Source organism: Colias eurytheme, chromosome 30 (assembly GCF_061535395.1).
Source record: "Colias eurytheme isolate Ceu_HAF_F1 chromosome 30, ilColEury1 Martin Lab GWU primary, whole genome shotgun sequence".
Lineage (NCBI taxonomy): Eukaryota > Metazoa > Arthropoda > Insecta > Lepidoptera > Pieridae > Colias > Colias eurytheme.
This window is the reverse complement of record NC_143009.1, coordinates 5482825-5616159: the sequence shown is the minus strand read 5'-3', so window position 1 is coordinate 5616159 and position 133335 is coordinate 5482825. Positions and strand designations below refer to the sequence as shown.

At 33.8% G+C, this 133335-nt stretch overlaps 6 protein-coding genes across 8 annotated transcripts; 4 read left to right on the top strand and 2 right to left on the bottom strand.

Annotated features, from left to right (window-relative positions):
- Positions 1 to 12577: 12577 nt before the first annotated feature.
- On the top strand, positions 12578 to 17179 carry LOC149895853 (uncharacterized). 2 transcript variants are annotated; one of them, XM_090118562.1, is made up of 6 exons: positions 12578 to 12635; positions 13871 to 13959; positions 14336 to 14433; positions 15467 to 15642; positions 16063 to 16229; positions 16580 to 17179. In XM_090118562.1, the coding sequence occupies exons 2-6, from the start codon at positions 13871 to 13873 to the stop codon at positions 16773 to 16775; spliced, it is 726 nt and encodes a 241-aa protein (XP_089974688.1). In that variant the 5' UTR covers positions 12578 to 12635; the 3' UTR covers positions 16776 to 17179. The 2 variants fall into 2 exon arrangements, with proteins under 2 accessions (XP_089974688.1, XP_089974689.1); XM_090118563.1 differs by having other exon boundaries at positions 13871 to 13963.
- A 2032-nt stretch (positions 17180 to 19211) lies between these two features.
- GMF (Glia maturation factor) lies at positions 19212 to 23974 on the bottom strand. The gene is made up of 4 exons (XM_090118587.1): positions 23787 to 23974; positions 22134 to 22243; positions 20785 to 20872; positions 19212 to 19633 (listed from the first exon to the last, which is right to left on the bottom strand). Exons 1-4 carry the CDS (start codon positions 23889 to 23891, stop codon positions 19514 to 19516), a joined length of 423 nt encoding a protein of 140 aa, XP_089974713.1. The 5' UTR covers positions 23892 to 23974; the 3' UTR covers positions 19212 to 19513.
- A 541-nt stretch (positions 23975 to 24515) lies between these two features.
- On the top strand, positions 24516 to 90465 carry ATP7 (copper-transporting ATPase 1). Its single transcript, XM_090118690.1, has 31 exons — positions 24516 to 24786; positions 31276 to 31329; positions 31653 to 31689; positions 60959 to 61076; positions 61475 to 61599; positions 65529 to 65656; positions 66323 to 66478; positions 66779 to 66849; positions 67394 to 67505; positions 68748 to 68908; positions 69359 to 69459; positions 69938 to 70066; positions 70951 to 71140; positions 71914 to 72011; positions 72533 to 72668; positions 73020 to 73160; positions 74502 to 74610; positions 75597 to 75756; positions 76151 to 76250; positions 76841 to 77035; positions 80214 to 80370; positions 81138 to 81288; positions 82206 to 82332; positions 83182 to 83317; positions 84165 to 84307; positions 84524 to 84616; positions 84903 to 85013; positions 85953 to 86102; positions 86327 to 86397; positions 86726 to 86878; positions 88574 to 90465. Exons 2-31 carry the CDS (start codon positions 31305 to 31307, stop codon positions 88695 to 88697), a joined length of 3708 nt encoding a protein of 1235 aa, XP_089974816.1. The 5' UTR covers positions 24516 to 24786; positions 31276 to 31304; the 3' UTR covers positions 88698 to 90465.
- Positions 90466 to 91377: 912 nt separating this feature from the next.
- LOC149895850 (NADH dehydrogenase [ubiquinone] 1 alpha subcomplex assembly factor 3) lies at positions 91378 to 94752 on the top strand. Its single transcript, XM_090118575.1, has 6 exons — positions 91378 to 91463; positions 91765 to 91867; positions 92296 to 92354; positions 92686 to 92779; positions 93832 to 93968; positions 94432 to 94752. The coding sequence occupies exons 1-6, from the start codon at positions 91378 to 91380 to the stop codon at positions 94541 to 94543; spliced, it is 591 nt and encodes a 196-aa protein (XP_089974701.1). The 3' UTR covers positions 94544 to 94752.
- Positions 94753 to 99258: 4506 nt separating this feature from the next.
- Positions 99259 to 101264, bottom strand: e(r) (enhancer of rudimentary). The gene is made up of 3 exons (XM_090118660.1): positions 101139 to 101264; positions 100837 to 101022; positions 99259 to 99702 (listed from the first exon to the last, which is right to left on the bottom strand). The coding sequence occupies exons 1-3, from the start codon at positions 101139 to 101141 to the stop codon at positions 99580 to 99582; spliced, it is 312 nt and encodes a 103-aa protein (XP_089974786.1). The 5' UTR covers positions 101142 to 101264; the 3' UTR covers positions 99259 to 99579.
- Positions 101265 to 102248: 984 nt separating this feature from the next.
- On the top strand, positions 102249 to 129221 carry swm (Zinc finger protein swm). Of its 2 annotated transcripts, XM_090118684.1 has the most exons (24): positions 102249 to 102451; positions 104604 to 104722; positions 105381 to 105530; positions 106174 to 106403; positions 107643 to 107714; positions 108114 to 108202; positions 108894 to 108977; positions 109774 to 109917; positions 110886 to 110971; positions 112436 to 112549; positions 114151 to 114247; positions 115723 to 115805; positions 115907 to 116040; positions 117578 to 117709; positions 118258 to 118407; positions 120535 to 120736; positions 121253 to 121371; positions 121818 to 121862; positions 124093 to 124176; positions 124886 to 124989; positions 125865 to 126048; positions 126951 to 127079; positions 127739 to 127831; positions 128333 to 129221. In XM_090118684.1, the coding sequence occupies exons 1-24, from the start codon at positions 102393 to 102395 to the stop codon at positions 128420 to 128422; spliced, it is 2793 nt and encodes a 930-aa protein (XP_089974810.1). In that variant the 5' UTR covers positions 102249 to 102392; the 3' UTR covers positions 128423 to 129221. The 2 variants fall into 2 exon arrangements, with proteins under 2 accessions (XP_089974810.1, XP_089974811.1); XM_090118685.1 differs by lacking the exon at positions 121818 to 121862 and having other exon boundaries at positions 128333 to 129219.
- Positions 129222 to 133335: the final 4114 nt, after the last annotated feature.

The window sequence follows — 133335 nt, the reverse complement described above, 5'->3', positions numbered from 1 at the left end:
AATTTAGGTAGTTCGTTTGTTTGTTTGAAAGCGCCATCTACTTACTGGACTGATTCAATTTTCTATTACTGTTGAATATGAATGTGATCGCTGAGTGCTATATGCTATGTATGTACCCCAAGCGAAGCCGGGGTAGAGCGCTAATAAATATATAATAAATGGACTCTATAAATTAATTAACATTGTGTCTATTAATAATTATAGTGACGATTCAGTCTTTCAATCAAGAGATGCAAAGTATAAAATATTGTTATTTTCGTATCACAATGCGGATTTGTCGAATGTTTGTTTCACTTCGATACGTGTTGGGGAAGACAGGAGAGAGTCGGTAAAATTTCGACCATGTGTGATAGGGTTATCAAAGTTTAAATAAATTTATTGGTGAGGACTCAGGCACATAGAAAACAATATATCTATCTTTAATAAATATTATTAATTTTCCATTTTTCATTTCAGATGTAAATAAACGCCATGATGTCCAAAATGACATCGCAAATGCTTTTTATTTATGAACACAGCTTCAAAGATAAAAATGATAAATGTGAGTTATCTTTAGAAAATGGGCTTACAATGTCGTAGAACTTTTTACAAAGGACTACATTGTTGTATAAAAGAGAATTCAAAACAAACGTTTCAATTTAATTTATCACTACATAGTACAAAGTAGCTTTCTCTCATTCTCTGTCCCTATGTATGCTTAAATCTTTAAAACTACGCAACGGATTTTGATGTGGTTTTTTTTAATAGATAGAGTGATTCAAGAGGAAGGTTTAAGTATATAATTTACTATGTTTTAGACAAAGCGGGCGAAGCCGCGGGCGGAAAGCTAGTCTATAAATAAATGATAAACTATTCCGTAAAAATATTCATAGTTCAAACCGTTTAACATTTTGAAACCACGTTTATTTTCGTTTGACACGTCAGCGTTCCCGCCAAAACCACATACTATCGTTTACTCGGCGATTTTACTCATAGACAATAAAACTAGGTATTTATATAGTCTGTTACGCGCAATCACGCGCGAATCTCGAAAACATTGTGGAATTTCTTTTTAAAATACCTTTTATTTCTAACAATGAAAGTGTTTAATGGATTTCCGTATTTTGATTGATCACAAATTCTACAATTCTTCTTATTAGAAGTTAATGAACGAAGATGAATCTCAAATAAAGTATTTTCATAGTCATCATCATTCTCATACGTAGTCATTCTAAGCATATTTTTAGACATAATAAGTCTACATCTACATGATAACAAAGATTTCATGTCAAAAGTTAAAGTAAATAATATCATTTAACCGCGGAATTAAAGAATGAACATTAATTTCCATTGTACTGTGTACATAACATTTAATGAATAAGTAATATGAACGAAATTAAATCCTTATTGCATTATGAAACATTTTTATTTCATCGTTCCTCAAAGTGCTGTATTGCATCTTGTCAAAACCCGACCACAAAAAGCTTGCAAGTCTCAATTCACACACGTATTTTTATCACTAGCAACATTTGTTTACCACAAAGCACATCTGTTGTGGAAAGCGGGTTTTCACATACGGATATATAAGTTTGTGTGGAAACAAACACAAAAGTGCATTGAAACGTCTTTGTCCTCGTTATTTGGGTCGAGTAAAAATATATTCCGCTGTAACTGGAGATGCAAATCTAAATTCTGATTGTAACCCGCTAGAGCTGTGTCGCTGGCGTGGCTCATTTTTGAGTGGCTGTCGAAATATCGAGTATTTTGTTATTATGCCAATGAACGGGCTGAAAGTTTAGGTGAATATGTTATTATCGGAATATAAATTGTAACTATAAGTAAATATTACATTTATTTACAAATAAATAATATAACTTATAAGTATTCTGTAGTCTAACTGCTCTACTTTATATTATACTAGGTATAGCCCGCGGCTTCACCTGCATTCCAACTCGCACGTCGTATATATTTGATATGCATTAACAAACACATAAAATTATGGAATGTTCATAACTTCTACTCCTGTCAATAAATTATATTTTAATAGTACTTAAATCTCATAAAATCTGAATAAATATCTTCAACAGATTATTTAGATGTTTGTTTAATTATTTTGGTGTTGTAAAGCATAATAAATAATCATTTCCTTCCTTTTCCAAGTCGGTTAAAGACAACTGCACCAGATCTCAATAACATTGTCTCCGGGGACGAACAAGACACGTTTCAGACGGAATTACTATTAATTTGTTAAACAACGTCACGACTTTTGGCAAAAACACTCAGATACTATCTCGTACGGTTATTATATATAATATGTATCTATGAGTGTGTAGTATATCATACTAATATTATAAATGCGAAAGAGTGAGTATGCATGGATGGACGTATCGATGTTTGTTTCTCGTTCACGTGAAAACTGCTGCACAGATTTTCAGGGATATAAAATAAATAAATAAATAAAAATAATTTTTCACGCGGGTGATCGGGTGAACTATCTAGTATGTAATGTTGTTGCATGGAAATAATAGTTTTGACAAACGAAAATTAAAAAGTAAATGCATAATATCATGTGTAGGTTATCTTTTTGACAAATTTGTTATTTTCTTACTCGGTAATAAATCGGTAACATTTCTATGCTTATGCATCAAGAATATAAACTATACAAAACTCAAACGCAAATTAGTGTTATAACATTTTTTTAAACTTGAGCGCGCGTAAACATAGAGCTTTAAACATTTATAGCTCTATTTTTTTTAAAGTGAAACTTTTATTACATCGTCTCAAACTTTTTGGTCTGTGTAGCGCATGTCGCGTGACGGTCGGCTGCCGAGTAGGTATAAAGCAGTGTGCCTAAGTTTCACTTTTACCGTGGTTTCATAAAACCACACAACATTTTTTTAAATTATAATTAACTTATAATTAATATTTTTATTTAAGTAGTTATATTTCGAAGAATGTAATAAAAAATTGCACCTAGGTAGACACATCCTCACTTGAGAACATATCGGCAATCAGTATTCTCAAGAATTTATTTACCAACTGCAAAGTACATAAGTACTACGAAGTACTAACGCTGTATGGATTTAAATTGTATTCTATAATTTATTTAGCGTACTTTATTAAATGAATTATGTATAATTAATCTTTAGGACATGCACCGCTTATTCATATTATAAAATATATGAAATGTCTCGTTTCGTACTTCCCGTTCGCAATTTCTAAACGCTTTTGATTTCTTAAAATACCTACGTATTTGACATTGAAAATTTTTATACGCGCTGAAAATATAAATACAATTTTAACATTGCAAATGATATAATTTAGTTTGTACTTTTATTATCATCTTTTGAAGATTATCACTATCGCATATATAGTATTTAATAACAAGTCCCTTCCCGCTGCGCGCTGTCTGAATGTCTCTACATGCTACTACGTAACGCATTTTGATTCATTTCTTTTTTTAAGATAAACTCAAACTCAAACTCAAACTCAAACATTCATTTATTCAATTAGACTACTATTTAGTAGCACTTTCGAATCGTCATTACATAGTATTTTTAACATTTACCACCGATTCGGAAAGCAGTATCTATGGAGAAGAATCGGCAAGAAACTCCATAGTTGCTCTTTTAAATAATGTCAATAAATTTACATAGTATGTAACTTATATCTACCTAACTACATAATATGCCAAAGAACTGTCCTGTGGTTTTTACGCGACAACCCTCCATGGGTCTTTATCGTCCATATATTCCTGAATACTGTAGTACGCTCTCTGAACTAGTACATTTTTTATGTAAGTTTTAAATTTAGAACTACTAAACTCTTTAATATTGTGAGGAATTCTATTGTATAAGCGTATACCTTGACCCATAAATGAATTTTTAACTTTAGCTAATCGGAAAAATGGCATTTCAATTCTATTCTTGTTCCTTGTGCCATAATCGTGTCTATCTCCTACTCTTGTGTGTAAGTCAGAGCTTTTGTGTACATGCAAAATATTATTAAATATATATATATATATACTGTGATGGTACAGTAAGGATACCAGTATTCTTAAAATGATCTCTTAGTGAGTCCCGAGCACGTAAATTATATATAGAGCGAATGGCTCTTTTCTGTAAGATAAATATAGTTTCTATATCTGCAGCCCTGCCCCACAGTAGAATTCCATAGGACATAATGCTATGAAAGTAGCTGAAATAAACCAATCTAGCCGTATCTTCATCGGTGAGATGCCTTATTTTTCGGACTGCATATGCAGCAGAACTGAGCTTACCTGCAGCGGTGTTGACATGGGCTCCCCACTGTAGTTTCTCGTCCAATGTTAACCCTAGAAATACAGTAGACTCAGTAGGATGCAATACCTCCCCGTTCAAGGTAATATCTCTGTTCAACTTTATTACATTAGAAAGTAAAAATTCAACACAATTGGTTTTTTTGGCATTTAATAATAAATTATTGGCAGTAAACCATTCAGATATGTGTAAAAGAGCACTGTTCACTTCGTCAACATTTGGGTTAAATGGTAAGGGTTAAGTGGGTAAAATGATTGAAGAAGGAAATATATTTGCACCCGGCCGAAGACAGGGTGGATCGTTCGTTTTAATAATTTAAATTGGATATAAACAATAGAGCGATGTCAAAGAAGCTTTTGGGGTGACCGAAAAAAATAACAATTAAATTTCTTTCATGGAGAACGCTACGCTAATCTGCGTTGTGCGTACAATATTATGATAATAATTATAAAAATATTTATAGCATAATAATTTGAATGAGTTTCAATTTTTTTTCATGATTTATTACTCCGGAAAATGGAAGTGAGACTTAAAGGTAGAGACTTAAATTTTTACTTTCCCAGACATTTCCCAGAGCTTCGCTAACCAACTGCAATAAAAGTACATTATTCGTTTCACCGTATTTAATTTACCAATATTTATTTTAAACTTTTGACCGTAAAAAAAGGTGAAGAAACGAATCTGTAAACATACATTTTGCCAGAAGCATCACCTTCAAGCCATTTGCCGCTGCCGTGAACTGTCGAAGAACTCAGTAACCATGCGAATAACATTGTAACTTCATTCTCTGTTTGATAAACAATCGATTTTTATTAAATTTGGTACTATAAATAAAAATAATAATTAACTTAGGTAAAGTTTATAACATAGGTTACCTAGTTCATAAAAAGTTCAAGTATGTGCTGTTTGTTGTTCGAAAATTAATTCGAATTTTTCTAGTAACACATGATTTTTCTTTTCAATCGTTTTGCTCAGTATAAAAGAGCATTTTATTAACTATTATAATAATGTATACGTAACAATCAGTACATTCCAGTTACATAAAACATTTAACATGAACGTTAAGCCCTTTTTAAATTAAAACAAAGTAACAGCATACTTTGGCTTATAGGTACATCGATCATGACAAGGAATGTTAGTAAAGAATCTACCGTTTGGCAGATTACAACACATCGCATGATTAGCAATGACTGACGAGCGATATGGGCTTGATGAAAACATAATAATAATAATAGAAACTCGTGGGGTTAAAATTATCCTGCATATTTCGAATTTGCAGGATGTTTATTGAAAGTTGAAACAGCGTAAAATTTTCAATGTTGCATTGTAAACATTATCTTTTCGAAATCTGTACATGAAAAGATCAAAGATTTAAAGAATTATTTTCCTCATTCGATATTCCTACAGAAATATGCCACTGGCTTTGCTGCGCGGTTACACCCGTAAAAGCAGTTTTTTTATGTTGATTCTCTAGTAAGTAAGTACAATAATAGCTACATCATTAAAATCCGTTCAGTGGCTGGCGCTAGAAAGAGTAGCAAACAAACTTACATCCCATCACTTTAGATTATTTTTCGCTTAAAAAATGTAGTAGCATCGCATCGTTCTTTGTAAATTATTTAGAAACCAGACTTTTTAAACGTTTCTGTGTATTCTTAAGTCTGCAATATGAAGTACCTACCTTAAAAAAATATAAACCTAGAGTTAAATGATTAAAAAAAGTATTTTTAATTACAAACAAAAACACATAAATAATGAAGCTTTAAACACAAATATTTGAAGTCTGCTACGTTATTAAAAGTGCACTAGATGGTACCACGACTTTGTACGTGCATCCCCGTTTTTCCCCGTTCCCACAAGAATTTCGGGAAATCCTTTCTTAGCGGATGCCTACGTCCTAACATCTACCTGCATGCCAAATTTCAGCCCGATACGTCCAGTGGTTTGGGCTGTGTGTTGATAGATCACTATATCAGTCACCTTTGAGTTTTACTAAAAAAATTGCGCTAACAAAGAAATGTTTATCATAAAAAGTAGAGTAAAGATTAGTATACCTACTATACAACGAGTTGTTTTAGTAATTTCCTAGTCGTCCAGCGTCCTATTAAATTAATTATGCATAAAAATTAAACAAATCTTATATATAAAAATGAATCGCAAAATGTGTTGGTAAGCGCATAACTCGAGAACGGCTGAACCGATTTCGATAATTCTTTTTTTATTATTTTCCTTGAAGTACGAGGATGGTTTTTATGTAGAGAAAACGTAAATATGTACCACGGGCGAAGCCGGGACGGACCGCTAGTACTAAATAAAACGCTACAAATTAAGAACCTATGTTTTTGAAATCGTTAAAAAAATAAAGTTACTTTACTGTGTTTAATTTTCTACTCTTAAAAATGAGATATCAAATCATCAGAAACATAATATTATAAGGGAACTGTCTACGGTCCCCTAAAACCATTCAAATTTAATTGAGTAAATAAAAGTGGAATTCAAGAGGTAACAATACAAAGTATAAATTGTCGAAACATCGTTGGATTAATTTCTGTTTGCATACAAACGTAGTCTCTCGCCGACTATAGAATTTTAAACTATTTTAAATCTTGGCATCACAAACGGTGAGTTTTTATAATTTCGGCAATAACTTTTATTTCGGTCGGATTGCAACAAAGACATGATTTAACTCGCTTTTTAGTATATTTTAATAGCATTCCTTTACTATTCTTATGCTATTTGGTGCTTTAAAACGCGTTTGTGAAAATAAATAATGAAAATTGTAATGTAGAGTCGTAGTTTGTTTAGCTAAAAGTGCATCGGCCTTCCGTATTCATAAATTACAGGTATGTCAATGTTATTTAGAATTTAATAATGAAGGATGGTTTTTGAAATATAAGAAACAAGTAAGTTCTATTTTTTGCAAATTATTGGTAAAAAGTTTATATCAAAGAAAAAAATATATAGTTTCAGACGATTCGACCTGTTTCGTAGAGACAAGTAATATTCCATGAAATCTTTAATCTATTGTATTATTAGGTCATATAATATCGAATAAATAGAGTTTAAAAACGAACATTTGGTGTTTTATTTCAGTTTGGAAACTGATAGGTATTCATAATAATAAAAACAAACCCAAAATACTTAATTAACTAAATTAATGCCTATTTACTTATTTAAAATATCATGTCCACACGCCATAATACTTACCCGTACAATATCATATCCAACAGAACAGATAAAAATTATTTTTAAAACACTTATTTGTGAACGAAAATACGCGCGAAAGCAAAATGGAGGACGCGCGGGCGTCCCGCTCGAAGCGACGAACAATCTGAAATCTGGACTGTAAGCCGGGCTAAACGGGATGGGAAATATAAAATTACTCTGCTAATTTAGTGATGTTTAATTTTACTGTCGATAAAATTACCTTTCTGTGCACGAAATAGAGTAGTAGGCTTCCTACGTTACGTGGGGTGTTTTACTGGAGAAATTGGCACATAACTATGTTCTATTACAGGTCTTATTCTGATGCTATTACCTGCACAGTTACTACTGTTCTATGTATTTTTAATGTATTTTGTCATGTAGAGGCTAAGATAGATCAAGAAGACACGTTTACCAGTAAGAGAAATTCAATTTTCCTTTCTTATTGAGCTTGCACGTACAGGAAGAGAGTCTCAGGATCTTCTTTCTTAATGTAGAGTCAGTTGGAAGCATACCTCTCCTACTAGTCCTAGTGTCCTACTCTATGTGTAATTTATCTATATTATGGTCTTGGAACTTGCCTTTAAATGGAAAAAACTGCGCTCAGTTTTAAGCTAGCAATATGGTGTTAAGTATTACGACCTTTGTAGTTCACATATGTAATACAATAATATTCAATTTACTGGCAAAGTGTAAATGAATTATTATACTCTATCCATTTTATCCGAAGAACGCTATGCTTTTCTTTTTTGATTTATTTCCTGTCGTATGTAGAGCTGGCAATTTTTCGAAAGCGTACACGAATTCTATTTATTTAACTAGACTTATTTTAGAAGCACTTTTGAATCATCATATTTTCTTCTAAGTAACCATCGATTCCATAAGAAATTTCTACAGAGAAGAACCACCAAGAAAATTTGTATGATCTTCTGGATGTATTCATTTTACTACTTATGTTAAAATTTTGATACAACGTAGATTAAACTCAAAATAATACGGTCTTTAATTATTCAACTTGACTTCGTTTAGAAGCATTTTTGAATCGAAAATATGGAAAAATAGTAATTTACTACAGGTTCAGAAAGCAGTGAACAACATAATATAGCAGGCTGTTAGCATATTATGATGCCAATTAAGCAGTGTCCTGTCGTTCCTAAATGGCAATTATTTCCTATTGCGAATATTTAAAGGAACATGTAAAGGACATAGGTGGAGCTTTATGATATATTTATTTATTTATTATTAATTCTTTATTGCTTGCTATTGAAAGTTACAATAAAACTTAACCTAGGAATACATACAAACAATTGGCGGTCTTATCGCTATTCAGCGATTTCTTCCAGACAACCAGACGTACGGAGAGAAATTAAATTAAAGGAAAGGAGTAGGGCAGAGCAAAAATATATAATATAAGTATTAACATAATATAGGTATAACACAAACACAATAATATAAAATTTACATAATAAATAAATACAATATAATACATACATTAAATACATATATATTTACAATCGAATAAAAAAAAATACATAATAGTAAACATAACGGAGTATATAATATTAAGTACAGCAAGAAAGGTGATAATTGCGTAACATTACTTTAAAACTATTTAAGGACTGTGCATTCTTTATAGGTCCAGGTAAAGCATTCCACAATTTGATTGCCTGAACGGTAAACGAATTATCGTAGAAGCTTGTGAGATGTGGTGGCATTCGTATTCGAAGCATTTCGGTAGACCGAACAAGTACATCATTGTTGCCTCTAAACACAAATTTTTCTTTAAGATATTCCGGCATTTTTGATATACTAGTTTCCGCCCACGACTTTGTACGTGCATCCCCGTTTTTCCCCGTTCTCGCAAGAATTTCAGAAAATCCTTTCTTAGCGGATGCCTATACGTCCTAACATCTACCTGCATGCCAAATTTCAGCCCGATACGTCCAGTGGTTTGGGCTGCGCGTTGATAGATCACTATATCAGTCACCTTTGAGTTTTATATATGTATATAAATGATTTTGTTACTTGCAAAAAACATCGATATCTCATCAGAACCTCACTAGTCGAGCACCTGGAGAAAATTCGGGGAAACAAATTGTTTATTTTAGTTAGTACTGAAATTCAGTGTTACTACATCGTATAATGTTATTGGTGAATCACAGGAATAACTTGTCAATATGTTTGTTTGCCAATATAGGCAAAACAGATGAACTGTGGATAAATATTTAAATAGCTTGTCGTCAATTGATTTGGCATATTTTATTTGAAAATTTTGGTTTTATTTTAGATTGTTTTTATCGATAGAACGTAGTTTGTTCATTGATTTAGATTAAAATATGAATAGGTACCTAGGTATCCTTACAACATTTACTTCGCTGGCTCGTTATTTTAACAAAATCCAGTCAAAAATAAGGCACTAAGTATATGCTTGCAATATAATCACTACATAGTATAAAAAAAATCGCTTTCTCTGTCCCTATGTCCCTATATGTCCCTATCACCCTATGTCCCTATGTATGCTTAAATCTTTAAAACTACGCAACGGATTTTGATGCGGTTTTTTTAATAGATAGAGTAATTCAAGAGGAAGGTTTTAGTATATAATTTATTATGTTTTAGACAAAGCGGGCGAAGCTGCGGCGGAAAGCTCGTTATAAAAATAAAATAATAGTAATAAATTTGGCAAAATAATATTATACTATGAATATTCTACCTTTCGGTATGAGCTTTCGGCTCTTATTGTTATTAGTTACCTATGCTTGTAGTTACATATTTACAACTAGCATTCCGCCTGCGGCTTCGCCCGCGTTTTCAAAAAAAAACCCGCATAGTTCCCGTTCCCGTGGGATTTCCGGGATAAAACCTAGCCTATGTCACTCAGAAATGATGTAGCTTTCCAACAATGAAAGAATTTTTCAAATCCGCCTAGTAGTTTCGGAGCCTATTCAATTCATACAAACAAACAAACAAAAAATCAAACCTTTCCTCTTTATAATATTTGTATAGAAAATACCTACACAAGGTCAAGGTGTTGTAGAAAATGCTACTCACTGAACTAAATGTGTTTTCATAACTTGTGCGTGAAAAAGGAAAAAAAAAGAGCGTGTGTGCCGAGCACGTGTCAGAAGTAAAACTTCTTTAGCAAGATTCAAAGATACCAAAATTATCGCCTTACTATACCTACATGACGTGACGGTATTGCCATGAAATTACTAACCTAACCTCTAAAGAAGTTTCACTTTAAAAGCTGGATCTTATAGATAATATGTCTACTTCTATTCGTTAAAAAGATAGAGCAAATACAATCTCAATAACATGATTTAAGATTAAAAAAATATACTTATCCATTTCAGAAATATGTTGCGAAAGACAATCATACAGAAATTCACTCAATAAACATATAAAATACCCTGTCTTCTGCTGGGGCTACCCATTTATAATTTATAAACATTATATAATTTCCCTATCACTTGTGTTTACTGTTTACTACTGCGAGACAGCTTGACTGATTTCTACGAAATTTTTATTACATTCTGTAGATCTAAGAATAGGTCGTAAAATATTTACTACCTAGCAGTCCGACCCGGCTTCGCCTGATAAAATAATATACAAATATAGCCTATTGCCAGAAATGAATAAATACTAGATAGCTCTCAGAGATCACGTATCGGACCAGTATTTCCTGAGATTAGCACCTTCAACCAACAAACAAAAAACAAACTTTACACTTCAGCTCTATAATATTAAGTGTAGAAAATATAACTATAAATAATTAACACTATTAATAAATCTAGTCTCCAATCTATCATAATAATATCTAGATATGATAATCTTTTCAATTTCAATCTTTTATCATTAAAATGGTACAGCGATACGGCAAAAGACACATTATTAAATGCCGGCTACTGATCGATACATTTACTTGATTTTAATTTAAAATCAAAGTAGTTATATTAACGAATGTGAATTGTTCTCATAATTCGTTCAATAGATACCGGCCTCTGGTCAAGGTGACACACACACACGTAGTGAGGAAAACGACCGGCGCGAGCGCATGTGCGTGCCCGTTGTTGGACGACACGAGAAATCTGTACTAATAATATAGAGCGAAATTGTTTGTTTGAACGCGCATATCGCAGGAACTATTGGACCGTTTTCAAAAATTCTTTCACTCTTTCCCTGAGCGCTATGTATAACGAGTAGCCAGAATGAAGAATGAAGTGCTAGTAATAAATTAAGATTACTAGCTGTGCGCTCCTGCTTCGCCCGGTTTGACACGGGATAAAAAATAACCTACGTAGCCATAGGCAAAGATCAATATTACAGTTTGTTACAGTACTAATGTTCAAAATCTACAAACTATTTATTGGTTTAAATAAGTACAATGTAAAAAAGAAACATACAACATTGAACAAAGAAACATACAAGGCTTAACTACTTCTTGAAAAAAATGACTGCTGATGTTTAAACTTTTAAAGCTTGTAATTATTAGTTAGTGTTATAAAAAGAAAAAAAATGTGAACCCACTGTATATCCTACTTCCTACTATCCTACTAATATTATAAATGCGAAAGTTTGTGAGGATGTGTGAGTGTTTGTTACTCTTTCATGCAAATTGTACTGAACTGATTACAATGAAATTTAGAGGGTAACTTGGATTAACACATAGGATAGGTTTTATCCCGGAAATCCCAATTTCCTTTGAAAACGCGGGCTAATGGGTTAGCAATAGATAGCATAAAACATAGGCACTTCTTGCATCTCTCAGTTCGTCTCTTTATATGCATAGGTATTAGCAATTACGCAACAGAATTTGATGAGGTTTTTTTTAATCGATTTAGTGGTTCCAGAGAAAGGTTTTAATAGGTACATAGTTGATAACGGGGCCGCGGGCGGATGGCAGCTAGTGTCTTATATGAATTAAATTTAGACAAATATTATTTTTACTCCATGTACAATGGAAATACACTCTCATAAAACCTATAAATAGCTAATAAGATATGAATACACTCGTGCAATCCTTATCACAAGGAGATAAGGTCGAAATTGTGATAACACAAGGAAAATCGCTTATTTGTAATTTAGTAAACATTATCTGTGAACCTTCGTCGATCAGTATTGCTTTTGAATTTGTGATATTGTGCTATTTGTAAGGTAATTACGCTTAAAATTACTAATTTTTACGATTTTTCATGTATTTCACTATTTGGTAATTTCATGGACGAATATATTTGTCTATGGTAATTTTAAACACTTTTGAATATTGTAAGTGCTCTTTAGGTAGAGTACTAAATAAATTAACGTCATATTTATAAAGTATTTTCCGGTCTATTTATGTAAACAGTAGCTGTATATTGTGACAGCAGTTACTACTAACTACACTAATGTTACTACCCGGGCGAGTCAACTTGAGACCTGGTACCTATACCCGTCTCTGTCACTCTCACGTGATAATAGAATGGAGTGAAAGGGACAGGACCATTTTTCAGGGAAGTTTTTATATTACAGGCTTATATTTTTTTTATGTGTAGTAATAAGTAATAATTTGGAAAATCCAAAAGTGCACGCCTCATAATTTTTTTTTAATAAATATTTATTTATTATTATTTTTGTTTATTTAATAACAATTAAACCACATCGAATCAGACCCTGAAAAATGAAAGGGTTCTATTCCTGAGCATACTCAAGCGTAAGAGAAAAAAAAAGACTCGATTAGTAAAATATTTCGGTCGCTATCGTGTTAACAAGAAAAAGGATCCGCACATACAGACACACGGACGTCCAAGACAGAACTTTTTTAAACTGTTTTTTAACTAGTTTAAATAACAAAAATGACATCAAAAATATCATGAACGTTAAAAATAGTGTTTTTTCTTAATATGTGTGTGTATGTATTATCTTACAAGTGCAATGTATGATACATAAAGACATTTTAAGTTTGAAAAATCAGATGTTTTGCGCGAAGTGACAGTAGTACCCACCTCAACGCTTCGCTTATGAGGCGTGCAATAACAAACTTAAATCTTCAGTTCACTAGTTATTTTTATTTTATAAATATTACGAACGATTTATAAAATATTAAAGGAATAATCTCAGTCCTGGGTTCGATTCTAATTAAAAACTTGAAGAAAATTTTCAGAAAAAAATACAAAAAATAGCCGGGAATTATTACATATTTAATGCTTTAATCTAACGTTCAATTAAAAATAACATAATACTTACGTTACCAGATAAAAATTCATAGTCTATCTGTATGCGAAATTTCATTCAAATCTGTGCATCCGTTTCAGCGTTCATTACAAACAAGTATACCTATATAATTTCATATTATATATACTATATTTATATATTTATATTTTTTTTATATTTCATATTATACCTATATTCAGATGCCCTGGAAAAGACCAGAGTCGGTTCCAGTTGGAAAAGTTTGGAGCAGATTTCAAGGCAGAGAGAGGAATGGAAAGCCAGCCTGTATGTGGGTATTGTTATATTTATAATACATAGATATCACACAAGTCCTATCCTATCCTACTAATATGCGAAAGTTTGTGAGGATGTGTGTGTGTTTGTTACCCTTTCACGCGAATACTACTGAACCGATTACAATGAAATTTAGCACACATATAGAGGGTAACTTGGATTAACACATAGGGTAGGTTTTATCCCAGAAATTCCACGGGAACGGGAACTATGCCGGTTTTTCTTTGAAAACGCGAGCAACGCCTCGGGCGGAAAGCTAGTATTTAGATATGTATTAATGAATTTAATAATATATGTACTTGTCGACATCTAATATCATTTTTAAAATTTATGTAACGTATGTACCTAAAAAATTGTAAATACTCTGTAAGGTATCAAATCCGCGACATGGAGGCGCACAACAGGAAGCAGTGCCTGGACATGATGCAGCAGACGTTTCTTGACGATGAACCGCTTTGTCAAGTTTTAGGTATATTCATGTTTATTTTTTAAATTAATTTCAACCGTAAGATTATTTTTAACCGAAGAAATAAAAACTAAAATTTTTTACAATCATCAAATTATTGAAAAAGAAAAGTTGGGCGTCCCGGCAAAAGGATAGGTAATAAACCTATTCCCGAAAAATTAGTTTCTGATTATTCAGGTATCAAGTGTCAATCCTCACTAATAAATATTAGAATATGTAGATGCGTAAGATTATATTATTAAGAAGAAAGAAAACCACTGAACGGATTTTGATGATACTTTAAACTGATGTAGCTTTTGTATTGTACACAAACATTTCTACATTTCTGTCCCTTATGTTTGGCATTTTTCCCGTGGCTTCAATCTTCATTAGCACGAAACTACACGGCAAAGCTAGTTATTTACAAAATGGCTCATATATCGTAAGGTAGGTACATATATAATGCATTCGATTTTTCGATTATAAAATACAAATTTTTGATCTCTATAATATTCATACGTATACATTAAAATCTTATATATAAAATTCTCGTGTCACAATGTTAGTCTGCATACTCCTCCGAAACGGGTGGACCGATTCTCATGAAATTTTCTGTGCATATCGGGTAAGTCTGAGAATCGGCCAACATCTATTTTTCATATGTACCACGGGCGAAGCCGGGGCGGGCCGCTAGTCTTATATATAAAATTCTCGTGTCACAATGTTAGTCTGCATACTCCTCCGAAACGGGTGGACCGATTCTCATGAAATTTTCTGTGCATATCGGGTAAGTCTGAGAATCGGCCAACATCTATTTTTCACATGTACCACGGGCGAAGCCGGGGCGGACCGCTAGTCTTATATATAAAATTCTCGTGTCACAATGTTAGTCTGCATACTCCTCCGAAACGGGTGGACCGATTCTCATGAAATTTTCTGTGCATATCGGGTAAGTCTGAGAATCGGCCAACATCTATTTTTCATATGTACCACGGGCGAAGCCGGGGCGGACCGCTAGTATTACTATAAAATTCTCATAAAATTCCAAATTTTTCAGAAATCCAGAACGACCCTGCATCCATACAAACCATAAGGAACAACTGGGAGGCCATAGCGGACCAGGGGCTGTGCATAGCGTGTTACACAGAGGAGAATGGACAACCAACTGAGTTGGTCGCTTTTAACATCCTCGTGGTGAAGAGTGTGGGTGATGGTGATGAAGATTTTGATAGTGTTAGTTATTTGACTAAATATGAATAAAATATTTGTTATTTAAAATACCGTCTAAGTATCTTACTTACGTTTAGTTTCGTTCAATAAAATAAAAAATAAACATCACCAGTAATTTAAAGAAGTCGATTTTATTTATAATTTTATTAAAGAGTAAGTAAATATTTATTAAAATTATTCGTATAAAAAGCTAATTACACATATGGCGGGATTCGAACCCGCTTCTTTCGCTGTATCGACGTACCTATGACATCAATTTTTCAACCAAATTAAATTTTTTTTTCTGAAAAAACTCCAAATTGAGCTCTGATTTTGTTTGGTGTCGGTTCAAAATACACAAAATAATTTGTTTTTTTATACTCATTATGTTGTTGTATTTGTACCCATATTTTTGTACAGTTTAACAAAATATTTTTCTATCAGATAAAAGGAGAACAATGGAAGAAGCTGCTCCTCACTCTAATAACTGCGGAAGAGTTGGTGAATCTCTTCGAACACTTTGGAGTGAGTGAGTTCTTGACTTCGAGTGGACTCACTGTAGTGAGTGGCCATAGAGGACAGAATATTGGCGCTAGGATGATAGAAGCTAGGTATAAGTAGATAATATATATATAAGTATTTAATATTTATTTATCTAGTTAGCAATAAGGGAGCGTTCAAGTAATACGTAACGCAATTTGTGGGGAGGGCGGGTCTCGTAAAACATGGTACATGGTAGTAAGTACTTGGTACATTTTATTTTATACATAACTAGCGGTGCGCCCCGGCTTCGCCCGTGGTACATATTTACGTTTTCTCTACATAAGAACCATCCTCGTACTTCAAGGAATATAATAAAAAAAGAATTATCGAAATCGGTTCAGCCGTTCTCAAGTTATGCGCTTACCAACACATTTTGGGATTCATTTTTATATTATAGAAGATATATTTATTGTTACAGAGAACAAATCTGCAAGACCTTCGGTTTAAAAGCAGTTGCTACAGTTTTCACAGCGATAACTTCGCAGGTTCTAGCAGCTAAATGCGGGTATCAAGTGTTGGCGGAATTACCGTATGTCGAGATGAAAAAACATGGCGTCGATCTGACAGAATGTTCTACACCTAGCGCTAAATTAATGGGGATAAAATTTAGTTAGTTAAATGACTTGCTGATATAAAAATAGTTCAAAATATAGCACAAATTTATTGAAATTATTATTTAATGTATCCTAAGTAGGATTCCTAACTACTTAATATAATAAATGCGAATGTTTGTGAGGATGGATGTATGTCAGTATGTGTGTGTTTGTTTACTCTTTCACGCAAATACTACTGAACCGATTACAATGAAATTTAGCACACAAAGAGGGTAACTTGGATTGACACATAGACAAAAAAACCGCATCAAAATCGGTTGTGTAGTTTAAAGATTTAAGCATACATAAATAGGGACAGAAAAAGCGACTTTGTTTTATGCTATGTACTGATGATACGCTCTACTAATAAAATATGTGCTATTATTTCTATTAAAATTAAGTATTATTGTTGTTTTACATAATTCTAACTACGAAGTTATAAGTTATAAGTTTATATAAGTTATAAGTTTTTAAGTATAAGGTGGTAATGTAATAAAACAATGTATTCAGTTACAAATAAAATTTATTACAAAATCACACGAGTGCTTTATTTTCCTTTTCTACATATAAATGCAATACATCACAAAATGTTTACAAAATTCTAAATACATCGAAAGTGATATACTAATAATTTATATAAAAATAAAGTTTTACAACAACTAAAAAGTAGTTATAATATTACGTTGGCAATATTCATAAATGATATTATAAATAAAAACGTATAGATAGACTACCAACACAACATTTGATCTTCAAACACGGCACACTAACGCACACACGATTAGACGTCAGAGTGAGATGGCATGATTCCGTGAGCGAGAAAGAGACAATGGTAGTAAAATGTGCTATCTACACCTTTTTACTTATAATATCACTGGTATTTACGAAAAACGTACGTATTAGATAAGTTACAATATATTTCTTATCAATAATGGCCTGCGCAGACGAGGGATTTTACTCCTTGGCGGACCGCGGACTCAACGCACACGTATTGCGGAGAAAAGCACGCTATGGAATCCAATATGAATAGTTTAGTCCGCCGTGTGCGTTGCTTCGCCTAGTCACCCGTGTTTTATTTCTTTCGGGGACTCCCGCGTACTTTTATCCGGTACGCTCCCCGCATGTCCGCGGTTATTCGGGGGACTTTTAGTACTTTTAATCCCGTTACTCGATACAGTTGTAAGTATTCTATATAATAAAATCCCTCGTCTGCGCAGGCCATAAGAATACTTTTTAAATAATACACAACATTGGATACAAGACAGGCATAAAAATTGATACAAATAGACAGAAAAAATGCGTTTTATTTCATTCTTCGGATCTTTTATACGGCCAAAAAATATGCAAGAGTTGCATATACACAATCTATATAAAATTTAGTATAAACTTCCAAATATTTATACTGGTTTAAATATGATATGGTTTTCAGAACAGATATTATATGTACCAATTTTTGTAGTATTAAAAATCCTAAGGGAATGCATAATAACATTTTAAATGTAACAGTGCTTTTACATTAAACGAGCGAATGCTCATTCTAACCACACTATGTAAAATTCTTTTAGTGAAAACAGGCGTAGAGCATTCTTTCGTTGTACTTAGTGCGTTCGAAAATATTCTTTGCAATGTTCTAATACTGAACAACACTGAATACGAATTTTCGTTTCCACTAAAAGATCACGAAATAATGCTCTAGCTCTATATTCGTTTGATGTAAATGCACAACGGTGCAATAGGAGCAGTGACGCCAAATCTAATTTTGGTGAAATTATTTTAAATATAATATGCATTTAAAAAATTACAAAATTGGATAAAAGAGGAAAATTATGGGCAAGTATCGGAATGTTATTTCATAAAAATAATATAAAAATAAATCTTGCTCAATCAATTTATAATTAATAATTATTATTGGTATTTGTAACCAATAATAATTATTACTACAACTTTGTGTATATTACGCATTACATTACCCACACAATACAATACGTATCTACCGCATACAAAAACACATCCGGAATAATTCAGTAATTTTCGAGGTATCATTTTCACGCTATTCAAAAAGTTTATAAATAGGCTAGATATCGAAAATCGTAGGAATATATAAGATCGAAAATTTATTTGCATATGAAAATGTAACTATTATTCTTTCGTAAACAAACTACTGAACCGATTTGAGTAAAACACAAATTATTTAGCTAGCTGAAGCTACAATATAAGCTAAACTTAAAATTCGTTTCTTATAACATCTGTAAAAAGCAAGATATCAATTATAATTTTCAGCAAAAATAATATACAAAAATATATAATTTTAACCACATACAATCGACACGCAGCAAAATAACTCATACCTATCTCCTTTCAACTCTTCTTTTTTTAATAAATTTATAAAAATGTTATTGCATTAGTACATAAATCTATTGTAGGTATATAGTGTTATTTATTTAATCTCTTCTCAACTCTATTCTTCTCTTCTTTAATCTTTAATATTCTCCTATATAATATATTACTTTATTTTTGACACATACTTGTGTATTCATAAGTATATGGTACATGTAAACGTTAAATATATCATACTAAACAAGTTTATTATTCCATCTCTACCAACTCTATAAAATTTTTTAACTTCCAATCACATCTCTTCCCGACTCTTCTCTACTCTTTTTATTAACTTTCTTACTCCTAAACACATTCATTCCTACGCTCTATACATATAACTCCACCTCACGTCATCTCACTCCACCTCTCATCTCATCCCATCTCTACCTCCGCAACTTATCGTTAAGCCACTCGTTAGTGAGCTCGTCAAGTTCGCGCACTTCCAATAAACGCGGCGCTCCAACCGCCGCGGCTAACGCGCGCTGTGTGCCCGCGTACATTACCTGAAAAAGAGAACAAATATGTATTAAGGGGCTGTTAAGAGCAAATTTAACAGTGATTGCGCTCTCCTTTACTCCCATACAATTGGACAGTGTGCGCAAACGAGAGCGCAATATCACTGTTACTTGGCGGGGCTAGGTCGTAGAAGAAAATAATAAGAAAATATGTGATTTAAGGAAAAGTGTGGGTCATATGCGAAATATGACTCGTTAGAGTTTCAGGTATGAATATGTGGACTTCGTGTTTTAAATTGCAGACCCGTACGTCAAAAAAATAAAGACATAGAATCGTTTAATGATGATTTTAAGACCAATCTTTGCAATTATTTTCTATCGAACCGATTTCGTCCAATTATGTATCGAGTCCGTCCACGGTCTTCGAAATATGATGAATAATAACATATATTTTTTTTGATGGGCTAGAATTCTCTTAATCTTTTGTTAAAAACTGCTCAAATAACTTCAATTTGGTGTTGTCAGCCACTCAAAAAATAATAATAATATTATATTAATATTTACTACCCATCAACTAAAAATCTTTATATATATAAAACGTATGTGGCACTTTGTTTGTCCGCGATGGACTGCAAAACTACTGAATCGATTTTAAATTGGATTTGCATGCTATGTGCAATTTGATTTAACTTGACCGCGGGACGCAGCTAATTTTTAATAAATGTTTGGAGAAAGAAATTTCGTAGCACTCAAAATTATGCTTAGTCATATATGTAGATATACATATTATTATTATTGTACAATTTGCATACCGCCGCGCCGTCTAGTTACTAATATTCTTTCACTATTCACAATATCACATTATTTTTAATCCTACTAATATTATAAATACGAGTCTGTATTTTGTTTGTTACTCCTTCACGCAAAAACTGCTGAACCTATTTTCATGAAATTTGACACACATAGGATAATTTTTATCCCGTAAATCCCACGGGAACGGGAACTATGTGGGTTTCCTTTAATTACGCAGGCGAAGCTGCAGGCAAAGCTAGTAAATACAATAATTCAAACTCAAACATTTATTTATTCAATTAGACTTCTAGAAGCACTTTCGAATCGTCATAACATATTTTTAACATTTACCACTGATTTGGAAAGCAGTATCTATGGAGAAGAACCTGATACAATATAATAGTTACCTGAAGCTCCATGTGTGCATCGCGTGGTGTGTAGAATATGAAACACATGGGGAACGATACTCTGCCGTCATTGTGCTCCAATTTATAACTGAAAATATAATTTTAATGGAAATAATTTCACATGCATATACAACTTGTTATGTATACTAATATTAAGCTGAATTGTTTGTTTGTTTGAACGCGCTAATCTCAGGAAGTACTGGTCTGATTTGAAAAAATATTTCATTGTTTGATAACTCATTGGTCGAGGAAGGCTATATATCATCACACTAAGACCAACAGGAGCGGAGCTCTGCATGTAAACCGCAGGGCACAGCTATTGTCGAGCCAATTTAATAGGCAACATTTGACGTCTATCAATTTTATCTTCGAAGAGAGGTAACCTGCTTAAAAACATCGATTAAAGTGAATTAATCGATACGGATTTGAAACATTTGTAAATCGAATTTATTAATTTATGATGATTTTTATTCACAAGTAATCAATGCATTCGATTCTAGACGTCAGATCTCGATTTTTAGAGTAACATCTCTGGTATTTAAAAATAAAAAAGGTTTATTGACACAAAATTGTAGCGACGTTAGTTCTTCAATTCAGAAATTGTTTATTATGTTTAGAATGGTTCATCAGTAAAATGAAATCTTAAAATTACTTGTTTCGGTCATTATTATTATAAATATGTAATCGTTATTGAAAAAAGTTAAGCAAATGTGCAGATCTAACAGAAAGAAATATCATGTTATTCTATGTTGTCGTTACTAGGTTACGTTGTTGAATTTTGTTGAACTGTCAAATGTTGCCTATTAAAATGGCTCTACTATAGTCATTAATATTAACATAATATATTTAAATATTCTTCTACTACTAATCAAAATATTGAGTCATGTTTGTTATTCTACACAAAACTTAATAACAATATTTTTTTAATAATGTGTGTAAATGCAGAATCTAAGATATATAAAAAACGTCCACGCTACAATTTTGATTAAATTATTATTTATTAGTGGCTTTGAAACACAACTCATACATTATATTACTCATTTACTTAACAGCAAAGTGGTCATAGGAAAACATAATATGTATATACAATTTTAAAACTTGCATAAAATCATACACAATTTGATGACAAATTAAAAAAGATAACACAATGTTTAAGCTAGTTAAAACCTAGTACAGTTCGATTCAAACTTAATGGCGGCGGAACTTAATTCGGAAGTTAGCTGCGAATGCACGAGTGCGCAGGTATCCGACCCTTAACGATCCGGTAATATCTAAAATTGTTTTCTGCATCAGATCATTCGATGTTCCGAGCCGCCACTAAGTTTGAATCGTACTGTATTGTGACTTACCTATACACAATGAATCTGGGCTGGTGTGACGGCAGGGTGTCCTGCAGCTCTTCCAGCTCTATATTGTGTACCTCTTCATCAACTTCCAGTGTTTGTTTCTCTCTGTTCACCTGAAATTTATAAATGTGTAGTTATTATTAATATACTATCACTAACCTATAGCCTTCCTATCTAACACCAAACTAATTTTTCAAATCGTACCAGTAGTTCCCAAGATTAGCGCAATCAAACAAACACTCTTCAGCTTTATAATATTAGTATAGATATACTACCACTATAACAACAAGCTGAACCTATAGTTATTGTCTTATCTTCTAATGGAATGGTGAATTATGTATTTTGATTAGTTCAATGAATAAATATTAGAATTTGAATTTTGTTTCCATCGTGATGCTTGTTTAAATCAGTATTTATTTAAAGGAAACTCTAAACTTGACACCAGATTTTCTGTTATCCATAGATACTCCATCAAATTGGTGCATATCACTACATAGTATAAAACAAAGTCGCTTTTTCTGTCCCTATGTCCCTATGTATGCTTAAATCTTTAAAACTACGCAACGGATTTTGATGCGGTTTTTTGTAATAGATAGAGTGATTCAAGAGGAAGGTTATAGTATATAATTTATTAGGTTTTAGACAAAGGCGAAGCGGCGGGCGGAAAGCTAGTTTAACCATAAAGCATACCTAACAAGTTGTACTTTCAATTTATTATTATATTATATGGTTTCAGGTTTGACTTTAATTAAATGTAATATAAATATATAAATAATTTTGGAAACTCCAAAAGTGCACGCCTCATAATTTTTTTTTAATAAATATTTATTAATTATTATTTTTGTTTATTTAATAACAATTAAACCACATCGAATCAGACCCTGAAAAATGAAAGGGTTCTATTCCTGAGCATACTCAAGCGTAAGAGAAAAAAAAAGACTCGATTAGTAAAGTATTTCGGTCGCTATCGTGTTAACAAGAAAAAGGATCCGCACATACAGACACACGGACGTCCAAGACAGAACTTTTTTAAACTGTTTTTTAACTAGTTTAAATAACAAAAATGACATCAAAAATATCATGAACGTTAAAAATAGTGTTTTTTCTTAATATGTGTGTGTATGTATTATCTTACAAGTGCAATGTATGATACATAAAGACATTTTAAGTTTGAAAAATCAGATGTTTTGCACGAAGTGACAGTAGTACCCACCTCAACGCTTCGCTTATGAGGCGTGCAATAATATAATAGTGGCTTTTCACTATAATATTAGTAGGCTACTAATCATTTCCTTGTCGGAAAATTACAAACGATGACGAATTAGTGATTAATGATGATGCAGTTTGATAAAACATTTCCGTGCAATAATTAACTTTGTGTAACAAGAATATTAAAATTACATACATGCATTTTCAATGCACTGGTAATTATAGATGGATGATTTTGTACACTTTATAGGAATTTCATACAAATGGATGTACATATATCTGTGTCGAAATATTATATTTCTGTATGTATACCTATTCTTAATGTTTAAATAAGTCGTCATAATAATTGAATTATAACTATACTATAAATGTTAAAACCTAAACATATGCTTAATGTTCTGCTAAACACAACATAACTGTAAATATCAGGAAATTATTAGCATTTACCTTCAAAATTAGTGCAGAGTTCGATTCATGTTTTTGGAATCGAAACTTCTTTAGAACCTCCTTCACGTCGTCTCCAATATCACACACATTTACGTTCGCCGACATTTTTACACCACGAAACTTTTATTTTTAATTATTTTATTTAGTTTTCAACTATTGTACATATACCGCCCACTTTATCAATCGGCAATTCCTATTGAAATTTATAACTAATCAAGCGTAAACGTCAATTTTGATTGACTTTGACTCATAGTTTTTATGTAATATTCGTTCTGAAATAGTTCATTACACATGTTTTTAAAGTGAAACTTTTATTACATCGTCTCAAACTTTTTGGTCTGAGTAGCGCATGTCGCGTGTATCGCGATTCGCGGCTGCCGAGTAGGTATACCTACTCGGCACGCGACATGCGCTACACAAAGCAGTGTTCGGAACCGTTCGAACAGTTTCACTTTTACCGTGGTTTCATAAAACCACACAACATTTTTTTTTCTAACGGCTAATTTTATCAGCAAATTTCATAATAATAAAACAAGAGCACATTTAAACATTATTGTTCGTTTTAAAAGAGCAGTATATTGTATTAGATTGTATTATATTCACACATACAATTAATTTCATGTGATGATGTGATGATGTGATGAATATTAACTCGCTTGTTTTCAATAAGATTTTTGAACGACCCGTATGGTGTCATCTGTCAGCTGTTCGTCACAAAGACATCCGATTTCGAAATCAGCCTTTCCATCTAAACCTAAAATTCCGAATAAATTGTATTTTTAGTGTAATATCAATAAATTCAGAGTTTTTTATTATTCCAATACATTTCCATCATTCGAATTAATAACCTCTAACGAGTGGTCTTCAGTAAAAAGTGTTGTAAATGGTACAAAGACAATTGATTATGTTATTAATTGCATTTATTGATAATTCCGCATTTTGCTAGTGTTTAGAAGTGTTTGTGTCCTAAATAAGGGTCAACAACGTCTCTTTATGAACTGTAAGTATCCTATTATAAGTTAAGTGACAAATAACAACAAGTGTTATATACGTTTTATAATAACAAAAACATGAAATTGTTTAAAAGTAAAAGTGAATTGATCAGTTCTGCTTTACGTCAAAATTTGCATAAAAAATTGGCGCAAACACAAATAGAGAGGCCAACTACATTTTTATATGGATATTTATTTAAACTTATATTTATCATGTTTAGGCTAACTTTATTATTGCATAGCAACTAAAACCACAGATTTATCTATGTATATACATTATTATATACGATTTTACAATATTATTAACCCATGGTTAACAAGATATTTGTAATCTACCCATTTATTAACAATTTTAATCTCTTGATTACAACTATTTTAAAATTGCATGTTTAATCAAACTATCATTACATTAATTGTGGTTTTAAATGACCACAGCTGTTCTTCCAGTAATATTATATCATACCTTTTGTTTCTGTTTTTCATACAGATAATAAATAACAATAATTATTAAAATATGCTTATCAGTTATCTTGTTGTTTTATCTATGTTTGGACTAGTTGTTGTGTGAAATTTATTACATACATGTTGTGCCCTGTGGCTTTTTTCATAGACTAACCACTAGCAAAAACGTTCATACCCCTATTTTAACTGTTTAGAGGTTGTTTCTTACTAGAAATGTAGATAAGTTTGAAGTTAGTTGTTCAGCTATTTTGTACGCCAAATTTCATCCTAATTGGTGATGTGGTTTAGTAGTGTAGGAGTAACAGACAAACAAAGTTTTGCATTCAAATTATTATTGTTACCTGATATATTTTTACAAAGTTAATTCACTTAGTTACAGACTTTTAAATATGTTATATCTCGAATGGATTAAAAATATCTGCATTGGCAAGATAATTAGATAATCTTAAGCTATTTTAATGATATATTATTTAATGATATTGTTTCAATGACGTAATTTTGAAATAAAATATAAGAATGACTAGCAAACCAGGCGGACTCCGTTTCGCCACTAGAGACACCCTTTCTTAGCTATAAACCTCACGGAGCCCGAGGCCTTTCCAATGAAAGCAAAACCGTGGAAATTGGTTCGTGCGTTCTGGAGTTATAGCGTCAGGAAGGAAAACCCGACTTATTTTTATATAGTAGATTTGCATAAAATCAACCATTAGTGAACCAGTGATCAGCTGTGCGCGTTTACGCACGGACGCATTTTTTGTGACCGCTGATTTAGTGCCGAGGACAATGACCTCTGATATACTTAAGTGCGCGAACTGTAACATCGTGATTAATGAATTATTATCGTTTCTAAAAAATGTACTGGATTACATGGATGAAGACAGTATTCATCAGCTGTGTACTAGTTCTTTTTCGGCTGATGACATTGCTAAAGCTAAGTCGTTATTATCTACATCGCTACCTAACGCAAGAAAGCTACCACCTCGTAGAAAAGAACGAAGCAAGAAAATGTCCCGAGACCTGGATGACATTATCTGCATTATGAAAAATAACAATTCGGAATGTTTTCCTATATTTGTTGCGAAAGAGCTGCATAAACTCCCACCAGTCACTTTTGATCATGTGGATGCAACACGAATCCTCAAGGATATTTTATACTTACAAACGAAACTGAACTTATTAGAGGAGAAAGTTGTAACCGTTGACAAATTTAACACACTGAAGCAGGAGGTAGACAGCATGCGACACGGCTCACTAACAGATTCCTGCAGGAATATAAATACCAGGAGAGGGGGAGCGTGCCATAGGGATAGTGCTTGTTTTATTTACAGTGAGTCCAACACACAAGAATTACGCTCACACGAATCTCAAACATTAATCGGTTCCAACTGTAATAATCTTACAAAAAACGCAAATCAGTCAACACCGTTGTCAACCGATGCTATTGAAGATTTTGTCTCTTTTACGCACCAGCAGTACGATGAGACATCGAGCACTAGGCACGTGGAGGCCACAACAGCTACCGCGGTTTCTGACACAGCGCGCGAAGGTAATAGTGGCATCGGTGTCCTTGGAAGAGAGAGCGGGAAAGCGCATGTTGAGGCCCGCACTGCGGTTTCGTGCAATAAAACTGCCGCGACTTCTTTCTTATCGCCCCGCTGCTGCGCTCGGGCCGGTAATGAGTCATCGACTGCTAATAACAAACTGTCTTCGCTTAACCAGAACAATGTGATGACGAATGCGCCTGCGACAGTTTATGATTGTCTTGAAAGGGACAAATCTAATAAGGATGATGATTGGCAGGTAGTTCGTAAGAAATCGTCAAAAAAATATAAATTATTAGGGCAAAAAGGATGTGCATCACCTCTTAAGGACGATAAGTTTAGGGCTGCGAACCTTAAAGTGCCGCTGTTTATATCTAATGTCAGCATGGAAACGAATGAGAGTGATATTATAAACTACATTAAAGATAAAACGGGTGAAATTGTGTCTCTAAAAAAGATTAATATGCGAAGTAAAAAACAATATAATGCATACAAGTTATTTGTACCGAAAAATAAATTAGATTTATTTATGAATGACTCATTCTGGCCAAACGGCATTACATTCAGGCGTTTTGTGCAATTTTTATACAAAACGAAGTCTAGTATTGTTAAAGTCAATTAAATATCTTTAGTATGGATGGTAAAAACCAATTACATTGTAAATTTACTAGTTTTAATTGCAAATCTTTTAAGCGTTCTATTGATAATATTAGAAGTATATGTAACGAGTCAGATTTGGTTGCCTTACAGGAGACATGGTTACTGCCCCATGATATACCATTGCTTGGGTCGATTTCTTGCGATTTTGAATATACCGGTAAATCAGCAGTAGATACATCCAAGGGTTTACTCACAGGTAGGCCATATGGGGGAGTGGCTATTCTCTGGAAGGTTGGTGTTTTTGATTCAGTTTCTGTAATAAAGTGTAATAGCTCACGGTTGGTTGCAATTAAGGCTAATATTAAGGACCGTTCTATTATAGTTTTCTCAGTATATATGCCAACCGACTCTAGTCATAATTTAATTGAATTCACTGAGATTCTTAGTGAAATAAATGCTATTGTTGTGAGCAATGATATTGAGTGCATATTTATTCTCGGTGATTTTAACGCTCATCCGCACGAGCTATTTTATAGAGAACTAATTAGCTTTTGTTCTGAACAATCTTTGATTTGTGCTGATGTTTTAAAATTAGGCGAATCTGTAAATAACTATACCTTTGTTAGCGAGGCTCATGGGTGTAGACGTTGGCTGGACCATTGCATTGTTTCATTAACAGCGTGGCACACTATTGCTAACGTGAGTATTAAAGAAGATGTATATGTGTCGGATCATTTGCCGTTATTCATTACGTGTGATTTAGGTGTTGTAAGAACTAAGAGTGTGATGCGTGACATGCCTCGCAGTAAAGTTAACTGGGGTGAAAGAAGTAACTCAGAAATTGATGCTTACCGGGAGCTATGTGATAGCAAATTAAAAGAAATTGCTTTTCCCCGTGAATTAATCGGTTGCAGTCACGGTTCATGCTCTTTGTCTGAACATATGCAATTTCTGGATAGATTATACAGTAAAATTGTTCATTGCTTATCTGAATCTGCAATTTTATCTCATCCAGAACCTCAGCCAGCGCGTACCCATAAGCCTAAAAAATTATGTGGGTGGAATAAACATGTGAGGAATGCTCACCGGGAGGCCAGGCTTAGTTATAGGTTGTGGTTATCATACCGGCGTCCACAATCAGGGATTATCTATGATCAAATGTGCACTACTCGAAAAATATTTAAAAGTCGTTTGAAGTGGTGTCAAGATAATCAAGACCAAATTAGGATGGATATTTTAGCCGAACATCAAGCTTCTAAAAATTTTATACAATTTTGGAAATCCACTCGTAAACTAGATGCTAAGCCGGGTCTACCTGTGAGTGTGGGTGGGAAGAATGATCCAAAAGAAATCGCTATGATGTTCAAGGATCATTTTACAGTAAAGTCACCTCTTGGACCATCTAATAGGATAGTGAATGTGGAGTCTGGAGGGCGTGGAGATGAACCTCTGTTTCATATTATTTCTTCAAATGAAATTAAGTCAATTATTAAGAATATGAGCAAGGGTAAATCTCCGGGTCATGACGGGCTCAGTATCGAGCATTTAAAATATGCGGGCTGTCATCTGCCTAAGCTACTCTCGATGTTTTACACACTATGTATAAGGCACTCCTATCTGCCAGCAGATCTCATGAAAACAATCGTTGTACCTATTTTAAAAAACAAAACAGGTGACATTTCCGACATTGGAAATTATCGTCCCATATCTCTTGCTACAGTTTTGGCTAAGGTGTTGGACAGTGTGCTTGATGCGAGATTAAACAGTTTTTTGGACTTACATGATGCACAGTTTGGTTTTCGACCAGGACTTTCCACTGAAAGTGCAATCTTAAGCTTGAAGCACACTGTACAATACTATACCAAGCGTAAAACACCAGTGTACGCTTGTTTTCTAGACCTTTCCAGGGCTTTTGACCTCGTGTCGTACGATGTTTTATGGAATAAGCTGGAGGGTAGGGGTTTACCAGTTAGCATTCTTAATGTTTTTAAGTATTGGTATGCCAACCAACGGAATACTGTAAAATGGTCTAACGATTTTTCCGAATCGTATGTGTTAGAATGCGGTGTAAGACAAGGGGGACTGTCGTCGCCTAAGTTGTTCAATCTGTACGTAAATGACCTTGTTGTCGAACTCAGCAATATGAGGGTTGGTTGCCGGATCGGAGGTATCAGTTGTAACAACATAAGCTATGCCGATGATATGGTATTGCTGGCTCCGACTGCAAGTGCCATTTCTGAGATGCTCAAAGTCTGTGAGACATATGTAGCTGCTCACGGTCTGCTTTATAATGTGTCTAAATGTAAATGCATTGTTTTTGGGGACGTTGGTAAGCATAGGAAATGTACGTCTGACATATCTCTTTACGCTTTAACAGTTGAAAGAGTTAAAGAGTTTAAGTATCTCGGACACATGCTTACTGATGACCTCAAGGATAATGTAGATATAGAGCGTGAGCGTAGGGCATTGGCGATCAGATGTAATATGTTGGCCCGTAGATTTGCCCGTTGTAGTAATCCAGTGAAAATCACGCTTTTTAAAGCCTACTGTCAAAATTTCTACACGGGTAGTCTATGGTTTAACTATACTGATAGATCGCTTAATGCCTTACGTGTCATGTATAATAATGCGTTTAGAATGCTGTTGGGACTGCCTCGCTACTGCAGTGCGTCTGGAATGTTCGCAAATGCGCATACTGACGATGTCTGGGCAATTATACGCAGAAAAACAGCGTCTACTCTAGATAGAGTGCGGCGCAGTCGCAACAGTCTCATGATGATCATTTCAGAGAGATATATGTCATCTTTCATGGGACACTTTGTGCGTGAACTTGTCCATTCAAAGCGACAGGTTTATGCATAAGGTGCCTCACCATCTGATAATAATTAGTATATTTTTAATATTTACTAACATTAGTTAATAAGTCTCGTACTAACATTAATGGATCTCTGTAATCTAATTGTTTAAATAAATAAATAAATAAATAAATAAATTAATGTTAAAAATAAGGAATAAAATTATTATTATACTGTTTGTTTGTAATCACATCTTGAAAATAGTATTGTTTGAAAAATAAAAAGATATTCGTTATCTTGAGATGATACAGTGTATCTATTTTAAATATTTGCTATTGATAAGAAACATATTTGAATATCTAAGATATTTTTTTTAATAATTATAATTCTTTCTGTAGGTACATATATAAAGTTCTTGAGTCACTGCATTAGTGGTGTCTTCGAAAACGGCTTGACCAATTTTTATAACTTTTTAAATGTGTCTTTGTTAGATCTGCGAATAAATGTTTTCTTTTTTTACACCCCTAATCTATAAGGGTGTTGTTGCATAAAAATGTATGTGTGTCTGGTCAGCTAGTGGCATGATGATAATTGATATGTAATCCTTTTTATAAACTTTATTCCTTACCCGTATTGCTCCGCTCCTGTCGGTCTTAGCGTGATGACATATAGCCTATAGACTTCCTCGATAAGTGGGCTATCTAACACCGAAAGAATTTTTCAAATCGGACCAGTTGTTCCTGAGATTAGCACATTCAAACAAACAAACAAACTCTTCTCAAAACTTCAACTTTATAATAAAAATATGTTTTGAAGAACATTTATCTATACTAATACAGATAAATGTTCTTGCACTCTAAAAAAAATCAGATGTTTTGCGCGAAGTGACAGTAGTACCCACCTCAACGCTTCGCTTATGAGGCGTGCAATAGTGGGAAAGGTAAAAATATTGACTATCTGGGCTATCTGGCATCTGCCTTGCTTTATAATTGTGTCGATTTTGTTGCAATTTTGAAAAAATTAAAAGTGGCAAAGTTATTTATTTTTAAACAAAACACTTTTGTGGTATGACCTAAAATATTATTTTCTTTGTTTATAGAGCATTTGAGTGATAAGTGATGACTGGTAATGGCTGACGGGACGACACTATCATGTAAGTTATTTTTATGTACTTAACTAAGTTAAGTTTTGTAACTAATTAGGCAGTGATCTTATCTTTTTATCATTTGATAGGCTTATGCCTGTTTTAATATAAATTTATAAAGAATAGAAAAAATTCGATCACGAGGCGGGACGAATTATATTTATAAAGCATTTGAATGCCATTAAACCAAAATATCAATTTTAATGCCTGTTTTATTAATATAAATAAGGAAAAAAATATATATAACGGAATACAGTTATTGATTTTAAAAGTACTTAAATATAGGTTTTAACTTTTTATTAAATTTTATTTATTCTTTTATTTATTTACAGATGAAACTACAGAGATGGTGGAGAAGGGAAAATCTGGGTAAGTATTTATTATTATAGCACAATACCTAGTTTTGTTTATCTATGCAATTGTCTGAATCGTTTTGGAGCTAAACCGCTCAAACAATTATGATGAAAATACTGTAGACCTTTAAATAGATTACATAATATAATTGAAGTACTTAATGTGTATATTTTGACCTTTGAAATGGATGATTTTAACGCAAACAAAACCACGTGCAAGACTAGTTTATTTTATGTATTACGTAGTTAGTATAAATAATTATCCTTAACCGTTAACATCGACGTCCTAAACAGGAATGTGCACCAAGCTTAAGTAGTAAATGAAGTGTATACTTTCCTTATACTAACTATCTTTATAATGTCGTAAGGTCACAAGCAGCGCGTGTATTGTAAACCTTAATTATATTGTTTTAGAGTCGTGTTTCGATTGCACGGTTCAGTGATATCGCGTAAGTGGTTTGATTGGTGCGTAATCGTTATAGTGTTGGAAAGGGGGGTTGTCGATAAAATTGTCGAGAGTTTAGGAAAAAAATGTGGTTAGAATATGTAAGGATATAAGCAAGAATAGGAAGAAAACAAGCCATGAATGAAGTTTTTAAACTGTATCAAACAACACGAGAAAAGACTAATGCTTCTGCTTTCTGCATAATATGTAGTTTTAAATATTTGGTAAAATCTGTAATCTACTTTCTTATTTTGTCATAATAATATTATGTCGTCTCTTACTTTATAGAGAGTCTTAAATGCTATTCAAATATCGATTAACGATAGTGTTCAACGCATGAAATCAAGCACAATAACATAAAGACTTTATTTTGTATATTTTCTGTAAACGATTTAATTTCAGTTTAATACTGCTTTACTACCCGTGTGGGTAGTTCTTTAGACGCGCTTTTAAATCCTTTCATACATATAAATTATTAACTATCCGTTCGGACAGACTCTATAGAGAAGATAACAGATTCTATAGAGAAGACCCGATCCAAAACTTTGTAGTTGTTCTTTTCATGTCAAATGCATCAATTAACCGGTATATTAATAAATACATGTCGCCTTACCACCTACACTCGTTCTGTGCCCTACTTTTTTATCGACAATCAACAATCGACAGTCACACGTCACTAGCCATCTTAATGTCTCCCATTCACCTCGGCCGTCGGCGAAACATTCGCAAGCAGTACAAGACGCGACGATATCGTGAATAGTACCGTGTGACGCTCGCGCGCTTTTTTCTTGAAAAAAAAAAGTCACGCGATTCGAAATTCGAATATTTTTGTTTAGCGCGAAAAAGTTTTCTTTTTTACATAGTCTGTGGATGATTTTTTACGCTCTGTGTTGTGTTTTTATTGCAATGGTAGATTTAAATTAGATATTTGTTGATTTTGTGTTGAGATTATTTACCGTGTTGTGTTGCGTTCAATTTCTAGTACTTGTGAAATTGTGAAATATAATTCCTGTGTGAATCAAATCAATTCAAATACAGTTATGAATGAAATGATGAATATTGGCCTCTTTTTGCATCGAAAATGAATCTTGTGTGAGATAAAATAAGGGTTGCAAACGTGTGGGTGGTTATGACGTAAATAGGGGTCGGTATACTGGTGGAACGTTAATTAAAACATACTGTAATGGTTAGTAAGATATAGTTCTTATGTCCCAGGTTGTAATTAAGAGTGACTATATAAAATCTAGCATTGACTTACGTCGTAGATGCAATGGGGCTACAAGGGGGCATAGGACATTTTTATTCTAACCAAGTAATTCTGTTTTTATTTTTAAATAGTACCAACTATTTAAAAATAAAGGAATAATAAATTTAAAAAATTACCATATTATAGGTAAACACGCATCAGATGTTTTTCCTTATTTATATTTTTATTAATAATTCCCCATTCGTATACCTAGGTATACGTAATTCCCCTAATTTCCCTAATATTAAAGATACGTTCGAATGGGGAATTCTCAGCAGTGTTAAATATGTAATTAATTTGCTTATTATTTTTTTCATTTATTTTAATTACATTTTTTAATCGAAATACGTTATGGATGTCCGCTAATTTTGACATATATAAATTTTGTAATGCTGACGTCACATCCTTCTATTACTTGTTGTACTTGAGGTCGATTATTTATCGCATATCGGTTTTTTAGATGACGCGTCATATGGGAACACCGTAAAAATGTTGTCTTTGAAATAATTTAAACAAAACATGTATAAGTAATTAGTTATAGGTAATTATATTACCTAATTAAAGTATTTAGGAAAATAGGTACATGAAGAAGTAGAAACTAGCCTTCCGCTCACGGCTTCACCCGCGTTTTCGAAGAAAAACCCGCACAGTTCCCGTTCCCGTGGGATTTCCAAGATAAAACCTCCTATTCGTTAATCCAAGTTACACTCTATATGTGTGCTAAATTCCATTGCAATCGGTTCAGTAGTATTGGTGTGAAAGAGTTACAAACAAACACATACATCCATCCTCCCAAACTTTCGCATAATTATAATATTAGTAGGAATGATAGGATAGGATTAGTAGGATGGAAGTAGGATAGGACAGACATGGCTAGACCAATATTAATGATATTAATTTTATAAATGGATATTTGTCTGTTTGTCACTCAATCAAGTCAAAATAACTAAACATCTACCTATATGACATTTCTTACTGAGATAGATTATAGCCTGGATTAGCACCTAGACTATTTTTATTGATTTTCGTGTATCATGTGAGAGAAGCCACGGGCTCGAACTAGTGTTTGTATAAAATATTGTTTATTATATTTATTTCTCTTTAAATATAAAATTATCGCGAAACCGCAGGGCGTTAATGTTAGCAAATAAATTTGATTCGGACGATGCTTTTTTATTCATTTGCCCTTGACATTGAGACAAGACGGCGCAACCGATTTCGATGTTTTTTGTTCTTTTGTTGAACGATTAATTTATATTCTTTGTAAACCTTTCGTTCAAGATTATTGCGAGGTGTGAAGTATGAAGTGTATTATGTAAATTCGTGTATGAATGTTTGTTGCACAATTACTACGAAACTACTGAACCGATTTGGGTTAAATATGTGTGTTAACTGTGTGGCATGACATAAATGATATAGCGATTAAAAAATTGTAATTAAAAATTATGTAGGTATGTAATTGTATTGAAACTGGTTTGTGTAGGTACAAGTCAATTATCAAGAAAGGTTGTTTGTTCAACTAATCACACAAAGTAAAACCAAATGTAAAACTAGATTTCCGCCCGCGGCTTCGCCCGCGTTTTCAAAGGAAATCCCGTATAGTTCCCGTTTCCATGGGATTTTCGGGATAAAACATACCCTTAACCCTATGACTTAATCCAAGTTACCCTCTTATATGTTTGATAAATTTCATTGTAATCGGTTCCGTAGTATTTGCGTGAAAGAGTAACAAACACACACACACACACACACATCCTCACAAACTTTCGCATTTACAATATTAGTAGGACTTTTATTTTGGAAAAAATAAAACAATCTATTGAAATAAAACGCAATTTAAATCCGTTTATAAACATGAAATGATTGGATTGTTTTTTAATCCACGTTTGTCATTTTTATCAGCACAAAGATCAGTGTAATCCAGATATCTACAATATACCTACTAATCGATATAATATAAATAATAATTATTTATTATCTGTTTTGTAATTGTGTTATTTATAATCTGTACATGATTTATTTTATCTAAAATACGGGTCGAAACTCTAAAGTCGATTAGTCGTGGAACAAATTTCGCTATTTCTTTTTATTATTAATATTTTTTTATGTAATACGTCTTTTGAAGTATTATGTAAAAATACTTTCTCTTTAATGCAATTTAATATTTATAAATAGATTGTTCTCATGAATATTATAAAAAATATCAGATTTATCCATTTTAAATTTTAATTATGTTTCTGACTTTTGGATAGCTTTGAAATTATTGCATTTTCACCGGTCATTAAATCTACCCCTTCAAACTGGATCGAAGTCGAGGATGGTTCTTAAGGAGAGAAAACGTATACATGTACCACGGGCGAAGCCGGGGCGGGACCGCTAGTACTGTAGAAAGTTCCATATCTTCGGTTTAGTTTGTGGCGTAATAATCTTTATCTACAAGTAGTGTTTATCTAAGGAGTATCAAGGCAAAAATATGTCGTGAAATCTTATTTTTATAACGTTAACTTCGTAAATGAATATAATTGAAGGGTTTATTTGTTATGCTACTCAGATTTTTATTAAGTGCATATAAAAGTAAAAAATTTTTAAGAAGCGCTACTGTCAAAGTACAAAAAAAATTATAATTAACCACTTAGAAATGCCGTCAAGAAACTCTTGTTGTTCTTTTTAATTATATCAATATAACAAAATTAACATTTAAAATAATAAAGATGATTCCAGAGAACTGTCCGTATGTATTTATGCTCTCCGAACTAATACATTTTTCACAAAATTATATTTATTTTTCAAGCCTGTCAGCTGTTCTGCTTTTTAAGCTATACATTTTCATTTGAAACTAGCGGTCCGCCCCGGCTTCGCCCGTGGTACATAATATTTACGTTTTCTCTACATAAGAACCATCCTCGTACTTCAAGGAATATAATAAAAAAAGAATTATCGAAATCGGTTCAGCCGTTCTCGAGTTATGCGCTTACCAACACATTTTGCGATTCATTTTTATATATAAGAGAAGAAGAAGAAAGATGTAATAAAACTTGAAGACTTCCAAGCAAACTTCAAAGCTTCTTTCTCTTTAAAAATCAACCCCTTTCGATTTAATAGGCTATAAAATTAAGTACATATACGGTTGTACTACTTATAAATCAGATAGTTCATGTACAGTGTAGCAATAGATACTATCGACGTCCTTATCAGTTAAAGATAACGTCGTATCTTGTTTGTCGATATGTTTACTGTACGAATGATACGGTGGTAGAGGTAGAAGTATACATATATCTGTATGTATATGTCGCAGTCATCTGGTTGAATCTGCTGTTTGATTGAATGACTAGCGCGTTCTTTCAACAATATGCCTAGCGTTATATCCGCTCTGTTCAAAGTGCTATGTTACAAATACAACCCGCTAACTAGTTGGACGTTGAGTGACGCTTGTGCGGCCTAGTCATTCAATGAACGCGCTAGTCATTAAATCAAACAGCAGATTCAATCAGATGACTGCGACATATTACGTTGTTATAATATTATAATATAATATGTTGTTACACCCATGTTTATGTTGTAAATAATTGTAGATGGTTTGATTTGGATGTTATCTAGCATAATAATAGGTAAAAGGTATTTAATATTTATACAGGGTTACTTGTAAAACACCAGCAACCTCTCAGGACAAGATAGCTAACATCATAAGTAACAACATTTGTTCTACGACTTTTGGCATAACGCAATACATTATGTTTAAATGATTTTTTAAATGTTTTTATTGTACTCTCCTAACATTTGTAAGTCTATGTTCTATTCATTATCGAAAGGACGACGCGACGCCTCCTTTTCGTTCTCGTTCGCTTCTTGTTTACGTAATTTTTGGGATGCGCGTAGAGTTTATAATATTCAAACGGAAAATTAAATGAATATTTTATATTTATTTTTGTATGAAAATAAAATCTAACAAATTATCAAAAGTCGTAGAACAAATGTTGTTACTTATGATGTTGGCTATCTTGTCCTGCGAGGTTGCTGGTGTTTTACAAGTAACCCTGTATAGAAACTACCTTACCGCCCGCGGCTTCGCCCGCTTTGTCTAAAACCTAATAAATTATATACTAAAACCTTCCTCTTGAATCACTCGTTCTATTTAAAAAAAATCCGCAACAAAATCCGTTGCGTAGTTTAAAAGATTTAAGCATACATAGGGACATAGGGACAGAGAAAGCGACTTTGTTTTATATTATGTAGTGATTGTGTATTTATTAAAATTTTACGTAGACATAGATATAAGTAGCCCCGCGTGTTTTAGCTCTAATATTATAATAATACGAAACTATTGCACACAATTATGATAGCACTTTAGAATAGTTAGTATTTATGTATTTTTTCATTTCTAAGTTATTGCTCATCAAAACTTGATTCTTCAAATTAAAAGTTATAACCAAAGACATCGGATTTCATAAAAAACGATAACATCGTAAAATTGATCATCTTTTAAATAAACATAAAAACAGAATGATGATAATAAAGTATAATTGACCGTTTAAAAATATGGTAAATCCACATCCTTTGGTCTGTGTTTATCCCATTTAAAATGTTGATTCATCGATGTAAAAATAATAAACAAATAACTAATTGCGCGGTGCGGTTTCACCCGCGGACGAACCCGCGGGAAAAGCAAACTGTGCTTTATTTTCTATTTTCTATAGCTCATTTGCTAAGTAGATATTGAACAAGGCGGGTGAAGCCGCGGGCGGAGGGCTAGTTTAAATAAATAACACTACATAGTATAAAACAAAGTCGCTTTCTCTGTCCCTATATCACTATGTCCCTATGTATGCTTCTAAATCACATATAATCTTTAAAACTACGCAACGGATATTGATGCTTTTTTTTAATGGATAGAGTGATTCTCGAGGAAGGTTTTAGCATATTATCATTAGGTTTAAGACAACGCGGGTGAAGCCGCGTGCGGATAGTTAGTTTGAATATGAATTACTACCTTGAAATGAACTAAAAATGCTATAATTATAAACAGTACTAAAGTATATCACTCAAACTCAAACTCAATACCAATGACGTAACAACTTTCGCTGTGAAAAGTGAAATTTTTTATATCGGTTCATTTTATACGCTTTTAATTTAATTCGAATTTAACTATTATGGTGTATAGATTAAGGTTCAATTTTGTGTTTTATTTTATTTATTTACTAGTGGGTTGGCACGACTTCGTCCGGTTTTTTTACAGTATTTTTAACACAGCTAGTGTTTAAATATAATACAAATAGATTACCAATGCGCTATTTGAACCACTGTATTGAAAATTATAAACATCATTGTGTGCAACAATGGTCCGATTTGTTGTTAGTATGTTTATTTAAAAACATTTTTGTATGAACTATATGTACCTATATGTAACTAGCTGTTACCCGCGGCTTCGTGTGAGCAAAGAAAATTTTCTTTAGATATTTTTCACGGTTGAAGTAGCCTATGTGAATCTCTGGCCTCCTAACTTCTAGATGGAAAAAATCATCAAATCGCTCCCTTGCGACGTGAAAGAAAGACAAACTAACAAACACATTTTCGTATTGCACGCCTCATAAGCGAAGCGTTGAGGTGGGTACTACTGTCACTTCGCGCAAAACATCTGATTTTTCAAACTTAAAATGTCTTTATGTATCATACATTGCACTTGTAAGATAATACATACACACACATATTAAGAAAAAACACTATTTTTAACGTTCATGATATTTTTGATGTCATTTTTGTTATTTAAACTAGTTAAAAAACAGTTTAAAAAAGTTCTGTCTTGGACGTCCGCGTGTCTGTATGTGCGGATCCTTTTTCTTGTTAACACGATAGCGACCGAAATACTTTACTAATCGAGTCTTTTTTTTTTCTCTTACGCTTGAGTATGCTCAGGAATAGAACCCTTTCATTTTTCAGGGTCTGATTCGATGTGGTTTAATTGTTATTAAATAAACAAAAATAATAATTAATAAATATTTATTAAAAAAAAAATTATGAGGCGTGCACTTTTGGATTTTCCAAATTATTTATAATATGTAATGTACCTATAATGATAATTCTGTCCCGCAGTTTCGCTCACTGCCTATTGTATTTTTAAGAATTAGTTTTAGGTACTAGAAAATGAATTTTTATATTCCAACGCCTCAAGTTTTATTTTTGCTATAATAATAAGCCATGACCTACCACAACCTTTTATCTATCTATTGATCGAAATGTATCGAAATGCGTTCAGCGGTTCTATTGTAATTTCCCATTCCATGCATGGATTTACAAGATATGATATTTAATAGTTTAAGGGCACTTGTAAATAATCTTTATTATAATTATTATAATAAAATAACTCTTTGTTCTTTTGCGCAGATATTGTTTTATAGAACTTATAGTGTTTCTGATAATATACAGATTAAAAATCATTTTAAAAGAATAATTTTATTGATTTGCTACAGCCTACAACGGGCGATGTCACGTGATAAAAAATTCTGTTAGTAAAAAATTTCATAATCGGATCAGTACTTCCGAAGAGTAGCACCTACAAACAGACAAACTGTAACTTTCATAATATTTTAGTATATTATTAAGTTTTTAAATTTACTAATATTTCCTTTTTTCCAATGCAATACAGAGCGTTATTAAATGAATATATAAAGTGAAGTGAAAAAGTGTCAAAATAAGTGTAAGTGTAAAGATGGAATAAGTGACATCTTAAGTGATACTTAGTGTCAAAGTGCAAAATGTTGTCCCGTGGATTTAAATATTCCTTGTTGGAAGATGAGGATATCGGGTAAGATTTTGTTTAATTTTTTTAGTTTGTAAGTAGAAATGACGTATTTCTGTAATGGGAAAAGGCTCAAATCGTTCTGATGAATTTTGTTGAAGTCTTACCACACCCCGGACACTCCATACAAAATGATCGTTTTGACAGTCACACTGTAGAGACTGCAAATGTGTGTGTTAACGCTTTATGGTTGGCACATTTGTAACTAGCGTAAAAAAAAATTCGCGTTTTTCTGATGAAATACATCCGTAAACAGCACAATATCTAACCATTTTCTACGAAAAACGATAATCACAAATCCAAAATAATAAAATTACATTAAGTCAATTTGATTAATGTTGTCAATCTTCGTTGCGTATCCTTGCAGAAAAATATGGCCCATTTTATGCCTGATCGCGCGGGGGTGAGGTAAGTTTAATTTTGGCGGGAGGCGGAGAGTGTCCGTTCTGTAGCGTTTAGCTACTATTATGTATTCTGTGGTCTTACTATTCTCTTTTGAAGTTTATTCTTTTTGTACTATTTCGTCTTTTTGCCCATGTTGCCTGGTAGAGATCACCGCAAAGTGATAAGGCCGCAATTAGCGCTGGATATCAAAATGTAGGTACCTCCTGTATTTTTTATATGAATTGTTTTGTTTTGTACATGTAAATATTTATATAATTAAAAAATAACAGAAATCAAGGCCCAAAAATAGTTAGATAAAACTACACTTTTTTGAAGTCGGTTAACAATTAATATTTAATAGTAAAACAAGTAAAATACATGATTTAACTAACTTCATGCATAGACACACATTATGTATTGTGCAATTAGGCGTGGTTATAATTATGTTTAACCGCTTACAGAATAATGTATAATTAAAGTGAACAGGAAGACAAGCCTCTTCCTATTTGTTATAATGTTTTACGATTTTGTAATGTAATTTTTTGAAGTGAAACTTCTTTATAGGGGTTGGAAAAAAATTTAGTGTAACATTTTTTCGTTACGCGTGACATTTTTCCGTTACGCGCCATCTTTTTCTTATCCGTAGGGATAAGAAAAAGATGCGTGCACGCGTGATTCGACGTATGTATTTCTGTAAAGTTGCATAATATAGTAAATTATTTTTTGATAAATAAGGTCATAAAGAAGTTTCACTTCTTACGTGTGTACACTACTACACGCACACATTTTTTTATATTGTTTAGAATGTAATAATAGTAGATGTATTCGGGAATTAATAAAAACATACCAATCAAGCCAGGCCGGAATATTTATGGTTTTTCTTCAGTTGAACGACATAGCAAGGAAAAGTGAAAATTTTCATAGAAAGTAGTTCACCAACTTTCGATTTTTTCAGTAATTAATAGAAACTCACATGTTTTTAATTTAATGCTTGTACAGCATATATTAGAGTAATTTTATATCTGTATAAGGATGGAAATATTCAGAAATGAGGGTAGAATGAGAAATATCTCGGTCAATAAGATCGTTCGTGGGTGGAGGAATCGCACAGGAATGTTTAATATTGAACCTACATACCGCATTCTAATGGAGGTATGGCGCAGTGGTTGTAGACAAGGGGTGTGGGTACGATAGAATTAATTTAATGTAGAAATTAAAGACTTAAACTGATTTTAAACGTGCGTACAATCAATTGCAAGAAAAATACAATTTTAATGTTATTAAAATTAAAGGATCTCAAATCGATTGTATCTTTTTTGTCAGATTTCTTGCTACTTTTTCATTTTTGATTTCAATTTTTAATTTGCTTCTCAGCTAGTAGTTTTTGTGCTATGCCACGGATAATAAAATGCTATTCTAGTAGTTATGCTTAATAAATTTTTATATGTTTAGTATATACTACTCGCCTCGGTTTCCTCTAGATGTATAGATAGTTTTAATGTATAAAAATAAATATTAAAATGTAAGTTGTAACGACTTAAGTTGGACTTAAGCAATAGCGATTGTGTCCACTTCCTCGGTAACGTTACATAAACTTAGAAAGGTGCTTGAACACTGAAGGACAAACAGACAGTACTTAAATCCAAACTCAAATATTTTTTAATTCAAGTTCTTTTGGGCGCGATTTATTCGTAACTAGCGGTCCGCCCCGGCTTCGCCCGTGGTACATGTTTACGTTTTCTCTACATAAGAACCATCCTCGTACTTCAAGGAATATAATAAAAAAAGAATTATCGAAATCGGTTCAGCCGTTCTCGAGTTATGCGCTTACCAACACATTTTGCGATTCATTTTTATATATAAGAAGAAGATGTATGAATATTATGTATATAGATTGTTAATTGTAAAATGGTGACCAAAATCGATAGGGACTAGCCAAAAGGATAAATTAGTAATGTAGTGACTATACCATCGAGCTGTGTCCCGCGGTTTTGTTCCGCTCCTGTTGGTCTTAGCGTGATGATATAATATTATGTATAGCCTATAGCCTTCCTCGATGAATGGGCTATCTAACACCGAGAGAATTTTTCAAATCGCACCAATACACTGAGATTAGCGCGTTGAAACAAACAAACAAACTCTTCAGCTTTATAATATTACTAGCTTATCGCCCGCGGCTTCGCCCGCTTTGTCTAAAACCTAATAAATTATATACTAAAACCTTTCTCTTGAATCACTCGTTCTATTAAAAAAACCGCATCCAAATCCGTTGCATAGTTTTAAAGATTTAAGCATACATAACATAGGGACATACCTAGGGACAGAGAAAGCGACTTTGTTTTATACTATGTAGTGATGAAGTAAGTATATTTTTTTAATTCCGACTATTTTCACTATCTCTGTAATAAACATTTGTTATAAATAACAATGTTTATATGTATAAGGCACATACACATACATTTGCACGCCTCATAAGCGAAGAGTTGAGGTGGGTACTACTGTCACTTCGCGCAAAACATCTGATTTTTCAAACTTAAAATGTCTTTATGTATCATACATTGCACTTGTAAGATAATACATACACACACATATTAAGAAAAAACACTATTTTTAACGTTCATGATATTTTTGATGTCATTTTTGTTATTTAAACTAGTTAAAAAACAGTTTAAAAAAGTTCTGTCTTGGACGTCCGTGTGTCTGTATGTGCGGATCCTTTTTCTTGTTAACACGATAGCGACCGAAATACTTTACTAATCGAGTCTTTTTTTTTCTCTTACACTTGAGTATGCTCAGGAATAGAACCCTTTCATTTTTCAGGGTCTGATTCGATGCGGTTTAATTGTTATTAAATAAACAAAAATAATAATTAATAAATATTTATTAAAAAAAATTATGAGGCGTGCACTTTTGGATTTTCCAAATTATTTAGGATTGTCACTGCTGATGCTAAATTGAATTATTATCTAGATATTAATTAAAAAGTCATACATCATGAAAGATTCGTTTTATCGATAATTTTTTATTAAGTTAACAGGATTATATAAGGTAGATTATCTTTCACTTAGAAACACTGGATAAACCTCAATAAATCTATATGTTCAGAAAGTAAATTAATATTAGATATAATTAAGGCTATACATATATGAAAATTATTTTTTGGTATTTTATTTAGTTTTGGCAAACAAAATTTAGTTATATTTTGTTTTCCAAACTGTGTTGGTGAAATAATTTTCAAAATCGGTTCAGCAGTTTCGGAACTAATTTGTTACAAAAAATAAATATTTAATACTAGATCCCGACCGCGGCTTCGCCGCGTTTTCAAATAAAACCCGCATATACCTAATCCCTTTACTGTGGGATATCTAGAATAAATAGAAGCCTATATTATCTTATTCTGGGTCTTCAGCTACGTACATACCAAATATCATTGTAATCGGTACAGTAGTATTTGCGTGAAAGAGTAACTAACATTCATCCTCACAAACTTTCGCATTTATAATATTATTAGTAGGACGTATATAATATAGAAATTCTTATCAATTTATCACTGTATTTGAATATTTTACTAGCAAGTGTGTTCTGGACAAATTATATTACATATAATGATTTAATCATGTTTTTAATCCGTACGTTAATCGTGTAAAAATATGTTTAGGTATATCAAATATTATCTTCATGTAATTGCATGTGTTACCCGCTTATCACTTTTACATTATCTGTGGCATTTTAATTAATTATCTGTGCTATATATATAAAAGTTGTTTAATTAAATAATTATGTGTCGGTGTCTTCGTTATCAAGTGGTAGCTGGTTCGATTCTTGATTATATGTATAATAATAATAAAAAGTTCTGTTGCCATTTTCGGTATCCTTTTTGGGAGCCCATCTACCGAACTAGCGAGTCACCGTCTGCCATTATTTTCAATTTTTAATCTTGAAAAGGCAGACGTCCATAGTCCCCATAGACCCAGCCTACCAGTCCATTTAACACCCCTATCCATAGCCCAGTTTTATTTCTATCCATTGTTTTTGCAATAGTCCTACTTTGGCTGCGGACTGCCCAGGGCTGTATCTCTATAGTGCAGTCATGGGCAGGCTGCGGCTGGTGTCCCACAACACATTAAAATTCTCTAAAGGGCCTCTGCGTGTCGGACCTGTGTCCCCACGTAAGCCTTCCAAAGGACCGAGTATCTTCCTTATGGCGGTACCCGTGTATTATCTAAGATAAAAAGTTCATTTATTTGCCTTCATAACTAAAAACAACAAAGGGACTAAACTAAATATTATGTAAACGTGTAACATTTTCGTTGTTGTTTTTAAACGATAGTTAAGATACTATATCGTCTTCTCTAAAGAAACTGCTTTCAGAATCGGTGGTAAATGGTGAAACTATGTTATTACGATTCTAAAGTGCTTCTAGAAGAAGTCTTATTGAATTAATAGATGTTTGAGTTCATTTTATTTATTGCATAAAATAATTTAGTTTTTTTCTGATATGTGAATTGTGATACAGCGCCATCTAGTTCTGAATTAGGCAAATATTTTACCATAGAAAGTAGAACCACAGATAATAATAAAATACTATAAACTTTAAAAAAGGGAGAGATATATAGTGCCGACCTTTTTTCTACTCTGGAAGTAATACTGTTTTAAGACAATGGTATAGGAGCTGATAACACAATAATTTCGTTTTAGTTGTAAATAATGTGTGTTTATAATTAAACACATTTGTAGCTGTTAGCAGGAAAATATATTTAATTTAAATAATAAATAAAATAATTTGGAAAATCCAAAAGTGCACGCCTCATAATTTTTTTTTAATAAATATTTATTAATTATTATTTTTGTTTATTTAATAACAATTAAACCACATCGAATCAGACCCTGAAAAATGAAAGGGTTCTATTCCTGAGCATACTCAAGCGTAAGAGAAAAAAAAAGACTCGATTAGTAAAGTATTTCGGTCGCTATCGTGTTAACAAGAAAAAGGATCCGCACATACAGACACACGGACGTCCAAGACAGAACTTTTTTAAACTGTTTTTTAACTAGTTTAAATAACAAAAATGACATCAAAAATATCATGAACGTTAAAAATAGTGTTTTTTCTTAATATGTGTGTGTATGTATTATCTTACAAGTGCAATGTATGATACATAAAGACATTTTAAGTTTGAAAAATCAGATGTTTTGCGCGAAGTGACAGTAGTACCCACCTCAACGCTTCGCTTATGAGGCGTGCAATATGCACGATCATGATGGATATGTTTTAAAACAATATCTATGCAAATTAATTACATTGTTGTCTGTTTGTGATGATAAACTTTTCATACTACTCGTGTTCATGCTAATATTATTATGTATAATGCGAAATTCTATCTGTTTGTTTTTCACAGCTCTACTATACGGAATTGGATGAATTTTTTAAAGAAAATAGGTATATAATAGTTGAAGAAATAAAGTGAAATATAAGCGACTTGTTATTATAAAAATGAGATATTTCATCCCGGTTAAAAGTACCTAACTAATGTTATCCATATACTACTATCTCCAGACACAAAAATCATATCATAAAATCGCTCCATTTCGACGTAAAAGAAAGGCAAACAATTAATACACGTATACACTTTCGCATTTATAGTATTTTACTCAAGCCAGTTACAATTAAAGGTTTTATATCAAAAAAGATTTAAGCATACAAAGGGACATAGGGAGTAGGGACAGAGAAAGCGACTTTGTTTTATACTATACTAGCGGTTCGCCCCGGCTTCGCCCGTGGTACATGTTTACGTTTTCTCTACATAAGAACCATCCTCGTACTTCAAGGAATATAATAAAAAAAGAATTATCGAAATCGGTTCAGCCGTTCTCGAGTTATGCGCTTACCAACACATTTTGCGATTCATTTTTATATATAAGAGATAGTGATTATCATTTAATTAAATGCCCCTTTATTCCTTATCATCAAGTAGTTTCTAGTTAGCATGAAAAACAAAACGGAAATGGTAACATTCGAGTACTTAAGCAATAAAATTAATCCGGTATATTTGCAAACAAATGCGTTTTATTTCTCGTTAAAATGCGATAAAGCTAAATATCGCTTTAGTACGAGGAAAGTCAGGTTTATGCGTAGTATATACACGTGGAAATTGAGTTTCGTAGTAAATGGGCACAAATCTATACTATCTATACATCTTGTATACTAATATTATAAAGCTGAAGAGTTTGTTTGTTTGAACGCGCTAATATCGGGAATTACTGGTCCGATTTGAAAAATTATTTCGGTATTAGATAGCCCATTCATCGAGAAAGGCTATAGGGTATACCGCTCTAGGCTATAGGCACAGTATTACAATGTTATTTCCTACAGTAAGGAATCGCCTTTGATGTCGCGCGATGCCGCCGCCAGCGTAGGTACTTACGCTGCCACACGAAAATACGCTAGGGTTGCAACAAATGGGAAATAAAACAATTTTGATTATTAATATTATGATGAAATCATTTATTCATATGTACATTCAAAATAATTGCGATTATTAAATCTGATGTAATTATTTGTTCATAAATATATAATTACAGATATTGCACTGCTAAATATTATTTACGTGGACACTTTATTTTTGGATGTTCTTAATTGTATATTATACCATTTAACTAAGTAATGCATTCGCATTGGGATATACAACCTGATTAGAAAATAATGAGGACAACATATACATAGCTTTGATTTTAATTCAACAGATACAATTAATACAATCTTTCTGAAATATTGTTTCCTTCTGGGATTTCAATGTAGATTTACATCCGTAAACGGAACAGTTTTTGCTCGTCATAATAGAATATGTAAGTACCTATGTATAATAAAATTATTACACAAAAAATACGACTGCGTCATCCTTTCGCGATAGTTAATGCAAACTCAGCGTGATTGCATTAAGCGGCCCGCGTCGCCCGACCCGCCGCCAGTTCCCCTCCGTTTCTCTGCACAAGTACATTCGTCGCCATACTGTAGGATGGTAATACTGTGCTATAGGTATATCATCACGCTAAGACCAACAGGAGCGGAGCAACGCGGGTAAAACCGCGGGGCACAGCTAGTATGTTATAAAACTCGGTAAACCAGTCATAATTTTGTGCAATCTTTAAGTAAAAGTAGTTTCTACTGCTTATCTGTTTTCAGCTAGAAATTATATTCGACTAGTAGGTAGATACTAGGACCTGAGGGCTAAGACCTTGATAGAGTTCAAAACTATTGTATTTACCTGTCGAGGAAAAGTTTACATTTAGAAGGTCATTTATATCCTTGTAATGATATAAACACTTATATATAGGTACACGGATATGTATGTGTAATTATTATAATACAGAATGGGTATAGAATATAGATGAATGAAATATGGATAACTAGCTTTCCACCGGCGGCATCGCCCGCGCAGTCAAAGAAAATCCCGCATAGTTCCCGTTCCCGTGGGATTTCCGGGATAAAACCTATCCTATGTCCTTTCTCGGGTATCAAAATATCTCTATACCAAATTTCATGCAAATTGGTTCAGTAGTTAAGGCGTGATTGAGTAACAGACAGACAGACAGAGTTACTTTCGCATTTATAATATTAGTATGGATGGTGTAAAATTTAATTGGGGGCGAGTGTACCTTTAGGGTGCTTTTCCACCAGTAATGTGAGAGGAATGTGTTTGTAAATAACCAATAGTATCGCTTCAAACTAAATGATGCGATATGATTGTTTAGCGGGAGTTTTAATACTTTTAGTAACATAGGAGAGAAAAAAAATTATAACTTGAATGTCTAAGGAATTTTTATCTGTAAAATTCATTCACCTCTACTGTTTTCACGTTTTCCACGCATCTATCTTAATTATTTATATCATAAGAACCTTCAACCTTACGATAACAATATAACAAACACATCACGAAAAGAATTCGCGCACTCGGTTGAGCCGTTCGCGTGAACAAGGAAACAGAGATACTTTTTTTGGTGACGATCCAGACAAATTTCATCAAAATCTGATCAGCCGTTTTTACGCGATAGAGTAACAAACAACCAAACTACAAACTGTTTAAATCTAGAATATTAGTATACCAATCTACCCTCATATCTCAAGGATACTATATTAACCACGTGTAAACTCAGGTCGTTACATTAGTCACACAGTTTTTAATACAGTACAATCGCTTACAAAACATAATAACCAAACAAGAATTATATTTATAATAAACATCGTGTTCTAAGTAAGGTGTTAAACAATGGATCTAAGCGTAATGACAATGGTCGGCCATTTTGTTTCTGTCAATCAGTTGGTGGTGTAAGTTGGGACTGTGTGCTTGGTTGTGGTGAGTGTAACTTAACGCAATAAGTGTAAGTACCCGCATTTAAAAAAATAGTAGTGCAAAATCTCACCCGAATCGGTTCAGTAGTTTTTGCGTGGCGAATACAATCATATTTATGAAACAGCTTGCGCTAACTTTCCGCCCGCGGCTTCGCCCGCTTTGTCTAAAACATAATAAATTATATACTAAAACATTCCTCTTGAATCACTCTTATCTATTAAAAAAAACCACATCAAAATCCGTTGTGTAGTTTTAAAGATTTAAGCATATATAGGGACATAGGGACAGAGAAAGCGACTTTGTTTTATATACTACTAGCGGTCCGCCCCGGCTTCGCCCGTGGTACATGTTTACGTTTTCTCTACATAAGAAGTAAGAACCATCCTCGTACTTCAAGGAATATAATAAAAATAGAATTATCGAAATCGGTTCAGCCGTTCTCGAGTTATGCGCTTACCAACACATTTTGCGATTCATTTATACTATGTAGTGATATTATACTATGTAGTTATACTTCCGGATGGAAAGGGAATACCCTGCGTGTAGCATATTAATTTAATAAAAACCATAATACATCACAATCGAGGAAAACCAAGTGATTACTAATTATTATTAACAAGTAGGTCTGTGTGACTACATCTCGCAGGTGCCGTGTGAATCGCCTTAATAATGTAGCGCTTGAAGCGCTTTGAGGAAATATACAAACTCAAACTCAAACTCAAACATTTATTTATTCAATTAGACTACTTTTAGTAGCACTTTCGAATCGTCATTACATAAGTATTTTTAACATTTACCACCGATTCGGAAAGCAGTATCTATGGAGAAGAACCGGCAAGAAACTCCATAGTTGCTCTTTTAAAATCATATTGTCAATATTACATAATCTGTAACTTAAATCTAACTACATAATATATCATAATATGCCAAAGAACTGTCCTGTGGTTCTTACGCGACAACCCTCCATGGATTTTCATCTTCCATATATTCCTTAATGCTATAATAGGCTCTCTGAACTAATATATTTTTTACATAAGTTTTAAATTTAGCACTACCAAACTCTTTAATATTATGAGGAATTCTATTGTAAAAGCGTATACCTTGACCCATAAATGAATTTTTAACTTTAGCTAATCGGAAAAATGGCATTTCAATTCTATTTCTGTTCCTTGTGCCATAACAGTGTCTATCTCCTACTCTTGTGTGTACGTCGGCATTTTTGTGTACATGCAAAATATTATTAAATATATACTGTGATGGTACAGTAAGGATACCAGTATTCTTAAAGAGATCTCTTAGTGAGTCCCGAGCACGTAAATTATATATAGAGCGAATGGCTCTTTTCTGTAAGATAAATATAGTTTCTATATCTGCTGCCCTGCCCCATAGTAGAATTCCATAGGACATAATACTATGAAAGTAGCTGAAATAAACCAATCTAGCTGTATCTTCATCGGTGAGATGCCTTACCTTTCGGACTGCATATGCTGCTGAACTGAGCTTACCTGCAGCGGTGTTGACATGGGCTCCCCACTGTAGTTTCTCGTCCAATGTTAACCCAAGAAATACAGTCGATTCTGTAGGGTGTAATACCTCCCCGTTCAAGGTAATATTTCTGCTCAACTTTTTAACGTTAGGTAGTAAAAATTCAACACAAGTTGTTTTTTTGGCATTTAATAATAAATTATTAGCAGTAAACCAGTCGGATATGTGTAAAAGAGTACTGTTCACTTCGTCAACATTTGGGTCATGCCTATCCACATTGAATATTAATGAGGTATCATCTGCAAACAGAACTATTTCACACCTATCCTGTAAATAATAAGGTAGATCATTGATATATACCAAGAACAAGAAGGGTCCTAAAATAGATCCTTGTGGAACACCAATGTTAATTGACGCACCGCTAGAACGTTCTCCATTAACAACTACAGTTTGTATCCTATCATGCAGGTATGAGGCTATGAGGTTCTGAGCTTGTCCTTTAATCCCATAGTGATTAAGTTTACGCAATAATGTACAATGTTCAACGCAGTCAAATGCCTTGGAGAGGTCACAAAATATCCCCAAAGCATTTTTTGAGTTTTCCCATGCCTTATATATATGTGTTAGTAGTGCAACTCCAGCATCTGTGGTTGAGCGCCCCTTTGTGAAACCAAACTGTTTGGTGTGCAGCAAATTATTAGAAGCAAAGTGACTAGTCAATTGGTTTAATATTAACTTTTCGAATACCTTACTTAATGTTGGTAAAATCGAGATAGGTCTATAGTTGTTACAGTCTTCTTGATCGCCTTTCTTAAATAGAGGTATAACTTTACTAAGCTTTAGTAAATTAGGAAATGTACCATAGTCACAACACTTATTAAATATGAAAGCTAAATTGTTTGCAATATTTTCTATTATATTATTAACTAAATTTACGGACATTCCCCAAAGATCACAAGTGTTTTTTAAATTAAGTGTCTTAAATGCTGTAACAATATCATTAGCAGTTACGTGACGCAATTGAAATAATGTACTGCACCCCGCAACATGGTCCCTCAAAAAGGTCTCTGCAAGTACTGAAGACGAGTTTAAATTATTAGTAATGCTAGCAGGGACACTACTAAAGAAATCTTCAAAAGCAAGCGCAACATCAGCATTTTTGTCAATAACCATGCCATTATGTACAAGTTTTATGGTATTACTTGATTTGCTTTTACCCATTTCACCATTAATAATAGACCAAACTGTTTTAACTTTATTATCCGAGTCGCGTATTTTATCTCTGATATACAAACGCTTCGCAGTAAAACAAACAATTTTAAAAGTTTTTGAGTAATTTCTAACATATCTAAGAAAAGATGGGTCTTTATTATATTGCTTCATACCATATAACTCATAAAGAACGATCCTACACCTATGTATGCTAGGTGTCGCCCATTTACTAAATGGTAAATCCTTGGTAATATTTAAAGATTTAACTTTAAATATTTTTTCAAATTCATTATGAACTAAATTAAAAAGATTTTTAAACATTTCACAAGGATTATTATGACAGGATTGATCATTCAGTACGGGCAGGTTTTTATTAATATTATCTCTAAATTTATTAATGCCTTTTTTAGTTATAGGCCTAACATTAATTCTTTTAAATTCAGGTAAGCAATCCCATTCAAAAACTACTTTCTGGCCACAGTGATCCGAAGTGAGTGTATTGAGAATATTTTTCTCTAAACAGATGCAGTCGCAGTATATATTATCAATACAGGTTGCAGAAGTGGGTGTAATTCGTGTGGGTTCATTAAAAAGTTTATACAGATTAAATGACTGAAACAAATTAACAATTCGTGTAGCCGTTGGTGTTTGTAAGAGTAAATCAATATTAAAATCACCACATACTATAACTTTTTTTTTACTCCTGCCTAGACGCTTTAATATTTCTTCCATGACTGTCTCAAACATATTATAGTCACTGGAAGGGGGTCTATAAACGCAAACAATAATGTAACGCTCCAGTTCAACACAGGACAGTTCAATGGTCCGTTCTACAGAAAGACTAACAATGTCAGTTCGTTCTTTGCATTTTACACTATTATGTACAAAAATAAGAGAACCTCCATGAATAGCATATGTCCTGAAGTATATACTTTTTAATTTATAATTATCAATATTTATTAACAACTGACATTGTTTAAGCCAATGTTCTGTTACACAAAAAACCTTAATACTATTATGATTTAAAAACAATTCAATTATATTAATTACTGACCTATATTTAAATTATTTTATTGTATGGATTTGAACATGCAAGTTTGGTAATAAATTAGGGAGGGGTTCGGTCACATACGTATGTGTATTATAATTGTTTATGATGAATGAAAAAATATTGCTAGCTTCTCATGAATGTAACTCAAGAATCAAACAAAATACTGATAACTAATTTTAAATATCAGTTTTAACTTTTATTGTAATTTTTTAAATTGAACGCGTAATGCGTATGTAATATAATTTTATAAAAAATCAACAAAAGAAAGAGAAGAAAAACGAATGGACAACCTCCTTCATTTTAAATAAATTACGAAGGACAATTAGTATTTTCAATTGTTTCAACAGCTTGATAAAAGTTCAAGCGCTTCAAGAGTTATGCACTCGGTGCGCGGGAAAAAGTGACGACCGCAAATTGTAAATGACCGATTTAGTTGGTTAATTATTATTACCGTGTGAGTTTGTTTGCTTTAATTTATACCATAAAGTACTAAGTTTCGTTCAAAACTTTCGTTTTGTGTTTATATGTTGCACTTTATTTTTTACGTGAGAAGGAAGGAAGAAGGAAAATTCAAAATAGTTCTAGAAGGAATAGAACGCGCGAATTCGATTTGTGACGTTACACGTAAGTTGAATAGATTAACCAGTATATCGAGAGCTCTTGTTTGTATAGCAACTAGTGTTTGACAGAGATCAAGGTATATATTACGGTGCATTTACATCACCTAGAGCTAGAGCATTCTTTCGTGATCTTTTAGTGTAAACGGAAACTCGTATTCAGTGTTGTTGAGTTGTTCAGTATTAGAATATTGCATAGAATCTTTCGATCGCACTAAGAACAACGAAAGAATGCTCTACGCCTGTAAAAGAATTTACAGGCGTATAGCATTCTTTCGTTCTTATTGACTGATTCGCTCGTTTAATGTAAATGCACCGTTATGTGGTTATTTTTGCGGAATGTAATTTCTGTCAAATTAATTGTAATATAATAAAATCTACCTAAATAAAATAAATAAATAAATCTCTGTAGGTACCAAGTCTGATCCGATCAGCTGTTGTTGCTTGAATGGGTAACATTCAAAATGTTTTTAAGTATGAACTTGTTTTTATAGAGTAGGTAAATATAGAATGATGCTTGATTTACAGTTTGGTATTTACGCTACAATTATATCCGTGTTGTAGTTTTTAAGTGATTTGTATTTTTAGTGTCATTCAATATTGTCGATATGACAACATTTTTTTTATATATTTAGTATTTATTATTTATAGTTATTTCGAACTAGCCATCGCGTGCATGGGAGTCGAATAATGGACAATGAGTATTGAGTATTGTGTAACTATGTGGGACATTCATCTCACCTTGTAAATCGCCTTGTACCTTAGTGTATACAGGGTGTTGTTATTTGTTCGTAAATGTATGCACTACTTATATGGGTATGCTTTCTTCTAACTGATGCTTAATTTTAAAATTTTAAGGAATTAAAATAATTCGATCACGAGGCCGGATTCGAACCCGCATCTTCCGCCATTTTCGAATTTAATTATTTACTTTCTTTCAAAATTTCAATTTATAAAGCATTTGAATGTCATAAAACACACTTTAACCCGGCGTCATTGAGGTTGGGTCAAAATGACCCGGCTTGTTTATAATTTACAATATCTTTGTAATTACGTGCACGATTGTGCTGTTCTTTGTAGTAGCTGGAGCTAATAATGTACATTAAACGTTTTGGAAGTGAAATTCTTTCGACGTCGAGTGTACTGGGAGTTACACGCGTGTATTTCCGAAAAAGGTAAATATGACCCATCCTCACAATTGATGTAACAATTTCGCGCCATGGCTAAGTTATCGATTTTTACTGTTGTGTATGATTTCTTGGTGTCTGCAAACATTTATTTTGCTTGTTTCAGTGAATTTAATGTTTTTGTTTGTCCGACAGGTACTTATTATAAAATAGGTACTATAAACGGATAGAATAGAAAATATCACGTATGATGGCGGGTTTAGACTCTTGTCTGACTTAGACTTACCTTATTATGATGATGAAGTATAGAAGAAGAGGATCATGTAGAGTGTGGAGTGTGTTTCAAGCGGAGAAAAGCGAAAACCCGAATTCAATACCTTTTACAATAAAACTAAATATGGGGTTGACGTCGCTGATGATCTTTGCGCCTCCTATGATGTGAGTCGTAACTCCAAAAGTTGGGCCCTGACAATTTTTATGCCATGTTGGACACACAGGAATTAATGCGCTTATAATACGTCACATAAATAAAAACAAACCAAACGATAAGCGACGTAATTTTTTGAAAAACTTAGGTCTTGCTCTGGTCTTAGAACATTTGAAAATTCGCCAGAAATTGATCGATAGCAATGACAAATGGGCAAAATAATCAGATAATTTATTGGTGGATCATCAGAGGAGCCACCTGCAGTTCCCGCAAAAGATGTTAAGTGTGTCCGGAAATAAAAATAGTAAAACAAAACATTTTTGTCAAGCTTGCCCTAAATTTATTTGTCCTGAACGCATCATGGCTTTCTGTATTGATTTCATTTACAACGAAGATTCTAATTAGCTTTGTTAAAGTTTTTTTCTAATATATTTAGACTTAAGTTTATAAAAATGCTATTTGTAACCAAAATTACTGGTTATTAGCGTAGTAATGACATGAAAACGTAAGAGGTCTTTATTTTGTTCCTATTTTTATGAGTTTATGTCAAAGTTGATTAAAGTGAATAAAACGTTGGTTAATTATTATTTTTATTTTATATTATCAAAACCAGAATACCTATAACCTATAATAATAACACAGAAAACTAATTTTCTTAAAAAGTTTAAAAATAACAACTATAAAATATATGGGTAATATTGACCCACCTCAACGTTCGCGTATCTGTTTTCTACCACAATGACGCCGGGTTAATGAGATAAACTCATAAAATTATTGTACTTATAATATATTGTCACCGATTTTTGATAAGTGTACAAAGTTTATCTAATGTTCAATTTGTTTTTTTTAATATACTGTTGCGATGGCACGTGGCTGGAAATAAATGAAATTATGATATTTCATAACTATGTTGATTTGATTCAAACTGAATAAACACTTGTAAAACACTTGAAAGATATTAGAATTAAGATAATTGTAGCTAAATCTATACTAATATTATAAAGCTGAAGAGTTTGTTTGTTTGAACGCGCTAATCTCAGGAACTACTGGTCCGATTTGAAAAATTCTTTCGGTGTTAGATAGCCCATTTATCGAGGAAGGCTATAGGCTATAATATATCATCACGCTATGACCAACAGGAGTGGAGCAATGCGGGTGAATTATAAAGAAGCTAAAGTTTTTACTTATTAAATTAACAACGGTAAGAATACTTTTTAACCATTTTAGACTACTTAAATTTGTAAAGTTGTGGTGTTCGAACCCGCATCTCCAAACGAGAATTCTGTAACCCCTGCACCACTGTGTTCACTCTCGCTGACACAATTTAATAATTATTGCTCTAGTTTTAATGTTTAAGGTCACCTTGTATGGTATGTTGTGGGGGCTTGTATAGAGCGTGTTGTTTTTATAACACTTTTTCATTAGCTTCACTTGTATGTTTGTACTAGCTGTTCCCCGCGGTTTTGCCCGCATTGCTCCGCTCCTGTTGGTCTTAACGTGATGATACATAGCCTATAGCCTTCTTCGATAAATGGGCTATCTAACGAAAGAACTTTTCAAATCGAACCTGAGATTAGCGCGTTCAAACAAACAAACAAACTCTTCAGCTTTATAATATTAGTATAGATGTAACCGATTCCTTTTGACTCGATTATCTCCCACTATAAACGAACAGATTTATTTCCAACTTTGTGCAATTATCAACAATTAAGTTCTGTTAGACTTTATTGTATCAATCGTTTGAAGTTTCTTATATCAAATGTTATTTAATATTTTTTTATTCATACTGACTATTATTTCGGTCTCTCCCGCCTTAAATCATTAAAACTGGAAAAATAAAAATATAAATGGACCATGTCTTGTTTATATTAATGTATAAAATTATTCTCTTGTTCCACTTCAAATTAATCTTACCTAACCTGATATTAGATAGATGATAACCGGTGAGGTCGCCTATTGTACTTTATCTCTGCTCTCTCTTATGTAGGAGTGGTAATACATAATTAAATATTAGATTTTTTTATTGAGTTTTAATATCATTAAAATGCTATATAAATAATAAATTTTAAAAGAATGGAAATGGGGAGTCCCTTAGACACATATAACCACAAGAGTAGAATAAATTCGAATCCAGCCTCATGATCGAATTTTTGTATTCTTTAAAATTTTCTCAATGCAATATTTTCTTTTGAACACGCTGTATATGAAACCTTGGTAGCCATGGCTTATGGTTACAAGACAAAATTGTGATGTATTATTATCTATTATGGTTTAACTGACATACAACTTATGCGTTATTTTACATATTATAAATGCGAAAGTTTGTATTGTTTGTTATTTCTTCGCACAACGAGAAAACTCATTGACGAATTAATACATAGGATAGTTTATATCCTAAAAATTTCATGGGAATAGGAACTATGGGGGTTTTTATTTGGCGAAAGTTAGTTGTTAGTTAAAAATAATTTGGGATTGATGACTTTCACTACTTTTTTTTGCTGTAGTTATACTAGTCTTTATTTTTGTTATCTAACTATATAAAAATAAGTCGGGTTTTCCTTCCTGTCGCTATAACTACTATAACTTCAGAACGTACGAACCGATTTCCGCGGTTTTGCAATGTAAGTGAACTTAGCAGATCATTTTTAGCAGATCAAAAAAAAAATGTGAGTTCTTATCGCGTGCAGTTGAGTTCTACAGTTCCTGATACTTTTTAGAAATAGTTCTGGCGTTTTTACCTTAAAAAACGACATTTGAAAAAATGATCTGCCAACTTCCCGTAGCAGATCATTTTTAGCAGATCAAAAAAAAAATGTGAGTTCTTATCGCGTGCAGTTGAGTTCTACAGTTCCTGATACTTTTTAGAAATAGTTCTGGCGTTTTTACCTTAACAAACGACATTTGAAAAAACCCGACCTGGACCCGGCTTAACGTGATGCTAAGACGTAATGCTACGACGTGATGCTACGACGTGATGCTACGACGTGAGGCTACGGCGTGATGCTACGCTGTGATGCTACGGCGTAATGCTACGGCATGTGTTACGGCGTGATGCTACGGCGTGATGCTACGGTGTGATGCTATGGCATGATGCTACGGCATGATGCTACGGCATGATGCTACGGCATGATGCTACGGCGTGATGCTACGGCGTGATGCTACGGCGTGATGCTACGGCATGATGCTACGGCATGATGCTACGGCGTGATGCTACGGCGTGATGCTACGGCGCGATGCTACGGCATGATGCTACGGCATGATACTACGGCGTGATGCTACGGCATGATGCTACGGCATGGTGTTACGGCGTGATGAAACACGCCGTAACATAAATAAATTTTCTAGTGTTTCATTTTACGCGAGTATTTCTAAAAAGTATCAGGAACTGTAGAACTCAACTGCACGCGATAAGAACTCACATTTTTTTTGATCTGCTAAAAATTATCTACTACGGGAAGTTGGCAGATCATTTTTTCAAATGTCGTTTTTTAAGGTAAAAACGCCAGAACTACATATTTCTAAAAAGTATCAGGAACTGTATGGTCTAAGATCCGAACATAAGGCGAAATTCAACGGCGTGATAATAGAATGAGACCCTTTTATAATTAATTTAGTCTATTAAAAAATGTATTAAAAATGGGTTGACTGGGAAAATCCTGGACAGGACATTTTTAATGAATTAAAAAAAAAACATTTTTTTTAATTAATTGCAGTATCAAGATAATAAAAAAAAATATAATAGACTTAAAGTATGAAACCTACAGAATGTGCAGTCATAGTCGTTTTCTAATATTTACCGGGACAAACGGCTAGGTTGGCAGGTATAAACAGGTATGTCGGTACCAGTTACTTTCACTTGATAGGATGATGAAAAAAAAAATTATGTCAGCACTGTTTTATTACAAAATTGTTTTATTTTCTCGAAACTGCAATTAATAAAAAATAAAAATAAATAAAAAAAATTTAATTCATTAAAAATGTCCTGTCCAGGATTTTCCCAGTCAACCCATTTTTAATACATTTTTTAATAGACTAAATTAATTATAAAATTGGTCTCATTCTATTATCACGCCGTTGAATTTCGCCTTATGTTCGGATCTTAGACCAGTAGAACTCAACTGCACGCGATAAGAACTCACATTTTTTTTTGATCTGCTAAAAATGATCTGCTAAGTTCACTAACATGGTTTTGCATTCGTTGGAAAGGTCTCGGGCTCCGTGAGGTTTATATCAAGAAAAGGTGTCTCTGGTGGCGAAACGGAGTTCGCCCGGTTTGCTAGTTACATACGTATATAGTTTAGATAAACAGAAACGTACTGTAAATCAAAACAACTTGTTCCTTATAAGATTTACATAGCATGAATAATATTGAATGTTTATTTGAAGAACTATATCTGTTCCCTCATTCGACAAGATAAGTGAAGTAAATATTACAATCAGAGTTTAAATAAAGCCTCGTCTACATAAATCTGTTCGTTACACTTGATACTAGCTATCCGCCCTCGGCTTCGCCCGCGTAGTTAAAGGAAAACCCGCACAACACTCGTTCCTGTGAGATTTCCGGTATAAGACCTATCACCTATTCTTTCTCGGACCTATCAAATTTCATCCAAATCGGTTCAGTGGTTGCGGGCGTGAAGAAGAGACTGACACTCGGAAAGACAGGCGCACAGAGTAACTTATACATTAATAATATTAGTTAGTATTAGTAGGGACAGTTTTATATTATAATTAGTTGTTAATTCATCATCATAATCATCATGAGCCCATAGTCCACCGTTCAACCAGTCGTGTTTTTGTATTGACAATCCAAAAATTACAGAAAAAATATTTTATACGAATGTTAGTTCAACATTAGCTGATTAGTGAACACTCAGCTTTATTTAACATACGTGACTTACTGTGAATGGGCATTTTAGTCGATATATTTATGTATACTGAGATATGGATAATGTACAAGTAATATTAGGTTAATACGTTGTAAAATTTATAGAATTAAATACATTTTTCCTTGTTTTTTTTGTATTTTTCGTATAATTTTATCAACGTTTCGTTTTTTTATGTAGTTGTGACTTTCCTGTTTTAGAATTATTATAAGCACGTAAACTATAGACAGCTAAATTTAAAACACCAATAATATTATAAGTTAAAAGGTGTAGATAGATTACCAACATAACATTCGATCTTCAAAAAGATAAACGGCACACACGATTAGACGTCACAGTGAGATGGCACGATTCAACTATCGTGAACGAAAAAGAGACAACTGAAGTAAATGTGGCAAAATTGCCACATTTCGTCGTGCCATTTCTGCAGTCAATAATTTATTTACACCTTTTTCAGTTTAATATTGTATAACACCCCTTTTTGAAGTGGAACATGTTTTGTCATGCCAATAACGTTACGTCATGGAGTAAGGCGAAGACTTTGATTTTTATATTTGAATCCTACCAAAGAACTTTCAATTTTGACACGCGTGTGCTCGGCATACACGCTTTTTTAGGGTTCCGTAGCCAAAATGGCAAAAACGGAACCCTTATAGTTTCGTCATGTCCGTCTGTCCGTCTGTCCGTCTGTCCGTCTGTCACAGCCGATTTACTCGGAAACTATAAGTACTACAGTGATGAAATTTGATGGGAATATGTGTTGTATGAACCGCTACAAAAATATGACACTAAATAGTAAAAAAAAGAATTGGGGGTGGGGCCCCCCATACATGTAACTGAGGGATGAAATTTTTTTTTTCGATGTACATACCCGTGTGGGGTATCAATGGAAAGGTCTTTTAAAATGATATAAAGTTTTCTAAAAAACATTTTTCTTAAAGTGAACGGTTTTTGAGATATCAGCTCTCAAAGTCGTAAAAAGTATGTCCCCCCCCCTCTATTTTTATAACTACGGGGTATAAAATTCTAAAAAAAATAGAGGTGATGCATGCTAATTAACTCTTTCAACGATTTTTGGTTTGATCAAAGTATCTCTTATAGTTTTTGAGATAGGTTGATTTAACTGTAATTTATTATATTTGCTGCTACGGAACCCTTTGTGCGCGAGCCCGACTCGCACTTGGCCGGTTTTTATTTGTATTAGTTTATTTAAACCATACAGAAACAAAATAAGCTAATTGTTCTTCTCCATTATTTCTAGGGACCCACCCCAGGAGCCTGTCTCGATACGCGTCCCGATAAATGGCATGACATGCCAGTCGTGCGTGAAGAGCATAGAGGGCTCCGTCGCGGAGCTGCAAGGGGTCACGTACGTCAAGGTGGGTGACGGTCTACTCGAAAGACTGATGGTCTACTCCAAAGACCGATGGTCTACTGAGTCCTTTTAAGTTTATCAAAGATCAGAATTATTTGCCAAACCCACACGTTTTTAAAGATTATTTTCAGCTGTAATTCATCGCAGGTTTCCTACAAAAATATTATATAGCGGAAAAGTATTTTTCATTGCTTTTTTGAACGACCTAATCTCAAGAACTAATGGTTTAAATTAACAAAACATATTGTTCTGTGGGATACTCACATTTTACTATTAAAAAGCCTTGACGAATAAAAAACATTCTTTACAAGAGCAGACGTATTTTTCGCGTAGTTCTTGTACATTGAAAAACACACTTGCGTAGTTCTCGTAATAACTTCCAAATAACTTGTATGTTTGCAGGTGGAGCTATCAGAAAACGCGGGCTACTTCAGATATGACCCGCGCGCTTGTTCCGCGGAAGCTATCCGGGCCCACATAGAGGATATGGGCTTCGAAGTGCCCGCGGATGGTGGTGACGAGACCAGGTGGGGAGAAGTTCCTAATAAACTTATGTTGTGATGTTTCTTTGGCATTAGTTTTTACTTAGTTTTATTTTATTTTTATTTTTATTCATACTTTATTGCTCTGAAATAACTTATTTAGGAACTTAATCCCTACTAATATTATAAATGCGAAAGTAACTCTGACTCTAACTCTAACAGACAGACTGTTACGCTTTCCCGCTTAAACCTCTCAACCAATTTTGATGTTTGGCACAGACAGTCTTTAGACCCTGAGAAAGAACATAGGCTACCTTTTATTGCGAAATATGTACCACGGGCTAAGCCGGGGCGGACCGCTAGTCTAATTATAAATTAAAATTAAAACAAATGGCTGTCCTATCCTATCGCTAAATAGCGATTTCTTCCAGTTGTAAAAGTCAGAATAATATAATGAGCTTAAAGCTTTAAAACGTGTTTCTTTTTACTTTTTTATTTGAATTTAGCTTAAACGTAGCGGACTTATTGTATTGATGCTAATAGGAATGGGGAAAATGAGCTTAAAGTACGTAATTTATACAATTTCATGCAGCATTTTTCTTGATTGGTAGTGGCCCTGCCTTCGAAGCCAGAGGTGGTGGGTTCGATTCCTACCCGGGGCAAATATTTGTGTGATGAACATAGATGTTTGCTCTGTGCCTCGGTGTTAATTATCTATTTAGGTATTTATTTAAAACTAGCTTTCCGCCTGCGGCCTCGCGCGTTTTTCCCGCATAGTTCCCGTTTCCGTGGAATTTCCGGAATAAAACCTAGCCTATGTTGCTCTGTGAAGATGCAGCTTTCTAATGGTGAAAGAATTTTTGAAATCGGTCCAGTAGTTTATGCGTGAAACCATACATACATACATATATAATTACAAACCTTTCCTCTTTATAATATTAGTACTAGCTGGTGCGTTGTGCGCGGGCTGCAAGCAGCCCGCGAGCCCCTTTTGCCCCTGGGTTGAAGCAATAGGGCAGTCATTAGAAAATGCATCAAAATCCCCCGTCAATTTGTTATTATTTGCCAACAGCGATTCCACAGTCAATCGGAAGTGCTTATAAATTCCCAATTCAAATATTTTCTATTTTGAAATGCTGTCGACCTTCGAGGGTGCGTGGTGCGCGGGCTGCAAGCAGCCCGCGAGCCTCTTTTGCCTCTGGGTTGAAGCAATAGGGCAGTCATTTGAAAATGCATTCGAATTTCCTGTCCATTTGTTACATCTGCTAACAGCGATTCTACAGTCAGTCGGTAATGCTTATAAATTCTCCATTCAAGTATTTTCCACTTCGGGAGGCTGCCCACCTTCGAGGGTGCGTGGTGCGCGGGCTGCAAGCAGCCCGCGAAGCATCCCAGGGCAGAAATCTTCAGTCAGTTGAAAATGCATAAAAATTCCCCGTCAATTTGTAAATACCTGCTAACAGCGATTCCACACTCCACAGTCAATCGGAAGTGCTTATAAATTTCCCATTCAAATATTTTCTATTCCGGGGGGCTGTCTACCTTCGAGGGTGCGTGGTGCGCGAGCTGCAAGCAGCTCGCGGCTCATCCCAGGGCAGAAATCTTCAGTCATTTGAAAATGCATTTGAATTTCCTGTCCATTTGTTACATCTGCTAACAGCGATTCTACAGTCAGTCGAAACTGTTTATAAATTACTTATTCAAATATTGGTTAAATTCTTGAAACGTGATCCCCGAATTTCATCATTTTGGTGTCTAATCGATAGTGGGCAGTGACTTTTCATAATAAACTGTTAAAGAGTTTACTTAACACGCTCGTCGCTTCGCTCCTCGCTACCTATTTGAATATTTACGCCGGCCGCTGACGTGACTTGCTCGCTTCGCTCGCTTGGCTAGTGCGTTAGTTCAAAAGTAACCTAACTCGCTCGTCGCTTCGCTCCTCGCTACTTCTTTGAGTATTTACGCCGGCCGCTGGTGTGACTTGCTCGCTTCGCTCGCTTGGCTAGTGCGGTAGTTCAAAAGTTAACCTAACTGGCTCGTCGCTTCGCTCCTCGCTACTTCTTTGAATATTTACGCCGGCCGCTGACGTGACTTGCTCGCTTCGCTCGCTTGGCTAGTGCGGTAGTTCAAAAGTTAACCTAACTGGCTCGTCGCTTCGCTCCTCGCTACTTCTTTGAATATTTACGCAGGCCGCTGACGTGACTTGCTCGCTTCGCTCGCTTGGCTAGTGCGGTAGTTCAAAAGTTAACCTAACTCGCTCGTCGCTTCGCTCCTCGCTACCTATTTGAATATTTACGCCAGCCGCTGCCGTGATTCGCTCGCTTCGCTCGCTTGGCTCGTGCGGTAGTTCAAAAGTTAATAAATATTTTCTACTCCGGGAGGCTGTCGACCTTTGAGGTTGCGCGGTGCGCGGGCAGCAAGCAGCCCGCGGCGCCGTCTTTTGCCGTTGCTATTCAATAACCCTTCCTAATATGGAAATTTCCATACAAAATTTTCGAAAAAAAAAATTTCGCTTTGTACCAAAAATTTTTATATGCCTAGAAGCGGACCAAGTTTTGAAGCATTTTTTACTTCGGCGACCCCGACCTACCTGCCACCGGTTCAGAGAGCCGTTGAATTTCGTGATGTATGGAAAATGGAAACCAGGGGTCGGAGAGAGATTCTGAGTATGCAGTTTTGTAAATATGGCCGATAAGAGCACAAATGTCAATTTTCAGACCGATCGTGAAATAACCGGCGCCACCATCTTGCCTCGAAAAATTGGCCATTTTTGAAAAAAAAAATTGCGTCCAATTTGAAATTTCTCCATTGCCCTGGTAGCGCCCTATCTTCCTGATCATTTTTTAGTTCTACACCCCCCGGCTATCTGGCGCCGTTTCGGAGAGCCGTCGAATTTTGCGTTGTATGAAACTCGGAAACCAGCGGTGGAAACTCGATTATGAGTATCACACCTTAATGTGCGGCTCGATTCAAGCCCCTGTGCCAAGTTCCAGCGCGATCGGCCCAGAAATGGCCGTTTTAGAAATTGTATGGCGGCGGCCATTTTTTCCGCCATTTTGAATTTTTTTCACTATCTGTGGTAATTGCTCGAGGTCTACTCCAAGTTTAGTTCTAGCACCCCAGATGTAGCAGCTACCGTTTGCGCGGGCCGTTGACCGTCTTCGCGAGATGAGGGAAAGTTTAAGATTTCGTATTTTTCTGGATATCCTGGGAGCTGGGCGAGTACGAATGCATCATTGGTGTATTTCTCCGTTGCGCCATCTCGTCTAAATTTACGTTTTTATGTTTGCGCCAAAAATGGAAAAATTCCAAAATCGAGCGTCCCACTACGGCTCCCTGGTAGCGTCACAGGGTGGTGATCATTTTTAGTTCCGGGACCCCCCACTCAACTCGCACCGTTTCCGCGGGCCGTTGGATTTTACGTTGTATGGAAGTCGGAAACTGGGGCCCGGAGCCACTCGAACGGGGCACCGATCGATTCGCCGGCTCGAACAGAGCACGTGTGCCAAATTTGAGACGTAAGGATTCATAAACGGCGATTTTGGCAAAGTACGGCGGCCATCTTGTTTTCGCGAAAATCGCCATTTTTCCACCACCCCTGGTAATCGCCACCAGTTCCGAGCATTTTTTGTTCAGACACCCCCCCTCCAGGTGGCACCGTTTTCGCGCACCTCCATGGGTCCACTCGGTATTCGAAGATGATCGAGATCGCTATATTTTTCCGGTGGTCACTGGGAGCACCTCTACACGATCACGTCAAAATCCCCCCAACTTTCCGCGTAGTTTCCGAGAAACCCGATGTCAGTCAGTCAGTGAGTGGTAGTGTAGCTTTATATATATATGATAGATTAAATATGTATGTTTATCAGCCATCTGGTTTCCATAACACAAGCGAAAGCGAAAGCTTAGTATGGGATCAGATCTTGCCGTGTGTAAAAATTGTCCTGAAATATTTATTTATTTATCTTACACAGAAAACTGCTCCCCCGCGAGATACCAACGGATCTATTAATAGACATGACGGGCGCGGGGCCGCCGGAGCAAGAAACCGTGTTGGCCGTGACGGGGATGACGTGCCAATCGTGTGTTAACACTATTGAGGGTAGGTGGAGAAATTTGTTATTTTCTCACACAGAAAAGTGCGAAATTTGGTATTATCTCACACAGAAAACTGTGACAGATACCATCGGATCTACTGATCGACGTGCCAATCGGGTGTTGATACTATTGAGGGTAGGTGGAGATATTTGTTATTATCTCACACAGAATACTGCGACAGATACCTTAGGATCTACTGATCGACGTGTCAATCGTGTATTGAGGGTAGGTGGAGAAATTTTGTTGTTGAAGTGAAAATTTTGACGTTTTATTGAACGTTTGTTTTTGGGTATAAATTATTTGAAATAAGTATGCACTACTTTTTTAGGAAAGTATTCCATATTTATTTTAATTTTCAAATGATTTTGAATTATTTAATTTAATTTTCAAAAATTGTTAAATAGCGCATTTTCAGCAATTAGAAAAATATTTTAAGTCAACTTCTTAAACGCGAGACGAAACCTTTTAACTTATTAATTTTATTGTTCGTCTCAAGTTTCAACGTTTTACAGCAAACACGTTAAATGAAATAAAATTTTGTAATGGTGAAATGATTTTTAAAATTCATTAACTAGGTTTTTATTTTAAATCCTTACAAATATGAAAAAATATTCTAAAATATGCCTCTTCATAACATCACTAGTTATTTATTATATTTTTTATATTCCAGGCACTCTAAAAGAGATGCCAGGCGTGATCCGCGCTAGCGTCAGTCTCTCCGAACACAAGGCTAGCGTCACACACTCGCGCGGATCCGTGACGCCGCGTCAATTGGCTGACTCTGTATATTCGTTGGGTTTCGATGTGGAAATAGTGGGTGAAACAGGTAAAATAACACTCAAAATTGAGTTCAGAGTTCAGACTCAATAAAATTATGACTCAAGTACACTCCTGAACAAAACACATCTCGAATACATTAAATCAAACTCGGAATCCATCTAACACTCAAACTTAAATTATTAATTAACTAAGTAACAGAAACACAAATTAAATTGAGATTTCTAATATTGGGTACTTTAGATTCAGTTGACATCTATAGATCTTAAATATGTCATGTTATTTTGGAAATACTATCAATAAAAAATAAAAATATGTGTTTAATTAATGTATAAATTATTAATTTCAGATACACCGCACGATCAAGCGTCAGGCGACGGCGCCAAAAAATCACCAGTTAAAAATAGAGCTCAAACTAACGTAGGTATTTTCATTTTTTCTATTACCTTTGAAAATATCAGAATTAGCCTTTTGAATGTTATGAATTATAATAATTATTATAATTATTATATTTTATAATATGATGCATAAATAAACTGTATAACATTGTTATTTTTGATGTATGCCTCACAAGCATGTTTAAAATTGTCCCATACTAAACTAGGCATAGTTTTCTAAAAAGACATACAATATATTTTGAACATTACTGCCACGAAATAAGGTGTTAATTTCAATGAATGTTGCACAACGGATGATTAAAAATTTGTACACTTATCAAAGAACGGTGTGAATTCATTTTTTTCATGAGTCAAAGCTTGTTTTTATTCTTCTTAATTTAATTTTTTTAAAGTGAAACTTTTATTACATCGTCTCAAACTTTTTGGTCTGTGTAGCGCGTGACGGTCGAACCGTACGATAATTATCGTACAAATACGATTATTTTGTGCCTAAGTTTCACTTTTAGCGTGGTTTCATAAAACCTTACAACTTTTTTCCAAACTACTAATAAATGAATGAATTCCAGGGTACAATATCCCCCGTTCCCGAAGAGATATCAACATGCACGCTAGAAGTGCGCGGTATGACGTGCGCGTCGTGTGTCGCCGCTATAGAGAAACACTGCTCGAAAATATACGGTAAGTGTATACGAATAGGGTAGAATTTCGCTTGGCAAATATTGTGCAAGGGAAAATGAACTTTGGGTATTGAAAGTTTGCTCGAATGTATTCAGTAAATGTATAGAAATAGGGTAGTATTTCGCTTGGCAAATATTTGGGAGGTTGCTTAGTAAAGAGGCTATCACGCAAAAATGAACATAGATGGATGTAAGGTACATTTTTGTTTGGCAAATGTTCGAGATTTGCTTAGTCATGCGTAGCCGCTATAACTCGGAGCCTCGAAAATATATGGTCAAAAGTATACGGTAAGTGTATCGAGATAGGGTAGTATTTCGCTTGACTTATAAGCACTTGGCTGTTTAGCTTAGCAAAATATACAGGGTGTCCCACTGTTGGTATACTAAGCTCAAAGGAGGTTATAGTTTTGCATACGCTGAGTACGTAAAAAATACTTATAAAATTCCAGACGCATTTTTTTCCAAATAGATGAATTCTTAAAACTGTATGTGTACACCCCTAACAAGCAACCCGCCCAACTTTGCCACCAGCACGTGACCTATCGTTTAAGATTATGTTTTCATAGACAAAATGTTCACATTAGAAAAGCGGTATATGCCGGCTGCGCGAAGCTAGAGAAGAAAACATGGATTTTCAGGAAAAATTTAGCAAAAATATATTGTTAATAAATAATTTGATAGAAGTATGGTTGTTAGGTTGAAATTTGTTTGGCAAACGTTTATAAATGCCATATACATGAACTTTATTACGATTAATAATTATAACAATCTAGATCGTTTGACATCACACCCAAACCCATTATCACACATACTTTTACAGCCTAAAAGTATACACAGACTGAAGAGAGCTGATGTGCTTCCTAATTAAGACGAACTAAGGCACTGGCCTTACCTTCGTCCAATCGTCCAAATAAACTCAACCGACCTGCTTATAGTTGTTTGACTGATTGCAGATTTGTGACATCAAAAAAAAAAAAAAAAATAATAATAATTATAACATACTAGATTTCTGCCCGCGGCTTCGCCCGCGTTTTCAAAGAAAATCCCGCATATTTCCCGTTCCCGTGGGATTTCCGGGATAAAACCTATCCTATGTGTTAATCCAAGTTACCCACTATATGTGTGCTAAATTTCATTGTAATCGGTTCAGTAGTTTTTACGTGAAAGAGTAACAAACATCCATACATCCATACTTACAAACTTTCGCCTTTATAATAGTATTAAGATTAAGATTTGCCCTCAGGCGTCCACTCAATAGCAGTAGCATTGTTAGCCGCAAAAGCCGAAGTCCGTTACGAGCCGCGCAAGATATCGGCTAGTGCTCTCGCTCAGTCACTCACTGAGTTGGGCTTCCCGGCCGACGTGCTGAGTGAGAGCGGTGCGCCCAGGGAGGTCACGTTGGCGGTGAGTCACTCACTGAGTTGGGGCTTATGAAAGTCACTCACTGACTGAGTTTGATGATGATAACGCAATCACTCACTCACTCGCTGAGTTGGTTCAAACTCAAACATTTATTTATTCAATTAGACTTCTTATAAAAGCACTTTTGAATCGTTATAACATATTTTTAAAATTTACTACAGATTCGGAAACAGTATATATTGAGAAGAAACGGCAAAAAACTCCATAGTTGCTCTTTAAAAATCATGTCAATATTACAATTTAATCTTAAAAATATGTAACCGCATGTAATATCATAATGTGCCAAAGAACTGTCCTGTGGTTCTTACGCATCAACCCTCCATGGATTTTCATCTGCCATTTCCTTAATGCTGTAACAGGCTCTCTGAACTAATACATTTTTTTTAGCTATACCCTAGATATTCATTTTTAATCAAACATTATTTTTTTCAGATAAAAGGCATGACCTGCGCGTCTTGCGTTAGCAAAATTGAAAAGACTGTGCTCAAATTGAACGGTGTTGTGTCGTGTGTAGTCGCACTTACTACTTGCAAGTGAGTAATAAGTTAGTAACTTAAGTGTTACTTAAGTTTCAAATAGACTTCGGTTGTTTAGTGATACAAAAGTTACACTCGTATTGATTAACGCAACCTATTTTCAAGTAACAGTTAAGTAAAAATATAAATAAGTTCCTAATTTATATGTAAAAAAACTATTTGATGAAAACAAGAAATATATAATTTTATCGATGTTTTAAAATAGTCTAGTGTAATGTACTTAATCCGCATTGATGTTACTTTAAACAACAAGATTAGCAATAACTAAGAGTAAGAGGTCGTCGTTGTATAAAGCATTCATTGAAATTAACACCTTATTTCGTAGCAGTAAGTAATGTTCAAAGTCTATTGTATCGCTCATTAAAAAACTCTGCCCGATACACGCATAGGCAGAGTTTTGCATAGGACAATTTTTGAACGTGAATTTGATTATTCGTTTATTGTTTGTTTATATTAATACTATTGTTTTTTTCAGAGGCAAAGTAAAATACGATCCAGAAATAATAGGAGCTAGAAAAATATGCGACGCAGTGAACAGTCTCGGGTTCGAAGCCACAGTACTGAATACGAACACGAGGAATGCGAGCAATTATTTTGAACACAAGTGAGTATTATATTTATATTTATTTATTTATTGGTAATAATACAGCATTACATTTCTCAATATATTAATACAAAAATTATGAGCCAGTTAAGATTACAAAACAAGGTACTTACAGCTAGATACTTTGATTTAAACGAGTATGTTTTTTTTTTGTTAGTTTCCTTAGGCGCTGACTCCACGAGCGAGAGAATCGCGACGAGTCCGCCCTTATATCGTCGGATAATCTCCACGAACGAGCGATAATTCCGCCGCGTATCGTCACGAGTCGTAACGGAATCGCAGCGTTTCCGCGGCGACTCGTAACGGTATCACCACGTTTCCTTGAAGAGAACTACGAGAAGACCAGAGGCAACGCTGAAATGACGCTGCGTTTGACAGCGGGCCCGCCGCGCGCTCGTCGCTAGCCCGCTGCTGGTCGCGGCGGGCTAGCGACGATGTAATGACGTTTCGCGCGCTCATTGCCACTCGTCGCATCGCGGCGATAATATCGCCGTGTGGAGACGGTTCCATAGAGAGTGTATAGAAATACGTGGCACGACGATAATATCGCCGCGATTCTCTCGCTCGTGGAGTCAGCCCCTAGAACTATAGATTGGCTGAGCTGATGCTGATGTGTTTTTGTTTATTTATTTGAAAGCTAGTGCCTTCCGGTTGATCCTGTTAAAATTTTCCAATTCTGACAATTTGAAGATATTTTTTTTTGTTAATAAGGTATTATTACTAATAAGTATTTGTTTTTAATTGTACCGCTTATACTAAGTTTACTAAGTAGTACAAACGATATGTTAAGAAATATTAATTACAATTATTTATCATGTGGCGTAGTACATTTCGAATTTACTATCAAGCTATATCCCATTTACTTCAACAAATTTATCCAACAGGGAGGAAATAAGAAAATGGCGGAACGCGTTCCTAGTGTCACTAATATTCGGAGCCCCGTGCATGGCGGCCATGATATATTTCATGTCGATCATGGGGGACGATGAAAATGGACACAAAAACATGTGCTGTATATTACCTGGGTTGAGTTTGGAGAATCTTATTATGTGGGCACTGGCTACGCCCGTACAGGTGAGATTTTGACGTGACAACGTCTTATAATTCGATAGAGCCGACTGCACGCAAAAAACATGAGTCATGCGGCGTTACCTCGCTCTGAGGCGTTCCATGTAAGGCTTGAAGTGCAAGCGAGAGCGCGGAACGAGCGACAAAGAAGCACAATCGGACGTTGTCACGTTCAAATTTACTATCGTCAGTAAACCAACTTTACAGACAACCAATTTTTTTAGGTATTTTTGTCAATAAAGAAATAGATACATGTATAAAATGATGAATTTAAAATTGTCGTAAAATGTGATTGTCAAAATTCTAGTTGAAAGAAAAATAACGCTATAATAAATTGTGGTATAATTTTTAACATAACTTACACGACTTTATTTTTATGATTATTACTAATAAGAGGTTTCAACTAATCAGTTTTATTAAAATCTAAAACTGACAAAAACACTCTAATATGTTTGAAACTACTTATTTTCAAAGAAAAAAAGATCATTGATATGAAAAACAACATGAAGATATGAAAAGCTCTGCCTAAACGTACATTGGCAGGCAGAGTTTTCGAATGAGCGTGATACAATAGACTTTGAACATTACTGGCACGAAATAAGGTGTTAATTTCAATGAATGTTTGATACAACGCCGCTCGGACATATTTTTTCCACCTTTTTGACGATTGTGAGTCTACTAGTTTACAATGTTATCGGTATCCACACAAAAACAAATATTTTAAATTTATTAGTCCCTTGATTTCGTAAAAACAAATAAACATTTGTTTGTTTTTCCAGTTTATCGGCGGTTGGCACTTTTACAAGCAGGCGTACAAGGCGTTACGTCACGGCACGTCCAATATGGACGTTTTGATCTCTATGACTACTACAATAAGGTATATATTACTTTGCAGTTTCATTTAAGTATATATTTATCTATAAAATATTTTTCTGTGCTTGCATTGTGTCTGAATGTGTGGGAATTTAATCTGTAGTTATATTTGAAAGATGAAGAGGGTTTTGTTTGCATTTACGCGATAATCTGGGGAAATAGTTAAAAAAAATTATCCATAAAAAAATATTAGTTTTTACTGAACTGAGTTAGATGAGTTGAAAGTCGTAAACTTTCAATGACACTATCCGTATAAATTTTACTATGTTTACTTTTTTACGTCCGCTTTTCTTTATGCTTAATGTTTTCCGTTCTTCTTAACTTCAAGATTCCGAAAATTCTGCATCTAACTTAACTAATTAAAATAAGGCAGAAAGAAACTATTTTATTTGGTTTTTTAAAGAACAGAAAAATTCTATCACGAGGCGGGAGTGGAGTGGATTCGAATCCCGCCTCGAGATCGAATTTACACTATTCTTTAGAAAAATCACATTAAATGCTATAAATATCATTTTTCTTTTCCAGTTACGCATATTCCCTAAGCGTGGTGATAGCAGCGATGGTGTTGCAACAAGACACGTCACCATTGACTTTCTTCGATACACCTCCAATGTTGCTAGTTTTTGTCTCTCTGGGACGATGGTTGGAGCATATTGCTAAGGTAATATTATATACAAAAAACTTGACACTTAACACTTAACACCCGACACTTCAAACTTAACCCTACAAACACGACACTTTACACACGCCACTGCAAACTCGACACTTCATTTACGACACTGCAAACTCGACACTTCATACAGGACACTTCAAACTCGACACTTCATACACGACACTTCAAACTCGACACTTTAAACTTGACACTTCATACACGACACTTTAAACATTTATTAAAAACAACTATTTAGTAAATCCCCATCAAAATCTGTTCTGCAATTTTAATGATCTAGCCATACAGACACACAGATGGTGAAAAAACAACCATATTTTATACTATTTATTGATTTTTCAGGGCAAAACCTCGGAAGCTCTATCGAAACTGCTGTCTCTAAAACCGACGGAAGCAGTACTCGTGACGTTGGACAGTGAGGGGAATGAACTTGCGGAAAAGAGTATACCAGTAGAGTTGGTCGAGAGGGGGGATATATTGAAGGTGAGAGGGAATTTAAATATTTCACGACAATAGTATTTTCTAGTGTTAGATTTTACGCGAGTATACATTTAGAAATTATAGATTTTTTAACGGAATTAAACGCGATTTATTCATTATATTATTTTCCTGTCTCCCCGTTTTTCGCGTTAAATTGCGTTCAAAATCCGTTAAAAAATATATAATTTCTGTTTCAGGACAATTTTCACACACGGCACGATCAAACTCAAACTCACACATTTATTTATTCAATTATTAGACTTCTTTTAGATGAACTTTCGAATCGTCATTACATATTTTTAACATTTACCACTGATCTGATCCCATACTAAGCTTTCGCTTGTGTAATGGAAGCCAGATGGCTGATAAACATACATGTATAATTTTAAATAAATATTTTAATAGATAATTAACACCGAGACACAGAACAAACCGAGACACAGAAAATTGTTTTATCTTGACGACATAATATAAAACTAGATGTGCTCCGTGTTTTCCGGCGTGGCCTATAGGCCATAGCCTATAATATATAAGGCTTTCCTCGATAAATTGGCTATCTAATACCGAAATAATTTTTCAAATGGGACAAATATTTCCCGAGATTAGCGTGTTCAAACAAACAAACGAACTCTTCCGATTTATAATATTAGTAAACTAGCTTCCACCCGCGACTCCGTCCGCGCGGATGTCGGTCTTCGCGTGGATGGTTTATTTCTCCATTTTGAGTAACTCTGACAATAACATCTTATAAATATCTATTGGACCCAAATACGGCTAGGCCTATAATAATACGCAACGTGTTCGCGGTTCTACAGAACAACGTCTATGGATAAAACTGAAAAATTAAGATTAATTTTTTTTCTACGTATCTTTCCAGGATAAAAAGTATCCTATTTTACGCCCAGGATAATAAGGTATAATTATACCAAGTATCATCGAAATCGAACCGGTTGTTTTCACGTGATGTCTTCACATACAGACAGACAGACAGACAAAATTTTTTTTAATCACATATTTGGGTTTGGTATCGATCCAGCAACACCCCCTGCTATTTATTTTTTCAATATTTTCAATGTACAGAAATGACAATTCTACAGATCCATATTAATATTATAAATGCGAAAGTAACTCTGTCTGTCTGTCTGTTACTCAATCACGCCTAAACTACTGAACCAATTTGCATGAAATTTGGTATGGAGATATTTTGATACCCAAGAAAGGACATAGGCTACCTTTTATTGCGAAATATGTACCACGGGCGAAGCCGGGGCGGACCTCTAGTTTATTATATGTATATAATATATATTATTAAGTAAATTGTAAAATTTTCTAAATTTATTTCAGGTAGTGCCAGGAGCTAAAATTCCAGTAGACGGTAAAGTTCTATCCGGTCAAAGCACGTGTGACGAATCACTAATTACTGGAGAGTCTATGCCTGTGCCTAAGTCTAAAGGTAGGTCCAGAAATTTTGTCGACGCTTAATAGCGTATGTTTAATATGGAAATGATTTCGCTAGACAACATAATAAAAGTACTGCAAAATATTTTTCTCTGTGATGCTTGTATCGCTATGCTTTTCGGATTGCAAGATTGGTTTTGAGCAATAAGGCCTCATTTTCGTATGTGTGTGTTATTATTGTATCAAATTATTGACTAAGTTTGTTTGTCTCGGTATATAGTATCTATACTAATATTATAAAGCTGAAGAGTTTGTTTGTTTGTTTGAACGCGCAAATCTCAGGAACTACTGGTCCAATTTGAAAAATTCTTTCGTTGTTAGATAGCCCATTTATCGAGGAAGGCTATAGGCTATATATCAACATGCTAAGACCAACAGGAGCGGATTAATGCGGATGAAACTGCAGAGCATTGCTAGTGTACAATAAAGCATAACACACAGCACATGTGCGTGTCTAGATTCCCTAGTGCTCGGCGGTTCCATCAACCAGTACGACTAGTGGTCCGCCCCGGCTTTGCCCGTGGTACCTACATGTTTAAACTATCCCATCTCTCAAGTTGGATCGAACTGCACATGGTGTGTGAATTTTATTATAATCGGTTAAGTGGTTTAGGAGTCCATTGAGGACAAACATTGTGACACGAGATTTATATACAGTGTTACTTGTAAAATACCAGCAACCTCGCAGGACAAGATAGTAGCATTTAACTAACATCATAAGTAACAACATTTGTTCTACGACTTTTGGCATAACGCCATTAATCATTTTTAAATGATTTTTTAATCTTTTATTGTACTCTCCTAACATTTGTAAGTCTATGTTCTATTCATTATCGAAAGTACAACGCGACGCCTCCTTCCCTCTCTCGTTCGCCGGGATGCGTAAAGGGTTTATAATTGTTACTTATGATGTTAGCTATCTTGTCCTGCGAGGTTGCTGGTGTTTTACAAGTAACCCTGTATATTATTGTGCGTGTCCAGATTCCCTCGTGCTCGGCGGTTCCATCAACCAGCACGGCGCGCTGGTGATGGCGGCGACGCACACGGGCGACGCGTCCGCGCTCGCGCAGATCGTGCGCCTCGTGGAGGACGCGCAGACCAGCCGCGCGCCCGTGCAGCGCCTGGCCGATACTATCGCGGGGTTAGTGGGTGAATTAATAGATGAATTATCTGTTTTATTTATTTATACTCGGAGAAAATATGAAATTAGTACGTCAACTTTTCGCCTTAATAAAATACAATTGCAGAATAACCAATTTTATTTTAAAATATAAACTTAACTAACTTAAATACTACATTAAAATCACATACATAAATTAACATAGACATAGAAAATTGTAACAGTATTAATATTTTTTCCACTTGATAATATATTCGGCATTTAGTTTAAATTAGTGTGCCAATTTTTCGCTTTCATAGAACACCATTGAGTGAGTGAGTGAATGAATGAACCTATCGTTCATTCATTTTGAAACTATGAAAAGAGAAGCAAACGGTTTATATGTCCTTTAATAAAATAAAATAAATGTTTTCAGGTATTTCGTACCAATCGTAGTGTTCCTATCTGTACTGACTCTTGTTTGTTGGATGATCAGCGGTGCGATAGATATATCAACGATAAAAAGTATTACACCGGTAAGTTTATAATCATAAAATACTATTAACTATTGAGTTTCTTGCTAATACTTCTCAGCGGAAGCGACCTTTCGAATCATTAGTAAAAATAATGTTTGTAAAAATATCTTGAAAAATGTGCATGTATGTTTTTTTAGGTTGGATTTTCAATATTATGTGACAATATGACGCGATATTGTGGATTTAGAACAGTTACTAACTTCATTGCTGTTGAACTAACGAATTTAAAATAAAAAAATGTTGTGTGATTTTATGAAACCACGGTAAAAGTGAAACTTAGGCACAAAATTATCGTATTTGTACGATAATTATCGTACGGTTCGACCGTCACGCGGCATGCGCTACACAGACCAAAAAGTTTATTTTTTATTTTATTTTATTAAGGCTCATTAGCAGCTGTACATCGATTGTTTTACATAAAAAATACACAAAAAATATAGGACATGATGGACAACTAATAAAAAATGAGCACTGCATGCACTACAAAAATTAATTATATTAAAAAAATTATAATAATATACACAGTTTGAAACGATGTAATAAAAGTTTCACTTTAATAAACCTTAAGTTTCTCAATTGTTATTCCACAGCCAATGTACCGTCACTTCTCCGACTGGGAACTAATAGTGCAAACCTCCTTCCACTTTGCACTATCAGTGCTCGCTATAGCCTGTCCCTGTGCTCTGGGCCTGGCCACGCCCACGGCAGTAATGGTGGCCACGGGCGTGGGCGCGGCGCTGGGACTGCTGATCAAGGGCGCTGAGCCGTTGGAGCATGCGCATAAGGTACGTAACGGTCTGTTAATGTATTTGTCACCAGAGGCGGCTCGCCCTAAGGAGCGCTGGTGCAGTGAACTCCCATAAATAATTATAATAAAATCATACTCCTTAATTTCATTATTAATATTAATTATTACTATTTAAAATCAATCGTAATCGTAAAAAACTTCTGTCAATACCAATGAATATATCCATCATTCCATCATTCCATACACTTGAATAATACTGTATTTATACAGTAACGCGCGAAGCGGAGCGCTCACGATTGCGCTCCAATGAAAAAATATTTAGTACATTTCCTAATACGAAATCCAATAGGAGTGAAAGAGATGGTTTGCCAGTACCCTGCGCGCGTGAAACAGAAGATTTTCTATGGAAAGATAGCAAAATTCGGAGCGCCGCTCCCGCAAACGTTGCCGGTTCGTTTTTACCGCCGCGCGCGACGTTGCCACTCTCTATATTATAAACAAACACTCGACTCTCGAGTCAACTTCAATGCACGCGCGCGAATGCAAATTCGGGAATTTTCTAATTAAAATCATAAGATACGTGTTGAAATAGTCTGTAGTTATCAGTATTACTTGTGAGTGTGAAAATGAACAATTATAATGTGGCGTTCATTAAAAAGTGTGTTAAAACGTTACAAATTCGGCTTGAATTGAAAGCTAAGGGACTGCCACAGCCTGAACTTGACCTTACGCAAAAATGTACGACAAAAACGAAAACATATACGCGGGTGTTTAAATCCGAAGTCCGAACAATATTATGTGAAAACACCGTGGTTGTGTGGTTGTGATGAAAGCAACAACAGACATTTACGAATGTCTTGTCGCTTTAAGTTATAGATATTTTTGCACACCAAAAAGAAAGACGTATGTATTTCCTTTATAAGTAATTTTTTTGATAAATGTACTGCTTTACACCACGTATTTTCAGTGTTTTATTTCAAGTGAACACCCATAAAATTTTGTCACGAGCCGCCTCTGTTTGTCACTTCTCTGGTTTTTCGTGGTGAAATTAAAATAATAAAAACAACAATTATTACGAGTTATATTCACAAGAAGAAGTTACAATATGACAGTTCGCTTTTTATTTAACTGTGAAATAGAAAATGACGCGGCTTTGCGCCATTGCCTTTTTTTAACTTCAGGCGCAAACACGGTCGTTAGAGTTGTTGGAGTTTCTTGCCTGGTTTTTTCCATAGATACTGTTTTCCGAATCGGTGGTAAATGTTAAAAAATGCTATGACTCAAAAGTGCTTTTATAAGAAGTCTAATGGAATAAATAAATGTTTGAGTTTGAGTTGAAGTGTTGTATAAATCCCAAAAATCCCACTTAATGAGTTTCAGTTTAGTCGCAGTCACTTTTATAAATTATCGTGGCCACGGCTGTCATTATTGTCGTCGTCACAGCCATGATTTTAAAAATAAAAAATAAAATAAAATAACATTTATTTGCCAAAAACATGGGACAGAGAGGTGTGAAGAGATAATTATTGTTCAACATGTTTCGCTTTGTATAAAGCATGCAAATATATGCGTAAAACAAATAAGTACTAAATCTAAATCCCAATACAATAAATTGAAATATCATTCTATTTTCTATATATTCTATTCGTTTTAAAACTTTTACATTACACATGCATATTATATATACGATTTAACAATTATCATTTAAGGTCAAAAAATTATTTTTGGCTATAAAAACAATTAATGATCAGCCATTTCTTTAACTTATTTTTAAACACATTCAATGTTTGGTTTCTTATGCATTTAGGAACATGGTTAAATATTTTTATAAGCATAATAGGTCCACTTTTAGAGAAAAGCGCAGATTTACAACGAGGCATAATTAGTTTGTCAGGATCTCGAGAGGGAACAATACTCACGTCATATCACACCCCGGACACTCCATACAAAATGATCGTTTTGACAGTCACACCGTAGAGACTGCAAATGTGTGTGTTAACGCTTTATGGTTGGCACATTTGTGACTAGCGTAAAAAAAAATTTCGCGTTTTTCTGATGAAATACATCCGTAAACAGCACAATATCTAACCATTTTCTACGAAAAACGATAATCACAAATCCAAAATAATAAAATTACTTTAAGTCAATTTGATTAATGTTGTCAATCTTCGTTGCGTATCGTCCTTGCAGAAAAATATGGCCCATTTTATGTCTGATCGCGCGGGGGTGAGGTAAGTTTAATTTTGGCGGGAGGCGGAGAGTGTCCGTTCTGTAGCGTTTAGCTACTATAAACTATTATGTATTCTGTGGTCATATTTTATGTTACAATTAGGGATGTAACGATACCGATACCGATATATCGGCCGATATAATCGGCAAGCCGATATATCGGTATCGCCGATAATAAAACAACCGATACCGATATCAAACAATTCAAAAAACCGCGCCCAATGAACGATGCGGGAGGCCGCCCGCGCGTGCGCACTTTGTTTTCTGAAAAATCTCTACCAATAGTAAACTTTTATTAGGTACTGATTGTATGTGTATTACTTAAAGTTTAACTGACTTTGTAAAATAATAATACTAAAATAAATGGTTTTGTTGTTTTTTGATTTGGCATTTTTATTTAAAAGAATACGATTAACAGTTGAGTCTCTGTTAAATGTTGGTAACTTTTTATGCATAATTCACTATTTATTTTTCTACCAAGCCATCGATATCGGTATCGGTATCGGTATCGCCGATACATTACTACAAATATCGGTATCGGTATCGTATCGGCAAAATCATGTATCGTTACATCCCTAGTTGCAATCACGATCATGCTCATGATGTCTCTTAATTAAATTCGGTTTAGTCGTTTTTAATGACGATTCTTTCTGTTTTGCCTTGCTATATGTATTTTAGGTGATGTTATTCCTTCTATTTTGCCTTTTCATGTGTATTTTAGGATTTTTTCACCATTTAGCGTATATTTGTGCAGGTGAAGACGGATTTTTTCTGTTCTGCCTTTCTTTATGTTTTTTCACCATTTAGCGTATATTTGTGCAGGTGAAGACGGATTTTTTCTGTTCTGCCTTTCTTTATGCATTTTAGGTGATGTTTTTTCACCATTTAGCGTATATTTGTGCAGGTGAAGACGGATTTTTTCTGTTCTGCCTTTCTTTATGCATTTTAGGTGATGTTTTTTCACCATTTAGCGTATATTTGTGCAGGTGAAAACAGTGATATTCGACAAGACAGGCACGATAACGTGCGGTCGGGCACGTGTAGCCCGCGTGGCGCTGCTGACGGGCTCGGCGCGCGCGCTGCGCGAGCTGCTCGCGTGCGTGCGCGCCGCGGAGCTCAGCTCGGAGCACCCCGTGGCGTCCGGTGAGTGGGGGGGTGAGTGGGTGAGTGTGTGAGTGGGCGGGTGTATGAGTGGGCGGGTGTGTGAGTGGGGTGTGTGTGAGTGGGTGAGTGTGTGAGTGGGCGGGTGTGTGAGTGGGCGGGTGTGTGAGCCACGCAGATGTGTGAGTGGGCGGTGTGAGCCACGCAGATGTGTGAGTGGGCGAGTGTGTGAGCCACGCAGATGTGTGAGTGGGTGAGTGTGTGAGCCACGCAGATGTGTGAGTGGGCGAGTGTGTGAGCGCTGCAGATGTGTGAGCGTGTGAGCGCTGCAGATGTGTGGAAGGACCATACGCGAGTGTGTGGAAGTGTCATACATGCAACTGCAAGTGTGCGAGTGTGTGAGTGCTACAGCAGAGTGAAAGGGCCATACGCAAGTGTGTTGAAGTGTCATACGCAAGTGTGTGGAAGTGTCATACGCGAGTGTGTGGAAGTGTCATACGCGAGTGTGTGGAAGTTTCATATGCGACTTTGCAATTGCCATACACAAGACGGACAATTGTCATATCCAAATGTGTAGTTGTAATATACAAGACGTGCAATTGCAATACCTACACAACTGATCACACATTTTAAAAATATATGAACAGAATTTTGTATTAATATTTTTTTTTGTTTTTCGCGTAATATTATATGTATATTACATTTGTTAGACAAGCAGAAATTTTTACCGTTACACTTATTTACCTACAAACTTATTTATCAATTAACTTACCAACTTACCAACCTATTTACGTACCCATTTCTCACAGCGATAGTAAGCTGGTGTACAGCAGTAGTAGGCGAAGAGCCTCGCGCACACTGTCGCAGTTTTACAGCGGCGCCGGGCTGCGGGCTCCGGGCCAAACTGGCGCTTCGCCCCCGAGCGGGGGACTCCGACTGGGAGCCGCCGGTGGGGGACAGGTAATAAAGATAATTGATGTAGATTTAGATAAAGATCTAAATATCAAAACAGATAAAAATGTTGCAGTAGTACCGATAGATGGAGATAGAAATGTAAATTTAGAAATATCTAAATCTAGACGAATAGGTCGAAATGTAGAAACAGATGAAGATTTAAATGAAGAGATAAATGTAGAAACAGATAGCGATGTTGATACAGATATTGGTAGAAATTTATGTAGATTTACAAATTAATGTTAATTTCTATACAGAAAAAGATATCATGTAGATAAGGATATGAAAATACGTATTTAGATGTAGTGTAATTGATATATATGTACTATAAATGTAAGTACTGTACTTACAGTACGTCTATATGTAGAATTGCACAGGCTCACTCCTACACTCAATAGAGCGGGCAAAGATGCAAATATAATGTAAATTAAGATGTAGATAAACTCGTTGATAAAGATCAATTGGAAATTAATTTTTAAAATTGCTATTTCCTATCACACAAAATATTACGCTCTTTTCATCAAAAATAACATAATTAATAACATCTTAATACTATTATAAAGGCGAAAGTTTGTATGGATGTATGGATGTATGGATGTCTGGATGTATGGATGTATGGATGTTTGTTACTCTTTCACGTAAAAACTACTGAACCGATTACAATGAAATTTAGCACACATATAGAGGGTAACTTGGATTAACACATAGGATAGGTTTTATCCCGGAAATCCCACGGGAACGGGAACTATGCGGGTTTTCCTTTGAAAATGCGGGCGAAGCCGCGGGCGGAAATCTAGTAATTAATATTTGTACACCCAATCTATGTTAACAATGCACATAATATTGTAATAAAAACATCTGTAATTTGTAATTACATTCTTGCAAATAAATATAATTTGAATTTGAATAATGACTTCACACAGAGAAACATCGTCGTTCCACCTGCACGGAGTACCCGTAGACATCATAGAGGGGGAGGGGGATGCCGCGCTCAGTTCAGCTCAAGCTGCACACAGACTGAACGCGATCATACGGACGGATAGCGATCAGGTTAGAGTGGGAAAGAAAGAAAATATATTTAGCATCGTCCACACGTAATATAAGAAAAAAAAAGACGGGTTGCACTGGGGGAGTGCCGGCAGAAGTGAAAACTTGATTATTAACGTTGAGCATGTTTGATATTTTGGAATGGTATCCGTCTTACGCTTTTTCGATCAGGTCACGTGTCCTGACGCGAGTTTAAGATTTTATACCCATTACAGAAAAAGTGCTCAACGCCGCTAAAGAAGTTTTCACTTCAAAAATACAAAAAAAATAACCATAATAATAGTACTACAGTGGTATGTTCTACTCAGTCAATTCCTTTGGAAAGAACAAAAAATCCTAAACATTTTATTCATTTATTTGCGTTTAAAATTTAATGGAATTTATTAATTTTTGGTTTATTCGATTTGGATTATTTGATTAGCGTAAGGTTTTTTCAAAATTTAACACACTTAAAAATAAGATTATCTACTTTAAAATACAACCGCCCGTTGTGTTCTTCTGATGTCAATTTTTGTACTTGTTTATATTTTTAACCGACTTCAAAAAAAAGGAGGAGGTTATCAATTCGGCCGGTATGTTTTTTTTTATGTATGTACACCGATTACCCCGAGGTTTCTGAACCGATTTACGTGTTTTTTTTTTGTTCGATGCGGGATGGTGTCGAATTGGTCCCATAAAAATTTTATTCGGATAGGCCCAGTAATTTTTATTTTATGAGCATTTTTGTCTGTATTTGTAAATGTAGCAAGTGCAAGTTTGAAGTCGGTTGTTTTTAACGCAGTTATCACTTGTTGCATGCTATGATGCACATTAGATAATTTTATTTCACTTTACTAAAAATAACTTTCCCAGGAGGTAGAACAGATAATATTAATCGGCAACAGAGAGTGGATGGCCCGTAACGGTGTGACCGTGCCGCGACGAGTTCAAAGTGTTCTTAGTGATGACGAGGAATTGGGCAGAACTGCTGTTTTGGTGGCTATTAATGGTGAGTTTGAAAAAAAACACATAAAACATAGTATAGTTACGAAAACAGTACCCCAATGACATTATAACACACAGTATAATTACAAAATGAGTACCCTAATTAAAAATACAGATACATTTTTTTACAGGGACAATACATGACACAGTAGAATTATTATAAAAACAGTACCCTAAACAGTATAATTACATAAACAGTACCCCAATTAAACAATTCAGATTTTTTTTTTCAGAGAAATATATGTCACAGTGGAATTATAAAAACAGTTCCCTAATTAAAAAATGCAGACACATTTTTTGCCAGGGACAATACATATGTCACTGTAGAATTATAAAAAGTACTACTACTATTATAAAAACACTAAATATATAAAAGTTAAGTCGCTTAATTTAAATAATGTTTTATTCAGTTTTGAAAGCCAATTTCTCTCCTATTTGTAAAATCCACACAAAAAATGTGACAACTTTGAATTTGATATTTTTGGTTTTATGGCATTCAAATGCTTTATAAATATAAATTTATGAAGAATAGAAAAAATCGGGTTCGAGTCCAGCCTCGTGATCGAATTTTTTCTATTCTTTATTTATTTTTATATTTATAATGTGACAACTTTATTAAGGGCTGATTTTTCAATCGTTGGTTAAATCTTATCCGTCCAATAAATTATTACACAATAATATAGAGATGTCACCTAAAAACTGTCAAAAAGTGGACAAGTAACACATTTTTAAAATGGTTGTTTAATACGATATACGATGAATAAGTTTTAACTTAGGATTTTTAGTTGCCGATTTTAAGTTTTAACTAAAAATCGGCCCTAAATCAAATAATAAAAAAAATAAATTTGCAGATCAGCTAGTATGCACGATAGGTGTGGCCGACGAGGTGAAGCCAGAGGCCCATCTCGCTGTGTACTGTCTCAAGAAAATGGGCTTGGAAGTTTGTTTATTGACGGGGGATAATAGGAAAACTGCTGTCGCTATAGCTAGACAGGTGAGTGAGCAAATGAATGAATCTATACTAATATTATAAAGCTGAAGAGTTTGTTTGAACGCGCTAATCTCGGGAACTACTGGTCCGATTTGAAAAATTCTTTCGGTGTTAGATAGCCCATTTATCGAGGAAGCTATAGGCTGTATACAACAACCACGCCACAACGCCCCAACAAGTATTTGATATAATTTTTATTTTATTGCAATTAATTTTTAGGTTGGCATCACAAAAGTGTACGCGGAAGTGTTGCCATCGCACAAAGTGGCCAAGATTCAAAAGTTGCAGGAGAAGGGACAGAAAGTTGCTATGGTAAGTGCATATTATTTGTTTATTAAAATTATTTCAGACATGAGTACTTTGTACGCACGCTTTTTTAATTTTGTCCAGTTCTGACAGTAAAAAGGGGGTTTATTTTTTTGTATGTATAATATGTATAATATTATATACACAAAGAGACGTTGAGGGTGCAATTTACATTTAAAAACCTATTTATTATATTATTGATTTTGTAATTTTAATTGTTTGTGTTCTCCAAATGAAAAAATATACATATAAATATAAAGGTTGAATTAATTATTTATTCATATATTAACAGGTAGGTGACGGTGTAAACGACTCGCCCGCTCTGGCACAAGCGGACGTTGGTATAGCCATCGCTAGCGGTACCGATGTTGCTGTGGAGGCTGCTGATCTTGTGCTCATGAGGGTAAGTGGGTTCGATTACCACAATATTATTAAAAACTAGCGGTCCGCCCCGGCTTCGCCCGTGGTACATGTTTATGTTTTCTCTACATAATAACCATCCTCGTACTTCAAGGAATATAATAAAAAAAGAATTATCGAAATCGGTTCAGCCGTTCTCGAGTTATGCGCTTACCAACACATTTTGCGATTCATTTTTATATATAAAGAAGATGGAAATAATTTCATAGAAAAATGTTTTTTTGTAGAAGTGGGTAGATGTAAATCTATGTTGTAATAAAATAGTAAGGTACGGTAAGTCAAAACTGTACATATTTTATTGATTCAGAAGTATTTAAGATGAAAGTAAAAAAAATATGAGATATGTAAATTTAAATTTTTAAACAATAGAAAATATTTCGATAATTCAGCGGGTATCGAATCCGCGTTTTCGCCATAATGCGACCAGAGTGACGCCTGACCAGAGTGACTCAGCTACCCGTGGTCTCAATAGAGCGATCGAATTTTATATTTTTTAAGCAGCCAAATGCGACTTAATTGCTTTTGAAAATTATTAAATCAAAAAACGATATTATCCCTCTGTAAAATCCATACTAATATTATAAATGCGAAAGTAACTCTGTCTGTCTGTCTGTTACTCAATCACGCCTAAACTACTGAACCAATTTTCATGAAATTTGGTGTGGAGATATTTTGTAGTAATATATAAAAAAATTAAAAAAATATTACTTAAGTATGTAGTTCGAAATAAAAACATGTAAATTATTAATAAAAAATGTGATATATGATACGATACGTGGTAAATGGTAAATCTATGTTATTATGATTCAAATGTGCTATAAGAAGTCTAATTAAATACATAGATGTTTGAGTTTCAATTTTTTAACCCTGTTTTATAGGTCTAGGTTAATAATAACTTACCTATAATCTAATTTTATTCCAGAACGATCTCCTAGACGTTGTAGCGTGTTTAGAACTATCGAGAACAACAGTACGCAGAATAAGGCTGAACTTTATATTCGCATCAGTTTACAATTTACTGGGAATACCGCTCGCTAGCGGGGCGTTTGCGTTATTTGGACTGCAATTGCAGGTATGTTTGTTCATTTCGTTCAATCATTCGTTTATTCATTCGTTCAGTTATTCATTCTAAACGTTATTTCATTCGTTCACGAACGAATGAAAGACCGTAAAGATTCCTCCTCCATCCTTATATTAAAGAACGTAAAATCTACTAAATATTTTGTACCTTGCAAGTTGCAACGCGTAATGCGATTTAAATAGATCGATTTTGATGTGATTTTGTTCCATTTGCAGCCGTGGATGGCGTCAGCGGCCATGGCGATGAGCTCCGTGTCGGTCGTGTGTTCCAGTCTATTGCTCAAAACGTAAGTTTTATTATTAGCAAGGAAACTGGGTTAATATTAATGATTTTCAGTTAGAGGAATAAATATTCTGAGTTTAAAAAAAATACTTAACTTATGTTTAGTACAATGTTTAGAAAAAAAATATTACAATAACAAAAAAACCTGACTGCTAAAAAAGAAAGAAACGTATCATAATAATGCTGCAGACGGACAAAACTTAGTTTTGGTAGATCTATTTCGGCCGTAGGCAACAGATTGATACGTGTTTTTCTCATTTCTGTTCATTTAAATTTCCTCTTTCCGAATCAGTTGAAAAATCTTTAGAAAATATTGTTTTTGAATGTTAAAGGTTCAAAAAAGCCAACCCACAAGACCTCCGAACACCAGAATATGAACAAGCCTTACGACTCGAGCGAAGCAGCGTGCCCACAGCTATAGTGGCTCATAGAGGGTTAGATGATAAGGTGTATGCGCAGGATTCGAGAGCATCGCCGTTGGCCAAGTATGTATATGTATTTATATAGGATTTTGAATAAAATATTGAAAAAAAAAATTGCAAAAAATCACAAAAAATTCAAAAAAAATTTCGACCGAAATACATATTTGTATGAAAAGTATGTTAAAAGTGTGTGGTAGAAGTAGCAGAAATGATTTTTTTTATGTGAGGGTAGTTTTGTACAGAACCAGTAAAGCACATCTAATTATTATCTTTCTTTTCAGCTAAATTTTAATTGTATATAGTTACTATATATTAATAATAATAAAAACAGCACTATAATATACCTATCTCACTATCACTCTTTTGTTCCACTCTAGCAAGAGGGACCCGCTGAAAACAGCACTAATAAAGGTCTAGCTGTTTGGTGTGTAACTGACTAATATATTTTCGTGTGTGTCCTGGTGGCGGCACTAACTATTTGGTAGCTTTTAAGCTTTTAGAGTACTAAAAATTAATTTATTTTGAAAAAATGTAGGATGAATAATTTATTTTGAAAAAATGTTGCACAGAAGGCTGATCTATTAAAATATAAAAAAAATAGATGTTTATGCACGCAAGGCTGATCACAAAGTTTATTTCATTTATTTTTTTATAAAGAAAATCGATCAGTGGAACAGATATATGATATCTATCAAATACTCCACAAGGGGACGTGGAATGAATTTTAAAATTTTATTTAATAAAATCAAAATTTTTCTTTAAATAGAAATACTAACACGAACATCCATATTAAGACATTTGTTTTAGTAGATTTTTGCACGCCTCATAAGCGAAGCGTTGAGGTGGGTACTACTGTCACTTCGCGCAAAACATCTGATTTTTCAAACTTAAAATGTCTTTATGTATCATACATTGCACTTGTAAGATAATACATACACACACATATTAAGAAAAAACACTATTTTTAACGTTCATGATATTTTTGATGTCATTTTTGTTATTTAAACTAGTAAAAAAACAGTTTAAAAAAGTTCTGTCTTGGACGTCCGTGTGTCTGTATGTGCGGATCCTTTTTCTTGTTAACACGATAGCGACCGAAATACTTTACTAATCGAGTCTTTTTTTTCTCTTACGCTTGAGTATGCTCAGGAATAGAACCCTTTCATTTTTCAGGGTCTGATTCGATGTGGTTTAATTGTTATTAAATAAACAAAAATAATAATTAAAAAATAAATATTTATTAAAAAAAAATTATGAGGCGTGCACTTTTGGATTTACCAAATTATTTATTAATTTTTAAGCTATTGCATAGCTTCTATCGCGGAAGAAATAAAAAACCTCACGCTCCCCACGGGAACGAGCGCGGAGGTGTGGCTTGAAGTCATAGCATGCAATAGCTTTACCGCGGCAGTCCCCGAGTGACACATGTCTTTTTTTTTAAATTTAGATTGAAAATTAGTAGATCACTTTAATTATTATTGGTCCATCGAAATATTCATAATTCTAGAATAATTGTCACTTTGACAGTTCTTAAATGAATGCAATATCATTTCATCAAATGTCTTATTATGGTGTATGCTTGATATATGTTTAGTTTATAGATTATTTAAATGTTTCACATATTATTTGGTTTAACCTGACACTATTTACCAAAAATGGTCAAACTGACCCTATAATTAAAGTTCAACCACAGATGTAAAAATGTCCTAACATCTGACCACAGACCAAAAAATAATAAAAAAAAAATGGAATCCACAGATTATTCCAAAGGAACAAATCGTCTGACGGTTGCCTATTGCAAGAGGAGGACGACATGTTGACCGTCTCGTTCATACCAAAGCGGCCGACGCGGGAACAGCCGAGCGTCAACGGGGAATTGTAGGCCAGGAGCTGGGGGCGGATTTGCTTGTGTCATTTGATTTGGTGAAATAAATAAATCGTTTTGTTTATAATGATGTGATCTTGATGATAATATTATGTGTGCGCTCAATTTTTGCAAATGCATTTTTACGTAATTTTCGTCAGAAATATTAGTGGTTTATGTGGGTAGTAGTAATTAAAATGTTTGTTTAAATTTTAAATGTTATAGCACACGATAAAGTTGAAGGATTAATATCCAAAAAGTAGCGGCAGGGTGATGAGAATCCATAGTATTTAACTCACAAGTAATTATAATAGCAAATGTTTATTTATTTATGTTATCGTGAGAGGGCTCTTTAAGCTGTATCGAAAGCTACCTCAGTTATAAATTCATTTAATTTATTTACGGCTAAATTACACAAATTTTTGTAGCCATTACTCAGATTAAAGTTCTTTTTTTTTTCGTAAAATAAATATTGCTATAAATAAATGGATATTCTTAAATTCACTGTCTCGCTCTAAAGGCCAGATTTTGACATATGATAACAAGGTAGATTTTTTATAGTAAAATTAATATATAAATAAATTATGTATTAAAACATAAAAGTATATTATTAGTAAATGTGAAGATGATTTTCACTCGAATTTGTGGTATTAGATGACATAAGAAAATTTCCGCACAGCCTCTGGCCTATTAGCATGTAGAATTTTGTAAAAAATTGTATTCATTTTTGACCAGTAGTAACTTGTATGTAAATATAGAACTAGTCAATATCCAGTGTTACCATAAAGCAGTATACAATAATCACATTACATCTGTATAAATAGGGTTGCTAATTCTTAAATTTATAATTAGTTTATTTAATTCATATTTTAGTTCACGATAAATCAAGAATTTTATAAAAACCTAGATTTTTCTAGAGAAAATCAAATCTATTTTTCTTATTTTTCTGTAATTTTGGAAGTGGCAACCCTATTCGTTACAATTTTAATTAAAATGCACATAGTTTTTTTCATTTTGTGAATAATACCACAAAAATCTATGTAAACATGAGTACTCAGCAGAAAAAGACATAAATGAAAATTGTTTATTCATAAATTTGACAACTTTGTATTTTTAATATCATGGTCTGATTTATTTCTTAAAAAAAATTAATTATATTCGCCATAATTTATTCATCACACAGTTACCAATCCTGTACAAATGTCACTTTTCGCGCCAAAAACATGGCTTCCACGGCCGCCATTTTGAATTATGCACAAACTAAAAGTAATAAAACTTAGGAATAAATAAAAATGGTGCGTCGTTATTTATTTAAATGAGGTTTATAACGGAAAAAATGTTTTATTTCAATCAAGAGGCTTACGCAGTCGGATTTTCCCAAGCGGTCTTTAAAGATTTTATTTTAGAAATATGTATATTTATATCGAATATTAAAATTGTATCGACTATTTAATAAATTTGCTATAAATATTCCATTTTTTTATAATTTTACTGTAATATGCGTAATTTTATTGGAAATTAAATCTTAAATTCTATAAATATGACATATACTTATTACAAGTTCCTAGTTATAAAAGAGTATAAGGCGTTCTATACACGAAGCTTAACGCTACGTTGCAACCGCTAGTGTGTACGACGCCTAAAGTTATCGAAATAACTCTGTAAAATATATACTCTGCTTTATTCGAGCTATTTGTAAATACATGTTTATACGCGGGTATTATATTTTTGTACTGATTTAGTCGTTAATTAAGATAACTTTGTAAAAATAAATTGTTAAATTAAATTTTGCGTTTTATTGCTCATTTACCCGCATTTTATTTTTTCCTACAAGCTTCTTCATTTCATATTAATCTGTTGAACAATTCTATGCAAAGAAATTATATTATTCCAAAGTATGGGTTCGAATCCCGTCTCACTGTTTGTACAGTTCTCACATTTATTTTCAAAGAATGAAAAAAAATTGTATCCATAGGAAGATTTAAATTGCTACAGTATTATTCCTTGCAATATGCGTTGTGTTGTAAATCCGATGATACTAATTAAAATGGAAATTTTTAGGCTAAATTATTATTATTAATTCATATAATCAATAATGGGATATAGCGAATATCACACCAATAGTTATGGACAGCTATATAATTTACTAGAGGTCGGCCCCGGCTTCGCCCGTGGTACATATATTATTTCGCAATAAAAGGTAGCCTATGTCCTTTCTCGGGTATCAAAATATCTTCATACCAAATTTCATGCAAATTGGTTCATTAGTTTAGGCGTGATTGAGTAACAGACAGACAGACAGAGTTACTTTCGCATTTATAATTGTATTAGTATGGATTAAAACTGGCATAGCTTGATTACAACAGAATTAGACTTACACAGTCATTCAATGGATAATATTTCTTTAATATGACCGTTAATGAAAACTAAACGAAATCTATTATTCTGGTCTACAATAGTACGTAAATCCTTAGAAACTTTACGGCCAATTTTGACTGAAAAAATAACCAGATTTGTTACACGCTGTGGTTACACGAATAACGTAAAAGGAAATTAATTTCTTATCTATGGCGTAATGTCAACGTTACGTTGACAAATGACAATCATCTGTTTCAAAAGTCAAATCACAGAGTCAAATAAATGCTGATTTATTTTGGTCGCGGATCTTTATTAATTTAAATGCGGCGCATTTATTAAAATGTTGCTAAATAAACTTCGACTAGTCGGCTTGGCCGTTAAGCGATCACCAGTAAACGTAAATACGAAATATTTTTCATGTACAAGGTAAATGTTCCAATTTTAATGTTATTTTTATTCACTTCTTATAAAAATGACAATATTAATTACTTTTTCATACACTTACCCAAATTATTAAGTCTATTTCTTATGGAATGAATTAATATACGCTCTTTAGATTAAAAACATAGGTTACCTTGTATTTACATAATGGAATATTTTCATTTAGGTTTCGATATTTATTTTTATAATTCATATGCTTAGTCCAAAAGTGACCCTAACTAAACCTTAATTAATATTCTCAAGTAACTATTTTAATAATTTTAATATCATATATTTTGAAATCTAGTTATGTTCGTCACAAAACAGCATATGAGGGTGACGGCAAAACCACAGTGCGGGTTATCAATATGGAACAGGATCTCGGTCTGATGATAGACTCCTATGGTACGGTAGGTATATCTATAATTATAAAGCAATTTATATTGAAATTAAATATTCACTAGACATTAAGGCATTGGGTTAAGTATTAACCTTGTTTATATTTGAGTTTTACATCACTTAAAAAATTTGAATTCATAGTGAACCTGTACTTAATAATTTAAGTTTTTGAGTTTATATATTCTACTAGCTTTCCGCCCGCGGCTTCGCCCGCTTTGTCTAAAACCTAATAAATTATATACTAAAACCTTCCTCTTGAATCACTGTATCTATTAAAAAACTGCATCAAAATCAGTTGCGCAGTTTTAAAGATTTAAGCATACATAGGGACATAGGGACAGAAAAAGCGACTTTGTTTTATACTATGTAGTGATAAGTATACTAATACTACATGTATAGTATTATCTTATCTGTGTTAATACTATTATGTATTTTTCAGTTTGGTTTCCGTTTGAACAATGGACTTACAGTACTCGGTCCTATGGCTATATTCCCCAGGTGAGTTTCAGAAAAAATTTTATAATATGTAAATTAAAATGTTATTTGAATAAAATTAATTTAAAAAATATATGTTTGTCACGTGTCAGAAGTGAAACTTTTTTGGAAAAATTCAAAGATTCCAAAATTGTCACCTTTCTCCATGACGTGACGGTACTGCCATGACACGACTTTGAAATTTTATTCTCAATGCGTCTAAAGAAGTTTCTCTTCAAATATTTTACATTTCATAATTTTTGAAAAATACAAAAAATAATTGAATTTTCATTATATATGCCTTTGTTAATATTACGATTATTATTTTGTAAAAGCATTAACAATAATATTTCAGAACAGTTCTCTCTTGGCAAGTCCACAACGCAGATGAAATAACAGCAGAGTCTCTCGCATTCTTTAAATTGCTTGTCCCGAAGATTGACCTTGTGGTGAGTAATCCATAAAGACAAACAGACTTACACCTATACACTTAACATCAGGCGAGATTTTGGTCAAGCGCTTACCTATTGACATTAAAAAAAAAAGACGGGTTGCACTCCGGGAGTGCCGGCAGAAGTGAAAACTTGATTAACGTTCAGCATGTTTGATATTTTGGAATGGTATCCGTCTTACGCATGGAATATAAGGGCTAAAAAAAAACATCCTTCTTACGCTTTTTCGATCAGGCCACACGTGTCCTGACGCGAGTTTAAGATTTTATACCCAACGCCGCTAAAGAAGTTTTCACTTCAAAAACTGCTTGTATGCACATTTAATAATGCAACTCTTGATGTATTTTTTACAATATTTATATTATTACATGTGAAGTCCCATGTCCCCTAGTGGGGTAAGGGGCAGACTGATCGATTTTCTTTAGGGACGAGTAAGTGATCAAGCCTTCTGCGTCCTGCCAGACTGAGACATTTTTTTTTCTTCGTCTCTACCGGGACTCGAACCCAGGACCCCTCGGTTCTAGCTCACGCGTTAACCACTGTACCAAGGGGGCGGATATAATATTATTACATAGTATAAGTATGTGATTCATTATCAATTCGGAAAGCAGTACAAAGAGCAATAAACTCTTTAGTTGCTCTTTTGAAATCGTATCAATTTTAAACAAATACACATACTCATTTTCTTTATAAAATTAGTGTAGCCTATATTTTGTCAAAAAACGGTACTTATATTAATTACTAGCTTCCGCCCGCGACTCCGTCCGCGCGGAAAAATTAAGATTTTTTTTCTACGTATTTTCCGGGATAAAAAGTATCTTATTTTATGCATAGGATAATAAGGTATAATTATACCAAGTTGCATCGAAATCGAACCGTTAGTTTTCACGTGATGCCTGAACATACAGACAGACAGACAAAAATTTTTTTAATCACATATTTGGGTTTGGTATCTATCCAGTAACACCCCCTGCTATTTATTTTTTCAATATTTTCAATGTACAGAATTGACCCTTCTACAGATTTATTATATGTATAGATTTTTTCAGATCTTAGGTCTGGACTCAAAAGATCGTAAGACACTGAACACAGTGTTTAGAGCGAGTCGGGAAGCGAAACTCAATGTTGAGATATTGCCGACTGAACACGCGTGCTCAACTTTCAACTTTCTCAACGCTGAGGGCAGGTGTGTACTCAAACTCAAGTTTAACCCAAATAAAATATTTTTAATATTAACTTTTACTAATATGATAAATTGTAAAATCGGTACATAATTCGAAATCTGTAACTCAAACTCAATCTGTTACTTGTTTGTTTTTATCAACTTTGATATTTTTTTATTAATCACGAAATTAGCATTTTTTCCAATAAATTAACGAATTTAGTTATCTCAAAGAATTCCTTATACATTTTTTATACATAATATATATTATATACTAGCGGTCCGCCCCGGCTTCGCCCGTGGTACATATTTACTTTTTCTCTACGTATAAACCATCCTCGTACTTCAAGGAATATAATAAAAAAAGAATTATCGAAATCGGTTCAGCCGTTCTCGAGTTATGCGCTTACCAACACATTTTGCGATTCATTTTTATATATAAGAAGATTTAAAAAAAAAATTTAATATATTTTTTTTTTAATTTCAGATCAGTAGGCGCCGCGATGATTCCACCAAAACACATTGAAGTGAACGAAGACGACATGTTAGTTGCGAAACAGCACTATGGCAATTTGTACGAGCGTTCCGACTTTCTGTAGACATACATACAAAAAAATTGTACGCGATAACATAAGACACAAAAAATATTAAAAATGTGTCTGGTATACTTTTGGGGGTAAAATACTACACCAATTTGGATGAAAATTATAGCAAAAGTACCTTAATAATTGAAAAAAATGTGTGTCTTGTGATATCGTTTTTAGGTAATTAATAGATATGTAAATAGTAGGTATAATAAATGTTATGAACATTATTTTGTGTTTTATTTATTCAAACTGTGCGAAAAGAAATCGAAACATATCACTATCATCACTATCACTACATAGTATAAAACAAAGTCGCTTTCCCTGTCCCTATGTCCCTTTGTACGCTTAAATCTTTGAAACTACGCAACGGATTTTGATGCGGTTTTTTTAATAGATAGAGTGATTCAAGAGGAAGGTTTATATGTATAATAACATCCATTAAATAGTGGAGAAGTACTGTTATTTTTGAGGTTTCTAATGTGATGTCGTAAAAAATTACATTTATTCCGCTTACATTGCAAACGCAGGCTGAACCCTACGAGTTTTATCAAAATAATGTACTAAGTATTATACACATTGAAAAGGTCTACAGAAAAGTCCGCGATGGTATATGTCTATCTCTTATGGATAACCTACAATAATTTTTTTGTTATTTACTTTTTACGACAAATAATGACTAATTTTCGATGCGATTTTAACCAATACAGCATTAATCCTTAACCAATTAAATACCTTGAATACATTGTTCATTTAATATAGATCTATATGGCTACACCGTATGATTTAATTGAATATTTTCGAAGATATTACGATTTAAAAATTGCGGGACGTAGCGTTTGCGGCGGTACCGGCCTGCCGGCCGCCCGGCTATCTATTTTATACCTACCCGTGCGAAGCCGGAGCGAGCCGCTATGTTTTTATAAACAACGTTCACAGTTTTTTGTAGTGTATTTAGTATCAGCATTGCACCCGTGCGAAGCCGGGGCGGGTCGCTAGTAACTTAATAATTTAACTTACACATTGGTATTATTATGCGATACCTATATATTGTGCTTTTAAAAAGGCCAATGAATTTGAACGAATCAAGTTGTACCAATTTAAATTTTTAAAATGTCTACCAAAAAACTTTTCAATCTGACCTTACGCAATTACATTTTTATGAGCCAACACACACACACACAACAGACTACATATTAGATCATTACGAATGTAGAAAATACTACTACTAACTACTACTCGTTCTATCGATATCGATACTTTAAAAAGATTGATTATAATGTATTTTTTTATCGATAAAATAATTTTTCAATAGGCATCAATTTCTCTTTTTCATCATAAATAGATTTGGGTAGACTATGCTAATTGCTACCGGAATTTTATAAATTCAGATAAATGTATGACTATAATGACTTAATTCGACACTAGATGGTGTTGGGAAATTTTTACGTAAAAATATAATATTGATACTTGCCGCTTCGTGTGTGATAAGTTTGTTGCATTCCTTTTTTGTAGAATTATTTTGAAATGCTTGTTAAATATAACTAAGATATCTTTCTAAAATCTAAATAATGAGAATTTTAGGTCCATGGTTGCAATATTGAAATAACAGATTTTTACTAGTTAAATGCTTTTAAGGATGTACTTGAATGATGAACACTGTTAATATTATTTTTTACAATTTTTGTCTCGTTCCGGATAATCTCTGAAACAGCTAGACCGATTTTGATGGGACTTTCACTGACATATAGCAGATGATATACGGAGTAACTCTCACATGATAGTATTATAAATCTTCTTCTTATATATAAAATTCTCGTGTCACAATGTTAGTCTGCATACTCCTACGAAACGGGTGGACCGATTCTCATGAAATATTCTGTGCATACCTATCGGGTATGTCTGAGAATCGGCCAACATCTATTTTTCATATGTACCACGGGCGAAGCCGGGGCGGACCGCTAGTTATAATTATAATTACATTCACTCCACTCCATCAATGAATGTTATACCTAAATTTCATTCAGATTTCCTACACTAGTGCATTATTTTAATTATTTATTAAAAGTAGTTAGGTACCTACTTATTTTCAGCATTTTATCCTTTTTTTCTCAAAGCTCTGGCATGGACTGTGTTAATGAAAGTCGAACTCATATAATATACAAACCATGACCCACCCTTTTTATTTAATAATTGATTATTTTGATAAAATCACATTATTTTGTTATGAATTTAGAAGAAGTTTATGTGACGCTACGAGGTGCTAGCGATGGAAATTTTGCCAAATATTCTATAATACTAAAATGGTTCGTTAAATGCAAAATTATAGATGGTAGGATAATATCAGAGAATTTCTTCACAAAATCCTACGAACGACTGGATCCTAATCTCGAAGGATTGACATTGGTTCAATTCATTCAGTTGATCGGAATTTTGGGGCGAGAATCAAGACAGGGCGTCGATGTGTTTTGTAATAAATTTAAAAATGTCAGAGAACTGATTATAGAAGATATTAGAAGTAGACATTAAAAGTGGTTATTTCATTTAATGATAATGCAAATTGGCGATAATATTAATTAATGATGGAATTGAAATTTTAATGATTTAAGTATAACCCATGGGTATAACCACAGACTAATAATAATATACTACGTATGTATAACACAATTATTCATTGAAAAGTGAAAACTGACTGCCCAAATTATTTAACTGCATTTCATTATTATTTGACCATTGATTTACTATGTACTACGTACTAGAGAGGCCACCGCTACTACACTATTTGTAACACTAGTTAGAGTCAATCGTCTCAAACTATTTTTTTTTCGTTACATTGATTGGTTTTTATTTTTAAGTATCAGGCAGAATATCTACAAAGTGTATGACTCACTCCCCCCCCCCGCGCCGCCGCGCTTGTGGCACAGATTTTGGTCGTGGTGTCCTCTCTATAATAATACCTCAATGTTTATGACTAATTTTGTTTTACTATCCACATAAAAAAAACTGTGAAGCATAGGTACTTACTATTTTATTGGTCTTTTCAGTCGAAGAAATTAGGGAAAAATAAAACAATCACATTTCTTATGATATTTAATCTTACATTAACCTTAAATCTATAACAAAAGTAATATTCATAGGTACTCGTTAACAAAAAAAATGAAATTCTCTTTTATAGGCTACAATCTTAATTGTAAATCATACACAAAATATTAATACAAAAGCAACTTTTACAAGTGTTCCAAAATTATAAAAGTACAAAAAAAATTTTTTTGGACCAAAATTAATAATACTATTAATGTATGTAGTATTAAGTATTTAAAGAATTATTCAAAACAGTATGAAAAAGCTTACATTTTTGTAATTTGTCATGACTATATCTAAATTATCAAATGACATTAGGTTGTATTTTTAATCTGTGCTTTTATTTATCTATATTTTTATAAGCTGGTCAAGTGTCATACAATTTTGCATAGCTTATTTTTACAATAATTTTTTTTATAACTATGCATATGAAAGAATAATTTGCAAATTGTTGCAAAAAAAACAAGTGTTAGAAATTTAGTGTGTAGTAGTTTTGAAAAAAAATTGTAATAATGAGTCATTTTCTTAATCAGTTGAGTAAATCAAAATTTTAGATACAAAGTTGCCACCATACAAAAATCATCCATCATTGGTGGAAAAAAAAACTTCTTTAAAGAAGCTGTGAATAGTCTTAATTTGACTAAATAGAAAAAAGTTAATTTTGTAACATGTCACACATTATTAGAATATTATAATAAGTTTTTCGAGGCTAATAAATAATATAGGCATAGATTTTTATGCCTAATTTTATTATTAGATATATTTATTTTTTGTACATATAGGTTAGAGTCTGTCTAAAAAGTCAGTTTACATGGGTAATTTAAGTAGAAATTTAAAAACTTATACTGGTAACCCTGCAGGTGCTGTCAAAATTGTAAATTATAACCTAGCTTTTCTCAATTTTATTTAGATTTTCCTGTTAATTCGTATAAAATGCCAAAACCTTGAGCAGTAGTGCGAGGGAGATAATTTACAAGGTTATTAAGTTTTGTCAGCGTGAAAAAGCAGAACAAAGCGATTTGGTGAACAAAAACAAAGTTACAGAAAGAGTATCCGCCATGACCGGTCTGTAACACTAGTTGATACTTGTATTTATTTAATTTTTTTTCTTGTAATTTATATGTAATTAAGTACTAAAATGTGCAAAGGTGTGATCGTTTGTTTATTTGTTTCCTTACACAGAATATGATTTTTCAGGTGTTTCAAGAGTGACTTTGGCTCGTATTAAAAAAGAGGCTAGCGTAAATAACGGAGTATGGCGCACGCCTGGAAAAGGTCCTGGTTCAAAAAATGGACGCCCTTTGAAAATCAATTTGGATGACTTTGATAAATTCAATTCAATTTCTAATTGCATTGACTCTGCTTTGTTTTGTTTATGCAAGTCAAAGTTAATAAATGTATGTACATTATGCTCTGAAGTGTTTTTTTTATTTGTTGACTTTTCCTGTAATCCTATACCTACCTCAATTATTTTTTTAATCACTTATCATTTTTAATATTTTTATCAAATTTTAATATAAATATTTTTATTCTAAAGTATCTAGATTGTACGTATAAACTATACATTATTTGCAGTGTTGCTAGGTTGAGTTTTAAAATTACCCTTTAAATTACCCATGTAAACTGACTTTTTAGACAGACTCTATTTATATTTGAAAATACAGTTTTTCTTTGAAATCTTTGTTTTTTCTTTAAATTACAGCTTGATATTGAATGTACCCACTAATATTACTATCAAAATACAATCATTTCTTTATATTGTATGTTATTTTAACAAAACACTATCAATTTTAATTAAAATATTACTAGGAAAGAGCTTTTATGAGACCAAATACACATATTCTCTGGAAAAACATATTTTCCCCACCAAAGAAACTACGCAATTAAATTTTCACCTACTTACAAGTACAATTTTCAAATAATGTGCATCATGTTACAGTCAATTTTTTATCATAATATATACATATAATTTAAACACTCTGCCCTGCCGCTTGACGCAGAAGAACATATATCTTCTCTTTGATCCAATCTTTGTTATATGGCGCGTAGGTGTTCGTCGATTTTTGGTATACCAGGCAACTGAGGTCGGCCAACTGTAAGAAACATAAAAAAAGGTTAATTCACTATTGCTGTGTATGAGGTAGAGATACTGTACATATCTATACTAATACTAATATTATAAAGCTGAAGAGTTTGTTTGTTTGAACCCGCTAATCTCCGGAACTACTGGTCCAATTTTAAAAATTCTTTAGGTGTTAGATAGCCCAATTATCGAGGAAGGTTATAACTTATAGGTTATATATCATCTTGCTGAGACCAACACGAGCAGAGCAATGCGGGTAAAACCACAGAGCACAGCTAGTCAACTATAATTTTTAAAGGAAAACTTGTGTAATACCATAAACAAAAACAGCAGGAACTTATTTTTACACCTAATGTTTTGCATTCATAATACATACTATTATTTGTTATATTTATTTATATTGTTTTATTCAAAATTGTTATCTGCAACTACTGTTGCTGTCCCAATCATCCATACTAATATTATAAATGCGAAAGTAACTCTGTCTGTCTGTCTGTTACACAATCACGAACTACTGAACCAATTTTCATGAAATTTGGTATGGAGATATTTTGATACCCGAGAAAGGACATAGGCTACTCTTTATCCCGGGAAAATGACGCGATCCCGGAAATCCCACGGGAACGGGTTTTTCTTTGACAGCGCGGGCGGAAACTTAGTTTTAGATAAATGGCAGAGTATAACTGTATGTTATACCTATTTATTCTCAATTAATATTATGTGCTATTATTTTCTAATTGAATATTATTTAGATTCATGATTTTCCAACTGAAATCCATTACTATGGTTATTATTAGTACATACATCATTTCAATATTGTTCTACCTCCAATAAAATCATATTATACCTACATGTGTAGGAATTTCATATATGTATTATAATGTAGGTCCTTACGTTTTCAATGCAGTTCATACTTCATACAAAACAATTTAAAGTTAATTTACACTTTTAAATATACATAATTATCAACTACCTCTACCTACCTATAATATGTGTACTCAATTTTAATATTTAAACTTAGTAGGTAGTTAGATAATAAGAAACCCAACCGCATGGAACAGAAAAACACCATGTCAGCATTTCTAATTTACAAGCTTTGTTGATAAAGCAAAAGCGTTTCGTAGGAACGGAAATTGATACTCACTTGGTCGATAAAGTCGAATAATTGCGATATATCGTAAGTAATTGTTGGTGTATTTGGATTTCGTCGCTTCAAATGCTCTTCGTATATCTTACATACACCCTCCATACAATCATTTACGCTTTCGTAGTCTGAGTAGGTCCGTGTTTCAGGCTTGGAACCCGGTTGCACTAATAATATTGTATGAGACTGCAAACAGAAAAACATAACCTGACTTTACCGCCATTTTTTAAGATTGGAATCCAATATTAACACGCTGTAATTGTTGATTTATGTAGTCCAAGATATATCTCAACATAACTTACCATTTCTTTTGATTATATGTAACAATTGTTATAGTATTTTTATAAAAATAAGACCAGCAAACGCCAGAAATCTTTCCAGAACGCGTTCACAAATCACAAACAATGTTGCCACTTGTCAAATGCCAATTGAGTAATTGACTGGACTTGCCATACACAAAACTTTGATTTCCTTAATTTTCGATGAAGCCAATATGCAATATTATATTTTTAAAAAGTTACCCAAATGAGACATTTCAAGAACAGAAAATCATAAAAGGATGTATTAAATAATTTTAGTAATAAAATAAATTGCTTTCGTTTTTGTTACAAAATTAAGACGTGGATAAGTAAATTTTGAATCCGACAATGGAAGTTATGCTGTGTAATTATTATCCTATTAATGTAGGACTAAAAACAAAAATAATCTAATAATCATAATAAAATAATTGATTATAAAAAAAAATTAAAAATGTTGTGTGGTTTTATGAAACCACGGTAAAAGTGAAACTGTTCGAACGGTTCCGAACACTATGCTTTGTGTAGCGCATGTCGCGTGTATCGCGGCTGCCGAGTAGGTATACCTACTCGGCAGCCGACCGACCAAAAAGTTTGAGACGATGTAATAAAAGTTTCACTTTAATAAAAATATGTACAAAATCTCTTATCAAAACAGTAAATCACTTAGTATTTCTCGTTAAAATAGGTTTAATGATTATCATCTTATTATCATTAACTTCACTTTACTTTTATGTATTTATATATATTTGAATTTTAGGTATACATTATAGTCATTTTTACACTCAACTCGCTCTCCAAATATGTTTAACCGAATTATATATGATCTAAGAATTATTCCTTATAAAAAGGAGAAAAGTAATTTTATAGAGGAAAAACAGGATAGAAATTCAAGACCTGAAAAGAAAATTTAGGAAGTAACGACGTTATGTTATCAAATTATGTTATTAAACAAAAATGTATGTTTAGTGATGATTGCTTTTACTAAAATTTATTTTGTTTTTTGAACTACCTACGACATACCTATACGGGAAAATTTCAACAAATTTTAGTTTATTACGGGAAAAATAAAGTTTTCAACTTGTAGCTGGCAGCACTGCAAACATTAGAAAAAAATAATTTCCAAGGAGAAGTGTGAAACGCGAAAGTCGTGGACTTATCCTGCGAATTAATAATCTTGTGCTTTTATTATTATAACTGATTAAACAATTATATTTTACATGGATTTTTGTGCGTGACATACGTGTTTTAGTATTTAAAATGATTATTGAAAATCCAGATGTGTTTAAAAGTTGGTTGACGTCCATATTGGAACCCCTGTGAGTACTATTTCGGCCATGTTTATATTATCATTTAATTTGCAAAATCTGTGCGATTAATTTAAGTTTATCATAAATTTTAACACATTTTACAGTAAAACAATATGTATAAATATATATTTTCCTTATCAATATTATTAGCAAAGTGTCACGTTACAATTTCGTAATCAGTCTCGAAGAAGCGATTTTGACATTAGAAACTTATCAAAGTTCTTTGCGACAGATTTTTAGTATTATCAATAGATCTAATCAATTAAGAATAAAATATTTTTTATATTGTGGTATTTTTCCTATTTAGAAATGAGACTAAATGAAAATTAATAAGAACTAGAGCAGAAGCATAACCTATAAAGTAACTTTCGAATTTCTTCAAGAAGCATAATGATTTGGATGACAAAAAAAAGTTGTTTGCAAAATTTTACACTTGAATATATTTGTACTAGATATTTATTTGATTTTATTCAACTTAAATGTAAATAAAGGTAATTATTACTACAAATATTTAAAATGGCATTTATTCATAAGTATTTTAGCATTAAAATATATTATATAAGTAATATCAATATCAATCAATATGATAACTCAGAGAACGGCTTAAATAAACAAAATAAAAACAGATCTGTGTTAGTACCATCACTTTAAATAGAACATTAAAGATTATTAGGAACTTAAGCTTATAAAGACTAAAATTACATCAAAAATGTATCATTTAATAATTTGGAGTAATCACAATCACTCACACAAGACTAATATAAAAAGCTATTCAACCGAAATAACAGGCTACAGAGGGTGGAATAGCCATGTTCATAATATACATAACTAGCTTACCGCCCGCCTTTGTCTAAAACCTAATAAATTATATACTAAAACCTTCCTAATGAACCACTCTCTTTTAAAAAATGCATCAATATCTGTTGAGTAGTTTTAAAGATACTAAGGGACATACAGATACCAAGTAGCTTTGTTTTATACTATGTAGTGATGCACTCGAAAAACATAACCCTTTTTTTAGTTTCAGTTGGTTAAAAGTACATACTATCAACACATTGTTTACCTTTCAGTTCACATTTAGACACACTATAAATATATTTGACTCACAGAATTGTTATTTTGGTAACATTATAAATTCTATTTTTGTGAACTCAGTGTTACCACACACATGGCGTAAATATAGTACTATGTGTGTGTCTGTTTGTGTATTTTTGTTCTTTGTGTGTGTGATATTTCTATGTAAATAGATTTCATTTATTGGGCATATTTAACTTAGGTTTCAAAACTCTATATCTAGTTTTTCAAAACCTGGAAGTTATTTTTGTATAATATTTCTTAAGTACAACCTAAGGTACACAATACTCTATAAAATCATGAATTTATTATGAAATCAAGTACATAATAGGCTTTATTCATACCGGAGAAAACACTTATTTCTATGAAAACAATCTCAATTTTGACTGCAAGTTTTAACAAAACATAAAAAAATTTGATACTTTGATAAACATGTTATCAAAATTTAACCATGTCATTGATACAGTGTCCTTTTGGCCTAATTCTGGTTACATTGTAGGTTATAAACTCAATATTAATATGTGGAGCCAAAACGTACTCCTTTTTACGAAGACACTGCGACATCAAAATATGTCCAGCGGTTTTGGCTCAATATTTATAACAAGTTACTAAAATTATGTCTTAAGGTTATTTTTAAATTTTATAAGTAATGTTAACCAACAGTTATTCAACTATTAATCTTAATTTTAACATTAATTTAATATCATTTTTTTAATAATAATTAAAAACAACAATTGAAAGAGTAGAATAAATTCGATTGCTCTAGCAGGATCACAGGTGGCCGAGAGGTCATGTGTCGTCCTGGAAAGGCGAAAGACGCTGATTCGGAATTAATCTTATCTTTAAAAATTTATATTTATAAAGTACTAGCAGTCCGTCCCGGCTTTGCACGTGGTACATGTTTACTTTTTCTCTCCATAAAAACCATTCTCGCACTTCAAGGAATATTGTAAAAAAATAATAATCGAAATCGGTCCAGCCGTTCACGCGTGATGGTGTGACCAAGGGAAATAGGGATTCATTTTTATATATAGAGATTTTAATGCTATACAAAACTAAATATCTAATTAAAATAAAACAATTTCAGATGCGACGCGGACCCGGCTGCGCTCGCGAAGTACGTGTATGCGCTCGTGAAAAAGGACAAACCTTTGGAGGAACTGCGGGACGGTATGCTCGACCAGCTTGATGTGTTCTTGCAGCAAGGTATGGGCATAAATGAATAAAATAATTTTATGTTTTGTAATTTGTATCATTGAGGTTTTTCCAGTTTTTATCGTTGAACAATGTTTATTTTGTGGTTTCGGTGATTATTATGAATACATACGTACATAAAAAAATAATTTTGGTATCATTTGGTGAAAAAACATACAGTGTAAAGAGTATAATTTGTGAAGTTTATTAAAAACTAGCTTCCGTCCGCGGCTTCGCCCGCATGGTGTTTTGAAATTTATACATAGTCATGTTTTTATTCAACTACTAATTTTTAAAACTTCTCCCCCATAATAAGTAGCCTAGATGCTACTAATTATCTCCAGACACAAAAATTGTACCAAGAAAAACGTCAAATAAAGTTAAAATATGAGCACACCTTCTCATTGAGAAATTTTTTCAATAATTCGACCTCGCGTCTTTCGCCTTCTACTATAAAACTAAATAATAAATATCACACTTTAGTATATATAATATTAATTATATTATATGAGAATAATTATACAGGGTTCCTTGTAAAACAGCAGCAACCTCGCAGGATGAGATAGCTAACATCATAAGTAACAACATTTGTTCTACGATTAGTATAATTAGTTGTATTAATAATTTAATATTAAAAATTCATAAAAATAACCAAACTTATAATTTACAGAAACAAAACCGTTTGTCGACATGCTGTTCAAAGCGCTCGACAGCCAGGAGTATTTGAAACCTGTGGAGGGTCTTAAGAAGGAACCTTCACCTGTGTTGGAACAGAATGACGTGGAAGAGACGAAGTTGAACGAGGAGGTGGAAAATCATGGTATGTTTAGTTGTGTTTGTGAATAGTTCATCCGATAAATGTCCGTAAACATAATAACGTAATAAATTTACAAGGCTTTCTTGGTTTTAGTTTGTCTGTAATTCATTTAGTACTTACTAGCAAACCGGGTGAACTCGGTTTTGCCACCAGAGACACATTTTCTTTGCTATAAAACTCACGGAGCCCGAGACCTTTCCACGAATGCAAAACCGTGGAAATCGGTTCGTGCGTTCTGGAGTTATAGCGTCAGGAAGAAAATTCGACTTATTTTTATATAGTAGATTTCTGGATTGAGTTTAATTTAAAGAGTAAACCAACATTATTATTTTTTTCTTGGTATTGAGTCAAGTCTCAAATCAAAAAAAATTGTCCTATTGGTTAATTAATTTTTTATTATAAACACTGAACATTTTTAAAACATCATCGTCAGGTTTAGGGCCGGTTTTTTCAATGCATGGATAAAACTTATTCATCGAATAATGTATAAAACTACCATTTTAAAAACGTATTCTAATTGCCCGTATTTGACAGTTTACGTGACATTATAATATTATGGTGTAATACTTTATTGGACGGATAAGTTTTATCCAAGCATTGAAAAATCGGCCCTTGGTCAAATATTAACATTAATTTTCCCTTTCAGTACCGCTCGCACCGCAGACAGAAGACAAACCTCGCATCCGATCCCCCATCACAGCGGAGACTAGGGAAGCGAGAGAAGCTAGAGAAGTGAGAGAGAGAGAAGTCAGAGAGAGAGAAGTTGGAGAGAGAGAAGCGAGAGAGAGAGAAGTGAGGGAGAGAGAGGGGAGGGAAGTGAGACACAGGGTTGTGATGCCGAGGAGACACCCGCACAATGAGCATACGCTTGTTAAGGTGAGACTTTATTTATAACTAGCTGTACCCTGCAGTTTTACCCGTATTAATCTGCTTTTGTTGGTCTTAGCATGATGATAATATCTGTATCATCCTTCCTTGATAATAGTTTATAATATTATTGTTGAATATAAACTTTTAGAAAGTTTTTCTAGTTACGCAAGTTATATTTATAGTCCGGGATACATCGCCCATTTTTGCAAGTGATTACTATCAAGCTAATTTTTCGTGAGTAGCTTTATTTTGATTTTTGACTAGTCAACACTGCCGGCTGCCAAGCCCGATAAAATAAAGGGTGGACTCCAATGGGAGCAGCATCCTTCCTGCCATACGCGCCTTCAACATATCCGCTTATAGTCTAGCGACTGATCGCAGATATAATAATAATAAAAAAAAAAAAAAAAAAAAAGCTTTATTTTGATGAGATGCCCAATAATTTCATGTACGAAACTCTCGATTGTGGTAGCTTACAGAGGTAACAAGGATAAAAATTTTTGATTTGACGGTTCTCAAATATTTATTACGCAATTTGTAGGACAATATGTCTGTTGAATTATATAAGTATTAAATAAGTGAAAATAAAAAAATCAGCTGGTTAGTAATCATTTATGATGACTTCGTTATCGATACACATTGGAAAGGGGGACTCTTTGATCAAACCATAGATTTTGTAGGACAAATATTTTTTCGAATAATTTAGATAATTATCTTGAGATTGAACAAAAAAAAACATTCAGTTAGTAATTAATATTTGAGAACCATCAAATCAAAATATTTTATCCTTGTTTCCTCTGGTAGCTACCACAATCGAGAGTTTTGTACATGAAATTATTGGGCATCTCATCAAAATAAAGCTACTCACGAAAAATTAGCTTGATAGTAATCACTTGCAAAAATGGGCGATGTATCCCGGACTATTACGAAAGGCTGAACAAAATTGACTTTTCATTTGTTGGATTTTTCCGTCCTAAATAACTCTTAAAATTAATATGGAGAGACATAGCCGGAACTACGAACTATTTTTGAAGTGAAACTTCTTTATCGGGGTTGGAAAAAAATTTAGTGTAACATTTTTGCGTTACGCCGTACGCGTGACATTTTTGCGTTACGCCGTGCGCGTGACATTTTTGTGTTACGCCATACTCGTGACATTTTTAAGGTCATAAAGAAGTTTCACTTCTTACGTGTGTACTCTAGTAGACGCATACATTTTTTTTATTTTTTTTGGTTTTCTTACAGGTATTACCCACAGAGCTTTTGGAAGAACCAGTCGAGCCTCCCAGACGAAGAGATAGGAGAGGAGAAAATATGGTAAGATAATTTCAAATATTTTTGTAGTTAAGTATAGTCTAAAAACTAATAAATTATATACTTAAAGTTTTAACCATCCTCTTGAATCACACTATCTATTAAAAAAAAATGTATGCGTGTACTAGAGTACACACGTAAGAAGTGAAACTTCTTTATGACCTTAAAAATGTCACGAGTATGGCGTAACGCAAAAATGTCACGCGTACGGCGTAACGCAAAAATGTCACGCGTACGGCGTAACGCAAAAATGTTACACTAAATTTTTGTCCAACCCCGATAAAGAAGTTTCACTTCAAAAACGCATCAAAATCCGTTGCGTAGTTTTAAAGATTTAAGCATACATAGGTACTTTGTTTTATACTATGTAGTAATATTTAATTTTATTAATTTTTCCCATAGATTAGAGATAAAGACGATCGTCGTAGACGTCGTTCGCGATCTTGGGAACGGAGAGCGAGGGCCAGACGACATCCTAGAGATGATAAAAGGTTCGTTTTTGTGTTTTTTTGGTGTCAATGTAATGTAAACATGATTGAAACTACAATTTTATTTACTAAATATGCAATGCAAAAATATATATAAATATATAGACATAGAGCGATATAAAATGAAAAGAAATAGAATTATTAAAAAGGTGGTCTTATTTCTAACACACTATGTAGAATAGGCCACTTTTATGTATGGAATTATTATAAATGAATTATTTAATCTATTCATAACTTTTTGATATGTTCTGTTTAGTTTATCTTACACTTAAAATGAAAAAAATAACGTAAGACAATTCATATTAAAACTGCTTTATCGGGGTTGGAAAAAAATTTAGTGTAACATTTTTTCGTTACGCGTGACATTTTTCCGTTACGCGCCATCTTTTTTTTATGTGGTAGGGCCACGCGTGATTCGACGTATTTCTGTAAAGTTGCATATAGTAAATTATTTTTTGAAAAACAAGGTCATAAAGAAGTTTCACTTCTTACGTGTGTACACTAGTACACGCACACATTTTTTTTATTTAGTAATGTATATGAAAAATATATTAGATTGAACATAATAAAAAATGGGCCAACGATGACCAGGATATTTTAGGCTTATAATTAATTCAACGCCCATTATTTGTTACACATTACTTCTTCACAATATAACAATTATCCATACGAATAAATAAATAATATATTATAGACGTCCCCCGTCCCGTTCCCCGTCCCCTCGGGGCAGATATCGCAACAGGAGTCCGCCCACCGACAGGCTGCCTAGCCGGTCTAGGTGAGTTCTATATCTATAGCTTAGCGTTAAATGTGTTATGTATAATCTGTTAAAATGGTATCTGTGTAGAAATTAAAGATTTTTAACGGATTTTAAACACGATTTATTCATTACTAGCTTTCCGCACGCGGGTTCGCCCGCTTTGTCTAAAACATAATAAATTATATTACTAAAACCTTCCTCTTGAATCACTCTATCTATTAAAAAAACCGCATCAAAATCCGTTGCGTAGTTTTAAAGATTTAAGCATACAGGGACAGAGAAAGCGACTTTGTTTTATACTATGTAGTGATAGTATTTTCTCGACGTTTCGAACACAGCAGACTGTTCGTCCGTTAAAAATCTTTTATTTCCAAATGTATAATACTCGCGTAAAATCTAACACTAGAAAATACTATATTATCTGTGTCAAATTATATTTTTCACCTTCGTTCCTGCGGAACATTGAAGTTACTGTCATAAGTAATTTAATTAAAAAGTGTTTAAAAAAGTAGTAGTAAAGTATTTTATTTGCAATTATATCACTATAATTATATTATAAAACAAAGCCCAACAATGCCTCTGTATATGTTTTTGTGATAAACTCCTAAACTACTGTATTGATTTCCATTCTGTTTTTAACGGTTACATATTTTAAAGCTTGTGAATTGTGGCCTGTTTTTTTTTAATCGCGTATCGTAAACACGAGTAAAAGTTTAGATATAAAAAAAAAAGTTTTAGTATATTTTAGATATTTTTTTGTTAATATAATAAATAGGTACTTACAAAATTAATATATTTATTATCAATTAAACAGATCAAGATCGCCGGTCGGTGTTCGCGAGCGGGACGCTGAGAGGGAGCGAGACAGACTGCGTGTGCCCCGCGAGTTGGAGAGAGATAGAATGTCGAGGGACAGAGAGCACAGGGATAGGGTGTCGAGAGAGAGGGATAGAGAGAGGTTGGTTTTATTTGATACATATTGTGTAATAGTGTCCTATAATATTTATTTATTTATATTTTTATCGTAATCTAGAACAAATTAGACCAAAAATTTATATATCTAAGGGCCAATTTTTCAATGCTTGGATAAAACTTATCCGTCCAATAAAATATTACACGATAATATTAAAATGTCACGTAAACTGTCTAATACGGGCAATTAGAATACGTTTTCAAAATTGTAGTTTTATACATTATTCGACGAATAAGTTTTAACCAAGCATTGAAAAATCGAGGCATATTTATAATATAGATTAAAAAATAACTCAAACATTTATATTTTATTCAATTAGACTTCTATTAGAGCGGCCGTACACGGGCGACTCGAGCAGTCAGTCGTTGACTGCTCGAGCTGTCGCTACAAACCGCGCAGTTGACTGTTTGAAGCGGTCACAACTGCTCGAGCAGTCCGTGTACGGCAGTGAATGAATGTCTATAGTTCATCGCGCGGTCGCGGCTTCAAGCCGTCGGTTTCAACTGCTTGAAGCAGTCCGTGTACGGCCGCCCTTAGAAGCACCTTTGAATCGTCATAACATATTTTTACCATTTACCTCCGATTCGGAAAGCAGTATTTATGGAGGAGAACCGGCAAGAAACACAATAGTTAATAACTAGACTAATCTAGAACAAATTGCACCAAAAATTGTCCGAAGCGAAACTCTGCCTGCGCGTTATTAGGCAGAGTTTCATAATGAGCGATACAACAGACTTTGAACGTTACTGCCACGAAATAAGGTGTTAATTTGAAAGAATGTTATTATCAAAATTGATTATTCTGGCTAATCTCTGGAACGGTTAGACCATTTTCGAAAACTTTACTGACAGATACGCAGGAATTTAAGTCACTTTTGATTCTAATATTCCTAAAAGCTCATTAGTGACTTAAGTTTTTACCAAATTAATTGTTATTTATATTTTTTTTTACAGATCTCGCGATAGATCGATGTCCCCGCATATAGAGACTCGAGTCGAACACAAGGATACATTCAAACGGAGATGTAGAGATTTTGATGGTATGTACTATGTAATGATAGATCATAATATTATATGTTGAAATTTAAGTACCAAAGAAATGAAAGTAAAATGTGGGTGTTAATGCAGTATCAGGCATAAAGTCTTCGAGCACACGTGTCAGAAGTGAAACTTATTTGGAAGATTCAAAAATAGCAAAACCTATAATAATTGATAATGTAAAAAAAAATTTGGTGGTTTGCGGATATTCGTGAAAAATAGATGTTATAAATTTTAAAATGATAGATAAGTAAATAGTCGGTAAATATGTGTTATACAGGGTGTCCTGTAAAAAGTGGTCCAACAGATTATGGGGGGTAGAGATACTTATTATCGAACAAAAATACTAAAAATTATTGTCCTAGACCATAATTTTTTTTTACACCACACTTTGTTTAAACTTCAGTCCGTAAACTAAAACTTAAAATTTTTGCCTATTTTTTGGTCTAATTTTCTTGTTGTTGTTAATTATGCTTAAGTATCATTTTAATTTGGAAGATTTAAACTACTTTGAACAACAAAATAAAAAACGGAAATGATAAAAGTTCATATTTAGCTTATGTGGATGATATTTTTATCAAATTTTGAAAATAAAGCATAAATTAGAAACTATGGTCTAGGATAATAAATTTTATTGTTTTATTGTTATGTCAATCCTTCTTAGACTACAGGCCCGTGTTGAAAAAATTATGGGTCCATTGACCCACCACCTGACTTATCTAGAATGATATAAGAGCATAAAATAAAAAGATTCAGCACTATGACGTCACTCGTAAGCTGTCCACCTGAGTGCAGATGAGAATTCGAAGGTTCAGGTAGAGATTTTCTCCCCTTGTCTCCATGATTTTTGTACGGCGTTGCGGAATAATTGATTAAAAGTAGTATAGAAATAGTATGACACAGATGCCGTACAAAATCAAATGACCAAATTTACCCCGGCAACTGTCGAAAAATAAAAATAAATTCCGACTTTGTGGACCACCATTTTTGTACGGCATCTGTGTCATACTATTTCTATACTGCTTTTAAGCCATTATTCCGCAACGCCGTACAAAAATCATGGAGACAAGGGGAGAAAATCTCTACCTGAACTTTCGAATTCTCATCTGCACTCAGGTGGACAGCTTACAAGTGACGTCATAGTGCTGAATCTTTTTATTTTATGCTCTTATATCATTCTAGATAGGTCAGGTGGTGGGTCAAATGACCCATAATTTTTTCAACATGGGCCTGTAGTCTATCTATTTATATATACAACTGTTATTGAAGTGATACTTCTTTATCGGGGTTGTAAAATAATTTAGTGAAACATTTTTGTGTTACGCCGTACGCGTGACATTTTTGCGTTACGCCATACTCGTGACATTTTTAAGGTCATAAAGAAGTTTTACTTCTTACGTGTATACACTAGTACACGCACACATTTTTTTTTATATTGTTTTATTAATAAATAATATATTCCCCAGTGAAAGGCTACTGCATGCGCGGGGACCTGTGCGAGTGGGACCACGGAGTGGACCCCGTTGTGTTGGAGGACGCAGCCCTAACCAGAGTGTTGGCTCTGCCTCCGCCCGTGCCCGGTGAGATTATTTATTTATTATTTATTATTTATTTATACTCTTTATTGTGCTGCCAAAATACATAAAACAATAACAAAACTTAAAAAAAAAAAACAGCACAGAAGGCTGCCTTATCACTTAAGAGTGATCTCTTCCAGGCAACCGACTGATAGAAGGATAAATAATAAACTAGAAATTATTGTTAACTAGCGGTCCGCCCCGGCTTCGCCCGTGGTACATATTTACGTTTTCTCTACATAAGAACCATCGTCGTACTTCAAGGAATATAATAAAAAAGGAATTATCGAAATCGGTTCAGCCGTTCTCGAGTTATGCGCTTACCAACACATTTTGCGACTCATTTTTATATATAAGACTAGCGGCCCGCCCCGGCTTCGCCCGTGGTAGGTACATATGAAAAATAGATGTTGGCCGATTCTCAGACTTACCCGATATGCACAGAAAATTTCATGAGAATCGGTCCACCCGTTTCGGAGGAGTATGCAGACTAACATTGTGACACGAGAATTTTATATATAAGATTTATACTCTTTATTGTGCTGCCAAAATACATAAAATAATAACAAAACTTAAAAAAAAACAGCACAGAAGGCGGCCTTATCAGTTAAGAGTGATCTCTTCCAGGCAACCGACTGATAGAAGGATAAATAATAAACTAGAAATTATTGTTAACTAGCGGTCCGCCCCAGCTGCGCCCGTGGTACATATTTACGTTTTCTCTACATAAGAACCATCCTCGTACTTTAAGGAATATAATAAAAAAAGAATTAACGAAATCGGTTCAGCCGTTCTCAAGTTATGCGCTTACCAACACATTTTGCGATTCATTTTTATATATAAGAAGATAAGAAGAAGAAGACTAGCAAACCGGGCGAACTCCGTTTCGCCACCAGAGACACCTTTTCTTTGCTATAAACCTCACGGAGCCCGAGACCTTTCCAACGAATGCAAAACCGTGGAAATCGGTTCGTGCGTTCTGGAGTTATAGCGTCAGGAAGGAAAACTCGACTTAATCTTCTTCTATCTATAATATAAAAATGAATCCCAAAATGTGTTGGTAAGCGCATAACTTGAGAACGGCTGAACCGATTTCGATAATTCTTTTTTTATTATATTCCTTGAAGTAAGAGGATGGTTCTTATGTAGAGAAAACGTAAACATGTACCACGGGCGAAGCCGGGGCGGACCGCTAGTTTAATATAGTAGAATAAATAGTGCAATTTTTTTTGTTTTATATCATTGAAATGCTTTATAAAGGGGACGTCCATAAATTACGTGTGGCGTTTTTTTATTATACAGAGTGTAATCGTTAAGTGTGCACAGGCGATTATTCCGTAACTATTACAGATATCAAAAAACTTTAAAGTGATGTTGAAGTAGAACATATCTTTCAATAGAACTATACCTAATGAGTAAAATGACATAAAACTAATACTAATAACTTTTTAAAGATAAAACGAGAAATACTCTCGTTTTATCAATCACTCAAAAGTTTAATTGTCAGTATTTTTAAATGAAAAATTTTATGATTTTATCTTATAAAAGTGTGTTTTTTAAACTATATCTGCTAGCAAATTACTAATAATGTTATTTCTTCACAGAATATAACCCAGCGACCCCAGATATTTGGGTGGGCGGTGGTTTCGGTGCATTCCCGCCTCAACACCACGCGCAACGAGAACTTGTGCCCATACCGAGGTATCATTATTTATTAATATAAACTCAAACTCAAACTCAAACATTTATTTATTCAATAAGACTTCTTCGAGAAGCACTTTTGAAACGTCAATACATATTTTTAACATTTACCACCGATTCGGAAAGCAGTATCTACGGAGAAGAATCGGCCAGAAACTCCATAGTTGCTCTTTTAAATCATTTCAGTATTACAATTTAATTTTACAAAATATGTAACTGTATATTATCATAATATGCCAGAGAACTGTCCTGTGGTTTTACTAACATTTAAAAACAACCTTTATATTAGTGATAGTAACTTTATCATTATAAAAGTCCCGTGTCCTCTTGTGGGGTTAAGGGTGCTTTTGCGGGTGGAAAAGCTACCCTTATTAACTTTTTGGACAAGTCGCACTCGCTACTTAGTCCACTTATTTTCACCCTCAGTCGCCCTACAGAATACTCATGTTGTAATCAATACCTATATTAGCTTCGTTTTTGTCATAAACATAATTATCACTTATAATACCACAAGAGCTTCAAAATTATCGGGTATTTTCCGATAGGTTCGTTGCAAACAAATGAATGAGTCAAGTTTTTCAGGTTAAGGTCAAGTTTTTCAGGTTAGTTTTTCAGTTTTTCAGGTTCCTGAAAAACTTGACGACTTTATTTGTTTGCAGGGAACCTTGAGGGAAATGGCAGATAATTTTGAAGCTCGTGTGGTATTCGGGAGATTATTTTTCCGTCCCAAATGTCGGCCAATAATTTCACAATTGAATTCAACCTGTCAGTTTGACGTCAACTACCAGAGAAAATTTTCAAAAAATTATAATATGTACCATGTAGGTGGTACACGTGACGTCGAATGGTGCAATTCTATTGGTCGATATTTGGGTCGGAAAAATAATCACTATTATTACCACGGCAAATATTATACAAACAACACTATTAGCATTATTATCATCATCATATTTGTGCTGAATATACACAAACACAAACACATACACAATACATATATGTATACAAACATCTCTACCTACTACATAGTATTTTTTATTTTTAACCGACTTAAAAAAAGAGAAAGTTTTGAAATTTGACTATAACGGCTTTTAAATGCGCTTATCTTTTATCTCATTGACCGGAGGAATATATAAAAATAAATCGCGTTTAAAATCCGTTAAAATGTTTAATTTTGAAGTGAAACTTCTTTATTTCATTATTATTTCATTTCATTTCATCGGGGTTGGACAAAAATTTAGTGTAACATTTTTGCGTTACGCCGTACGCGTGACATTTTTGCGTTACGCCGTACGCGTGACATTTTTGCGTTACGCCATACTCGTGACATTTTTAAGGTCATAAAGAAGTTTCACTTCTTACGTGTGTACTCTAGTACACGCATACATTTTTTTTAATGTATAATACTCGCGTAAAATCAAACGCAAGAGAATACCAAAGAGAAGATTATAAATTCGACGTTTATTTTTATTTGTCAGAGTAAGACACGAAGCACCGCCCGGAGTGATGCCGCCGCAAAGACACTCGGCGCCGAAGAAAAACTTCGATTTTAATAGATTAGGTAAGTCCATTTTATTTTAGTTCCATATGATTTATGTTATGTTTTTTGTCTTTGTAAATGTTGTATAATGTGAAATTTTAACAACATTTTTTTTATAACAGGTGCCCCCCGCCCACCCCTGCCCCCGAAAATGCCCAACTGCTCGCTAGAAGTGAAGAAAGTGCCCCAAGGGCTAAATGATATAACGCACTTGAACAACCACTTTAGCAAGTTCGGCAAGATTGTCAATATACAGGTGAGTTTAAACTCAAACTTAAATTTAAGTACGTTCGAGTATAAGTTAGAATATAATAGATTTTTAAATACACTATAACAGATATAAACATATGTATTTTAAAGAGAAAAAATAACTGCCTTATGTGCTATGCATGTTTTCCATTTCTTTTAATATTATGTATTGTAATTTGTAATGGTACATAAAATTGTTAAATAAATAAATAAATAACATTGAAAAAGGGTATTTCAATAGTTTTCAAAAATCGTATGTTGAAATTCGTAATGATTTAATTACGTGTTTAATGAATATTGATTATGTGTTATGAGCTTAATGGTAATTACAATTAGTAATTAGTTAATTACCTAATTATATCATTTACTAGTCAATTTATTAATGATATTTAGTATTTTCATTGAAAATTTAGTTTTGAGTGTGATTTCATACGGGAAGGTTGGTTAAATAATTATTTTGGTGATAAAAAATATGTTGTGATTTTTTATGTGCAATTGAATCAATACTTATTTGAAGATTAAATTGGTCATAATTGTGTTTAGTGATTTGATTTCCGTATATTTTTTTACCAATAAAGTGCACAGTAGAACATTTAACACAAAAAATAGCCTTTTCTAATACTGGTGTTTGTTTGTTATTAACTGGGTTCCTCAAGGTTCTATACTTGGTCCATTGCTATTCCTTATTTATGTAAATGACAAATTACGTATATGATAACTTTAAATACCAATTTCTTAATTAGAGAATCATTTTAAATACACTATAATCGAGCCAATTTAATAGGCAACATTTGACGTCTATCAATTTTATCTTCATAGGGTGGTAACCTGCTTAAAAACATCGATTAAAGTTAATTAATCGATACGGGCTTGAAACATTTGTCAATCGAACTTGAAACACATGTCAATAATTTATGATGATTTTTATTCCCAAGTAATCAATGCATTCGATTCTAGTTGTCAGATTTCGATTTTTTAAGTAACGTCTCTGGTATTTAAAAAGAAAAAAGGTTTATTGACACAAAATTGTAGCGACGTCAGTTTTTTAAATCAGAAATTGTTTACTATGTTTAGAATGGTTTATCAGTAAAATCAAATCCTAAAATTACTTGTATCGGTCGTTAATATTATAAATATGTAATCGTAATTGAAAAAATTTAAGCAAATATGCAGTTCTAACAAAACGAAATATCATGTTATTCTATGTCGTCGTTACTAGGTTACGTTGTTGAAATTTGTTGAACTGTCAAATGTTGCCTATTAAAATGGCTCTACTATAATGTCAATATAGAAGTCATAAATAAATGACATATTTTTATAGATAAGTTAATATATTCGCGTGTTAAGTGTTTTTTGAAGTGAAGCGCAATTAAATTAAAATTTCGAGATCGTGTCATGGAAATACAGTCACGTCATGGCGTGAGGTGACGATTTTGGTATCTTTGAATTTTGCCAAAAAAGTTTCACTTCAGACACGTGTGCTCGGCACACACGCTCTTTTATTTATTAATTTATTAATTTATTTATTTATATTTGTCTTGTAGGTGTGTTTCGAAGGCGACCCGGAAGCTGCTTTGATAACTTTCTCGAATCCAACGGAAGCGAATGTAGCGTACAAGAGTACGGAGGCGGTGCTAAATAATAGATTTATTAAATTATTTTGGCACAATCCTGAGGTATGTTGTATTTTTTTAATTATTTTTGTACTTTTTGCTAAAAAATTTTGGAGACAACTTGAGTTAGTATTTTTACAGTTTAAATCATACGTTTTATTTTATGTTTTGACAAGTGGATAAAATAATTGTTTGTGAATACACATGTGAGTTTGAAGACGTGTGATATTCTGTTAAAAAGTATCAAATAGTTAAAAAAAAATTAATAAAAAATAGCTAATACAAGTTTATAACCTTTCTGTGTGTGTACAAACATCACTGTCTATGCGATGAATTAAAACATCAATTTATTTTTATAATTACTTATAGTAATATCTTATTGTAGTGACAAAAAAAGACGGGTTGCACTGGGGGAGTGCCGGCAGAAGTGAAAACTTGATTATTAACGTTGAGCATGTTTGATATTTTGGAATGGTATCCGTCTTACGCTTTTTCGATCAGGTCACGTGTCCTGACGCGAGTTTAAGATTTTATACCCATTACTGAAAAAGTGCTCAACGCCGCTAAAGAAGTTTTCACTTCAAAAATACTAATTATTCTTCCATTCACAGAATAAACAAGAGAACGCCGCGCCCGGTGGCGGGCAACAGATAAACAAACAAACGGACAACAGACACCCGATGTCGCACAATAAAGTGTTCATAAACAGAGATAATATCAAAGCGAGCGAGAATAAACTGTTAGCGAAGGAGAAAGAGAAGGTAAGAGATAGAAGAGATGATAAGAGATGATAAGAGATGGTAAAAATAGTTATTCTGTTGTTGATTATTGTGGTAAATGTCAATATTGTCGTTTTTGTATGTGAGTTTATAATATCAAAGGGCCAGAAAAAAATCTTTTGCTCTTAATAATAAATAAATATTTCAGGACAATTTTCACACACGGCACGATCTGATCCCATACTAAATACATAATATATAATTTTGAATAAATACTTATATAACTATAATATATAATAATAACCCCCAACAATAATTAACACCCAAACACAGGGCAAACATCTATGTTCATCACACAAATATTTGCCCCGGGTGGGAATCGAACCCACGACCTCTGGCTTGGAAGGCAGGGCCACTACCAACCAAGCCAACCGGTCAATCCAATAATGATGAAATAACAAAATATTTCGCAGCTTAAAAACACCAGCTAGCAAACATTTTTACCTGTCACCAATAACTAATAACGATGATGATCTCGCTATTGATAAAATTATTATAACAATAATTATTTTTGCTCACCCATATTGTTCTATTTCCTCTGATTGTTAGGGTTGCCTGGTAGAGATCGCTACCTAGCGATAAGGCCGTTTGTTGTTTATGTTAAATAAAATAAAAATAAAATAAAAAAATAAAAAAGCCTTTTATTTCTAGCCAGTGATAAACATAACAAAAATAAATATAACTTAAAAAAATAGAAAGTAATTTAAAGCAAAATATGAATAAAAGTAACTACAATCTAAGTTTGTTCATCTGCTAGAACCCCTCTGCAGGTGAAGGCCTCCTCCAAGGCTGTCCAGTCTTCTCTAGATTTGGCTAATTCCAACCAATCCACACCGGCTACTTTAACTAAGTCATCTTCCCATCTTGCGCAAGGTCTTCCTCTTTTCCTCTTACCAAGTGGGCCTTTCCAAGCTGTGACTTTTTTGGTCCATCTCTGGTCTTGCAAGCGTGCTACATGTCCGGCCCATTTCCATTTTAAAGTCAGCGCTTGTGCCAGCCCATCTTTGGCGTTAGTTATTTGTCTGATCTGTGTGTGACGTATTTTTTGGATTTTCCTGATGTTCAACATGCTACGCTCCATTCCCCGTTGGCATGTTATTATTTTGTTTCTAACGTTATTGTTGAATTTCCACGTTTGGCAAGCGTATGTTAGGCAGGGCAAGAGGCAAGAGTTCATGAGCCTTGTTTTTAAGTGTATTGGTAAGTTGCCTTTGAATATTTCTCTTAAGCTCCAGTATTTATTCCATGTTAATTGTGACCTTCGTTCGACTTCACGTTCGTTACTCTCGCGAGTAAAGCTGATTTGCTTACCTAAATAAAGGTAATGGTCTGTATATTCCAGAGGCTCGCTGCCGACCGATAGTGTTCTTCTAACACTATTTGTCATCAGCATGGTTTTGCATAGATTCATTTCTAAGCCTACCCTGTTACTACCTATGTTCAAGGAATCTATCATGGTTTGGAGATCCTTCCCAGATTGAGATATAAGGACTAGATCATCCGCGAATCGCAGGTGGTTTAGGCACTTCGTTCCTATCTTTATGCCGTATTGACTCCAGTCCAAATGACTTATTACGGATTCTAGTGTAGCTATAAATAGCTTTGGGGATATCGGATCTCCTTGTCTTACACCTCTTTTTACAGGGAACCACGGCCCGACTTTCTCGAGTTTCACTCTACTTCTGCAATCACTGTAAATATTTTTGAGTACTTGTATATATTCTTTTTCTACGTTCTGTGTTCTTAATGTTTCCCATATACTATCATGCGACAAGGTATCGAAAGCTTTTTTATAATCTATGAATGCCAAGTAGAGTGGGCATCTCATTTCTTGAAATTTTTCAATGAGAAGTTCCAGTGTGTGTATGTGGTCCACCGTCGAGAATCCCTTTCTAAAGCCGGCTTGCTCAACCGGTTGTCTCGCATCAAGAGTGTTACATATTCTGTGATTTATTATAGAAGAGAATAATTTATAGACGCAGGGAAGAAGACTTATCGGCCTGTAGTTCGCGATATCTTTGGAGTCACCTTTTTTGTAGATTAGGATTATATTAGATTGTTTATGTTAAGTCTTGCATTTTAATTTATTCATTCATTATTCTTCCACAGCTAAAAGAAACGAACGGCTCCACCGACAAACCGGTCCCTACAACCAACACTACAAGCAACACAACCAACACGACGAACACAACACAAAGTGTTGTTACCGCCGACAAGAGGCAGCAAGTGCTCGAGATGCACAAGCGGGCGCAGGCGCTGCTGCAGACGCAGCTCTCGCAGCAGAAGCTGCTCATCGGCCGGCTCGAGAGCGGTGAGTGTACTTACACTGACACACTGACACTTACACTTACACTGACACTAATACTATGATAACACTATGAGTAAGATTAACACTGACACTGACTCTTGACACAAATTATAACACTAAATGTAACTTGACATTAACACTTGACACTAACTATATTTTTCATAAAAAATTTCATGAAAATCGGTCCAGCAGTTTTTGAGTATAGGAGTAACCAACAAACGAGTACAAACTTTCACATTTAATATATCGGTAGGATTTCACTTGCCAATAGATTGTTACCTTTTTACTCGCCTTCAAGTAAAAATCAATGTTTTTTAAAGTGAAACGAAACGAACGAAACGAAAAGTGTGTAGCGCATGTCGCGTGACGGTCGAACCGTGCGATAATTATCGTACAAATACGATAATTTTGTGCCTAAGTTTCACTTTTACCGTGGTTTCATAAAACCACACAACATTTTTTTACTGTCTTCAAGTCAAAATCAGTCCTTTTCAACCATTTTTTCGTCTGTCCGTCCAGGTAATGTCACGGAACAGCAGAAGAGCGCACTGATGGAGGCGATAAACGCGGCTCAGGAGGGAATTGAGAAGCTGCGAAAGGAATTGGTCGCTTACAACGGCTTGATTAAGCATATGCAGGTTAGTTGAGGGTAGAAATGTAGGAAAAAAGTGGCAAAATGTGGAAAAATGTCGAAAAAATATGAAAAAATTGTACTTTTGGCGTTAATTTTGTGAAAGTAGGGGAAGGTTTTGATGCGTTTCGGTTTCTTTATGTTTTTGTTGTTTTTATAAAAAAGACGTTTTATTGTGATTAAAATGATAAAATTAAATAAAAGATATCTAAAAACTATTCAAAATCATATTTTAAGTTAGCTTTTTTTATATGATTTTCATTTACTTAAAATATAGTCCTTATTTTTAGAATCAGTTTTATAACAAAAAATCGACTTACCCGTCCAAATAAAAAATCCAGTAAATTACACAAAAAAAAAAAACATGACTTCAAACGACAGACTAAACAAAAATTGATAATCACTGTTTAAAAAAATGATAATAAAATAAAAGATAAATAATAATTAAAACAGGAGGAGAGTGTGTCCCGATCAATGTCGCGTCTACAAGTGAGCCAGGTAAACGATGCGTGTGTGTGTTTGTATGTATGTCTAACTATATGTGTGTGTGTGTATGTATGGGAGACGCTCATTGGCCGAATTTTTGTAGGTTGAGTTATAATTATTAGTGTTTTGTAGTGTTTGGTTGTAACTTGAACAAAAAATGCGGGTATTTACAAAAAAATGTAAAATTTTTCGACTATCGTCATTTCAAATGCGAAAACTTTTAAATGTTGGTTACGTTTTTTTCTTTGTAAATTAAAACTAAACTATGAACGATTTAATTTTTTTAAATTTACAAAATTTCTAATAATTTCCTTATTATAAATAATCAAAGAAAAATGAAGTATTTTCGTTCAGTGAGCGTTAAAAATTCGGATCGTGTGTGTGTTTAACACATGTATATAAAAAAACCTCATAATCGTAACTAATTACAAATCAATACATTTTACATTTGTACATAATAAACAAATAATGCACCATTTTGATCGAAAATCGCTTGACAAATACCTAAAAATCATTAAATGTCCATACTCATAAAAAATCACGGGACAAATATAGCATGGTTTATGTAAATATGCAATTATAATCTCTAATGTCTATTGCAAATGGTTCAAAATTGCATGGTTTGCGTTTTGCATTTACGGTATTAAAAAAAATATATATAGTATGAAAAATGTCTTGGTTCTTTCTGTATAAAGTTATGCATGAATGCATTTTGTTTTTTTTCCATTTGAATTTTTCATAAAAAACTATTATCAAGAAAACTATTATGTACAACATGTTTTTACAATGTCAGAAAAAAAGCAGGATAGATAGCTATCTATCCTTCTCTAAATAAAAAAAAAACACGAGAGTTAGAAAGATATAGTGATATTTAAATAAATTTTCGTCCATGCCACAGTCAACTAGCGTATTTAGACATTTTATTAACAGCCTAGTCTCTTTATTAAATCTAATAACTAGACACACAGACTTAGTTGTAGTAAAAATTTGCGATTTGCCACTAAAATCACGGAAAGATAATTAAAAGTAAATGGTTAGTTATGTTTATAAATAATTCACGTTACATTATAAATAATAGAGATTTTTAACGCTTTCTCGCCTTGTAAATATAATATAAATAATATATTGTAAATAATGTCAAATGTATATGTCACGGCTAAAGGTAGGTGAGAACATAAACTTAAGATTAGCCGGCTAAACTTAGGTTTATTTTCGACGAGGTGTTAATGTTAGTTTGTTCTATCTTTAGCCGGCTAAACTTAAGTGTAACCGCAGGCCCGTGGCTAAAAATGTCGGGGTGGGTAGATTTGGTTAGCGCCGGGCCGGTGGAGGGCTTGAGGGGCCCGCACAGTGCCAGAAAACACTCGCCCTGTTCCTTACATGTATTATAGTAACCAAATCTACCCACCCCGACTCAGGGCAGAAAGCTGGTGGCTAGGTTAGGTTAGGTTAGAACTCTTAAGACCCGCACGAGCCGAGCGAGCGCAGCGAGCGTGCTGCGGCAGCAGCCGGCGAAGTGCCAGAAAACACTCGCCCTGTTCCTTACATGTATTATAGTAACCAAATCTACCCACCCCGACATTTTTAGCCACGGGCCTGCGGTTACACTTAAGTTTAGCCGGCTAAAGATAGAACAAACTAACATTAACACCTCGTCGAAAATAAACCTAAGTTTAGCCGGCTAATCTTAAGTTTATGTTCTCACCTACCTTTAGCCGTAACATATATAATAGATGGCTTAATCGCGACTAAAATTATAAAAAATAGATAGCAACTTGTAAAATAGACCTTATATGCCTTTTAATAAGGTTTAATTTCTGTTAATAATTAGTTCGTAGCGTATAAATGATAAAAACAGATTTAGTTTAGTGTAATTCAAATGTAAATATTTTTATTTAGAGTAACAAGTACAAATTGTTTTGTAGTTTATTAAATTTGATTAGTGATAACTGATAAAGTAAATTGAACTTTAGTGCCATGTAATGAGATACATTTTTAAATGTATTCGAAAAATTTCCAATTGGGTACTTGATTGCGGTATAAATATTATACAAACAGACCATACTACTAGTATTTTTAGTGTAGTTAAAACAATAAACTACTGTAGTCGTACATGTAGGTAAAAGTATATAGTCAATATCGTAGATACAACGTAGGTAATAGTAGTTGCAGATAGATAAAGGGACAGACATACAAACGAAAACATCGCTAATCATACATTTGCACGCGGTTTTGTCCGCAGGCTAACGCTAAGAAACCGAAGACTGCTGCGGAGGCTCAGAAAGAAATACTGGACGCTGAATTGGACATTATAACTAAACAACAGGTAAATAATTCGTAATATTCGTAATTTACTGTGATTATTTTTCCGACCCAAATATCGACCAATAGAATTGCACCATTCGACGTCACGTGGTACAACCTACATGGTATTATACTGATAATTTTTCGAAAATTTTCTCTGGTCGTTGACGGCAAACTGACAGGTTGAATTCAATTGTGAAATTATTGGCCGACATTTGGGACGGAAAAATAATCCCCCGAATACCACACGAGCTTCAAAATTATCTGCCATTTCCCTCAAGGTTCCCTGCAAACAAATAAATAAAGTCGTCAAGTTTTTCAGGAACGTTGACTAAAAACTTGACTCTTTCATTTGTTTGCAACGAACCTATCGGAAAATACCCGATAATTTTGAAGCCCTTGTGGTATTATAAGTGAATATTCGTAATGTATAGTAAATATTCGTAATTGACTACTTTTTTCCATGTATTCTAATGTCATGTTATTCTTCCTAATAAAAAAACATCTTGAATAATTATATTAATAATGAAGAATGTAAATCTTGCAGAATATTTTCGACCATTTCACGCCAGAGCGAAATTTATAGTAGCAGTGCACTTTAAAATAGCAAAATGAGTTATTTTTCACTATAACATTTGATATTTCCATAAGAAATATACACGCAATTGAACATTATTGTTTGAATTGTAGAAAATTAAAATATACTAATAAATATACCTTCTTTTTAACAGGAAGGCCAAGATGTCACAGAATTAGCGAAGAAAATAGCCGAAATGCGTCGCCAGATGGCGATACAGTTCCCATCGCACGCCGGCGTGCGACGGATACACTCTAGGTGAGTGAGTGAGTGAGTGAGTGAGTGAGTTAGTTAGTGAGTTAGTTAGTGAGTTAGTGAGTTGGTGTGAGTTAGTGTGAGTTGGATGTGAGTGTTAACATTTGTACCAGTAACATGTATTATACGATCTAACTACAAAATGATAGTATCGAATCCGTGCCACTTTGTGACGTCATAGGTGTTTAAAATTTTCATCTCATTTAATTTCATTTATTCAAACGAATTTATAAAATCTACGTTGAGCAATAATGTTACAATGTATTTAATTTTGACAAAATTTACTAAACCGTTGTTTATTATTGCAACAAGGATTTCTAAGTAAATCGTATTTTTCTAATGAGATATGACACAAAGCGGGCATTGACTTTCCTATGCTTAGTTGGATCGCATTATGCATAAGTGTGAATTCATTAGAAATGTTATTTTAATATTGTGGATAATTTTATAAAATTATGTGTATATTAAATGTTTGAATAATTATAATTTTCAAGCTATCGAATTATCAAGAGAAGGCTACGGTAAGATATACTTTAATATTTTACTTGTTTTTTTACTATATTTCAGTCAGCTGTTATCTAAATCTGTGTGAAATTTATCAGTAGTTTTATGTATTGAAATTAAGTTATTTTTTTATGATTTTACTCTAGCCGGGGCAGGATTATGGGCAATTAATCTGCCCCATCTAGCAATTGCCCCACATCCGTATATTTTACTATCCAACTTAAACGTGTCTATCACACACACAGTGGGCAGATTCAACCCGGCCATGCGATACACTCGCTTTACCGCATTAACGGAGGCAGTTTTAGGGGCAACTAATAATTTAAACTCCATCGCTAAATTTTAAGTCTAACTAGTATTTCCCTATCTCGCAGAGGGGGCAGATTCAACCCGGCAATGCGGTACACGCGGGCCACAGCACTAGCCGGGGCAGGTTTAGGGGCAGGCAACAAATTGCCCCACGTCCCGGGCAGCCAGTCGGTAGACCACAGACCGCGCACGTTGCTCGTGTCGGGATTCGAACCGGACGACTTGGAAGCGCTGCAAGCGCACTTTGCGGTGAGTTGGTTTGAGTGTGAGTGAGTTGGTGTGAGTGTGAGTGAGTTGGTGTGAGTGTGAACGAATGAATAAAGGACTTTACTGTACATAGAAAAAAAAGATAGTAACATAAGGTGTGAAAGGAACTTACATTTATTTGCACGTGAAAAGCACAGTACGCATTCGTTATGTATTTTTGACTTTGAATAAGCTTTGTCAGCCTCTGAGCTTACAAAATATGGTGTATCATGAACTGTGTTATGTTTATTCATGGTCTTTTGTCTCAAAAAATACCTATCATCTCTCTCTCTTGCAGTAATATGACTTGTTTTTTCGCTCACATCTTTACTTCTAAAACTACAATATTGCTTGTGTTTTCAGCTCACTTTTTAACTCGTTAAACTAATAATATACATATATCTCTTTCTCTCTAACAGCAATATAGCTTGTTTTTTCGCTCACATATTTACCTCTAAAACGAGAGAGTGGGTTGTGTTATCATCTCTTTCTTTCTAACAGCAATATTGCTTCTATTTCCATTCACATCTTTATCTCAAAAAATACAATATTGCTTGTATTTTATGCTCACTTTTTAACTAATTAAACTAATAATATCTCTCTCACTCTCTTGCAGTAATATGACTTGTTTTTTCGCTCACATCTTCTAAAACTACAATATTGCTTGTGTTTGTTCGCTCCCTTATTAGTTTTTAACTCTTTGATATTATTATATCTTATCTCTCTCTCCCAGAAATACGGCGAGATTGTGGGTTGCGTTATCATCAATATTGCTATTTTTTTACTTACATCTTTACCTCTAAAAAGAGAGAGTGGGTCGTGTTGTCATCTCTCTCTTGCAGTAATATAGCTTGTGTTTTCGCTCTCTTTTTACCTATCCAACCTATAATCTCTCTCTCACACAGCAATACGGAGAGATAGTCGGTCGCGTAGTGAACCTCTCTGTCCCGGAGCTGACGCTGCAGTACCGGGCTCGGGCACACGCGGAGCTCGCGGCGTTACGCGGCCGCCACTATAACGATAGGACGTTGTCGGTGAGTGGGGATGGGGACAGTAAGTCAGGGGACACTGGGTCAGGGGACACTGGGTCAGGGGACACTGGGTTAGGGGACACTGGGTTAGGGGACACTGGGTTAGGGGACACTGGGTTAGGGGACACTGGGTTAGGGGACACTGGGTTAGGGGACACTGGGTTAGGGGACACTAGGGCAGGGGACATTAGGTCATGAGACACTGGGTCAGGGGACACTAAGTCGGGGGAGACAAAATAAAACGGCCTGTTTACACACACTGTATAAAACAGGGAACACACACATACAACGACAAGGTTTGGTTAGTGCGGGGATATATATTTCTAAAATATGTATAATATTCGCGTTTAATCAAACTAGAAAATACAACATCCCCTATACTAAAACCACAGTAAACATAATACGAACAGTACACAAACTACGTATAAAACGTTTCGAAACGGCTCACTCACTCAAACATACGAATCGACGAGACTTTTTTATTCCATTTGAATATTTGAATAAGGCGATGGCGAAAGACGCGTCTTCGAATTTATGTATTTTTAAATTATTTTCTTATTCTGAGTATAGTATAGACTAACTCTTAAGAATTGTGACGTAATAAAAGATAACAGGACATTTACAAATAGGTACTTATTAAATAATTTACTTACATCTAACAGATAACCTGGGTGCCGAACAACAAGCCGTTGACGAGCGTAGTGCCGAATTCCGCGTCGAACGGGGACGCGCAGGAGAATAGCAAGGAGATACAGGTGCGTGATATTGTATGCAATATAAATCGTAAAAGTGTATTTAGGTAGAGCGAACTTTTTGATTATTTAAATTTATTTGACTAACCGGTTGGCTTGCCTTACAAGCCAGCGGTCGTGGGTTCGATTCCCACCCGACACAGAGCAAACATAGATGTTTGACTCTGTGTCTTGGTGTTATTACCTAGCTCTCTGGCAAGTCAACTATCGTTATTATCTAAATTATTTATTTAAAATGTGTTTATCAGCCATCTGGTTCCATAACACAAGCGAAAGCTTAGCATGGGATCAGATCGTGTCGTGTGTGAAAATTGTCCTGAAATATTTATTTATTATTTATTTATTTTAGTAGCATAGTGTTAAGTGTTAACCCATTGAGCCCCGAACGGCCCGATCGGTCCACGAAACAATAGATTTTCTATTGTGTCTGTGATTACGGGGCCAGAGTTATTAAGCTCATTTTAATTGTACAAATAATATAAACATCCCCATCCCGATCCCCAGAGTCAACAGGACCGCACCGAGGATGCCCTCCTCCGTTTCGACGAGGAGGACGAGGATGAGGCTGAGGAGGATCGCACGTGGCGGCGTTGACACACGCTCGTCCCCAGGGGCGCGGGGGGGTAGCGGGGGGGGTGGCTTACTAAACGTTATAGTATGGATAGGTTGGGTTACTAAAGTTACAGTACGTAGTATATGGAGTACGAACAGTAGGGTAACTTGGCTTTGAAACGTTGTAGTATGAACGGTTGGGTGGGACGTAGTATATGAATATGGACGGTAGGGTAACTTGGCTTACAAAACGTCACAGTACGAATAGTAATTAGGACTAATAAATATAAATTTATGAAGAATAGAAAACTATCATGACGCGGGTTTATTTATGAATTTATAATATTAATAAACGTCATAAAATATCAATTTCATTAAGACTTTTCGATGAAATTATTAAAGTATGTAGGTTTTTATTTCATAGAAAAAGCTTTTTACTTTGAAAATGTTTAAATGTTAGGAGACATTCGCGTTTTTTCAAACGTTATTATTTTATATAGCATTTAAATGCTTTAAAATTGAAAATTTAACGTTACAACGTCGTAATTCTAAAATACGTAGTAATTCGGCATAAATCTTCCATAAAACCGCGACAAACGTTTAAAAGTCCCGTCGATGCGTATGTTTGTATGTTGCGAACGTTTTCTATGTAGTTACCCTACTGTTTGTATTCATTTTACTGTGGTCAAGGGTGCGTTCAGTTTGTATGTGTATTGTAATTAAATAAAGTATTTTCTTCTGTTTGATTTTACGCGAGTATTATACATTTAGAAATAGAGACATTTTAACCGATTTTAAAGTGTGCGAAACGTTGAATAAAACGCGTTTATAATCCGCTTAAAAGTCTGTAAATGGATAGAAAGTTATATTAATGTTTATGTTATTTTTTTATTCATGTATATTTCTAATTCACTTGCAATCTGAACGCACCCTTGTGTTAGGGTTGTCACTTGAAAATTATAAGGTGGCAACCCTTATAAATGTCAAAGGATATTGTATATGAATGTATATTGAGGTTGCCAACATCATTTAATTGTGAGTCGACAATCGTAGGAAGTTGTAAGGTGTAAGATGGTAGGGTTGTCGACTCGATATTTATATAAGATATAGGGTTGCCAACTATTGTATAAATAACAGAGTTTATTCTGATTTGTTCGTTACTAAATAGTGGTAATATAGATGAATTTTAGTATTAGGGTTGTCTACGAGATAAATATTTATTTACCTTTTTTCAATTTCACATTATTATTTCATACAAATTTTATTTACTAATAAATTATCAAGACATTGAAATTTTATTTTATTACCTTTTTATAGTTTTTAGGTCTTCAAACTCGATTTATACACGTTGGCAACCCTAGGACGAAAACCATAAATTTTATACATTTAAATAAATTGTATATTTGTGCAAAATATTACTGATTAAAACACAAACTATATTCGATTCAAATTTTAATAAAAATCTTCATTTTAAATACTTTTCAAGTTGAATTTATTCAAATCAATGACTTACAAACTAGGACGCGAGAAATCTAGTATTTACTATTTTTTCTCTGTCTTTTAAAATACAGATTTCCATAAGATATATAATAGATATAAATCTATATTTAAAACCGTCAAAAATAGGTACTCGCAAAAGCTTAGAAAATAACTTATAATGAAACTACATAACTTAAACTTAAGTGTTTTTAACTTAGCGACGTAAAATGACGCGATACTAAAGATAAATTATTGAAAACATTAGTATTTAATTGAAAATAAACAACTATACATACACGCTTTATAAAAATAAGGTACATATTTAAATTATGAAGAAAATTAATATACCTAGATTAAAATATAAGGTAGAAATTTTACAATTATCTATACATTTATGGATATTTATCTTTAAAACAAATGTGAAATACATTTGTCCCATACTCCTTGTGGGACATATAATATGTTCATCCTACTATGGAAAGAAATAGCAATTTTTACATGAAAACTTATAGGGAAGTATTGTCACCCTACTATGGAAAAGTCGCAAAATTGCATTAAAAGTTATTTACTAAATAACTAAATTGTCACCCTACTGGAAAGTCGCGAAGTCTAATGAAAAGTTATTACTCACAAATATACAATTCGTGGACACCCTAATATAAAAGTACTTCTTGATAATTAGAGCTAGCGCGCACGAGCAACTTTGTCTCCGCAACTATTTTGTCTCTCCCATCAATTTGTATGGGGAGTTGCGTCGCTACGTGCGCGCACTTTCATACTAGCCCATGGGTGGGGGAGACAAAATAGTTGCGGAGACAAAATAGTTGCGGAGACAAAGTTGCTCGTGCGCGCACTGTCTTACTATGACGTAAATGTCAACTATTACATATTTGAAACCTTACACTATACAGATTTCTGGTCTTGTAAATCTAATCTTTCTCAATCTAATCTCATTGCTATTGAAAAAAAAATATCTATTCGATATTTGTGGCCATCATTTATTTTAGAAGATTCATTAAATTGGCCTTTAAAAGTATATTAAACATTTATGAATTTCCTGTTCTGTGCCATCCACCTTACTAAGCTATGGACACCCTATTAGTAAAATCTTTTGCCAATTTTGACTTAAAAAGTTAACAAATGTCTGGTAAAGACTTATTCCCAATTTTGAGAACTACCCTACATCGACTTACAAATGAAAATTTTGGACACCCTACATAACATACATAATATTCAAAAAGTACAGCTTCAGTCCTCCATTATGCCTTTAAAAGCAAAGTTCCACGCTCTTCGGCTAAGCGGTTACCGACCGTGCATTGATGATATAAACACTTACATAAAATTCGATCGGTCAATACATTATCTTATCGAAAACGGATGTACTAAAAACGATGTGTCTAATATTGCGTTATCGTGATAAACATTTACCTCATATTGAAGCAATACTAGTTTATGCGTAGCGTGTTCGCGCACAATTATGCTGTCCTAATTGGTAAGTATTCGTATTGAAACGTGCGGTGAAATGTTAGGTTATAGGCGGCGGCTATTTGATCAACTAGCGCTTCCAAGACGAATATGTAACTGAAAGATCAATACAGATATATTAAAAAATTACTTGGAACACACAAAATTATTTCATTACAACAAAAAAGGGACTACCTACAACCTTTCGCGCTTTGCGTGCAAAAAATCGCACGCGTTCGTACGAATATTTGCCAATCGTGACGGTTTTAGTGACATTTACTTTCATAGCCGGCTAGAGTAGACGTTTTAAATTTTCTTTCTGACGTAGCTTAATACGGAATATTAGCTTGTAACTTGGGAAATTCGTATATAAAGGGTCTCTACACATTTGATCGTGTGAACAAAAGTTTGGTAGGATAAATATAGAGGTGGTAAAGAAAGGTATTTGTATGTAGAAATTGTAGTTCAAACGTATTGAAAATAAGTCATTTTTAAATTGGTTTTGGAGGGATTGTTTTTGTGAGAAGTAATAAGGGATAATTCAAGTAAAATATTGTAAAAAAAAACTAACTTTCTAGCAAATAAAACATGTCCGTATTCATGCAAAATAGAATTAAAAAAATAAAATAGTTTCATATTGACTACTAAAATACATAGATATATAGTGGAACGAGTAATTCGTGAAAAGAGAATACGATGAAATGTGCAAAGACTCGCGCGTAGTTACTGTACGATGTACAAAATTATTTTATACGCGTTATACATACATTAGATTATTATATCGATATCGATAGATTCGCAAATAGTGCCGTAATAATTCGATTGCTAAAGTAAGAGTAAAAAGGAAACGAATCCATGAAATTAGTGATTGGCCCTCTTCATAATGGGCAGCGTTGGCCCAACAAATGATCATCGATAATTGCCGCCATTATGGCAATTATGAATAGGCCCTCTACACTATCGTGATTGCTTCTACTCGCCCAACACTGCCCATTGTGAAGAAAGCCCTTTAGATATGTCGTTGGTTCGATTTATTTTGAGGCTAAGCGTGTGTCGTGTATAAAAGGCTGTAAAAATGAAGAAATTAGCTGATAGCAAAAGAATAGAATTAAATTTTTGCATTAGTCTATAGTTATACATTTATGAATATTATCAAGATTCCTATTGAGGGCGGTTTGGTTGAAAGAATGGAATGATTGACGGTTTTAAACCCGATTTTTATTAAAGACTAGGCATCGTTGGAAGTCAGGTTGCGAATAAACTAAATGCCATAATTATGTCTTAAAGGGACTACCTACATCTATTCAATAATTGATCCGTAGTTTTGTCTCTTTCGTTCGCAATATCGCTGTGGATAGAAAGAGACAGCTATATGATGTCGGCTCATGGGTAATGAAACTAAGCGAATTATTTCGCTCTATCGAATGATAATTTTGAATTATGAGACGCGAGGATAAGGAAATTTTTTCGTAAGGATGTCGTTAGGAAATGCAAGTATCCTACATTTTTCATGAAAAAAAAAAAATCGAGCGGAACACCAAACAGGATTGAAAGTAAATGCAAAATATTATTATTAGTGCCTATTCATTCTTTATATAGAAATAAATATATTATACAATTTATTATATACTATCATATTATATACAATTAACAGCCAAATAACGCCTTACAATAGCGCTAGGTCTGTGTATTTGCATCAAAATTATAACGGTGCGTCCACGCTGTTTTAAATTAAACTTCCATATACATGAATATCGATTTTCTTTACGAAGGTTAAAAGATCGAAAATACGCACCGTTTTGTTTTGGTGCCGGCTCTGTGTAGACGTACCATTAAATAATTGACATACAATAAGCTATAAGACTCACAACTCTACCTACGCGTGTATCAGGCAGAGTTTTCTAATGAGCGATACTACGACTTTGAACATTACTGCCACGAAATAAGGTGTTGATTTCAATGAATGTTGTACATACAAAGCCGCTCGGACATTTCTGGACGAACTTTTAATA

Excerpts from the sequence above, each read along its gene's own strand:
- ATP7 (XM_090118690.1), top strand. The coding sequence starts at position 31,305 with ATGGCTGACGGGACGACACTATCAT. Across the intron at positions 66,850-67,393 it reads AAAATAGAGCTCAAACTAAC|GGTACAATATCCCCCGTTCC; the intron begins GTAGGTATTTTC and ends AATGAATTCCAG. Across the intron at positions 82,333-83,181 it reads TACGGACGGATAGCGATCAG|GAGGTAGAACAGATAATATT; the intron begins GTTAGAGTGGGA and ends TAACTTTCCCAG.
- LOC149895850 (XM_090118575.1), top strand. The coding sequence starts at position 91,378 with ATGTTGCTAAATAAACTTCGACTAGTCGGCTTGGCCGTTAAGCGATCA. Across the intron at positions 91,464-91,764 it reads AAATATTTTTCATGTACAAG|TTATGTTCGTCACAAAACAG; the intron begins GTAAATGTTCCA and ends TTTGAAATCTAG. Across the intron at positions 92,780-93,831 it reads TCCCGAAGATTGACCTTGTG|ATCTTAGGTCTGGACTCAAA; the intron begins GTGAGTAATCCA and ends AGATTTTTTCAG.
- GMF (XM_090118587.1), bottom strand. The coding sequence starts at position 23,891 with ATGTCGGCGAACGTAAATGTGTGTGATATTGGAGACGACGTGAAGGAG. Across the intron at positions 20,873-22,133 it reads CCCAGATTCATTGTGTATAG|TTATAAATTGGAGCACAATG; the intron begins GTAAGTCACAAT and ends TTATATTTTCAG. Across the intron at positions 19,634-20,784 it reads ATGCACACATGGAGCTTCAG|GTAATGTACGCGGGCACACA; the intron begins GTAACTATTATA and ends TCTCTTTTTCAG.
- swm (XM_090118684.1), top strand. The coding sequence starts at position 102,393 with ATGATTATTGAAAATCCAGATGTGTTTAAAAGTTGGTTGACGTCCATA. Across the intron at positions 108,978-109,773 it reads AGGCTGCCTAGCCGGTCTAG|ATCAAGATCGCCGGTCGGTG; the intron begins GTGAGTTCTATA and ends TCAATTAAACAG. Across the intron at positions 124,990-125,864 it reads GTGCGACGGATACACTCTAG|AGGGGGCAGATTCAACCCGG; the intron begins GTGAGTGAGTGA and ends CCTATCTCGCAG.
- LOC149895853 (XM_090118562.1), top strand. The coding sequence starts at position 13,871 with ATGCCCTGGAAAAGACCAGAGTCGGTTCCAGTTGGAAAAGTTTGGAGC. Across the intron at positions 14,434-15,466 it reads ACCGCTTTGTCAAGTTTTAG|AAATCCAGAACGACCCTGCA; the intron begins GTATATTCATGT and ends CAAATTTTTCAG. Across the intron at positions 16,230-16,579 it reads GCTAGGATGATAGAAGCTAG|AGAACAAATCTGCAAGACCT; the intron begins GTATAAGTAGAT and ends TTATTGTTACAG.